Source organism: Neopelma chrysocephalum, unplaced genomic scaffold (assembly GCF_003984885.1).
Source record: "Neopelma chrysocephalum unplaced genomic scaffold, ASM398488v2 Primary Assembly neopelma1_24, whole genome shotgun sequence".
NCBI classification, from domain to species: domain Eukaryota; kingdom Metazoa; phylum Chordata; class Aves; order Passeriformes; family Pipridae; genus Neopelma; species Neopelma chrysocephalum.
The window spans coordinates 15,119,745-15,249,422 of record NW_020897693.1 but is presented as its reverse complement, the minus strand read 5'-3'; the positions used below and the strand labels follow the sequence as shown (position 1 = coordinate 15,249,422).

The following is a 129,678-nucleotide window of genomic DNA, read 5'->3' as shown; positions in this document are numbered from 1 at the left end:
AGTGCTATCATGCTGAGAGTCTTTGCCAGCCCTCTGGTGACCCAGACGAAGATGCATCCCAGCAGACAATGTCTTCCCAAGCATGGCTCACTGCCTCAGGGAGCGCCTGGGCTTTGCTTTGCCATGCTGTGGTTGATGATGGGGCTCGTGCATGGTGGGGCAGCAAAAGGTTTCCTCCAGCTTTCACTGGGTCAGCAATCACTAACCTCAATTTAGAGACAGCAGCTAAAGCAGGGAAGCACAGTTGCTGTGTAAATCTACAGGTCCCCAAAGAGACTGCTCTGAGAAACAGCTCAAGTGCTAGCACACAGCCACAGTGGCATGAGACCATCAGATTCCTCATATACCTTATCCTGGGGTCAGATACATGCAATGACAAGCCCTCCCTCAGCCCTCCACTCCAGTGCCTTGCTGCACACAACAGCTGCAGGCATCTCTGCACAAGGGATGGCACAGGGAACGGGCTGGGAAGGGATCCAAAGGTGGATGAGGTGATGCTGTCCAATCTCCAGCCACCTTGGACCCTCTTCACCTTTTAGAGGAAGGAGACACTAGAACTTGCCTGGTTTGTATGAGCCAATGTGCCTCCCCATTTTTCCCTCCCGGTGCTCTTACCTATACAGCATTTTAAGTAAGATCTCCTTTGCAAGGCTAAACATTTTACAAGTTTTTCAATGATCTCATAGTGCTAGGAATAATTTTGGAACATCCTTTTACCCCACTGAAATACTACCAAGGAGAAGCTGAAAGTCAGCTGAGCACTATCACTGCCACGAGTGTGGCTACACAGGCTGGGCTTGAACTGGGGCAGCTGTCCTCAAGATTTGCAAGGGAACTATGGGATATTACTCACATAAAAATTGGTTTGTCACTCTGCCCTGTCTCCTCATGCATAGTGTTAGGGGATCTTGTAGTTCGAGGTCCAGGAATATCCAGTGGTCTTGGAAAAGGCTTCAAATAAGCTACAACCAAATGTCAGGTTTCAGGTTAACAAGCTATACAAGTATTTCCATAGTGTCTAGACTGTCATACTACCTAAATGATACACCATTGCTAGGTCAAAAGTAATATTTATTGGAATATGAAAAGATCGGTAGTACTGTTTCTTTTCTCAGAAATGCTAAGAGATGCCTTCCCTGGTACACACAGGGAGCCAGCATGCATTTAACCACACCATCTGTATGACCAGGGTCTCTCCCATCCCAGGCAGCCAGGATTGACATCCTAACCTAAACATTCAGCTGAGACATCGGGCTATGGTGGGTTAAATGCTAGAAGTGATGCTGATCACTGAACAGTCATGCTGACCAGTTGGAAGTGTACACCACCCCCAGTGGGTGCCTCAGAAGCCACTGAGGTTCCCAACCACCCAGGGACCAGTGGCAGGAGGCGAGTTCTCCATCAGATTTTGTGCAGGCAGCTAAGCATGGTGTTGAGAGCACTTTCTCAGGTACACCAAAGAGCATGATGCTTCCCACAGTCAGCAGGCAATCTGTGAAGGGCCACTGCCCAAACAGCCCAGTACCACTACTGACAAGGCAAATTAGCAACAGGGAGAGCTAAGGAGAGGGTGATGGGGCAGGCAGGCACACGGGAATGCGTCCCTCATGGCCTACAGGTACCAAAGGCAGCTCCAGTGGAGGGCTGTAGTTACTCAAGAACTTAGCTGCATTCCCTACTGAAGTTAAAGAGTAGCTTTTCCTCACAGACTTCCACAAGGCCAGGATTTTATCCAAGCTGTTTAATAGCCCAGAGGATTAAGTGCTGTATCCCTGTCTTGTTAGAGACTCCTGGCATCCGACTTGGCATTTAGAGAGGCTTGGCCCCCACTTTCTCTCACCTTAAAATTCATGTGGAAAGCACATGTTGGAATCACTCAGTCTAATTTAAATGCCACTGCACATGCCCAGCCCTCAGCCTGCCTGAAAGCATCATGAGGTGAGGGGGGATGTTGTTCCTTGGACGCCCCTACCACAGAGCTCCCTTCCTGCCCCCTGCCATGGGCAGCCCTGCTGCTCACCAGGCTCTGCCCCATGTCTCCGGGTGCTGCCACTATTCTGGCGAGCTCCCTTGTGGGTCGTGCTGGAAGGTGTGTCCCTCACAAATCTCCAAAAGCAGTTTATTCTGGCAGTTTTTAAGCTATGTACATCTGTATTTACACACATTTTAAAAATTTATTTCAAAGTTTTTTTAAAACTAGTTGTTAAATTAACGTGAAAAACTGTATAAATATATATATATACATACATACATATATATATGTGTGTGTATCTTAATCTAGCAGGTCTGCAGCTACTGCATTTCTTAAGGGTCACAGGGTCAGTGCTGTTCTTGCAATCTCAAGTTACCGTGATGATACCATTTTAATTGTTATTATTGTTATTTTAATACCTTTCAATTCTATTTATGACTTTCTTCTCTATTTATTTCTTATTTAGTATTTTACTCCTGCCCATACATTGATTTGCAATTCCCTGGTTTGGACTTGCCTTCAAAGCTGCAAGCTTTGTCCCCAGCCACCACCAAAATGTCTCACAAGCCCCAGCCGCTCTGACACCTGCCATGCTCATAGTGGCATCCTCTGTAGATGCAGCCCAACTAGCTGGACTCACCCATCTGCTCTCTCCAGCCTCATGACGGTAGCAAAACATTTCTCCCAAGCAGTCCTGGCCCTGTCTATGCAGCAGGTACCATACATGGGGGCTGGCTTATGTTGTCCATGGTTAGAAACTACCAGAGATGTCCCAGAGCTTTCAGACCAGGAGGATGGATGTAAATAGTGAGAGCAGCACGGGTTCCTGGCACTTGTTTAAAAGTGGTTGGGTACCACTCGCTGCCAAGTACTTGGAGGCACTTCTTGCCTACAAGCAGTAGTTAATGCTTTGGTAGCAATTGCAAACCAGTGGTGAACCAGGCTTGGGCTTGCTGGGTCCTGCAGGGTCCAGACTCTGAGGGCTGCTGTGCCTGAACAAGCTCATGGAGAGGAGTGAGACAGGGGCCAGGTAAGCCCTCCGGCATGTTGCCTGTTGCCAGCACTGCCACCCACCTGTGCTCCTAGTGGGCTCTCCAGCCAGCAGCCAGGCTCCAGCTGCCGCATCTTGAATATGCTACTCAGTTCAGGTCTCACTGCCCCAGTACCTACCTGGGTAGAGCTTATGGGGAAGAGTACCAAGACAGCAAGATGAAAAGAGAACCAACCTCGTTCTCCTCTAGAGCCCATGGCAGAGTGTGAGTTTGCATCCCTGCCAGAACACGCATCCCCGATGGAACACATCTGGCCTGAGCCATGAGCGTGGGCAGGGTGTTAGGGAAAGGCCATGTGTAGCGACAATGTGTCACACATGAGGTCGCAGAGCTGCAGCACACATGGCTCCACCTGCCCCATCAGCCACGGGCACACAGCACAGCCCAGGTGTGCTGCAGAGCAGTGCTGCCTGCTGGTTTGCTCCAGTAATGGAGGTGTTTTGGGGTGGGGAGGTGTGTTTCCCTGATTCCCAGAGCACACTCAGACTGGGCAGCACGTTGTAAAACACTTTCCAAACAAACAAAGGCAAAAAGGTAGTTTCCTGGAAAAGGATTGAAAAAATAATCAAGCAGAGGCAGAGCCCCGCGTTTATTTTGCTACTCTGACTGACACAGCAAAAAGCAAACAGACCGAGGGAGAAATTAAACCCAAATGGGAAGGGAGTGAAATCAGATGGAAAGTCATTCAGTCCTTTGCAGCTTCCCGAAGGGAGCTGGGAAGAGACGAGGGAGCGGCCTTGTACCCCCTTAACTCTTTGCTGGTAACACAGTTCCCCACTCCCCCCACATAGCTAGGTAGGTAGGTAGAGCTAGGACTTTTATACTACTGATTTTGAAGGACAGTTTTCAATGTATAATAATATATCGGTTTAGGTGTGCAGTGTTTGAAAGAGAGACTGGGAGAAAGAAAGAAAACAAACCTCAATCAATATTGTTGGTTTTTTGTTGTAAAATATTGTAACCTTGTATAAACGCAACCTTTTTTTTTTTTCCTCTTTAGCTTACCGGCCTGGGGTAGAACATACTAAAAAAATAAAAAAGTTTTTAAAAAGTTCAGGAAAAAAAAGAATTAAAATCATTAAAAATGTTGCCATGTGAGGTTTGTGCCATGCAATGTTACTGCCTATGCAACCATGTATTACCTGTTCATTACAGTGGAATATTAAAAAAGAACAAACAGTCTTGCAGCTTGATTATTTTTAACTTTTTTGAAATAAGTTATTGCACTTGCAGGTTTTTTTTTCTTTTGGGGGGGAGGGGGGTGGATGTGGAGGGCTGGAATTTCCAGTCACCAATTTTTATTTTTCTAGGTTTTGAAAGCAGTGACATCACTGGGAAGGACCCTGCTTCCCAGTCACCCTGGCCAAGGGGGAACAAACACTGTTGTTGTTGTTTTGGTTTGCAATAAACTCCTTCTCTTCTCTCCTCTCAACTGCAATCTGGCTGGTTTGTTCCTGACTCATGACAGATGAAATGTGATCAGAGGGGCCTCCAAAATCTCACGTTAATTGAAGTTGGCAAAAAATACTAACAGTGCCCTTTTGAACTGCTGACGCAGAGCAGAATGGATTAGCCGGGAGTAGATTAACAACAGGTGGCAGCTCACGGGCTGCTGCCTCTCCCGTACAAAGAGATGGTTAACAGCCAGCAACCAGGCGCAGGAGTGTCCTGCCAGCCAGCTCCCAGCTAACGAGGGCCTCTCTGCCTCTGGGAGTGCATTCGGCATCACTCGGCATCCTCGCTAGACAGCAGAGAGGGCATCCTGGCCACAGGGGAGAGAGAAGAATGGTCTCCTGTGCTTACTGCTCAGGAGCTGCTGCTTCTAGCAGAGCTTAAGCCTCACAGGGCTCCTGCAGGTCTCCCAGCCCTTCTCACGCAGTCCTTAGTGAGGCAGCAGGTAATCACAGCTGACATGGGGAGAAGCTGACTTGGCAACAAGACGCCACAGAACTGGGGACCCTCAGCCACTCAGTTCCCCGTGCTATGGCACCATCCCTTTTACACAGCACAGTCACGCTTGGGGCACCACAGCACAGGGCAGCCTGAAGTTCAAAGAGATGACACCCAGTGCTGGCAGTGGGGGACTTTCCCTCCAAAAGTGCTCCTTTTCCCCACATTCCTGCAGGTTGTCACACTCCCTCCCCTTCCAGATCCACTTTAGTAGAGGCATCCAGAGGCATCCAAGTCTTACCCACCCTCTCCTCCACCGTGGCTATGATGTGTTCCCCAGAGGTGCCTGCCTGCAGACAGATGCTGCTTACTGGGCTGCAGGGCAGACTGAGCCCTCTAGGTTTCACTTCTCCCCACAACAAGGAGAGGGCTTGTCTCAACCCCACCAGTTCCCAGGGCACATCTCTTGCCCTGCTGTGGAGAAAACTGGGTTCTGTGTGGGCCATTTCTGCTGCTTTCACTCCATTAATAAATTCAGCTTCAAACCAGTTTCCTTCAGACTGCACAGACCCACCAGCACTGGGACCACCAAGAGCTCAAGTCCCTGGACCCAGATGCTGGGTGGACTAGAAAGTGCCCTTCTTGTTCAGACAGAGCTGAGAAGGTGCCCAGCAGCTGCCAGCAACCCACCAAGACCCAAAGAGCCCCTCTGGCCTTTCCATCAGTTGGCTGGGAGCATCAGCTTGCCTTAGGTGGTGCATGGCTGTTTTCTATCTTGCTAAGAAATGGATAATGCAGGTGCTGTTGCAAGCTTATCCATTCCTCTCACTTGTAGGAGAAAAATTCCTTCCCTCCCCAAGCACTCCAGATTCTCCAGATGTTGGCAGAGTTCAGACTGTTGAGAGCCTAAAGCCAGTTTCAGTAACATCCTGCTTGTATGGGTTTACATCAGAAATTGCTCCTGACCTGAACGTTGCTAAAGAGCTAAAAAGTCTCTCTATAACCTGTAGCTAGTGGCAGGACCCAGATTAGAAATGTGCATTCTTTTTTTGAAGCTGTGCTTTCTTACTGGCATCACAGAAGTTGTTTAAAACACATGGAAAAATTTCTCTCTGGGAGATGTGGCTACAGCACCTAGGTGTTCCTTCTCTGCTGGAGAATATGACTTTGAGGCAGGGCAAAGTTCGGGCACTTTAAATGAAAAACAATTTTTTTATTCCTGTAAACTAAACAGATTTGCCTTTTTCTCTTCCTCTTTGTAAAAGCAGGTTATTAACCTTTAAACAGATGCATGTACAAAAATCTTCTCATTGGCAAGGAAGGTAACAGCCATGCAAGGTGCATCTACTTATGGCCAGCTGGAGCCCACATGTAAAGGTGTTGCATTTAATCTGAGACAAACAAGTGTTTATTATTTGTGAAGGGATCTTCCACTTTCTCTTGCTTTTCAGTTCGTAACTTAGTCACAGGGCAAAGACAGATGCTCTGAGTTAGCTGTAGTCTTGCTGAATTCCTGGATCTCATTTTACAGTCCTTTCTGCTTCAAACCTTTCCCCCTGCCTATTTGTATGAAGTGTGGCAAAGTGGTTATTGTTCCTGTCAGTCCTCAGCTAAAGGCACCCAGGACTAACTGTGCCTAGCACCCAGCTGAGACCTGGCCCTTCCTATCAAAGAGAGGTTTCACAAAAGAAGGACCTGTAAGTTTGCAAACAGCCAGCAAAGCAGGTGAGAAACAGTGATTTGCTTGAGTGTATGGAACATGGAAAACCTCATGTAGGTCTGTCTGCATATCTCAAGTTCTTCACACCTTCGTTGGTCAAATGGTCCAGCTTTCACCTTTGTCCAGTCCCCTGCCAACTAAAACTTAGGTTAAAAATCCAGCAGATGTGACTTAATAATTAGGCTGGTATTTTCTTAGTCAGAAAATCCCCCTTGCATAGAGTCCAGTGCTGACCACTAATGCAAGTTCATAGACCTAATGAAATCATGGCCAAATTGCACTGATCTCTGTCCACAGTCACTGCAGAGTTGTCATCCTTGTCTGGAGCAGGAACACTTCCTGTTTATGTAAGTAAACAAGTCATTTAGCATGACTAAAGGAAATTTGAAAGAGAATTACTGGATCCTTTTTCAGACAAATGAAGACAGCAAACAGGCAACCTTGCAGGAAGAACCTTTGAGCAGCACTGTTTTCAGTCGGAAAACTCCCTGCATGCTGCTAACTCCAAGCCAGTCCACTTAATTGCCTCAATTGTCCCTGTTATCCTTTAATGGGAAACATAACTCACTTTCAAAGCAACCACAAGAAGCTGCAGACAAGGGAATCCTGAAGATCAGCAGAGGTGGGACTGCATTACAGACATTTCCATCAGGCTGAAATTACACAGAGTGCACCAGGAATGTCACTAAATGGCTTCAAGCCAGGGCCTGCTGAAACATGCTGATACTAAAAGTCAAGGCTAACGGTTCTCTACCTTGGTAGTGAGCTACCCAAAAGTCCAAATAAACGACAGTTCAGACAAAAGTGTGGCTGTTCTGCTAAATCCCAGCTTTGGGATACTGGTGTTCAGGCCTTGGGTATACGACAGCTTCTCTTCATTTCCTTGTCTGCAGTTACAGATCTTACCCACACAGGAGGACCGTGAAGCTCAATTTCTTGTACTTGGATACAGCAGTGGCAGGCATCATAAAAAGAACTTACACCATCCTACATGCACTCCCAATAGCATGAGATAAAACTTAAGGAGCCATGACTCAACGGTAACCAACATAAACTCTAGCTGATTTTTCTGCTAAGCAAATGCTATCTCTGTCACATACCAATGCTAGAAAGAGGTTTGAAATGACCACCTACACATGGAATAACTTTCAGATCCTACAGAGTATTGTGTTCAGAGTTTTCTGGCAGTTTTTGACAAAAGTTAATTTTTTTCCAGCCTGGGACTTAAAATGAAAAGACAATATAGGTGGAGTACTTGCCTAGGATTTGTTCTGCTCTTCCCAGCTCTTCAAGATCAGACTGAAGTTAGCAATTGGACCAATTGGATGCTCATTTTCTAGCATAAATTTAATCTAACACAAGTTTGCAGAATGCTTTTTTCTTAGTTCAAGTACATGGACAAGACTATCCATGACTACAAGAACTACCCATAATTTACATTTCAGTTTACAAAAGAACTTGTTTTGCAGCAGTCCTTGTAAAATTTAAGTATGCAAGTCTTCAAAAAGAAAAAAAGAAAAACTTCATACTCACTGTCTGGTCTCTGGCCAGGGCATTTAAAATCCATTTTCTCATCAGCACTATCAATTTTATTTTTTCTCCCCTGTATCATGCTTTGACGCTGTTAAGACAGCAGCTTCCATGTAAAAGGGCTGGACACAAGATTTATGCAGTACCTGCTAACCATTCTGAGATCCTTCCCAATTAAAACATGCTCTACCTGTGAGAAGTACCCAAGGTATAAGACATTCATTATGGAGGGAATTCATGCCAAATCTTGGAGGTATCTTTAACATTAAAATCGCCCACCTAAATCCATTTTCATGTGTCTCAGTATAGCATTTTTCTAGTGCTCAACACTCAACAACACAGCCTAAAAGTAAAATGAGTCAGAAGTACTAGGCATCTCTTAAATCCCTCTTCACAATTATTTTGATATCTATGTCTCCAAGGCCCTTGAGTTTAAAAGGCCCTTGAATTGATAATTAACAGGGGTGAACTTGTTGCCAAAGAAAGCATATTTGAACCACACTGGTGGAAGCATGACAGATGGCAGGAGGTTCAAGATCAGGATCTGGAGATGGCAGGAGAGAGTAATTCAGAACATTGGAGCCTGAATTGACACATCCTCTAATAAGATAGTGAAGCTGTGAGGAAGGAAAGATTCAATGCATTGTAGGGAGAGTTGGTAATGCTAAAAATGTATCCTTAAGACTCACCATGAGTGGCAGGGAAGTACTGCAGCACATCTCCCCCTTGCTATGCTCAAGTAGCAAGGTGTGCCATGCACTGTCCTTTTCCAGCATGCTCCACAGGGACAGTGCTGCAGGCTTCTGGAAACAAAGAGCTGCCACCGCACTGGATTCCCCAATCTCAAAGAGTCAGCCAAAGCTCTCTTTTCAAAAGCACAATTCTTTAACACCTGCTGTATCTCTTTGCAAAAAAAGAAAGGATCTGTTCCCTGTTTCTCCAAGATAAATGATATTGTCAGATCTCAGCAGAAAATTAGGGTAACATCTACTCTCCCAAAAAAGGTGACTGGGATGAATTCATGCAGAGCAAACTTCTGCTTCATAGACAACAATCATACTCCAGTTATGTGAAAGATTGACTGATCTTGACAAAGTGCATTTTGGATATTCAAGTTTAACACAAATTTATGTCGTAAAACAGCCTGTGGCTGCAATTCTCCCTTCTAAATTCATTCATGTTTCCTTGTGCCACTCCAGAAGTGAAATACAACAAACACTCCTTGGATTTACTTTTTAATAGACAATTATTAAGCTTTTTTGATATCATATATACAATGAAAAGTTTAAAATTATCTTAATTTAAAGATTGACAACAAACCCATTCAAAATCAGACATACAGGTACATCTTACCTTTACAGATTTTCCGTCAAGAACATCACAATCAAGAATGCAGAGGTGAAGTAGGTAATTTTACTTTTTTTTTTTTTTTACAGTCAATTACCCAGTTTTCTTCATGGCACAAAATAGAGATGAATTGCCATGTAAATGATCTAGCCCTATAAAAGGCCAAAGGACAAAACATGATTGTTAGGGGTCACTGGACATTTTGTGCAAGGGGAAACCTCTCAGATGCTTTTGGATGCAGACACAAGGACCTGGTGCCTTTTTACTGACCTAAGACTATAGATCAGTTTAGCAAGGCTGGTTTGGCTGGCCACATCTAAAAATATTGAACCAACTATTTCAAATCCTCTGTGTCTTTTAAGACTGTGCAAAACATAAACTTTTTACTGGCTTACTGAGAAAGACTCAAGAAATCACAGCAGCTTCACAACTCTGTAAGGAAGATTTTATAACTCAGTTAAACTGCTAAGGCCTGCCAAGCTGAGATCAGCCCCAATAGGACAGCCAAAACTGACTACTGCACTGTCACAGCTACTCTTTTAAAACAAACTTCTCAAGGGAAATATGCTGATATCTCATGATACTCAAGCACCAGGACATAAATCAACAGGTAGATTCAGTAAGAAAGTTCACGTGAATGAACCTGAGAGGCTGCAAAGGAGAAATAATGAGCAACAAACCTTCCTCTATCTTGTAATACCCACTGTGCAGACAGCAGTTGTCACTGCAACAGCTATCCCTCTTAGCTCCCCAATACCCTCTCCCATAGCAACTCAGGAATGAAAAAAAGACTGCAGCGAAAAACATTTACTAGTAATTAAACATTCCCAGAGAGTCGGACAATACGGTTTACAGGCACATCCCAGGGAGGTTATGAAGTGAAGCATCCCCTCAGAGCTATTGTTCCAATATGATTTTCATTCACAGCACATCCACTGCATTGGGCAATAAGATAAGTCTTAGTGGGGGTGAGACAAATAGGAGCAGATGTTTCCTGTTTCTAGCCTGACTTTCATTTGGTTTCTGTCATTGCTGCGTATCCAGCTTAAGAGAGGGGGTGAACCGTGATGTCTAACACTTGTCCTATTGTTTGGGGTTTGGCAAATCTAAGGAATAAGGTTGCTTGCAGTGTAACAGAAAAACAGCCCATCCAGTAGGATGTGTCTGTAACCAGCAGCAATGGAGGTTTCAAAAGACAGTGAAATCACCCTTATCTAGTAACAAAGATTATATCAGTGGAGGTAGAAAAGAGATTTCTTTCTCAGCCAAACTTGGGATCCTCTTTAATATCCAAGGGCAAGAGTAGCAGTCCAGGCAACTTTCTAATTTTGTTGCATTTAATTTTCACATTCAGGTTAACTTCAGTATTGAGAAAGAATTCAAATGCTCCTAAGAAATGTAAATCTTCTCCAAAAGCCTTCCTAAGCCGTGTTTCAGTGGCAGCCTGTGGCAATAGGTTCTTTAAATTACAAGTAAAGACACAACAGTTTTTCCAACAAAACTAATTTACAGGAGTTTGTAAGTGTGCATTAATAGTGTCTCATACATACCTATATACCTGCACATTGAAGCTGTAACTGGGAACTTCTGTAAATTTAGGTGTTTTACAAATCAGTACAACACACTGCTTGCTGAAGAGGATTCAGATGTGAAAAATTTACTTCATACTTCATCCCTATGGATGGCTACAATGTAAAATTGTAACCTGATAATGAAAATAAAAAAATTAAGAAGACTAAAGATACATCTTTTTTTTTATATAATACAACTAGTTTTGACAAAGAGTCAGAATGTCTTACATGGATGCAGCAGAAAACCTGAGATTCATGCAGGAGGCGCAGCAATTGCAGTTATGTCCTGCAGGTCTCTGCTTTGAAGGAGACTGTCCTCCCACCTACTGTGTGTCTCAATGTCCATAAAAGTAATTTAATTAACACAGAATGTTTTGCCCTTTAAGCCATATGACCACAGACAAATTTTTGCTAGTGATGTTGTAAAAAAATAAACATTGGTCTCACAATGCAAAAGAAAATGTTTGTTACACAAACAGTTACACAAACAGCCAACAGTTAAAGCTAAAAAGGCAGAAGCCCACCAGCCCACAGGCAATAAGTTCCTCCCAAAAGAGAGCAGCTCTACTTTGTAGACAGTTGCTTTGAATGGATGGATGCTTACTAACCAGAGAGCTGCAACACATTTGATAGAAGAGGTGAATCATGCCAGTGAGACCACAGAGAGCAAGATTCTGTTTTATTCTTCCAGGTGCATATCCTCCTTTGGACAAAAGTACGTGTTTGACATTTTTGAGAGAACCCATGAATAGACTCAATCCTCTGTGAGCAACAGAGAGCAGTTGTTCAGCTTTCCATTATACCTTTGTGCAATGTAAGGGAAAGACAATATACCAGAATACAACATTAATTCCCATTTCCCTTCCCACTTTCTAGCGATTCTTCTCTTCGGGGCCTTATATTCCTTATAGCACCTTTTCAGCCGTCATATTCATCACTCAGGTTTGTCTCACAGCTGCCTTTACAAGCTGCCGATATTGGGAAAGCTCTTCAGCTTCTCAGGAAAGTCATCTTTGTACAGGACGGGGTCAGCACGGTGCTCCACCACTTTTAGAGGCATGGTCCCAAAGACAGAGGCAAACTTATTGATGCATTCAGATCTGGTGAAAGGGAAAGCAGTATAATTAAGAACCCCAACAACTGGGCTGGCTACCAGATCCCACACTAAAATAACTGGTAGAAACCTTCCCTCTTGTGATTGGAAGTATTTAATCCATGCTGGCTACTAATAAATAAAAAGAGAGCCTCACTGCAGAGAGAACTGAAAAGAAGCTGGTGTTTTTTGATTTATCCATTTAATCACAGAGACGAGCAAGGGGATGCTGGCAGCAGCACATGTGCACTTGGAGGTCAAAGCTTCCCTTCTCCCTCCCCCTAGAATTCCAGTCATTCTTAAAGCAATGTACATGCTGTAAACCAGAACAGATTAACTGCCAACATGTCTCTTAAAGGGCCACTGTTGGGTCTATTTGGTTTCTAACAAAGGTTTTGCAAAAACCAAGGCTTTGTGAAAACTGAGGTCTTAAAAAAAAAAAAAAGTCTGGGATTTTTCAGGCTTCTTCAGAAGCTCTATCTTTTCCCACAAAAATAAACACGCCTCAGAGAATAGGCAGAGTTGATTGTACTGTAACTTAAAGGTGAAGCTCAGTCTTAATAATCTCAGGTGTCAGTAATGTGGAAGGGAACAGCCATGTGCTTCAAAAAAACAATCAAACAGATGTTTAACCTTACATTGCTCCTTTAACTCTTTCACTGAAAGGCACAGTACCTGTGGAAGCAAGGCAGAGAAAACTTGGTTCATCTCACCCCAGCTAGTGCTACCCTAACATTAGCTGCCTACTATATAAACCAGCTTTTAAGAACTTCAGATACCAAGAATCATGACAACAGTTCCCTACACATAACCAAGATAGCTACAAGAAAACAGGTCACATTTCTTTTGCCATTCAAAAATGAAAACAAAAAAGAAATGAGTACTTTGACTCAGCTACAGAGACTGACATGCTGCAGGCGCTCCCAGAGCAGGTCTCTTGCTCTCCAACCACTGCACCCTCTCTCGACCCCTTCAGAGGGTTAGGGGGTCACTGTGGCTCCAGGATAATTTTCCTCATCAGACCTGGTCAATCACAGCAACTGAGTGTGACAGTTTTGTGATGGGGACTGCTCAACACTGCCCCAAACACTCTTTTGAAGTAGATGGGACAGCAAAACTGGTTTTCAAAATTAATTTCTCAGTCTACATAGATGTTTCAAGCTATAATGGTTATACCTGAGGCCATTTTCTGGCCTGAGAAAAGTGTCCAAAAACTACTTCATATGGAATGATACTTGAATATATAGGTAAATGTAGATCCTTCACTTTCTGCTACCTTCCCATCCTCTCATATCTCTTCCTACCTCATACCTTCCTACCTTCAGATTCAAATCATTGGGACCAGAAACAAAAGAAAAGGAATTCAGAGTGTAAGAGGAAACTCTGTACAGTAGGAAGCAACCTCTACACCTGTCATAAGCACTGTTTGCTCCAGTTTAGCACAGACCTGAAAGAGCAAAGGAGCCATCAGTGAGGACTGAAGTGAAGACCCAGGTAGCTGTTCAACGTCCGCAATAACAAGGAGAGCAGTTGAGAGAGATTTGGGCTCTGGGCACTGAGAGGTTACAGTAACATGGAGAGCTGGAACTGAGTGTTTTCTCCAGGAACATTAAGCAGTTTCTGTTGCCTCCAGGAGATGCCCAACACCAGATACCTTAAACAAATCTGATTTTTAGGTAAGGTTAGACTTTCAAATCATCTGTTACTTCTGAGACATGTGGCTAACTAATCCATGATGTGTGTATTGGAGAAGTCTCATGGTAGAAAAACCACAAACTTCACAGGCAAGGAGGTAGATGCACTGGGAGATGTGCATGTGAGAAGTTTGCACAGCTGCTGGCCCTCACTGGTTTCTGGAATACAAGAATACTTCTAGTCTACTGGTTCAAATCCTGCCTTTGCCAGTAATGACTGAAAGACATTGTAATGTAACAGCTGCTTGGTGGCCGGTGTGAAATGAATTAGTTATCTCAGCCTGTTGCCTGGTAGGCAGGTGTCCACATCAGACCAGCCATTGTCACAACCGGAACTAAGCAGCACCCTCAGAGCAAAAGACAAAACTAAATGGATAGCAGAGACAAAATTGATCTCTTCCCTCCAGAGGTTATACTCCCAAATCAAAGATGAGGTTTTAGAAAACATCAAGATGGAATCCTTCTACAGCCAAACTTGTTCTCATGGCAAATCCATTCAAGCATAGCAGTACAGTATCTTTAACGACCAATAAACCATTTCATTGACAAAGAAATGGAAAAAAATGAAAAATGGAAAAATTAGTATGTTCTAAACACTCTGGCTGAAACAGAAAAGTTAGTCCTCAGGAAATCAACGTCAAATTCAAAGATCAGAAACAGGATATTTTCAAGGAAAGAAATGCCATACACAAGTCACAAAATGTGTTTGAAAGAAAAAATTTCATCTCCTGCACTGAACTAAATCACTTGAATTCTGAAGCCTTTGCCACTTTTGGAAAATATAAACCAGAAAGGATATCAAGAACATTAAATGTTGAAAGCTAGGTAGCAAAGAGAATGTAATGCGTCATCTTAATATGGAGGGAAGGTGTTTTTCTTGGCTCTGTCAATAGTTTTGCAAATTCATACTAACAGAGGCATGTTCGTTTCCAAGAATTATTCTTTTTATTTTTCCCTGCTCTAGTGGCACCACGCAGTTGTGCTCAGCTCAACAAGAAAATAAGATTATGTGAACTCAGAAATTGAGAGCCCTACTGCCCCTAGATGACTGGATGAACTTGGTGTTTGTTCAGGTCTCTCATAATCAGTTTCCTCACTGTTATAATCCCAATAACTTTTTGGCAGGGTAACTCTGTACCTGCAACCTTTGGCCAACTGTTACCTGGTTAGTTTGCCTCTTAAAGGAATGGCTTCCTATTTTGACTATAACAAACATTTACACGTCCTAAATAAAACATTGCTGTTAATGTTGCTGCAGAAGCAGCTCAGCCCTTTGCTGTATTTACTGCACAGGCAGTTGCCCTCCAGACTGCATTTTACAGAGTTCTCCATTTTTGAGAGCCAGATGCAAAGATGCTAAAGGCAGAAGGCTTGTTGCTACTTAAATAACACCTGTAAATACAGGGATTATGAGATCTTCTTACAGTTTATTTTGTGACCTGATGTAAAAGCTAACCTAGGCCAAGAAGGGGATTCTTGGTTCAAAACTTTCTTCGATTAATGTATTTTAATGATGGAGTTTGATAACCTTGGGGACTAAAGCCTTTTATTTATCTGAGATAAATTACACAGCAGGAAGAATAGCAGTGTTGGCTTTCCCATGATTCACTGTATTGCTAAAAAACCAAATCCCTTAATAAGAGAAAAGAGTTCAACTGTCCCATCTTTCCTTTGTCTCTGCTGAATGCGTCAAAAGGCCCAACAGAACTGGTTAGTTACATGTCTCTCCTGGCCAGATCTCCACAAACTTTTCCACTTACAGAACCATCAGGCAGTTACTGGGCATCTCTCTGCTATTCCTGAACCAGAAACCTCATGCTAAATGTTGTGCATGTACATGACAACCCTGATAAACTGTTTGTTTCACAAACAGTAGGTTGATCCCTGGATATCTGGGCAAGTAATTAGCTCAGACTACCTGCTTGCTATTTCTGACCGCTAAAACACAAGTAGTCAGGCACTTTGGGAAGCTGCAAGTGAGGCTGATAATGGCTGTTTGCTTGATACCTCAGATATTGTTCTTGATACCCAACACGGTAAAGTTATCAGTATGAAGTTATTCTTTTAAAATATGACAAGGATTCCCTTCTCTCCTGACCCTGAATATAGCTTGTGTGTGTGTGTATATATATATATACACAAGAGTCTTACTCACTGCTAATTAAGGAAAATTTGCTCTAGGAGTTATCATCATTTATTATCCACTTCTAGCTTAGAAGACTAAAAAAAAAAAACCTCTTTCAGATTTTCAAATAACTCCCTTATATTGAAGGTAGAGAATAAGCAGTTTCATTATGATATCAAGGATTTTCAAAATGAAGACTGAATATACCCAAACTGTGTTTCTCTCCAGATATCCTCCTGCACTCAAACTCTTTCTCAGCATGTACTTCTTTGGCTGGGCAAATAAAAGCATGTGGATTTGCAGTCAACCTAACATTTCCCACAACACAGTATTCTCCAATTTTGGAAACTACAGAGAAGCAAAGCAACAGTTTAAACATGTTCTCAATAAACTGTCAACGACACTTTACTCTGAGGGTACAAGAACTGCTATAGACATGGAAACGTGACCTTTACTCTGCATCATAATGCACTTCGGAGCAAAAGGCACTTTTTCATCTTCTGTTTTTATAGTGTTTACCTTAATGAGAACCTAGTTCATGACCAAAATTCCTACGTGTTGTTGTAATGCTACTCGTAGGATCATAGGAAAGCTTAACTGGCTTCAGGTAGTCCATCCTGTAAGCCAGTGCAGAATTGCCAGACACAGGGCATGCTCTTGTGCTTCCCCTTCAGCTAATATTTAAGATCTACAAAACTTCTAGCCCCTTCCTTAAGTATTTTTCTGCAGAGTAATTTTTACGATCTTAATGGGGTATGTTTTACTTCTGACTTGCATACTCCTTTTTTTAATCCAGCCTTATTAAAACCCATATAACACTTTACACTTGCTGAGTTCTGCAGAGAAGGACAGAAAAAAGCTCACTGTTAATATGATAACTAGTAAGATAACCATTTTACGCCTCTTGCTGCAAATCTGAAGTGGTCTATTTTAAATGCAGGTCAGATTTTGTTTTTTGTCACCTCTTAGAATCACAGAATCATCAAGGTTGGAAGAGACCTTTAAGATCATCAAGTCCAACCATCTGTTTCTTCGGGCGGCCTCTTCTAGTATTATGCCCCTGCTTATTTACCCCATCAATTCTATGGCTGCAAATATTTTCCCCCAAGTTTGCAGGAGAGATGCAAAAGCCCAAGAAGCCTAAAGTGAAATGCTTTTGTCAGTCCTAGATCTCACATTAATGCCGCTTAATAACTAGTATACACATTTATTGTCAGATAGCCCATTTCAAACTTCAGTGTTGAACAGCTTTGCAAAAGCAAAGAAACTGTCTCTTATTTTACACATTCAGAAGGCAATGCGGAGAGAAGTTTTGTGTCTTGGTCAAGCTTGGGAAGCCCTTTTGCTGTAAAGCAGGGATTGCAAACCTCATACTTACAAACTTTCAATATTTCAGTCTAAACAGTCACTGCCTTTCCCAATGTGTACCTCATTTCAAAACTAAATTCTAACAAAAATATAATAGCATTGCCACTGTTAAAAAATGTGACATAATTGTGCAGGCAAATGCCCTTCATTAGTGCAAGCAATGTGCTTCATAATCTTTGGAGGAAAGACAATGTACAAATATCCCTTCAAATTATATTGCTGCTCTTTGGTAAGCTAGCAACTGTCTGGTTAAAAAAAAAATCATACTTAGTACAGTTAATATTCCACAGTAAACAGCGATGTGGTATTACTGAAAGTACTGCCAAACCCCTGAATTTCATCTGTGTATCCTAGAAGCTTTACAGAAAAGCTGCTAAAAAGTGTGCCCTTTTAAAGTCCCTTTTTGTAGTAATCCACTTTTCAGTGACACATCACTGATTGTAGGAATGATTTATGCTAATACAATCCATGCAATGTTCTTTCAAAATTAGTAATTTACAGAAACATAGTCAGTGAGCATTTTTGATCCTAATTTAATGAGACACAGGATAAGATTTTAGGGATCAGAACAAGGCAATCAGAGAAAGAGAGTGGTCACTCACCTTTCCACCATGTGTGTCTGGTCCAGTGATAACCCATCAATTGCCGTGCATTCTGGACATTTGAACTTCTTTCGTGGGGTCACCTGGAGAAAGGCATGCCAGATATTATCAAATATCAACAGAAGGGACATTAATCTCCTTGCACAGAGAGCAGTGCAATACCTCTGAACATGCCTGCAGTGTAAGTTGAGCTGTCTCTAAAAGGGGGGGGGTATATAAAAAAAAAAAGCCACTCCATTCCTCCATTCAGCTCCATCTGGCCCAGCTGACTGCAAAATTCACAGGGGCCCAATAAAAACGGCTTGGAGGGTTTTTTCCTTCTGTAACTGAAAAGAAGTGGCGATGACAAGTTCCTTAATTCCTGTTTAATGACTGTTTTCTCACTGCCAAGGTCCCTGTATAAACACCATTTGTTCTTGCAGCCATAACAGCGATGAAATATAGCTTCCCATACTTCACCGTAACGTTAATCCAACAGACGCTCTTTTGCTCACTCCAGTTAATAGCTGCCTGGCAAACTCTGCAAGACTCTCCGAATCACACAGAGGTGCCAAATTACTGTGCTGTGCCCTCATACAGCTTAAAAACTTTTCTAGCAAAAACATACACTTTATCTTCTAAAGACTTTTCTAAGAAATGAAGCCACCAGTCCCAGTAAATGATGATGGACAGATGGGAAAATGGACCCTGCTAATTGAAGTAACGCCGGGTGGCCTCTAAATCTCATTCCAGGTTGACACACTTTGAAATGAATGTACAGAGTGAATGTCTAGACCTGAAAACGTGTCGAAACATGTCAGGAAATTAATTCAGGGATAAAAAGTTCATTTAAAGCTGATCTTGCAATTAACATTCTTGCAATTAACATTCCTATAAATCAGCTGTTGTCAGGCCACAATAGAGAGAGCTGTGGACAGTTGGCAATTTCTTTCCTCTAGCGCTCTCAAATAGTTAAAATATATGTATGTGGGCATGTACAGACATACACACGTATGTACAGCTGTCATTTAAATTATCTTTTTCATCCCTCATCTAGATGGCTAAAATAACCACCAGAAAAAACTGGTAAAAAACAATTCTCTGTTCCCAGTTAGCATAAAAGTTTTACTAAAAGGGCTTTTCTACCATGGAATCAGAACAAGACATCATACTGGGGGAAAATGAAAGAAAAAGGAAGATTAGGTAATATATTGAGGCCCACAAAATAAATTTATGTAAGTACTGTACATCATATTTTTAAATTCTGTAAAGCTAAACAGCAGAAAAGTCCCACCTTAATGACTGATTTGCCAGTGACATTTGCTACCAGAAAATTCATGGCAATATCTTCACAATTCATATGAGCATCCACCCAGTTCTTGATGTCTCCAGGCATTTTATAGGTGTAAAGATAGTTGAAATACTGCATGATAGAGGGAGAGAGAAAGAAGGCAATTTTAAATAAAGATACAGTAACTGCAAGACTAAATATTTCAGTCACAGAACAGCAGGCAGCTAAGTGATACTGCTGTGATACTGCCTTCAGCCAAGGACTACTTCAGCAGATAGAAAATAAATTTTGGGTGCTGAATTGCATAATTATTCCTTTCCTGACCAGCACACAAATTGCTTTATTATTAGTCTTCTTTTCTTAAACTGCTAGCTACAAAGCTACATTCACCGCAAAATTTGCTATTTACTTTCAGATCATGCAAACTGGCAAGAGTTCTGTAAGTTTATGAAGGTAAATAATGGTTATTTATACAGGGACAAATCAGTTGTTTTCACAGCAACTGAACGAGGTTTAGGAAAAGTCTGCAATCAGTTCTCTGACTGTTGTAAAAAAACATAATCATAGCACCACATAAAACTCATGGAACAGTGGCAGACACATACAACTCTTTTTTAAAGGTTCACACTGTACATTAGTATAGTACAAGTTGTATATTACCTTGTGATAAAAGGCTGCCCCAGTGAGCACCATTGAGACTTCATTGGTCCATTCTGATTCATATTTCCATTTGTTCATCTCATGATCCCAAAGATGCAGGCGGCCTGGATATCCAACCAACCTGTCAGGGAACTCACGCCAAACCTGAAGAGAAAAAGATATGACACACTACTAATCAGGCCTGCACAGAAAGCAAATGCAAATGTGTGAATGCAACACATCTGCTTTGGAAGGGTAGAGTTACAGTGGTGCAAAGATCACTTAAATTCTTCTAAGTCCAAATTCTTGGAATAAAAAGTTGTCTTGGAAGAAGTACAAAAAACCACAACCTTGCTGTGGAAGGACCCTACAACTCAAAGAACCATGTCCCAGAGCAAAAGGCCACTAATGCAATACTAAAATAATTGTTACAGAGAAATACAAATGACTATTCAAAAAGATTTTAACCCTAACTAAAACCAAGCATGATTAAAATGAAACTTTTGATGTTGACTTCAGCAGATATGGCTACAACTAACTACTTTCACAGCTGGCTTTGGATCTAACCAACCTGCTTCCTTTGACAGGAACAGGCTTAAAAAAGGCTTATATTTTAATATTTCTGGTATTCTTTAGTGGGTGCTTGGCTGGAACTACTGCTACATGGAAGGCCTCTTTGCCCTCGACTTGTTCCAGACAGCTGGATACAATCAAGATACCATCCTTGTCACTCCATACATTATTTTATAGCTGACTACAGGATCAAATACAGTAGACAAGAACAAGGAGAAGGGCATCATTAATGCAACCTCAGTTCTCCACACTGCTGGTCACATTAAATACTGGACAATTTTTGCATTAGGAAAAAAGGGAGAAAGGATTATAATTATTTAGAGGGATCCGAATGCTATTTGCTTGCTAAATACAGTTTTTATTTTTGCTGATCAATAATGAAATTACTATTTATCTGCATTATTTGCAAACTTATTATTCAAAATCTGCTTAATCCAAATAACTGCCAGGTTTATTGGAAGAGTATGAGTCTTGACTCTCCAACATACAGTTAAGTTACAAGAGTTTCTGGTTTAGTTTGGTAGTGTATAAACAAAAAGATACACAAATTTCATTGTGTATGCAAGATCAACAAGAAGAACAAAGTATCTCAATAATCCCACTAGCCAACCTCTTTTCTCCGTACAAAAGGCAAGGGAACCCCACACTTGAATGCACAGTAAAGAAAGTGTTTTCTGGAATTCCACCATCCTGCAAACCTCACCTCATCAGCAGTTCACTTTGGGCACTTTTTATGTGTCAGTGCATTCCAGCTGGGAGGCCTGGACTATAAGGACTCTATGCAAGTATTTTGTCAAAGTAAATATGATAAAACAATCAGCTTTAAGTTACTGCTTCTGCATCTACACTTCAGTGATTTTGCATTACCATATACCTTTTCATCTATACATCTCAACACATTTTATTGCTGTCAGTTAATACAGCTTCAGAATCCCATGATGAGAGCAGTTATTATTTCAAATGTCCAGATGAGAAAACCTGCCAAAAATCATACAGGAAACAAGAATGGGAACCAGATCTTCTAACTCCTTTACTTGAATTTTATCCAGAAATCAATCTTTCTAGACAGTTCTAGGGCACAAGTACTGGGATAGTATTCAGATATGACAATGCTCCAACACAGAGGGTTCTGGAAAGCAGAGATAATTTGGAACTGAAGAAAGAGAATTCATAGGACACTTACAAGTTAGTGCCATCAGCTAATTAAAACAATACAGACTTTTGGCAGGCAAGCCAGAGAGGGCTTGAGATATCCATTTTGACGTGATGTAAAAACTATTAATAAATAGCAGAAAAATAAATGTATGACACTCAAAATTTTATTCCTCACTCTCTAGAACTCAAAAAATTAATGATTTAATTTTAAACCTGAATATTAAGATGTTGGAAGGCACCACCACATAAGCTACTGAGGCTCAACAGAGGATTTGACGGAACACCACAGATCTGCGCTGTACTGGGCTAAAAATTCTTATAGGGGACATGGCATACATATTAATGGCAGCTGAAAGAGAGATTGAAGTTAGCTACTGCTTCCCAAGGGGCTTCAGTGCCTTCTCAACACAGAACTCTAGATTCATATCCCTTCTAGTTTTTGTCCTTAGTGTCATCTTCAGGAGTCCAAATGACATAAAATAAAAGCCAACTATAATGCACATTACTCATTACTTGTGTTACTCTAAATCTCGACCCTACTCTGATTCTGGCCTCTGAAAACTGTCAGTTTGATGCATCTAAAAAATAACTTAGGTGTTTTAAACAAAGATTCCTTTTAAAAGTAATGCTTTCAAAGTCAGTGGAAAAGCTTGGCTTCACTAGCTCATTCAATGGTAATTTCTAGAAAGGCTCCCAGTACCTCCATCCAGCTCATTGCCCAAATCCATACATATGCTTTGTGCCAAAACTAATATAAACAGCTACTGCTTATAAGGAAGCTTTCAGAATAAAAATAGTGGTAATTATTCTTATACTACTCTCTATTTTGTACTTCAGTCCATTTTCTTGTTTGATGGTTGCCTATAATTTATTAGTCTGTTAGGAATACATTCCATTTTAGCCAGCAAACTTATTAGCTTTCTCAGACTAAGAAGGATGGCCTGATTTAATACTAGTAAGGGACACATCCAAGGGAAAACATATTGCCAAGTGAAGAGGAGGTATGCTTCTTTGCAGACAAGTCATTCCAAAGACTCTGCTAGTCAACCCTGAAGATAAATATTTTTGGACGAAGCATCTCCCAGATGAAATGTCAAACAGAAGTTCTGACTTAGTAGTTTCACTAAAGTCTTCTAAGAAAAACCAGGAGAAAATGATAGTAATTTTGTTTCCAAGTCAAGTTCCCCAAGTGACATTAACAGCACAGCTAAAACACCCTCCAGTCTCAACTCTCCAGAGCTATTTCTGCCTCACAGCCTCAACTATTCTGAGCTATTTTGCTGTGTCATCAGAACAGCTCGTTCTCCACGTAGCCAGAAGGACAGAGAAGTATTTCCTTTTACAAAATATTCTCAAACATTTATGCATTAAATTTAGTAACTATATTAAGTCACCTGCAACTTAAGCAATTTAATGAACAGAAAAATAATCAGCATTTCCAAAGCTATCATGGCAACATTTTAAGAATGAAATACTGACTATCCTCTATAAATGAAAGAAACCTCAATCTATCAGTACTCCTTCTGTCTCCCAGAGCCCCATCTACTCTTAATTCTCCCCCAGTCCTCAAAGGAATGGCTTGTGCTATTACTGAAAAAAACCAAAGCAAAATGTAAAGACAGAGTCCATTAAAAGATAAGCGATCCTTCAGGTGCACACAATTTGTAAAACATCATCAGTTTCAAGAAGAGCTTTGAATGGGGCCAGCAGTGGATAATTCTTTTGCTAAGAAGAGTTATAGTATTCCTCATAAAGGAATGCTGAAAACCAAACTTTTAACTGTCAAAATGGGTATGAAAGAACTTTTCTGAAGAAGGCATTCAAACTTTATGACAATTTCAGCCTAGTGAAAATGCAATTCAACAGAGAGTAGATTTTTTTAAAAGAATGCCAGAGACATGAAGCACTGAAAACCAGTTCTGAGACAGAATAAGATCATCTACTAACAGAAGGCCAGTTTTCAACAGAAAAAATGCAAAGTTAGCAATGCACCAAACAGTACATTTTATGAACAAAAAACATGGACTCAGAGCAATAATCCTCATTTAGATTATTTCTATTATTGCTGTAATAAAAATACTTTATCTTTGAAAGGACAAAGAGCTGCATAAGTATGTGATAAGAAATCTTCATGAACTTCATATTTGGAACCTGTTATCCCCACTTTTCAGGATGATAGAAATGCTAAGTCATCTGCCTCAAGGCCAGCTGAGACACAGAGGTGGGAACATTACAGTGCTTACTTTCAGTCTCTCACTCAAACATCAAACACTTCAGAGGTGGCCGATGGTTCTGGTTTAATTTTTTTAAGATTATGATAGTCTAAATACTTGCTCCATTTCCTGGATCTTTCTGATACTCCTTCTGAACAACACAGATTGGTAAGTGGGAAAAACGTTGACTAGTTCTAACAGGTTTTTTTCCAGTGTCCCAAGTCATGCCTGTGATTTTATCATGTAACTTAACAGAAATACTTTTTTCAAAGTCAGAATGTCATGAGTATTCTTCTGCTACCTTAATACAGCAGCACACAGGGACTATTTTTCTGCTTGCTCCAATAGATTTATGCAAGGTCATAAATCACTGTACCATAATAGTTCACTTTTAACAAGTAAAAAATGTCTGACACTTTGAGTGTTACTATAATTTTTTATGGCTGAAAGTGTACAGAGATCAAAGTTTTCTGAATTTTTTTTTAGGCTTGCTCTATACATTCAGACAAGTCTGTGACAGAGGGGGTTTTGCCACATGTTTAAATGTAAAGTCTCAAGGACGTCAGGAGGAGAAAAGAAAATTACTGAATGTCACGTTTCCAGTCCTTCATATGACCAAAGCAGAAGCAGACCTAGTTTTAAAAGAAAACTTTCTAGTAACATTATATGCTGCTACTGTTCCCTCTGGATTCCCCTGCAAATGAGTCAAGAGCTTGAGAGATACTTTTCTGGTTACACACATAAACAGATAAATAAATTATCACAGGCTGAGGACAATTTAAACATCTGGGAGCCAGCTCAGGCCTGTCAAGCAAGTCACAGACACTCAGGGCCAGGAAAGATCAATCTTCAGCCCCTGATTTCTGTGCCAGAGAGTAGGAATTACATCACCCACCCCCTATATGAGGAAAATTGTGTATTTATAAAATAATCCGCTATGCTTCTGTATTTAAAGAGATTTCCATTCATTTATTTTACGGGGGGGGAAGCCAAATTCAAAATATAAGGATTCAGACCACTCATAGGTTTGTCTATCTGCTCAATAAGGCAATTTAATTTTCCATTGACATTACTGTGTAGTAAGCTGAATTCCCAGAGTCAAAAAGGAATAGGACTTATATTAAAATGCAAAAAACTGCAAAAGCAATAGTTTTCAGCCTGCCAGACTAAACAATCTCATGTCCAAACAGTTACATTCACACACTGAATATGCAGTCCCTGCAACCAAGGCACATCGTCCACAAAAGGCCAATAAATTAGCCAGCACACTCCAACAGCTAGGCCTGTTGGACTTCATCCTAGGGAATGAAGAGTTGCAAGTCCCAGCTGCCATCTAATCACATTGACTACAGGGGAATTCTTGTCAACTTTTCTTTGCCTCATTTTGGTTTTCACTTTCCTGTGTGAGTGACCAGACTCAGTATATGTGATGTTACAGATACTCTTCATTGAGGGTGTTAAAATTAACAGTTCAGACACACAAACACCAAGGTTCTGCTTCTCACAACTTCTGGCTGACACAGCTGGAAATTAGCTGCAGTTTGAATCTCTGCTTCAAAGCCCTTCAAGCCTGCTTTGCCAGTAGCAGTGATTCATTTGGAACTACTTACCCAAGTCACCTACGTGACTAAGTCACTACTTACACTTGGTCACTTTATTTACTTTGAGACAGCCTGATGAAAATGAAAACCAAACTGCAAAGGGAGCCAGGATTTACGGAACATGCACGTTATTGATCTGCCATCTTAGACTCCATCAGATCACCCTCAAAACTAGTAGTTATAAGAACCAACACAGACAAAAGTAAGTCAGCTTGCAGAACTGCCAACACTTGATTGCTCTGCTGTTGCAGTACAGTCAGTGTAGACAACGAAATACAGAGAAGGCATATGTGGCCAAAAAAACCCTTCCTTCGGTTGTCTTCTCTTCATTCCATCTTTCACACTTCATGTATTAACCTGCAACTCTTAACCTGGCAAGGGAAGTATTTCCTTCCTGGAGACACACATGATAGATTAAACCTCTGTCTCCACTACTTAACATCTTTGTTATTACATCAGCATACCTACATGACCACCAGACATTTCTGGAGTACAAAAGCTTGTTACAGAGCTGCTAACAGTCTCTTTCACTGGAGAGGGAGAAAGAGCCATGTTTTACCACATACATACACATGTTAAAGAAATACTTCCAGCATATTTTAAAAAATATCATCTTGTATTAACAACTTCACTAAAGACTGCTAAAAATGAGACAACTATCACAGAATTTACAGAATCACAGAATATTCTGAGTTGGAAGTAACCCAGAAGGATCATCAAGTCTAGCTCATTGAATGGCCCATACAGAGATTGAAGCCACAACCCTGGTGTTATTAGCACCAGGCTCTAACCGACTGAGCTAACATCAGGGTCAATTTAGTTAGCTTCTCCCCCTTAGAGAAATAGTTTTCATAATTTCACTCCACTTAAGTAAGTTTCATGTTCCAGGTCTCACATACAAAGCCTAGTGCTGTTTTGCTCTTAATACTGCATATACAGATGTGACTAAATAATTTAAACCTTTCTTAAAATATGGTATTACATTTTCTAATGTTTATGATTTATTTACATATATAGCATGTTTGTCTTAAACACACACATAACACCAATGCCAGATTATCGACTGTGTTGTACACTCAATTAAAAAGGGAAGATAAAACTAATTCGAAACATAGTTTTGAAAGGAAGACAACAGTGTTGCTTCAAGTGTACTTTCAACAAACAACTCAAATGACTATGAAGATGCCACCTCTTTGTGCTGCCACGGGTAACTGATTTGGACAAACTTTCTTTTTGTCCATACCCTCATTACCACAGCAGCTGTTGAAGCTTTGCCATTTAAAGCATATGATCCATGTGTCCCCTCCTTGACATTTTTCAGTTCCTCTTTTCATTGCACTCCACCTTACTTCGGCATGTCCTCAAGAGGCCTCCTCTGTTCCCAACACTTAATCTCTGAAACTTGTCTTGTCTGTCAAGACACTAACTTGGCTAGCACCTCTGATTTGTCTGAAAACTGTTTGGAGCTGTTAAGAATGTAGTTCAGTCTCCAGACTGCTTCCACTATACCAATTATACAACATTTTCTGGAGTCTTTTGGCATTACTAAGCCAGTGACCAAAAACCTTCTCTTAACTGGAAGGTTTTTGCATAAAGACTATCTGTAAAAATATTTCAGTCAGCATTGAACTGTTATGGTGAAGAGGGATGCAACAATCTGAAACTGCACTGACTGTGCAGTGGTTCCTCCACTTCATATACACATGCAATGTTGAAGTGGACAGCCTAAGAGACAGGAAATTCTCTTACCTCATAGCCGAACTGGAGTTCATCTGAGGTTAGCATAATGATATCATCATCAATAGCCAACACTGCTTCTGTTTCAATCTCATCATAGGGGAAGAAGCGGTTGCTAAGTTTATTTTCTGCAGTCCTAACAACTTTCAAGGGAACACGAATCTTTGGCCAGAGAGAATCTAGAGAGAAAAATGAGAAGAAATAGAATTCAGTATAATACTTTACTTCCGCGCACCTGTCTTTGCGTCTCTTTACTCTTTTTTCTTCAAATCTAACAAGACCTTCTTAATGGTGAATTTACACCTGTTTCAGTTTGGCAAATGTGAGCATATGAAGGTCAGAGACAGAAGTTCAGCTACATTCCCCTCCGTAGCTCTCTACAGAGAGCTTCAAGGACAGCTACATGGGGGATAGTTTGCCCAAAACAGCAATCTGCAACAATCACAAAAGAGTCAGAGATAATATGTATTGGTTTAGGACACACAGCAAGAAAAGATACTTCACTCAACTGCAACTAAAATAATTTGAAGTAGCAGTATACAATCACTGACCGCGAGTCTAGCATCATAAAGAATTTGAAAAAGAATGTTTGCTGAAAAAAAAAATTTATTATATCAATAAAACATTAATCACTATTGACAGATAAGGAGTAGATTCAGTGTCTCAGTAATTTCTTTCATCTTCAAAGTCCTAAGTCATAGTGATAATTTTAAGCCAAGTAAATACAAATGGATTCTAACTTGTGCCCTACACCATCCTTACAAGTAGAATAGAGCACTGGATTACATAACATAAATACTAAAATTCACAAGTCAAATGATGATTTAAATAGCAAGAAAATCCTCTGTAGATACAAAACTGGATCCAATTCACTCTATGATGGGATTAACTTCCATTTCTTGCTATGTGCTTAACATGTAGCACCTTAAGTGTGGCAGCTTTGGCATATATTCCATAATTTTCAAAATCCTATTCTATTCCTACAAAGTATAACTGCAGGTGTAAGTATAGAGCACCAAGCTAAAAAAAATAGAACTAAAGACTGAATATTAAACCTTAATTCTGAATGCACATAACCATATACATTTTCTAGCACAAAGCTTAATAGTAGTCATTATTACAGTTTGATGTATCCCAAAAGCAACTATTCATCAAAAAGTATTTTAATTAAAAGCTAAACAAATAGCTAAACAAGTACAAATGTGATATGTTGGTTTCTTCCAGCTTTCACATAAACATGTATTTTAACAAAAATTTGAGGAAAAAGAGAGCATTGTAAGATGAATTTAAGTACCTTCCTAACAGCAGACAGATGACCACTTGAGTTTCTTACTCTAGTGAAATGGAAGGGATGACAATGGTAATAAAAATAAGGGAAAATACATTAAGTCAAATACAAAAGGACTGGTCAGAGAATTTGCAAGTTGTACTCTGTGTCAAATGCAAATGTGGATAAGGACACACCTTGATGGAGCTGATTCTTCTTCTCTGCTCAGGAATATTGAGGCCATACCTGGAGTACTGTGTCCAGTTCTGGGCTTCAAAGTGCAAGAGAGACATGAGCAGACTGTAGAGAGTTCAGCAAAGAACCATGAAGGTGATGGAGGTACTGGAGCTTCTCCCCTATGTGAGGAAAGACTGAGAGGTCTGTGGCTGTTTAGCCTGGAGAAGTCTCAAGGAAGGTCTTGTCAATATGTACAAATACCTGAAGGGAAGGTGTAAATAAGATGGATCCAGACTCCCTTCACTAGTACCCAGTGACAGGACCACAAGCAATGGGCACAAACACTAGAGGTTCCTTCTGAACATCAGGAAACACTTTTTTGCTGTGACAGTGACCAAGCACCACTGGCACAGGTTGCCTGGTGAGGTAGTAAAGTCTTGACTCTTAAAGATACTCAAAAGCCATCTGGAGACGGTCCTGTGCAACCTGCTTGAGATGGCCCTGCTTGTGAGGGGGGTTTGACAGGATTATCTCCAGAGGTACCTTGCAAGCTCAGCCCATTCTATGCCTCTGTGGTAAGTGGAGTCTCTAAGAACTGATACTGGGCCCTAAACCACTGAAATTTTCATCAATGGCCTGAAATACATATGAATTGCCAGTGCAATCTGCAAGTGACACAAAGCCTGGAGACATGAAAAACAGTGAGGACAATAAGGTCATATTCAGCTTAGTGAAGTCTGTATGACTGGACTGCTTAGTAAACTAGATGCATTTGAACAAAAACCAGAGTGCCACCCAAACTGACGCATGGTTAAACACTAGAACCAAGGTAATTTTTTCCCTAAAAGTAGCTGCTGAAAAGGATTAAAGGCTCAGAGTGGACATTAGTTCTCAGCACACTGCTGGGGCAAAATGGATTGATGCAATTTTTGCATATGTAAATAGGTATGTAGAAAGAAATGGGGGCAGAAAGAAGAAATGTTACCTGTACACAGACTGAGACAGATGCTAAAATACTGTATGATTCTGCTGTTTGTATTTTTCAAACCATATTAAAACACTGAAAATGGTGCAGGAAAGAATGATATAAGTTATTTGAGGTCATGACAAAATGCCTTGTGGTAGAACATGAAGATAAATTTGTTTAGCTTACTAAAAGAAGGAACAAAAAGTGGATTTGATTAACATGTACATGTACCTACACAGGAAGAAAAATGCCATGTATCTTCAACAAACTGGAGAAAGACATAACAAAAAACAATGACTGGAAACTGAAGCCAGGCAAATTCAAAGAATAAGACATTTTTAATAGTAACAGTGGTTAACCTCCGGCAGAAGTTAACAAGGACAGCAGCTGGTTCTGTATCTCTTATCTTTCAACAAGACTGGGTATTATTACAGAAGATGCACTCAAGTTAGAAGGCACCGGATTGAAAAGAAAGATAATGTAGTGACTCATGACTTAAAGGTCAACCCGAATGGTCTTACAGCACCTTTTGCCTCAAACTCTGAACAGTGAGATTGTTGACTGTCACAGGGAGGAGAATAGGAAGCTCGAATATAAACTACTAGAACATGAAAAGTAAACACAGAAATTCAGAAAACAGCACAAAGAAGTAAGATAGTTGTTTCTGTGTTTTCAGAATGAAAAGTGGAAATTAAAATAGGTGTCAATGAAAAAAAGCCACTGTAAGGACCAAAATAAGAGAAATCCTAACCTGAGAAAATGGTTTTAGTTTTTAAACAACATATAATCAAACTCTGGAAGTGTTCTCAGCAGAAGAATCTGAAGAATGCTGGCTGACAGACAACATAAAAAATAATGGGTTTCAACATGATACAATTATGCACAGGCACTTCCAATTCCATTATAACCCAGAATCAGGTCTGCTTCCAAGACAGTTTTGCACTCTTTCCACTGTCAGTCTGTTGCCCTAGGAAGATAGATAGTACCAGAGAGGAAGAGGAGCTGCTTCAATCCCATATGCAAAAGTAAAACTTGCTCTTGGGAAGGAATGTCCACATCCTCATTGCCACTGGGCCTCTCAGATCTAACAGCTCACAGAACACTCAAAACCCCACAAAGCTGCATACTTTTTAAAGACACCAGAGTCCAAACACTTCTTCACCGGGGAAAACAAAGCAGTCTTTCCAAACCACAGTAAGTCTTCAAAAGTCAGTTTTTCTTGGAGCTCTACTTTAGAAAGGAGGATTGGCATGCATGGGTGGCCAAAAGAAAGAAGAAATATAGTGTGATATTAATTGGCAAAATTTTTATTCAGTTTCCTACCCTGAGGTTTCTACTATGAGATTGAAAAAGTGACTGTAAAATCTACCTTCATCTGTGTGGTCTTGTATACTGTGCTCTGTATTTCACATGTATGCACGTTCTTGTCCTGTTTTACTTACCTCTTGTCCTTCTACCGGAAGGCATGAAGCATCAGCTCAAACAACAACACACTACTTGAGTGGCTTATAATATTGATTAGTATCCAGCTGGAAGGATTCAACCCCATTACTGATGGACTCCAATGGAAGTCACCATCACCCAACAGCTGGGGAGATACAGCAAGTTCCTTAGGGCCACAATAAAAATGTTTTAGAGCGTTGATTCCACTTATAGTGTTATGAGCTCAGTAGGACACCACTGAAATTCCAAAATTTTCAGCTTACTAGTTAAGCTGAAGGAGTCAGTAACACTGAATGACTGGAACCGTTTACTGCAAATTAGTACTCTTGAGTCCACTCACTGCTTTCTTACTGGTTTACCATATAATGTGCAAGTACCCATTTATAAGACAGTTACAGGTACCTAACAAAGACACATATCACTGCCTCATAAAGACTGCAGACTGTGTAATGTTTGCAAGTTACTTAAAGACCTTTGGATAATTACCTACAATTATCCAAATGTAATCCCAGCATTGGCATCAAATAATTTTAAGCACCCTCCTCGATCCCAAAAATACCAAAAATTTGTATTTATAAGTATCAACAAAGTTTACATTTTATACAGGTTAAGTACCCTTTTATTCAGGCTTTATTTCCTTTCCTGTCTACTGCATGTTAAAAAAAATGACAACCAAACTGCAACAAATGTACATACTGTAACAAAAATTGAAACTGAAGAGTCACTAGGACTAAAAAATAATAATTCAGAAAAACAAGCACACATACACTTTAAACTTCCAGCTCTTCAGAAAGATCAATTATTTGAGAGCTTACTAACAGACATGCCACTTGCATAAAATATGGTAACAGAAGAAAAAGTAATGAACACTGTATGAAAAATGAAGATGTAATCTAATTATAATCAGCACTCATCTCAGATGTCAGTAAATCCTGTTAAATCCACATGATTTACTAAGGTCTTGGAAAGTCTCTCAAAATGACCAGTTCTCAACAACGAGTATGTTACTGTCAAATATTTGTGCTTTGAGAAACATAATATAACATTTCTGAATTTAGCCTTAAACTAATGAAAAGAAAATGCAAGCATTTTGGAGAAACTTTGAATAAGACATGAGGGTACTAGTTACTCTGCAGCATGTAAAATGCACTAGGCTACTTGCTGCCTAGAGGCTAATTTGATACTGAACGTTGCTGTCCCTACAGAGATGGAAGTGCACGGGAGATGTCATGAAACAATGACACCTGGGTAGCCACTTCAGCAGTCTGGGCAAAAATGACTATCACAAAGGACAGCAGGCTCCACTCAGAGATCTAAGTATTACAAATTAGCTTTGCCATAGGAACTCCAAAAAGAAATCCAAGGTCAATAAAAAAGACAAACTCACTTCAGAAATCAAAGTTTTAGAACCCATCAAGAGGGTTAAAACTGCCTATATTTATTTTAAAGGACCACAAAAGAAGAGTATTTGTACTTTTCACATAGGAGAAATGCACTTTAAAGAGAAGTCAGAAATAGGGTCTGTCACTTCTGTGATGTCACATTTTGAATTTTCAGATACTGCTTTGAAAGTTCTGAGAAATTTCAGCACTAGTAAAACATATATGGAGGAAATTCTCAGTTTACTGCTTTGTTATAACCAAGGTAAAAGCATAGGCTTTATTCTTACAGTAAGACAGCACTGTATGACAAGGACAAAAGAAGCCCAAGACAGGAAGGCAGATGAAATCTTACATCATGGCATGAGATCCTTTTGGGATACAAAAATAAAAATGCATGTTTGGACTGGGGACTACCCTTATTTTTAAAAAAATCACTGAGGACTTTCTGTGATGCAGCAGAAGATAGAAGTAAATTATGAAAATAAAGCTCTCTGGAGTGTATACAAGTCTATGGATATATGGAGTTTGAAGAGAATGATAGGCACCTCCTATTATACATCCTACTGAAATAACTATGAGAGAAGAGTGTTTGAATAACACTTATACTTTTCCTCTGGCAACAAGTCTCAGGGCAAGCTTGGCACTATGTGCTGTTTAGGACTGATAACCTGGCTCCAGAGTATTAATTCACAGTATGCTCTTACTTCCCAAAACTTCTAAGAAGCCCACTTGGAAATATAAAAAGGAAAAACCTTTACCTAAGTTGTGCAAGGTAGACTAAGATCAATAATAAACTGGCACAAAACATCTCTGAACATGCTGTATATACCTGCAGTTGCACAGAATCCCATACACCACACTCAATTTTCATACCTAATCTTTTGTACAACCTCTTATCTGATGCTCATTCTAAGTGGTCTATAGTAGTCTGCATGAATGCAACTAATTGAACATTTTTGATGAAACCTACTAAGTACTTTTTCATAATAATTCTAATATTGAATGGCAGAACTTAGCTGGAATCCGAAGTTTCAAAAAACTGTCAGAAACAACAACATCAAGCATGTTACCTCTATTCATTACCAGAATTCTTTCCTTATCCCCAACAGTTTATATCGATGTTGTGTATTAGTAGCGTAAAATAGAAACACAAATATTATTATTTCAGTAATATCATAAGCCTTATAGTCTGTATCTTACTCCCAAGTTTATCAGCAACTTAGCGTCAGGAACCACTACCAACACAACTAGACAGGAAGTACACATTCGTTAAAATATACTTTTAATTTTTATAAAACTGAACCTGAAAAGGAATCAAGCTACCACACGTGATTTGTAGCTTGTTGCGTACTAACAGTAATGCATTTATACATTTTAATACAATTTATGTGGTAGTCAAAATGTTTTATTCACTTGTCTGAAACAAATGTGATGACACGTTGGTGGAAATTTCTATCACAGATTATTTTCTTGAATTTCAGAACTAGCAATTTAGAAAAATACAAATGAAAGGACAAAAGTATTTGGCTGACGGAGAAAACCATCATTTCTACACAAATATTCCCAGCACCAGGCACTTGGACCACAATGTTTATTTTAGTTGATGCAGAGCAAGTGAGGAAAAAAAAATTGGGGTTTTTTTCTCTGTAATATTTCAAAGCTTTTAATATTTTTATTAGTATTATACACACAGTCATGGGCCTATTGACATTACTGCTGGATTGATGGGCTTCTTGCACACAATGCATGGCAGAGAAAATATGCAAAACTCAGCCGAAGACACAGAGCAGAGATCACATCCCCTAAATCCAGAGAATACTTAAGATGAACAGCTTGAAGCTATAAAGCTTTAAGGTTCCAGATTAGAATCATCACTGTGTGTGATATTTTCTCTCTGCTATTTCACCTATATAAGATTCAATATTTTTACCACCAAAAACACTCTGTAAACTTCAAAATGTTTGCACAAGACATTTGTGTTGCTCATAGATTTGTGTTGTTTCTTTTCACTGATCCTAAAAAAAACACAGAACAGTAAGTTCAGACTTGCACAAGACAGCTCTCAAACATGCTACGTTACAAGAGTGATCCTTGCAAACTCACAAGACAAAGGGAAAAACAGTACTTAAATTGCTACTGATGTCCGGCCCACATACATGTAGATCTCCAACTTTGCATTTTTATATGCTATTTGGTTGAAAACTTTTCAGTCAAGTGTTCAACTAATCCATTCCCCTCTTAGCTGCTTACTTTTTTGTCAGCCAATATGACCAAAAATTTGTCAGCTGTATCAGAGCTGCATCTGTCCTGACAGGCCTAGGTTTGCAAGGAGTTTGTTTCCATACACCTTGCACACCCCCCACACCTGTTACCGCTACACAGCACAGCAGGCAAGCTCAGCTACAGCCCCTTACCTGTCCTGAGGAATGCTCAGCAGTACTGATGGCAGTCACCACAGTTCCGTCTTGTCATTCATCTAACAAATTATCACCATTACTTCATTTGCAGGTCATGCTGACAAATACATCTTTTCACTTACACTTTACTAAATGCTGAGGACAAGTAAAAAAGGGATTTTATCTTATGGAATATTGCATTTGTTGAGGGGTACAGTATCTTTTTTTTCTGGATGCAATTCTGTGCCATGTGCTTTAGGATGACTCTGCCTGAGCAGGGAGGTTGAACCAGATGACCCACTGTGGTCTCTTCCAACCTTATCCATTCTGTGATTCTGTGATCTTAAATTTTGTACAATAATTAGAGTTTTTAATTTTTCTTCTGTTTTCCTCCTAAGTCATGAGTTTCATTATGTAAAGGCATTTTTGCAAGTACATAGCATTTACTAAAAAAAAAAAACCAAACAAAACCAAAAAACCCCACCAAAACACACACAAAAAAACCCACGAACAAAACCCCCAAAATGAAAGACCAACATTATTTTTAGAATTTGCATGTACTTCAAAACTTTCCATTCCTAAGGGCAGATTCCCTCTATTTCCAATACATATTGCTTTGATAACAATGATATTTTCAGTTTTAATATTTTTCTGTTGTTGATAGAGGAAAGAAAGGAGCAGCCACACATCACTTGTGTGGCTCTACGCCAGCTATATCCCAGGAAACCTAAATCCAGTTCTCAATTTAGTGTACATACTCGCTAAGGAAAGCAATTTGGATGCTCTTCACCCAGCCCTCACACTTACACATGAAAAACAAAGCAAACACACAAAGGGTTGCAACAACAAAAGCCAAGATCTGCCTGTGTACTGAAACATGTCCCTTACATGGAGAGGGCCAAGAAATACAGCACTTGATGCTCTAGAAGGTTAAGCACCTCTGCTTTACTACAACCAATTAAAAGTGAATAGCCATAAAAGTGCAGATACTACTGTAGGGTAATAAACCAGACTTTACCAGTGACAGTGGTGCACATTACAAACTTCAAACTCATTCCTTGTTCTAATCCATCAGAAACTTCCTGGCTTTAACAGGCTATAAACAGCAGAAGCTTTGAAGTCCTAGGATTAGGATCACTAATAGACAGACTGAACGAGAGACTGGCTGAAGAGCCAAGTGGAATGCCCTGCATGGACCTGGAATAAAACAAGGTAATTTAATCAAACTGACCTCTCTCTAGCCATAGGCTAAGAGATTACAATGGTTGTAACAGCAATAAAGGGATAAGGGACACTAGAAACAAATAGTTATTTGCTTTAATGCGATGCTTAGGCTAATGCAAGGACAAAACTGCCTATGCTTTCAACTGTGCTCTTGAATCCACAATTTTAAGCTCTACAGGCAAAGGCTTTTTTATTTTTTTTAACCAGTTTATGACTTAGCAGTAATAGAGGCAGAATTAAACACACTTTAATTTAAAAATTAAACACACTTTAATTTTCAAGATTATTACAATGATTTAAAAGAAAATGTCATTCTAATGATCTATTTGCTTCAACTCTTCTGTATCTCAGACTCAAGGGAAATGTGGAAACAATTCATTTGGGTCAAATCCACCTGCATTCAGTGATCACAAAACTAAATATAGCACTAAGCCTTTTTGCTTTTAGAAAAGAACTTCTTACTGCAAAAATTCCAGTTGTTATCAATTTATATGCAACAATTTTTACTCTAAAGGGCTGTAAAACATTTAAAACCCCACTAAACTAAAGGTATTTAGCATAGCAGTATTGAAAAACACTTTTTAAAGCAAACAATAAAACTACTGTGCCTTAAACCGGAGCAAGTTGCCAAAATGGCAAATGAGCCAAGTGAATGGTAGCAATGGCTTGGCTCTGAGAAGTAGTTAGGAGATGGTAAATTGAGACAAGTGGTCAGGGATTTATCTTTACATTGTATCTTGCTGCTATGCAAAATAGCTAAGTGAACAGTAGAATGCTGCAGCAGTTGAAGCCTCTGAAAAGAGAATTACAAAGTGAGGAGTCCTAACACTACAGAAGACAGAAGAATCCACAACACAGCATTTTTTTGAACATGTATTCCTAGAAGGCAACATTTCTTGTCCCACAAAATCACCACATTTTCAGATGAGAAAAACAGATTCATATGTACAGCATATGGGAACCAGGCTCATATACAGCTACTCTATCTACAGTATTTAATCCAGAATGACAAGAGGAGGCTCTAATTGCCTAGCACAATGCTCAGGATTTTAGTACTAGCATTCAGAATCTGGAAGAAGGTCATCCTAGGAAACAATAAGCATGGAAATAAAATGAGCAGTGTTGGAATGTCTGTCTAGCACTGGAGAGGACTACCAAAGCCCAAGCCTAGCTACGTTCCTTTACACGGGGCAGTGCCTCCCATTTACTTCATGGTGATTTCCTAATGGAATTCAGCAATGTCAGGACTTATGTTTCCAGCTGAGGACCTGGGAGAAGATAAGGAGCAGCATGTCTTCATGAGGCAGGTGGCCCAGGGCTGGGAAAAAAGGAAGTTGGTCAAACACAGAGCAGCCATGGAGCATGCAGTGGGGTTGCATGGAAGGAGTCAGAAAAACATGGGTTTAGGTTCTTGGGTTTGAAAATGTAGGCAGCAAGCTGTGAGGACTGGGCAGCCTGAGACTGAGGTCCTGGCATGAGGGAACACAATACAGCAGTATGCCAGGCTGACAAAGCACGCCTCAGCTACTGAAATTTAAACAAATTCATTGAGAAATGTACAGCACTGAGTTCACATTGGAGTCATTAATATATCTTTGAAACCAAATTTTCTTCCAAAAATCTACACATTTAGATAATTTGGGAAAATGTCCATGAATGTGCCCTCATTTTAAAATAACCATGAATTCAAAAAAATTAATATATCATGCAGATGTCACCAGACTCACTCAAACACTATAAAGAGCAACATAGTATATCATACATGTTAGAAACAGAAACATTTTAAGACAGCACCTGTTGTCTTACTGGGCAAGGAGTAGCATTTTCACAAGATATTCTGGTGGTATGGGAATTCCTTTTTAGACACCCAATGTGTCCCAAGTTTTCATTTCACCAGTCAAAATATTCACTTATTTCATAGCTCCAAGCATTCAAACTATTTTGCTGCTTTGAACCACATTTGTTGTAGAAAACGGTCCAGCAGCAGTAGTATGTACACTGTGACAAGAGACTGTCTACTGAGAAATAAAACCAAGTATTGACAAACCAAAGATAGGCCTCTCCTTACTACTCCCCTCAAAAAAGTCCAGGACAGAAATGTTTCTGTAACTATTGTATTTGTTGCTCTTGATTCAGAAGTTAGCAGCACAACCATTGGTAAGCTTTTTTCTTGTCATCTACTTCGGTTGTTTTCATTGCCACAAAAAAATTCAAATGTATTATTTTGAAAGAACCATGAAATACACCTCAAATACTAATGAAGTAGAAGAGAAGTCATTCTGCAACAGGTGCAAATAGACATGCTATGTCCCGTTTCACCTTCCTCCACCGCACCTACCACAAGGTCTTACCTTCTGGTGGATTCTTATTCTGGTTGTTCCAAACAACTAACAATTTTGATAGACTAGGCACTTTAGACACTTCTGTGATGACTCGGAAAAGGCTCTCCACTCGGTCATAGGTCAGAACTACGGCTGTGAAACCTTGGGACTGAGGTGGGATCAGTGGAAGGAAGAGTGGGTTGCTCACACTGCTCCATTTCTGTGAAGGAAAACAAGAAAACAGAAAAACAATTTGATTAAAGTGACTTTTCACAGTAGGGAGTAATTTATATAGTCAGGACCAAACCATCAGACTTGGAATTTGCTCAGACCAGGCAGGTTGACTCTCCAATTCTGACAACAGTGGACTTCAGAAATTTCTCAAAACCTTTATTCCAATCTCTTTCTTAATTCAATTTTCATTTTTGCCTAGCTATAACATTGAAAGGAAGTAAGGGTTTCAGTAAAAAATAAAGTGGAAGAGGCAGATAGATTTGTGGAAATGGAAAACCAAGGTAAATTCTAAACCCAGCTGGCATGACTCTATTCTCATTTACTCATCACTATTTCAAGACACCTATATTTATAGTCAGGACTCAAAAAACAAAGAGAAACTTAATCAGAACTACAATTTCAGAAGTGAAAAAGCATTAACAACAAAACCAAAGCAACAAAACCATAAACCTGGTACAAAATGTGCACCTAAGCAAAAAGGGCAAAAGCAGGCATGAAGTGGAATAATGTACTAGCTTCTACAAAGCTAAGTTTGTTCAATGGTGGAAAAACCCAATCTATTACATTAAATAAATAAATAGATAAAACAAGGTATGAGATGAAAGATGAATTTCAGAGAGTTATCTGCTCCTTGTGAATTTTAACTAGGGCTTCCCTTTTAAGACTTTAAAGGTCTTACTTCAATACACTCTCAGCATAAGGAAGCCAGCCCAGCTGGCAAAAGACAAGACAGACAGCTAAATTCTCACTGAATGTGCCAACCTCCTTTGGAACTGACAACGTAGGGAAGGAAGCATGAAGGAACCGTTTGACAAGAATGAGGGCACCAGCATTTTAGTTTCGACTTTTGCAGTCCAACTGACATTCCAAGCAGGGGTCGGACTGAGAAGCAAAGGGAAAAACCAGACCCTTTGGGATGAGGTGAAAAGGGGAGTTGGGAAAGCAGAAACTGAGTGATGCTGTTTTGCAGGGAAGTTTTGAATCCTTGCCTGTAAAAACTATGAACACTCAGAAGAGGTTAGTGACTGCGAGTAGTTTACAGAAATACTGTGAAAATCTCCAGCTAAACTCATACCATAAGCTTGCTTGTATCAGGAAGAAAGAAAGTTTTACAGATTCAAAGCTATCAGCTCATATTTGCAGGAAGTAAACTTTGCAATTTTCTGTTTCGCTATTTAGTCTGTGGTTACTTTATACACCCAAAAATCACCTTCCCACGTTTAATGGTTAGACACCTCTAACTAGAATAACTTCAAGGATGAGGAGAATAGAGAGCCTATTTACTCAAAGACATAACAACATTTTGACTATTTTGGCAAAGGAGAAAAAAATATGATGTGAATATGATTTCCTTCTATGAACAAATCAAAACTGAAGTAGGGATAAATATGTGAAGTGGGAAAGTTAAGCACAGAATTGGCACACTGTTTTGTCCAGGATGGTCTAAGGGTATGTTCCAGGCAAGGATCCGTCACTAGGAGTAATATGTTCAGACTTCCTGAAATAGTTAGAAAGACAGACTGGCCTTCAGCTACACATACTTTATCAGGTCTGGTATAAGTTGCATTCAACTTAAACAATTTGTGAAGTTCCTAATGGAAAACATTAAGCTCTAGTTTTTACCCAACAGGAATAATAGGATAATGTAGAAATAGTAACAGTACAATATGGAACTTGGGTTCATGAAAGGGACATGGCTACCTGTGACAAAGAGGACTACAGTTAGTAATTCAGAAAAGATACATCCATTACTTCAGCAACTCATATGTACAGAGACAAATCTGCTTTCAGATTATTACATTTTCTAAAATGAAAGCTTTTGTACATACTTTGTTAATTGTGCAAGATGACTGGTGTTAGACAGAGACCACCCTCTCATTTTGCTGCAGCTTCAATTCCTGCAGCAAATCTCAATCTAAATGTTACCAGAGTGTAATTCACCTCATTAAAGCTTTACTACAGACTTGTTTCCACACAACCCCCACCCCAAGACTGCTATTATACAAATGACCCTGGTAATGTCAAGCAGCTTCTTGAAACAACTTTTAGAAACCTCTTTTGATTAATACTTGAAACAGGGGTTTAACATCATAATCAGAATGCCAAGAAAATATTATGTTTCTGCCCTACAAGAAGAAATAACTGGTAGAGCAATCTATGGACAATGTTTTATTTTTTACTTACGGGTGAGAGTTGCTACCTTGATAAATGGCTCCCATTTGAAGTTTTTCTAGAAATTTTTTCTATGTCCACAGCACTTCCTAACAAATTGCTTGCTATAATATCTTTTGAAAAGGATTATTCCTTTTCCATCATCTAAGACTCCTTTAGGTACTTACAGAAAAGAATACATATACAAGCACATGCATATGTGTGCAAGCACATGCATATCTACCTAAAATGGTCATGATTTCTCTTAAAAACTTAAGTTTTAGGTACGTTACTTAAATCCCAACTTTTACTACTTTCAGAAAGGCATGAAAATTTTCCCCTGCTGGTCATAACTTAAGAAAAATAAGTCAATTTTTGGGGTGGTTTTGCTCATGCACCTACTAAAGGATGATGGAGGGAGAGAAAACCCTGTAGACACACACTAATGGATGGGAGAACCATGCCTCTTGTTTAAGAAAAGCATTTCAAAAAGGCAATTAACCATCTCTCAAGTGCCATTAAGAGCCAACCCCCTGCTGCCTGCCTGAAGAGTGTGTCTACAGTCTGAGACCTATTGACCCCACTTTCTGCAGGAAATCGGGCAAATTCAAGCCTCCATAATTTGCTAAAGTCTTCCAGATTTCTGCTTGGGAAAAGCAAACCATACAGGCAATTAATTCAACAGCAACCTAATTAAATGTCCATTATGGTAGCAAAGCATGAAATGGTTAATGACGTAGGGATGGGTTCTCTCAGTAACTGTTCAAGAAACCAAGTGGTGCCCGTTTCCATTTTTATTAACATTCTTGATGGAAATTCACAGGAACTTTCACTCTCAGAGAGGAGAGCAAACAGCAACAGTAGATTGATCATCCATCACCTTTCTTTGACAAAGTGCTGACACTCAGCTATGGATAAGACAGCCCTTCACTATCACCCTCCCAGCTAATATCATTAGAAGAGCCAGGATAATTAATCCAAGATTAATAGGTCACTTGCTGTGAATCATTTTTATGGGCAAAAAGGATCAAGTTCAAATGCCAGTTTCCTATGAGTAATTTCATGTCACTTAAGTCTCACAGTCTCAGTTGCCTGACAGCTCTTTGCAGTTCATATGAAAATTCGAAGCAGTGGGACCTGAGTGACAGTGAGAATTTAGGAATAGCCTGAAGCTAGGGAGAGAGGAGAAGTCAGGAATGGTTATGTCTACATGTAAGGATTCAGACTGCTGCATCTGTCCTGTGCATGCTTCCTACAAGTGTTCATGTATAATAATGCCTTAGAAACAAGGCACCTTCCTTTATTATAGATAGTTCAAATACTGTCCTCCCCTTTGGTCATTAAAAACAACCTGATTCTACTTCAGGAAAAGTTAATACATTAAGGAGAAGGTATCAAGGGAGCTAAATTTGCATTATGTGGGAGGCTCAGACTGGACTCGATGTGGAGTCTTCAGTTTCAACTTGGCAGAGAAGTTTTTAACAGACCACTCTTAGCAAGATACAGAAGAGAGATAGGTGGGAGCTTCAGGACATCAGTGAGCACAACCAGACTGAGAAATGGACAATCCTAACAGAAAAATGCTACAGAGCCTCAAAGATACTGACAAAATATCAGACATAACTAAGATTCAGTCCCATCCCAAAACTTCTGATTTGGGTGTTCACCACTGAAAGACCTGCAGAAAGATATAGCAGACTCATTCCACAAACTGCACCACAGAATGGTCTATAGGAAAACAAGGCTGTGTAAGATGTTCCATTTCAAAGAAGAATCAAGAACTTCCCAGATATCACTTAGTGGAAAAACTCAGCAACAGCACTTAAGAAGAATAAAATGTCACTGCTCCCATGAAGGAGACAGCAGGCTTTCCTTCCTGTGTATTTTATTTTCAACACCTGGATAGCTTGTTATAAACCAAATATTAGCGAAACCACACAGTCTGAACAACAGCTCACTGTCTTTTAAAAGCACAGAGGTAAGGATAGCAGTGTGTTGAACTTAGTAGTTAAGCAGTTCTTCTATACATCTAAGCAAAACAGAGATATATCCCCTGACACCGCAGTTAAGGCCTTTTTGGGGTTGTTCTTAATATCAATCTAACCTCAATGTGGTTTCAATTATGAATTACCAGACCAAAAAAAGCCTTGATTTATTCTATTTTTCTCCAATTATTTATGGTAAGTTCCTATTGAATACTTTGAGAAAGTATTTCATCATGCTTCCCATCCTCAAGTGGTCACAGGGCAAAACCAAAGAAATTAACCCTCTCTACTTGTCCAGAGCCAACCTCAGTGCTTACACTCAGCAGAATCACAAACCAAGCTGCAGTGGCCAACATTTCATGTTTTGATGAAGATCATAAACCCTCCTCCAAAAAAAATTAGTCACAAGACACATAGGAGTTTCTACATACTGTAGAATAATCCACTGTGTAAAAAAAGAATCCTAATCTCTGGGCAGGTAAGTTAAAGAACCAACTGTTAGATCATATTCCACACTCATATAAAAATATCAGTATTTACAGCCAAATACATGTGGTATACTCAACTTATCAATAATATCAACATCTAAAAGCCATCAATAAAGTGAAATTTATTTAATATAAAAAGAAAACCTATCTTCTAACATGATAAATACAGCAAAATTTCATCCAGTTGATTCAAACCATCACACAAAGTAGCTGGAAATGCAGCAGAAACAGAAATCTAACATTGTTCAATGGAAAAAATACCAGATGTGCACTGCCCAGAAAGGTGCTAGCTTGTTCTCATTTACAGATAAATAAAAAAGTATACATTAATATTTGCTTAATGCTTTGAAAATGACAAATGGTACTAGGATGGAAGTACAGTTGTAAGAGTGGCATTATCTGGAAACTGAGGGCTAGAAAATACTAGTCAAAGAGGCTGGGAATTTTTTTACAAGTGTCAAGTGCCTGGTAATTGGCAGAAACCACAAACTATTCTGTAAATGAACATCCTATTTAGGCTTTGCTAAATGAATGGCACTTTTGGCACTAAGTTAATTTTGCTATTTTAGTTTAAACCAATGACGGTGCTCTTTTCTGTCTCACTGGAAGAAATGAAATCTGGTATGTTTATTGTTCAGCATACCGATATTCTCAAGTGATTATTAAACTCTGTTCTGTATCATCCAAGGTTATAGCTCAAAAGCAGCCCCTGACAAAAAAAACCAACCCTCTAATATTTCATAGATATATATTATAAACAGGCGTGAAAGAATTTCAATAAAAGCAACTGAAGAAATCTGGAAAAACCCTGTCATACTAATTTTTCAAAAACCCATATATGTTAGCAAAGTGTGAGGCAGAGAGGAGAATTTAAATTATCTACAAAGAAGCACAAGTGAGGAAGTAATTTACCTCTATCAGAACATAACAAAGTACTTAATTGAAGATAACAGATCACATCTCAAACGCAAGTCATTACTGCTAATCCAGCCCAAACTGGTAACCATCAAAATGCACACCACAGAACTGGTCATTTTCTGGCCTACTTGAACATAACTGACTGCCTCTACCTAGTGGATAATGGCTAGCCCAAAAATACAAAAGACATTAAACTCCCATGCTTGTAGCAAAAGACTGTCTGACATATAAAGGACTCAAATGGTCCAGGAATGAATTTCAGGCCCCAAAAGTATCATTTGCTTCATTAAAAGGAGGAAATAATAGTGCATTTTTATTCAAAGTACTATTCCATAACACATTAGCATGTTATGTGCTACTAGTTTTCCATTTCCTCAACAGGACAGTGAATGAGTAGAAAAATAATCCACTTTATAACTTAAAGGCCAACAGTTTCCAGTCAACCCATACAAACACATAAATGTGCACTTCTCCAGTCCAATGTACTAAGTATGGATTTAAACCTATATGCATTCACCTTCTGTGTATCTTATACTCCCTCCTGGAAAAACACCCTCCTGTACTGCTGCTGTATCCACACTTTGGTGAAGATACTCAGGCAACAGTCTCACTAATATTTTGAGCCAATATAAGTCTAACTAATGCCAAGAAAAGCAGCCTTCCAGCTACCCACTCCCTCCCTTACACCACACCCCACTCCTTGTTTTTTTTTTTTAATTTTGACTGATAAGTTTTATATGAGGTAAATTATTTTGGCTAATTCACCACAAGTGAATTAGAAAAATCAAAAAGAAGGTAGCACATATAAAAGAGAAATTATCCAATTGTAGAAGAGCGCAGGATTGCTTCTTTGGGCAGCAGTACCTATTGATAGTGGTTTAAAGTGTTTGGGGAAAACACAGACTCAACACAAATAGGTTGGTGCTTATTTGTGTTGAGACTTGAGAAATATATGAGGAACAGGAATAAGGTTTATTTATGTGCAGATCTATCCATGAGCATGCCTCGCTGATTTTAAGTGAGTATCACTTTCACGCTGACTGTCCAAGAAAACCTCCTCAGATACAAATATCAATGCAATTTTCTGGTAAAGGGAATGTAATCATTAGTAAGTTTGCAGATATGTCTTAATTCCTAATCTGAAGTATCAAAATTCAAAAAAAGCAAAGAGAAGCCTATCAGTCCTGCTTTGCAAGTGACAACAAACTTGTGGCAGCCTTTTGTGAAAGATGCAGCTTTCTCTTCATAGGTGCTGCTGTTACAACTTACTTAATTGAATACTTAAGGCCTCTAAAAATCTTTTATCCAGCATATTTACAGGCTGCAATCCGCTAAGTATTTGCTAACTCAAAATAAAATCTATTCTACAATACTATAATCAAAATGCTAAATGGCAGATCTATACAAAATCATAGAAAATAGACTGAAGTCAGACGATGAATCTAACTTTGGAAGCAAACTCATGAGGCTGCAATAGCTCAATAAAATGCAGAGTACAATGTTCTCTTTGGAGAGTTATGAGCTATCTTAATTGTAGAAATAATGGTTATACTGCTTTATCTAACACCTGAAGTAGTTGTAACAATTGAGCAACAAAACAACTAATAATCAGAACATTTTACCAAACTCTTTTTCTGTTACTTCTCAGGATCCTAGTGACATATTAAACAAAATTAACCCCTATAAGCACATAAAGAAAAAGAAATCTTAAACCAAGGAGACAGGCAGGCAAGCAACCATGACCCAGGATTCTTTCTAAGTATTCTCTGCATAATAATCTCACGCAGCAAGATCTTCTTTCTGTTAGAAAGGTGAATTTGTCCTAACAACTAAGTTTACAAACCCTAGCAAGTCCTAGTAAGTAAGTTTATATAAAGCTGGCATTTTCCGTATAAATATTCCATAAGCAAATCCATGTTCTCATTTTCAAAACCTCACTATTCAGAGCACAGGGATCTGAGCCCTATTAACAGCCTTGTACTGATTAAAGAAATCTCTGGCTAATTTCAGTAAGCCCCTTGCCTTAAAACAGTGATTCCACCTCCACACCTTCTGCTAATGTGCCTGCAGCTTCTACATATTCTTTCTGCACCTTTGTGTTCCTATCTAAACCATGTAACAGGAACAAGAGCATACAGAAGAGCATTGCACTTAGACACCTACTGACCACAACAGCACAAGGAACAACAAGCAGAGCTAAAGGAACTGGATGCTGAATCAGGTGAGTTCAAAGGCAGAATACACACAGCAAGTTTTGGAGGTTAGTTCTGACAAGTAACATAAGAATTTACAACACTCAGTTACTCACACTTTTCACCCTGATATTAATGTCAACTCACAGGTGCTTCATTTTAACAGTTAGCTGTATCCTGGCCCTGAGGCTGACCTGAAATGATATTCTTTAAAAGCTTCGGTCATGGAGTTTATTTAGAGAAGAATACAGCAATATTCTCATAAATCAAAAGCACATTCAAGCCATCTTTAGTTACTTTGTCATCTTATCAGACTTAGAGGATGCAATTGCCATCTTCTGCTACCTCAAAAGTACATATGTACCTGCTTTCCAAGTATAATGTTTCATCCAGGCTTACTAGAAATTGTAACAGTGCTATGAGTGGATAATAGGCAGGAGCTTAGATGAGAAACACACTCAGGCTCAAGTGGATCATTATTCCCCTAACAAGCAGACACCAAGTGTGGAATTCTGACTAGTACAGTTAATTAAAAAAATAAGCATAAGAATTCTGACTAGTACAGTTATTTAAAAAAATAAGCATAAGAGAGCACCCAGGAGAAGACATTTTTGCATTCCCTTTAAAGAGTGAGTAAATCTTTAGCCATTTTCTTCATTTTACTAGGCATTTAAAGGTGCTTGGTTTTGCTAGCATAATCTAAAGGTGTTAAGATACTCTGATCCCCTTCTTGTGAAGTACATCTTATGCAGATTAATTTCTTCCTTAAATACTGACAAGGGCCACATTCCCTCTCCAAGCAATGACAACAGGAGATTATGAATGCCTTTGGCTAGGCAATGGAAAATCAACTTCTGAAACTCAGCAATGAGCTTCTAACTCTTTGTCAGCAACTGTTCACACCCATCAGCCTGAAGAGTTTAAAGTAAGACACACTCTACTCCTGGAAGCACTCCTACCCAGCTTTCAGAGAAACTCCCTCTAAACCATCATAAAGCAAGACAGTTACCAAGTTTGGTTTTCTTAGTAAAACAAAACTATTTTTTATATTTTGACACAGAGAAAATTAACTGATTATGAGTGAAAAACATCTACAGGCTTTTATACAGTAAAAAACCAGAACCAGCTGCTTGGTGCAAAAGGTTTAATACTCCAGTGTATTTTCTTAACAGAGGTGGGTTCAGCCAGTGAAACTTTAAACAAAACAAAACAAAACAAACAAAAAACCCAAACAAAAACCAAAACAGAACACCAAACCAAACAAACATACAAAAAAAAAAGGCAAAAAAAAAAAGCCAGTAAAACTTTGATCATCAGTTTCTGTATAAGAGAAATTATTAAGAAATAACATGGAGAAAACTGTAGGCATAGGAATAATTAGCTATTTCAACATAATGATATAAAAGATCCTTGCAGATTGTTTAAGATCTTCAGCATTTCCACTGACTATTTTCTCTGCAGTCATACATTTTTAAGTAGAAACTCCCTATATGCAACAGAAATAAAGAAGTGTGTGTATGTATGCATGCAGGAAAAATAAATAAATACATAAACAAGGAAGCAATTTAGTGTGTGCAATAGCAAAAGCTAAAAGTTTGCATTTCAGTGCCAGGACATAAAATGAACTGCTAGTTATTTTGCCAGCTGTCATAAAATATATTAGCTTCATCTGTGCAAGTTACCAGCACACGACATATACACACAAATTCACAAACACAAAATTATTACCAAGTTTCATAGCACATACCTTTTATACAAAAAAGCCCCCACCAAATCCACAATTTGTTTTATGAGTAAATCAAACGAATTTACTCACCACAGCTGGGGGATCATTCCATTCTTCATAAGAAATGGCAGCATATGGGTAAATTCTGTCATTGATAATCTGAAGAGTAGCGAGAGCAATTGCTTTCATTGATCTAAAATATGCTTCCCAGAACCACCTTGCCTGTAAAGAGAATAAAGTTCACTTTCACATTGCACAGATCCAGTGCTTAACAATCAATTTTGGCTTGCCATGCACAGTCTGTTCCGTGAAGTCTACATGTCAGGTGGAAATTAAATTAGGAGGCATGTTTATTGTAGATAGAGTATTTCCATAGAGCCTGAAGGTTTCAAACTCAACTCCACCTCCCAGAAGAAAAGGACTCACAGCCAATAAAAAGAAGCAGCAGCATTATTTTCAAGTGATTAAATAGAATGAGAATACTTGAAGGAATCAGGTATTTTCACACTTTCATCATATGTTTTCCTCTTGAAAAATGTCAAAAGCAGTTTGACCGTAGAATAGAAGAAATTGCTGTTGTACTCATTTTTTTTCCAAGGCAGAGGAATCCACAGTGCAGCTAAATAGCCAAGTAAAATCATCTGCCCTAAGAAGTGGAACTTAGAAGTCACTTTTTAACACCAGTATTAGAGACAGTTGATCAGATAGAGAATTTCAGTACTCATGAACCCTACCAGACTAATACCTTCCCAAGTCTTCCAAAAATCCAAATTTTATTTATACAAGTAAATATTAAGATATTTACACAAAAGTACATGCACATGCCAATTTGTTAAAATTGTTAATCTTGGCTAATTTATAGTACAGGCAGTGTAAAACTGGTGAAATGAAGCATGAGATTGTTATGCACAGGTGCTCTGAATTTCACAGATGAATCATTCTCAAGCTAAGGTCCTGTGCAGCAAGTTTTCATCTCGTCCCAGTTTCTGTGTAGGACAGAAATGCTGAAAGAAAAGCAAGAGTTATGAAATGAAAATGCTGACTTATCTCTGTTAGAGAAATAAACATGCTTTTTAAATGCCTAGAACCATCAAATGATCCTGGATGTCCCCATCCAACCCAGAAGAAAACATGTTTTACCAATAAATGTAGTTCAAGAGTTCTGGCCTAAGAAATATGATTTTTTTGCAACCTAGTTTTTCTTTGGGAAACAGCAGAACCTGAATTGTCCAGAAAGTAATTTCATTTTCAGTCTTCTTATGGTTCATTATCAACTATAAGAGTATGTGTTTGCATGTAGGAGGTAGAACAATAAAAAATGCATTTTTTTATTAATTGAAAGCTTTAGAAGCTTTCAGAGTCAGAATACAACTGAAGACCATACAAATTGGGGCAAGTGCTATTTTACTCATGTTACAGATTTCTTAAATGGAAAAAAAGCTCTACAAACAAGCCATTTTTAATCACATGCTATGAAAATATTAAATAATATTATTTACCTTATTTAGTTACTGCATTATTTACTTTTTTAATTACTGAAAGAATACCAAGCTTCTGGAAGCACAGATCTTAGGATGAACCAAAAATAACTCTTGTTTAGCTGTTGTTAACAAGTGCCAACATGTGTCACTCTGCAGGTCAGTACTTTTTAACAGAAGACAAACAGTGCTTCCTACATGTACACTTTCTTTTAGAGTATTCCTAGGCTAGCTAACAGTGTACAGGAAAGATTATAAGTAGCATGGAAAATGAAAATTCACCAGCAAAAACTTGCAGATATTCATGCTTATGCTACCCGTTACTTTACTTTGAGTGTAAGTTATGGGACTCAGAACTACAGACTTCTTGTCGAAACACCGGCCCTAAAACTCTACTCTGTGGCTAGTTTGTAAAACAGATTCTGCAGAAAAGTTCTGTAAATATTTAAGATGAAAACAATCCACATAACAATTAAAAAAACAAACTAGGAAAGAGATTAATGTTCTCTGAAGTACTACTTCTCACTTTGATTGAGAGAACAGCCATAACTCCAACTACTTCAGGCTATTTCAAAATTTTATTTAAGAGACTGATGAGTATGCCCAAAAATGACATTACTCTAGAGCTTGTCATCCAGGGAGAGTGCAAAGTAACTTCACTCTAGAATGGAGTCCCTTCCCTCTCCTTATTTCTCTCCCTAGTAGGACTTAGCAGCTGCATAACAGGCTGATTACTAAGAACACAGAACAAAATGAACACTACATCCAACTGTAAAAGCAGAAGAATTATATAAACAGTCAAGAATAAATAAAAAGACACGAAATAAAGCAAACACCACATGCTAAGCAAAGGCATAAGTATTCCTTTCCCCATGCTCCATTTCTTAGGAAAAATGTATTATCCAGAACTCAGCAGCAATTGATTTAAAAACAAAACCAGAAGCAGAATAAGAATTAAAATGGACCAGAACAGCCAACTGTTCAAGTATTCTAAATAAACAGGAGTAAGAATACAGATCTCAAATTTTATTTTCATGTTTAGAACATGGTTAGAGCAACTAAGCAGCACTAAGCAGAAGGAGAAACTATTTTATATAGCCTATTGACATACAACTTTATAAGCAAGTAGCTATTAATAGTGTGAAATGCACACAGGACTATGTATTCCACTGTTACTAAATGACAGCATTCCTATACCGTTCTAAGATTGTCTATTAATACTGTAATATCTATTATTATCTAGCTTCATAACAATCAAAGCCAGTTTTTCTCCTTCAGCAAAACTGGGATGGATCTGATCTAGCTTCCCCTTGCTCAAAGAATGCTTCCAATGTCAGGCAAGATTACACCTTTACACCACAAGCAAATCTGGAGAAGAGGGCAGAGGGAATTAATATTTATGAAATTAATTTTTTGTAAAGAGCCATAAAATGTTCCCACAGTTGGTAGTAATATTTTTGGAGTTGTGTTTCTTTAAGGCAGAACTCAAAACCTTCTAAGGGGATTTGAAGTCCCCAAACAGATGTTTCAGGGTCTCATTACTTCCTCCCCACCTTGTTTGCTTTTATAAGGCAGAACTGATTAACATGGCTTGCTAGCGTCTGCTGCTCCACATGCTGAGTTACTAAATATTTTGGGCAAGTTTTCTATTGGGAAGATGTATGTTGATTTCATTTAAAATGTATTTTCTGCTCTACTTGGTGAGGTTGAAAAGCTTGTGCTGGAATGTAACAAACAGAGGGGATAAAAATCCCATGAACATATTTGTGATACAGGAGAGTAACAACAACAACAACAAAGATATCTGTGTCCGGACTTCTATGCCAACTTACTTATTATTCTTACACAGTTTTACTGAGCTATCTGTTTCTCTTTTCCATATCTATGAATAAGAAGAGTAATGTTATTACACTGGGTAATGTTTTTAAGGTATGGCAATTGTAATATACTAATTAAAGCTACCTGAGTGCATTCCAGGATCTTGAAATAAGAAATCCATAATCCTAAATCTTGTCTTCCACATAGACATATACACAGACTATAACTATGATCAAGTAAGGCTAGCATTCCTTTCAACTTGAACTGAAATTAGCTTCTAGTACTCTAGAAGCCTGCTTGATGAGGTTTCCAAATTTTCTAAGGAAACACAGTATGTGGACCACAGACTTGTAGAGAATGCTAACTTCGTATACACCTAAATATTGCCTAGGTCACAGGCAATCTAAGTGGTAAATAGAGATCAAACATGTACTTTGTACAACTGCCAAAACAACACAAGTCAATGTACATTGATTACCAGGAATTGAAAACAGCTATTTAAGAAACGTAACTTCTCTTCCCCTTCGAAATTTCTGGATAAATAGAAAATCTAGGATAGATTCAAAATGCAAGACAGAAAAGCATTATATTCTGTAACAGTTTTACCAATGTTTCAAAGAGTCACATGTAGCATACCGTATGACTTGACTGAGAATGAGAAGTACATTGTATTATTGGGTTGCCCAATAGGTTTGAAGTGACTGGAAACTCTCATTACACAATAGATTCCCCATGAAATTAATTCACCTGAATTCAATTTCTGCAGTAAATTTAGCAAAGCCATGAGAACTTCATCATGGAAGCCATAGACTTAAGGAACTGGAGGCCAAACTCTCTCCTCTCACCAGTGAGTTCTGCAGACCAAGGTCACAAACACTGGCATATTAGTAAGTAGTTCTAAGTTGTTGCCTTTCCTTTCTTCCTCCCTGCCCCACTTTCAACTGCTGCATCCTCATTAGATCTGCCATGAAAACTTTATGTAGAGGCCAAAATTGCTTAATATAATATAGTGTTATAATTTATACTCTAAAAATACATATGCACACCTTGAGAAAGACTAGCAATATCTGAAAGACAGATGTTCCTTCAACCAAATAAGCAACCATCCAACCCAAAAGTTCCATTCCTCTACTTTTCAGTTCCGGGACTTTGTTCAAGCAGACTATGAAGAAACTTAACTGACAATATTCAGCACATATCAGTACCTGCAAGAGCTTGGGAAGGGGGCATTTGCAGTTATTTTCATAGCAGACAACAGGCAGCAGCAGGCAGCAACAGGGTAGCCTACTCACTGAAAGTAACATTTATTTAGGGAAGGTGTTATTTTCCTTAGGAATAAACACACTTGGGGGCCTAGCATCTCTTTATAAGCTCTTTACAAGCCAGCATAGCATCAGGTTACAGAGTCCATTCATATAATGTTTATAAGTTCTAGTGTTAATGCCCCTAATGGTGCTCCGGTGTAGAAGGCAAGACAGATCAACGTAAATCTTTTGATTAGTTTGTGAAAAGACAAACACTGGGCATGAGGCAAGGAAAGAACTACTTTCTGTAACATTTAGATCAAGAGAAAACAGTCCATGAAAGGAACTTTCTAGCTTCCTGTCTTTTCACAGCCCATGATTTGGTGGGAGTTGGTAAAGTTAGCAAAAGGAAAAAAACCAAAATTCGCAGAAGAGTAGTAAAACTTAACTGCCCATAAACCACCACTTTTCTCAACTTTTAGGTCAGGCGCCATGATGCTGTAAGATTCTGCCCCACTGCAGCAGTTCAGTGTTTCTAAAATGCCTCGAAAAGTTTTATGAGGGCCTGAAATACGATTTTCACACTGGCTGGGATGACTCTGCTTAAATGCTTTCCCTCCTCAATGGCTCTTGATGTTCCTGCTTTTTACTCCCAGCTGGATTACAGGAGTTTAGCCAAAGAAAAGAGTGTGGCCTAGATGCTGCAACAGGCCTGGAAGCTTAGTGATCTTACTTTTATTCCTTTCAAATTTTAGGATGGATAGCAGAAAAAAAACAAACAAACAAACCAAGTTTATCTTCTTTTTTAATTTCTAAATAGAAACTTTAAACTAATAAAATTAATACTTGGCTAAGTAACTGAAGATACTGACTGCAGCAACCCCTTGCTAAACCAGGTACCTTCAGCAGAGATATAAAAGATATTACAAGAAATATCTATAGCTCAGCTGTGCATCTGATGTGCATCAGCTCTGCGCATGTAAGTGCATCCACTAAGACCTTCTGAAGTTATACGTCATACTGTAATACAATCAAATGTTTTCTAAGTTACTGAGACCTAACAAGTTTTGTCCATCAAGTAAACTACTAGGACTGGTCACAGGCAACCTTCCCTCACCCCAGCCTATTTCCATTGTCCAGTAGAATTAGATGGGCTACTGGGGTTCAAGATAAATTGAATTTTTATGTTTGCCCTATACCAGAGACGCATATAAGGGTAGCTGATGTTATATAATAGTCAGATAGCCAGCTCGAGCTCTCAAGCACCTTACTGACCTCCCCTGCAAAATGGAACTGAAGAAAGCATAAATTCCTCTTATGGAGCAACAAGCATTTTATAAAGTTTCCCAAGATAAATTTTGGGTTCAGACTGAGGACCCTATAACTCCAAGTTCCCACAAATTACTGCTTATAAATTGTAATCTGCACCCTTTTTTTGTACTGCTTTACTGTTTCTACATCTGGTTCCCTGTTTCAACAACTTCCTTGCTGATCATACACACTACTTTTAGTACGCAGTTCTTCAGCAAAGATGATGCCAGCTGGGGCAGCTAAAACCAGTGCAATCTTTGGGTTTTTTTACACAGGCTCACAAAAACCCTGAGAAGACTTTACATGATTATGAATTAGACAGTATTTAGTTATTTCTAGAAAATGGTAACAATTTGGGGTTAAAAAAATTGCTTAATTGGTTTAGGACCCTTGGCAATATCACACAATCAAGTTCAACACACCTAACACCGGCTGGCTCAATCTTTTCTCTGTAACCAGTGCAGGAAAAAAACAGGGTCATTCAGAGAGACATTTAGAGCTCTGGTACATTAAAATACCTCCCAGACAATCCGTTCTCCTCTTATTAAGGGAGCATGAGAGGACAGAGTAAGTGACTAGCTGTAGGCCATGATCCTTTTTCCCCTTAATGCTATGTCTTCAATAAAAATCTGAGATCCTCTCATTTTTCCCAGGGAGGCATGAAGGTTTAAAATGAGAACAAGCAAAAATGTAGGCTACATTTTTCCCAAATAATTAATGTGTTTCAGACTATGAAAAAAGTAAGAGAGCTGTACTCTGGAAAGTTGGGTCACTTTTGGGGTGGAAAGTGCAATTCCCTAAAACTGGAGGTAAACTCTTTAGAAATTGCAATCTGAAAGTAAAAATCAGTTTCTTGTCCTCATACATAGACTATGGATGAATATTAAGAGTTAAACCTTTAAATCAATGGAATACTGGTAAATCATGTTAACTTGCCAAAACCTGAAAAGTTTTCTGATTTATTTTCATGTTTTATAGAATATCAGGTTAAAAGCACCTTTCAAATTCAATCTAAGCTGGTTGTGTTGCATCTGTTTGTCAACACAGGCCTATCCAAGAAAAGCAGTAGTGCAGGCAGCATATAAAGAGGGCTCAGAAAATCAGTGTGTTACTTCCAAAGCTAAAAAATGGGGATTAGCAAGGAATTGCACCTTCGAGGGTGCCTGATCAGTTCAGAAAAAGACTAATCCATAATTCAACATTGGGGTTACCTGAACCTCAAACCAGAAGATCCTCTACAAGGGAAAAAGAGGAATGAGCAGTAGAACAATGCAGGGCACATACTGTTGTTTCCAGTTAGCTGAAGCTTGCTTCTAATGTAACAAGACAACATTCTTTTAATATTATTTATGAATATCCATTCCATCTTTCAACTCTTGTTTCTGAGTTATGCATGATTCTCAACTAAAGCCCTGAAAATATGAAATTCATCTATTTAACTTATACAAATTATGGGAGTGGCCTACAGAGGAATATTTCTTAATTACAACACACTTCTGCAGGATAAGAAAACAAAACAATAATTTGTATCATTACAGTCAAATATTTTAAGACAGAAATTCTAGAAAGACATTTCATGGTGCTGGTTTTTATTGTAATTCAGCCTCAAAAATTATCTTTTCAAAAGTGAAGCAGCAAGTGGATTTAATCATTTGGCTCAATATTCGCTACTATAGCAATTTCAGTCATGAAACAATAAAATTCACCTGCTTCAGACACAATGGAGAGTGAAAATTAAATTTTTCCATTATCCAGATTTCTTTTTTTCCCCTTTTTCTTCTTGAAGCTGCTGATTCATAAGGGGACAGGGGTCAGAGTTCAAAATGCTAGTCTTACCCTTCAGATACCAGCCACTTGGGAGCAACTCACTTCTACTGGCTCTCAGTTTTACTGCTGTAGACTACTTGATGACTCTTAAGAGTTAAGGGTAAAGGAAAATGTTAATGCAATCTCAGATATTAAGCGTCTTGCACTGCAGCCTTCCTCAGATTCTCCTCTTTGGTGCTTTGAAAAGAATCACTGACATAATTACAGTAACCCATATGCACAGCAACACATACTGTGCATATATGAGAATGGTTCTTTAACAGATATGCCTCAAAGTTAATATTTTTACTCTTGCTTCCATACTTTCAAATAATTGTGGGAGTTTGGGGGGGGTTCTTGGTTTTAGATGTTGTGTTGGTTTTTTGGTTTTGCTTTGGTGGTTTTAAGGTTTCTATGTTCTGTTATGAACAACCTTATTATGCTTAAATATATGACATAAAAGATGGTATTTTCAATAGAAGAGTTCTCATTCTCTCTCATGAAATGGTAACATTATATATAGTTTTGAAATCTTGCATTATCTTTACCCTTAAAATACGGATTTCCGCTATTCTTTGTCCTAGTGATAGTAACTTAATTCTAAAAATAGCAAGAACACAAAACTTGAATAGATAAAAATATCACTTAGCACTGGTGTTCTCCCCTCCCTCCATATATTTCTGCACTTCAAACTTGCTTCTTTGATTAATGAGCATGTCAACTTAACAACTCTGTTACAGAAGGCAACATTGCACCAGCCAGGAAACCTGACTTACTGCCCTGGCACTCTACAAATCCATGGCCAAAACACATTTCACTTAGGAGCCAACAGATACCACCACTATGAGCAGCAAGGAAACACCCCATTCTCAGCTGTGGCTGGGAATACTGTTGCAAAGCATGGAGACAGAGTCAGCAAAGAGAGGAGCAGGATGAGAAGAAAAAAAAAAAAAGGCATTTACAGCTTTAGAAACATGTAATGTAAAAATGGCTACCATTTTCTGAATTCCCTTTGCTCCCAAGGACCTTTCAGTCGTGTCTTCCCATTTACAGGCAAATGACATCTGTCGACACCACAGAAATAACACAGCTGAAAAAAAGTAATACACCTGAAAAAGAGTAATACAGATCCTACTGTGGCTTTCAGATAGTCATTATCTACATAATCATCGATAATGATGTAATGACACAAAAACAGGCCACTCTCTTCCCTCCAGTTTCCAGGAGTTTACATGGCTCCCTAATTACTCCAAGTTCACCAGGCTGTTACTATGAAGGAAGGGTCAGACACACCTAACCTGAGGAGTAGTCAAAATCACTTGGATCTGTATCATCCTTATTATGATGTTTGTCCTTTGCACACTCCCTGTTAACATGAAACCAGACCTACAGTAAGCTAGACTTACACTATCACTGATTCAATGGCAGCCTAAAAAATAATAGAAAACCATGTATGTAATTGCAGGGAACATTCAACTACTGTATGATCAGAAGTTGGGGGTGGGAGGACATTTTAGTCACGTTTTTTGACAAGTGATGGACAGCTCCTGAAACTGAAAGCAATAGGTTTCTAGTCCTAGGGGTATTGCCTTCAAATATGTCTATGTTCTCAGGGTAGATCAGTTTTCCCTGCTGCAGGCATCCTGCTGAGAGGTGAGGTCCCAAGCAAAACACAGGAATCTGACTGCAAGCCTTTGAGGTGGCAGGAGCCAAGGGAGGTTCAAAGACAAGGCTGGCTGGTGGGCAGCACCTCTGAGTATTGCAGAGGTTAGAGGTTAGTAAAGCAGGAGCCACTGGCCAATAAAACAGTGTTTGGAGACCCCACTCTACAGATAAATTGCGGATCTGTTTACACCTTTCCCAGCTTTCTGAGTTACACACACTGATGCTTCCCACTGTGATCTTGTCCTCTGTCTACCAGCATCTCCCTTCCTTGGCAGCTGCCCTGCTCTCTGCTGGTTGGCTTTATAACATGCCTCAAGGATGCTTGGAAACTTTTAATCAGCATCCAGCATCAAAAATAAATAAATAAAAGCACAACCGCTTTTATTTGTGTCAACTGCTGCAACAAGATCTGGCTTGTTTGAGATTTCCCATGACTGCTGTACTAATGCTGGGAGAATAGAAGCTTAAATTCCCTTGATTAGAGAAACTAAACACAAAGCAAGCCCAGTGCCAATCACACACATGAAAGGACAGCTTTCTGAAGGAAAAAAAAAATCTAGGTAGGGTTACCACCATATTATAGCGGTCAAAAAGCAGCAAATACCTCAATTTCAGAGCTTAAGCTGTATACCAGGAAGAACTTGCCCTTTTGATGAAGACATGTCTTGCTTAGTTTCCTGTAAGCTATACAGCTCTGTTTTATATAAGCACAAACATAACACACATACCCCCATACACACAGTTCTCAACACTGGACAACTTTAATGACAGAGACTACTGCCAGCATTGCCTGAATACAAATATATCTTACTGACTTCTGGAAGGATAAAAGTGAAGGACAGCAGTCATGAGGTTTTTTCCATATCTACTTGAAAAATTCCATTTAGAACATGGTGCTACTTTTTTCCTCTGCACTTTAAAAATAACTGATCTTAGCTCAAGCTATTTAAAAATACTTCATCCTTCATGGCTCAAACTGCACATGACTGCCTGGCTATCTGATGAAATAGGTAAGGTGATTATTAATCATTAGTTGTGATAATACTATGTGGTAGTCGCACTGCAATGCAACAGGGTTGAAAATAATTTTACATGAACAAAACAGTTGATAAACATCAACAAGAGTTATTTATTTCTTCTCAGCAAACATGTGAAACACCATGATATCCTTTACTGCATGAAACCGAATTTTGTAAAAAAAAGAGAATTAATCTCAAAGATAAATATTAAGGCTTATTACATAAATCCTTGCTACCCAAAAAAAGATGGAAAGTACTAACCAGCATTTGCATATTTATTATGTATTAATCTTTTGCTTCACCTGAACAATTAAAAATGTGAGGAAGGAGTTGTTTTCCCTCTCCCCTTGATACATTCTGGCTACTACACATAGGCAGCAACAGACCAGAAACAAAACCAGTAGTGAAAGGAACAGTGCAGAGCCTGGGCTGGTGCTGCTAGCTTACTGAAACATTCCAGACAGTTGGTTCAGGGCTGCAGTATTCATGCTCATGTTTAACCTAATCACTAGATTCAGGATCAGGAAAGTTTTTCCCAAAGTTTTTCCCAATGCCTCAAGAGGCACCACTGATATTTTTTGCTTTTGTTTGCTACAGTGTTGGGAAGCATATTTATGATAGACTGTGCTGTGTGAGGGAAAAGAGATGAAATATTCTGTGAACCCCCTGGGACCAGAATTCCACTACCACTTGAATCTGGTTGCAGGAAACTGTATTTCTTAATCTTAACCATAATCTAACAACTTCTATCCATGATTCCTTACTTCATCCTTAGTATCCTGGAATATGCACACCCTCTGTAGTCCTCCTCTCCAGAGCATCTGTACAGATTTAAGTCACCAGGATAGAGTATGTATTGAAAGACAACTAATGCCAGGTGCCATTTTAATTTCTAAAGAGCATTCAGAATTGTCACTAATGAAAAAAAAGAAAGGAACAATTAAAAAAGGAGCAAAAGGGAAAGGAAGAAGCCAACCCCTAGATACAAATTACACCATTTGCAAGCCAAAGGGAATTACAATATATTCTTAAACAGTCCTCTATTCAATTCATAACAAAGATACATAATTTTCCCATATACAGGCATCTAAAAAAATATTGGATATATCTGCATAATTTACAGACAAAGATTAAAGGAAAAGCTGTCTAAAGATTTCCTGGCAGCAGATTGTTTCTACAGAACATGTAAAACCTTTCTAATTTTAAAGACCAATGTTCCTACTGTGTTGTAAGTTATATTTGATTTAGCCATTAAAACATGATCCAGGACTTCCAAATTCCATTACTAATCTTATGATTTGACCTTGTACAAGTTAATTTATGTCTCTATCTACTCATCAGTAAAATGGATACAAGACCAAGGCATATTTACTACCACTACTGAATATACTCACATGCAAATTACTACAGCACTGCAGTGTACTTATGCTATACAGATAAATGCTGAAGTTGTAACATTTTCAATAATGAAAGGGGCTAAGTGGAGCAAGGGGATTTGATAAATGTGATGTGATACACACTAAGCAGCAGCAGAGGGAAAGCAGAGAGTAACAAAGAGAGTGGAATACCAGGAGATATGCTTAATCATCCATTTGTCTGCAGCTAACTGCTTCATGTGCACAACAGAATATTTTCAAATATTCTTTCTAAAACTACATGCCTTTCCAGTTTTTGGATCATCTGGGTTTATTTGTAGTCTGTCCAAGCTGTGTATAGCAATCTGCAAAGTGTAAGCAGCAAAAATTCACTGTGCAACAAGATGCAAACTCTTAAAATACACTCTTAAAATCTAATCTTAAAAACAAACAAGAAAATTGTCTTAAAATAGCATAATTTCCCTTTTACAGTTAAGTTTCACCTTTTGTTGTTTAGAAGCTGCCAACATAGATACAAAAGCAGCCCAACTGTGTCCTATAAAAGTTATTCATTGAGTGATGATTGGTCTCAAATTTTGTAGTTCTTTCTCAGAGATGCCATGAAGACAGTTTTCTTCATTCTGAAAAGCAACAAGGCAGGACAGACAACAAGAAAAAAATCTAGGATAAGGATACTCTCTGCAACAAATGAAGGGAGTGGGGAGCAATGAGAGTCTCATATATAAATGCCAAGGATTCTACAACTCCCATGGTGATCCTGGCAGTAAGCCAGGAAAAAGTTTTCTCTTTCCTTTGCTGTTTGCAGCAACAAATCTTTCCTCTGGGGGAGGGGTGAGAGGGCTGGAACTAACTTCACTGCATCTGATAAGATGGCAAATTGTGCAGGCCTGACATTTATGGGGGACCCAGAGTTCCACTGAAGCACTCCGGGAGGATTAAGGCAGGGTTAGCCTCTGCAGTCGCACTCCTTAAAATGATACAAATGGCAGACAGATGAAAGTTTGCCTAAATTTGATAATGATGAGTCTAAGGAACCCTGAGACAGAAGCTGTCCCCTGTCAGGAAAAGAACTGCAGCTGTAAGTTTAATATTCTCATTAAAAGGACTTGTAAAAATCTAACTATGCTCAAAGAGCTTCCAGTGTCCAGATATTGAAATGAATTTCTGTTTAATTGGTTAACAAGAACTAAATCCCAGCTCTTTTATGTAAGTTGCACCACCCACAGGAAAACTCCACCATCCATTTGCTTTAACTCTATCCAAGACCATTTCACTGCAAGAATGGGATGTTTCACACGCTGGCAGTGATTGCCTGGAGCCAGCAGAAAGGCTCATATAGCTGTCAGCAAGCTGATAAGAGCTGAAATTACTCTACAGAACTCTCTTTAAAGAAGAGCCAAAGAAGCACATTAAATGAAAAGGAGGAGGGGTCAGAAAAGCCAGCCACTCATGTTATTTTAACGTGGCACTAAAACAAGTCATTGATTTATGTATATGTCTTCAGCTCTGTTTGACCTGGAGTCTGAACTTTTCTTAAGGTCAGGGCTGAGGCACATGGGACATGCACTACAAAAACCACAACAGCTTGTCCAGGTATTCTGACTGTGGGAACAAACATTGCAAACTACATGCTTTCTATTCACATTTTTTTACACTGAGTTTACATTCCTTTTTAGTTTTTAATTGTCCACACGGGCTGAAAACACAAGAGGTTGTGAGTATCTAAAACCTTAATTAATGAAAAGCAAGAATGCTGCATGGCCACTATTTGAGAAAGTACCTTGTGGGGCTTCAGGAAAGTGAATTACCCATTCATCCAAAGGAGGAAACTATACATCACAGTCAATATTCTCCCACTGAAGTGTTTGGCAGCCAGCGAAGTCAAGATGCACTTTGAAAACCACTGATGATCTGACAAGGTTATTCCACAAGGCATTATAATACCAAGGTCTTCTGTAAACCCAAGTCCTGAAGTTGCATTACTGTGCCTGCACCAGGTCTGACCAAATGGCCTTCTGCTCCCATATTCTCTCTGACAGTGCTCTGGCAGCAGGTACCTTAGGAACTCCCCTCCCACAGACACAGCAGGCATAAGCCACCACTTCCACAAAGTACTCTACAGCTTTCAGAACTCCACAATGCAAGAACTCCTAAGCCAGAGGATATATCTTTGCATTCATCTCTGACAGATTTTCTTTCTCTGGATTTCTTCATTCTGTCTTTATGTCAATAAAACCCCTTCAACCTCACAAAATGATGACGCAGTGATCTCACAGACTATCTACTAGTTCTATGAGAAGATCATCTCCTTTTTAATTTTTTTAGACCACATTCCCAGTAATACAAGTCTTATGAAACATGAAAAGAAATTGTATCAAACATTGTAGAGTCATATCTATTCACTTTTTTTCATGACATTCTTATAGTTCTGTACTATATTCTTGCTTCACCTTATCGCCAATTGGTCATTTTCAAGATGAAGTGTTAGGCTATTTAATTACTCTTCTCTTGAAACTTTTGATCATCCTTGTTCTGTTATATCCTTTTTAAGATGAGAGAACCATAACTACAAACTGTATTCATGGTGCAGACATACGACAGATTTACATGGTGGCCTAGTATTTTCCATCTTGTTCCCTACCTTTTTTCTAAAAATTCTTGGTTCTTTTGGTTTTGGTTTGTTGGGATTTTTTTACTAAAACTGACCATGGAATTTATATTTTCACGTAACTACTTATTACAGCTCCAAGAATTCTTTTCCAGGTGATTGTAGCCATTTGAGAGGCCACAACTGCCTATGAGAAGGCTGTTTTAAATTGCTTATATACCCCTTTCTTTGTATACTAAGCTTAATTTGTCACTTCATCATTTGGATATGCTGCATCTGAATTTGTGTGGCCTGAGGTGTGCCAGTTGCAAATAAAACCTTTCCCAAAGCAGATCATTCATAATGGGTAAATGCAAGTGGTTTTCTGTGACTATTAACTCAAGCTGCAAATTTTCCCTTAAAAAGCCATGTTGTTCTAGGATGCTTACCTTCTACACAGCTACCTAGCTTTATGGAATTTCTTATCTCCAACACCTCCACTTCTCTGTAAGTTTGGTTGAAATTGGGCAGTAACAGATATTAGAAGAGAAATCAGCATGCACATTGTATGTGATCATACCCTTGTTTCCCTAGGAAACCAGGATGGAAAGAATTCCCACGTTTAAGAACACTTGCTCTTCATTCTTGTACCATCAGAGCACACAAAGTCACCCAGTCCTCCAGAAAAGATATTAATTCAGAAGTTTTATTTTTGGGAGATGGGGAGTATTATAAATTCAAAAAGGAATAGGCACACAAAGCCTTCTTTCAAAAGTAAACTCCTTACCTGAAATCTGTTCAGTGAGAAAGAAAGCCTCACTAAAAGAGGAATAACTCTTCTATTCCCACTACACAGTACTTCCATATTCTGATCCTATGCCTTAATGAGTCCAGCCCCGTCGAAACACTTCTAAGTATGTTGCTATTAAGTGAGGAAAACTATTTACAAGATGCTTGTATATTCAGGTAGACTGAGTCATCTCACAAAAACAGGAGGAAAAAGGCACAGAAGCTGAGACGTAAGCTGAGGAAAACGTTCATACCAGTTAGAGACATTTATATATCAACTACACTGCTGAAACATGTTTCCAGAGACTTAACAGGCTTTCAAAGCAAAACCTATTTCACACTTCAGGAGCAAGACAAAATTTCAGATTTTACTCTCTATCATACAGGTCTACTACATTTACTTCTATTTCTTGTCCCTCCACTTCTAGAACTTTGCTATTACCTGGGTGCTGGTTAGAGGTGCAGAGAAAATGAAAGCATAAAAGTCTGCTGCATCAGAAGCTGTGTAGCTGAGCTGCTTATCAGCTTGCCTCTGGGCACTTCTGCCAGTGTTTCAGACTCCATATGGAACTATTTGTGAGAGGGGGATAGTTCAAGGAAGCTTCAAAGAAAATGAGAATGACAACATTACTGTAGAAAACAGACAAGACAGCAATCCCAGAGATACGTAAGTTTCATCCAGACTGCTATTAATTTTAGCAGGTCAACTTGAAGAGACTGGTTTTGATGGTCAAAATGTTGCAGTTTTTAAGAGCCATCACATGCTAGTCTCCAATTTTCAGAAACATAGGCCGTACATGTAGTATTGAAAATACGTAACAATTTTTTTACATCAGTGTAGACTAGGCTACAAGCAGAGAAACTATTCCCTTTCATGAAGAAAGACAGGAAATTGAACCGGGAATTGTTGAGAGCAAAATTTTCTGCAAGTTTGAACAATAAAAGCATAAGTTAATGCAGCTAATTCCCAGAGATCTCAGTGCAATCAGGTATAATGCAGGACAGTAGAATTAATTCTGATTTCCCACACTCTTTCCCAGTTTATACCATGTACTGTCTGATAAAACAACTGAGCAAAATGAAATTGTGTTATAGGAAATCACAGCTCAGATCGTATCAGTCACGGATCCTATCAGATGATGTCTCCACAGCTAAAACACCTGTATTTAATCCTCTTCATGACAGTATTGTGTGATGGCCAAGATAGGTGTACAAACTATAAGAAAATACTTTCAAATATGGGTTCTTATATAATTTAAATGTAATGACTTCTCTTTAAGAGTTTTCCTCTCTTCTCCAGCATATGTATGGCTAGAAGTATCTCCAAAAACAAAGCAAAAATATAAGTGTAGAGAAAATTTTACACGTTAAAAGCAGACAATCTATTTCAACTTGAAAAAAATTACATATATGTTTGTGTATGTATATATGTTTCTGTCTACATTTTAACCTTAATGGATGATCTCCAGAAAATCAATTGTAATAAAATACTGCAAAAAGACTACCTAGTCCACAAAGAAAATTGGCAAGCTAACATTTACAATAATATTTGTTTAAAGTATGGTGTTTCCCAACTAAGGATAAGAATTATGTCACAAGAAAACACTGAAACCAATGTAATCAGACAGCAAGGCTTCAATTCCACAAAGGTTATCAGACCTAGAAAGTCTGTTAGGTATGATGAATGCATGCTTCAGCCTACTAAAAACCAGGAGAAATTTAGAGCAAAGATTTGTTCTAAAGATAGGATGATCTCAACCATACATATTAACTGATCTCAACCCTATATGTCAACTGGATTCTTAATTTAGTGAAAAAGTACATTAATTGGTAGGTGCTTGCACAACATATTTCACAAGTCTTTATCAAAATTTATAGTCTCCCCAGTGGAATTCTTTTGTGCAATAAAACCAGTTTTTGAAATAAAACCTAAATTCAACCTAATCACAAAGGAAACCGTGAGAAGTTGTAAGACAATTTTCATACCAATTTTAATAAAAGCTCTTTGCAAAGATCACATTTACCCCATTTTAACATCACTTGCGAACCTGTCTTTTTATAACTGTTATATCAAACTCCAAGTGTTCCACAACGTGAAAACAAGAAAGAATGTAACCATTATGATCTAACTATCTATGTTTCCATCTCAATAAGAGCAATGCTCAGTGAAAACTAGAGTGGACTGGAAAAAAAACAAACATACCAAAAGACCAGTGTCAGTCATTCCTTTTCACTCGACAAAAAACAAGCATCAAAATACTGCATATCAAGTGTTATTAGCCCTTGAAGTTGAAGGAGCAAAAAAAGCAGCTTAAATATTATTGAGAAATAGGGGTTACTTGCAAAACCAGAATATTTCAAAGCTTTTGTTGCCCTTCCACGGCTAAGTAGCATGAAAAACTGCTATAGATCACATCTGAAAACATGTATAAATCACTCCAGTTCTTTTGCAGATTCATTCTATAAATGGCTATTAGTTGACTTTCATTTCAGTAATTCCTTGCCCAAGAAACAAAATAGAGTACTTGTGATAAATTCTGAACTACTCTTTAGCACCAATCTCCTCAAGAAACTCATTCCAACTTCAAATTCTCTCTTCTATCACTTCAGCGTCATTATGTGAGTCTTTATTCATTCATCCCTGTACATTGCTGCTGAAGTGAAGACACTGAAAAAATCTGAGATGATGTTTTATCTAGCCAGAAAGTCCTAGGATACTGTCCCAAACCATTTAAACTGAAAACCAACAAGTAAAATGTGCAACTGCTCCCTACTGTGAGACTGAGGAGGACAAAGGAAACAAAAATTTGTAGCACAGGTGTAGTATTAGTGCACATTTATCAATGAGGAAAAGCAATTAGGTTACTGGTAATCCACACAGTATCAGTCATCAAGTACTTTTCACCACGTTAGATAGCTAGAACACAGAACCATGTATCAGCAATGGAATTTCACTGGGATTTCGCCTTGTAAATAAGGCTGACAGGACGTGAAATGTATGGATAACATGTTTAAATATCCTTAATATGCAGATAGAAATAAATTCATAAAGATGAGAGAAAGGCAGACCTTGTGATTTTATCCTATTACTTTTACTATCAAAACACACAACTATATCCTTAACAAAAGCAAGAAGATGCGAGAGGAAGCTTTAGAAAAACATACTTCAGCCAACAGAATCACATTTTCCAATGATGTTCAGGGATGCTTTGAACCCAACAACAGTGACTACTGCAAACCATCTATAATCCAACAAAACTCACTCCAGACAGAGACTATTATTAGTATTATTATTAGAGCATTATTAGTATTAAAATATCTTCTCTTTTAACTTAATTTTATGGAGTTACAGATAACATAAGTAATTTATACATCACCCGAATTTAGGGAGCTATTGTTGGTTTGTTTCATTGTGACTGTTTAAGGGGTTTGCTTGTTTGTTTTCATTTCATTTGCTTATTTTTAAAGTTTGTAGTTGTTTCCTGATTTTATACTCTGAAATTAGTGTTTAAGCTGCCCGTAACATCAAGTGTATTCTCCATAGATGGAGAACACTATCCTGAAATGATGATTTTATGCTATTAGTAAAATGGACAACAAGAAAAGTAATGCACACTTTAACAGATGACTAATGTCAGTTCTTAAACTTTATTATGCAAAGCTCCCTAGTGTTAACATCTCTAAAGCAAAATCGCATCTCTAGGAGCTGTAATGTCAAGGTTACTTTATCACCTGTGTTTCTGGTAGCACATTGTGCTGCCAGCAGGCTCCACCAAAATGGTTCATTTGTGTGAAGACACTAAAGAGAAAGGAGACCCCTGACGGCTGCTGTGTTATTTGCACACTCTCTGTACACAGACTGAGGCTGGCAACAGAATTCAGGTGTGAAAGACATTTACTTCTTAATTTGAGAGTCTATTTCCTCTACACATATCAGTATTAATATACACCATGCAACTTTTAGCACTGCCTAAGTAGAAGTAACTAGAGTGTTTTAGGTTACACCCTGAAAAATCATGTCTTGGCTCACTTTTTACAAGGACTACACAAAAGATGACTTTGTCACTAAGGTTGGGTAAGGGAATTTCAGAAACATGACTTCACAATTCTTGCAGAAATTTGACTGCAGAAATTCCACGCATCTTTAAAAGTCACCTGAGATCAGATAGTTAACTTTTTCCTTACATACCTCGCTCTTACTTCCTCTATGCTGTTCCTGATGAGGAACTGAGGTGATAATAAGATTATCTTCCTACCTTATAACAATATATACTCAGGTACAATAAGATGTCAAGGATGAAATATCCTAGATACAAGTGTACCATATGTGTTAATATCTTCTTTGCTGGCCTGAAAACGTAATCTATATATTCCAACCACCAAAAGAACAATGTGCTTGAATCCTACCCCCTAATCTGACAGCAAAACTTCACAGTTTGTGAAAATTCTCATATGGCTAAAAGTCCTCATTGCTGAGCTTGCTCTTTCTGTGTGAGCTCTAGAATTAGAGCAACTTATGATGATAGTGTCCATAATAACAAGGCCAATAAACAGGAATCAGCATCAACTGGAGCTGGAGTAAACTAGGAGACATTTCCTATATACACAGTCAACACAGGCTTCATTCACAAGTTTGGACAGTTCATGGTCTCAGCTCTTCCCTTATTTTACCAAATAAGTAAAACATCCCTCTCAGAGAAATGATATTTAAAACCTTTTGGACTTAATGCTTCTCTCACATTCTAAGCAATTAAAACTTACCTACAAACCAAAGCTTCTTTTGAGATAAAGACAAGACTCTTGAACTTCTTTAATACAATTTAAATACCATGTAGAAAAAAGAAACAATATAAACTGTGATTTCAACAGAAATATGTTAATAGATGTGAGTAGACAGTACACTCAAATTCAGGGAGAGCTTCTATCCCGTTAGAAATGTGAATGCAGATGTTTAGCATAAGGAAAGAACAGGGTTAAATAATCAAAATATTAACATGAGAGTACAGTGGATGTTTCTGCATTCCAACAGCTTTCAGAGCAAGCCCGGTATATGAACCTACACTCCAACCGCAAATAAAGGAAAATAATTTTAACACAGTACATTATTTTACCTGTCTTTGCATTTCTTCAATCTGTCGCTGGGGGATACTTTGCAGAATACTGTACATTTCAGGCATCTTTTCTTCAGGGATGACAACAGAGGCCCTATAAGCAAAAAACAGAAAACAAATGGCAAGAGGAGAAGAAAGAAATTCTACACTAAAAGATGTCAATTGCTTCTCTAACCCCGAATTTTTTACTATTTTAATAAGACATATTCAAAAGACATGAGCAGAAAGAAGCAGTCTTCTGTCAGTGTAATGAATTACTTTGTAGCAGTTCCTCCACACCACCAGTCAGTCTGCCCACAGATAATGTCGCCGAAGTCTGTATTCTGATCAGTCCAGACAATCTAATAACTATGGAAGAGACAGAGATCCAGAAATACTGAATTCTCATCTTTGGATTGCTACTGAGTTGCTGTCAGCAGAGATTTTTGGAGTGACAAAACAATAATAGCATATACAGTGTAAAACTAGTAATTTTTACACAAACTATCCCAAGATCACATAACTGGGCATAGGGCACACATAGAAAAATAATCCAAGCTCCCTACACAGTGTACTCAGCTACAAAATAATTATACCTTTCCAGCTCAGATTAATTTGGGAATCATGATGCAATATAGAGAATTTACATTTCTGTGATGCAATCTTTAGTATATACTTTCAAGAGCCTGAATCGAGACCAGTCCTCATTGAATTCAAGCACAAGATAATAAAGTAAATCTGTTTCAGAAAAAATATGACTGGCTACAGGATAATCAAATGCTCTGTTATATCTGTCTCATTTGTTTTCCTCTCCTATTTCTGATACACAATATATCAAGGGTAAATACTGTGTGTATCTTACTCTGTTTTCTATTCCATGTAGCCACCAGTACACTTCACTTATCACACAGATTTTACTCAAATCACTGAAGGTAATGAAGTATCTAATAATAATGGCCAGTCTTCGCGAACGAAGATTTGGGGAAAGGTCTTTTACCTTTCCAGCCTGCGCAATGGATTTTTTAGGTGAGACACAGCCTGCGCTGAACTGAGCCCACCCTTTAATCCTAAGGTTCATCTGCCGGGGCCAAGCAAGTTTGGACAATGGCAGTGAGGTCCTTAGGACGTAGGTTTGTTTAGAGTGACCTTCTCATAGATGGATGGCCTCACAGGGCTAACGGGCTCCATCTGCCTGGGGGGACTGGGATTCGAACCTCGGTCGCAGCGGTGAGATTCCCACATGCTAACCACTAGGCCACCAGGGGTCCCCAGTATCTAATGCAGCACTATGATATACAACAGTGAGGGTACAGACCTCTTCCAGTCCAGAACCTCAGAGAAAGGTAAAATGTAGGAGTCAGCAATGATGACTGGGACACAGCCAGCTTGAAGAACATCACTTAGCACAGCCTGCCCCAGGCGGGCTCCACGTAGAACAACACAGAACGTAGACTCCTGTCAACAAAAGCATCCAACACACAAATGAGGAAAAAAAAGGAAATGTCAGATTTGCATTGTGTGTGTATGTATATATGCATTATGTTTTCCTGTTCTGCCCCTCATAAAAAAAACAAGTCAGAAGGAAAACTGTCTTGCTCTGTGCAACCAATATATTCGGTATTATTAGCTAAATAAAAATAATTATACAACTAATAATAAGTAGAGGGATGAGAAATCAGCTAGTGGGTCGATTCTATTTATTTAATGGCCAAACTGCAAGAATTCTAATTGAGAGAAATCAAAGAGAAAAATAAGTTTAAAACATTTTGAAACTTTGGCATAACAAGATGAGCAACAATTAGTATGTACTTGAGTACAAACTGTACAAAGCCAACTTAATTTTCTTCTGTTATAAGGTAATGTAGCTCTATGGGTAGCAGGGAAGTGACAGACTTCATATCTCAATTTTAAAATTCATTTGACATTTTTGATAGCATTTCCAGAGGCAAATTAAGAAATCTGGGGCTAGATAAGGTCCTCATAGGCTTTACAGTTACACAAATTACAGTCAGAGAACTCCAATAAAGAAGTTAGCAGTGGCTCACAAGTAAAAACAGTGACGGACCAAGTAATCTATCCTAAGTACAACAACATTCAATGTGTCCTTTAGTTAACTGAGTAGCAGAATTAAGACCATACTTATTAGATCTGACAACACCTATGATTTTGTAGGATTAGCTGGTATAAAGGATAGCAGGATTAGACTTTGACATTATCTGGATAAATCAGCTAAAAAATACCAATACATGTAGGATTCAACACTTAGATAGAAATAACAAACTGCACAAACATAAAGCATGAAGTAACTGGCTAGGATTTGCACTTTGCAGAAGAGGACATTATCTACAAAAGAAAAGGCAAAGAAAGGATATTCATGTGACAGCAATGTTGTACTGTTGAAAAAACAAACCACTCCACCCCCAGGTAGTATTACAACACAAAAAGAACAATTCATGAAACCTGAATGATTCACTCACTCTTCTCAGTAACTAAAGACCTCAGACAGAGCAGTGTTCAGTCTTGGGCAATGCACTTACAGTGGTAGGCAAAGGACAGCTACTTACCTTGTAAGTATGATCTACAAGGAAGAATTTACTACATCAATACTACTTATTCTGAAGGGGTGAGGACAGGAAGAAGGGAGCTTCAAAGATAAAAAAAGTTGTTGCAAAAAGAAAGAATATAATCCACTTACTCACATCCACGACACACAAGACAAAATGCCATGAGTTTAAACTGCAGCAGAGAAGACTTCTTGACTATGCTACACCGACCTGTATATAGGGACTTTAGTTCTCACTGCCACTGAGGAATCTTGCTACAGATTCAAGATTGCAAAATAAATGCTAGTAGAGTTCAGCTACACAACAAGGAAAAATTCTAACTCAGTACTATCCCTAAGTTTAAGAAAGAAAAATTTTAAAGTTGATACAGGGGCTCCCACAGATAAGAAAACATCTTTCCAGCTTGTGTTCCATGGCCTGAAGAAAAGGAGCCAGGAGCCTCAGTAGGGCAGCAAAACATCAAAATGGAACTAGGAAATACAAGGGGTTTTGCTGGCTCTTCACTTGTTTCCTACTGCAATCATAAGATCTATGTTCATACCCATAGAGTACTAAAAGCCTCAAAAATCTCATCTAAGAGAAGACTGCAAACAGGAAGCATTAACAACACAGAAGCCCAAGAACCTGTCTAGTAGGAAGCCTGTAAAGGCAGTGCTGGAAAGGATGAACTGTGATCAAAGCCCCCCTTCTCCCACTCTTAGACAGGTAGAGAAGGAAAAGAAGGGTGTGGGGACTGGAAGGAGCTGAGAGAATGAACACGCATTTTAACCATTGACTCACTAGATCACACAGCAGCAGGTGGAAGAGAATCTAGTAAGGTCTGGGAGAGAAAAAAAAGCACAGATGTGGACACACATGCTCATCTGCCCAGATAACCATTTTTCCTGTCTAGACAAAGGTTACTATAAATACATCTCCTCACATCACCACTGTTATCAGCCAGACATTCCAAAGGGAAATGCAGGGCTCTGCAAAGGAAAGTATTTTAACAATCTCGGCATGTGCCAGCTCTCTTCTGAGTTACAAAATCATACATAGCAAGACATAGATTCCCTGACTTGCTGTCCTCTAGCAATGTAGTTGGTATTTAAAGAAATAAAGCAAACAAGTTTGGTTTTCTTCTTTACTCCAAGTTTAGGACTCCGAGTGACCCTTTCCTCCATCTCCTCCTCCACCACAAGGAATTTTAAACATATTTCCTACAAAACATAACAGGAGGGGTGGAAACTTTGCCTTTCCTCAGCTTGTTTGTTATTTTTCCATCATTTGCTGAAGTTCAAAGACGGATTATATGCTGATGGTCACAGACAGAGCACAGTGGCCTATGGCATAACTCACTTTACCACACTGCATGCCAAAACACCTCTCTGTTAGTGAATTGCCAAGAGACACGGGTCTGAGAACACTATCTAGTTTTATCTTCAGTGACACATCAAAAGGCCTCTAGAAGTTGAGTCAAGACCATGAAACATTTCACCTAGATGTTTTCATAGCTGCATGCTGACAAGTCTTGTAGCTCAGTCAGTCATATCTATACAGACAGTTCTGTATGATTTAACTACTAAACTACATACACAAAGTGTAATCTGACTAACTCTCCTTAAATGTAACACCCCTTTTTTGCCCAAACACGTCCACACATATGCTCTTTAAAGTTCATTTTAACCTTCTATCCAATTGACAAAGCCATCTTTTGCTCCAAGCTTCATCTCACAAGGCCTGGACTGTCACATGTGACAAATCAATTCCAAATTCATGCCTGCTGAAGGGCCTTTTACCAGCTATTTTGGAAGCTGTAGATTCCAATGTTCCTCCCCAGTTTTGAAGTCAGAAGTTTTATCTGGCCTCCAAAAGTTTCTCCTCACATTACTGCTGGATTTGGCAGTATCTTCGTGTAATTTTTTATGTTTACATAACATTGTCTTGTGTTACTAGACCACCATGACCAATCTCATGAAGTTGTTATACACAAGCAGTGTTTTCAAATTGCAGCATAGTCTACATATCAGTTTGATTATATAGTTTTTGGCCCTCTTAAAAATAAGGATAAAGTTAGAATATAATATTCAAGCTAACATAACAAATTATGCAGTTTCAAAACATAGCCAGTAAGTTAATTAAGTACAAGGAAGTACCCTACCAGTGCTAAACAGGAAGAGCACCACAGCTGACAGATACCAAGGTGAAGAGAAGTTTGCAGAGAGACAGCCTTACCTGAAGCACCTGAGGATAATCAAAGACTTGATTCTTGTAACAGCGTTTGCGAACAGCAGGGACCCCATCTGACAGATTTGTACATTTGTCTAGGATCAACACTGATTCCCCATTCTCAGCCTGAAGAGCTTCCAGCTCAGACTGGTATTCTGGGTGCAGAGCCATTTGAGATGACAGAATGAAATACCTGCAAGGACTGAAAAACCACAACAAGGTTAGCTAGCAGCACTGGGAGGTTACTTCCAAGATGCCCTAGAACACATTTCCTTCCATCCTGGAAAAGCAGAGCAGGATTAACTAAACGTGGACACACTGCCAAGACCGTATTTTCAGACAAGGCTGGAAAGGGTAATGGTGCAATATAATTGAATCTGGGATAGTAAGTGGCTCAACATTATTTACAACTCTGAATAAATTTGTACTTGGAAAAAGTGCTCATTACATTAGAATAGGCACTCACATTATAACCTCTATTATAAACTGAAATAAACATTATTTAGCTACATATTAAAATAGCCTGCTACTGATGCCAGGATTGTTTGTACTTTTGTTTGGTGCTTGTGTACTAAAACAAAGTAGATAGGACACTGAATGCTGCTGCTAGTTTCTCCTCCCATATATTTTCTCAAGAATTTTGATTGAAAAAAGATGCTGAACTGACAACTCAGTACTTCGTATTTAGCTTATTTAGTGTCAATATGGTGACAGGAGCAACAGGACAAGCTCATCTTTTTTAACTGTGATTCAGTTCTCTCCCTTCTGGGCAATATAAAGGTAAAATTTCCAGGGAAAAGTTGAAGGCCTGTTATCCCATACACTCTCAAGTCCCACCATGTTCCAAAACTCTGAATATTTAAAATGTGCCTTGACACTGAAGTGTTTAAAAACACTAATTAACACTGGAGGTAAACCACACAGGAATACAGGCTCAAATTATGTGCTTGCTGTTCTAAAAAGCTATATTAATATTGGAAAATAGCATGTCATTTAATTGTTATATTGGTCTACTTGGGTTTCCTTTTTAAACAGGTCGGCTAAGTCAGACTGCTCTACCACTCCCCACTGAAAGGAACACACAGAGAGTGACTGCCCTCATGCTGCCAAAAGAACACAGGAAGCACGAGGCTTGCACTTAGGATTCCAGTTTTACTCCATGTGATGCTATCTTTAATTTACAGCTCTGAAAACACACACAAACACACACACTTTATAAAGTCAGACCTCTCCTGCTGCTCTTCTCACCTCTTCTACTCATTTTCATGCTGGTCACTTTAGTTGCTCCAATTAACAGATGAGACTTGCATAATATTTTTTTTAAACATTCTTTTCCCCAAGCCTCCAGCTGCTACCAATTTGCTATCAGCAGCTCTACAAAATATGTATTTCTAGCAGAAGTGGATTTTAAGCAATCTAATTAAAAAGGTAAGTACCCTTCAGTTCAGCTCGGTAAAAGGCCTTAAAAAAAGGAAATAATGATGCAGATGAGTGAGAATAAATGCCTAATATCAGCTAAAAAATATGTAGGTTTGTTTGTAAATTTTGCCTTGAAACTGTCCTTGTTCTATGATACTCATAATCTAGCTATCAAATCGTGCTACAAAAGCAAATACATCCTATCTCCCAAGAAATAACACAGTAGCATAGTAGAATGTAATAGTTCATCCCAAGCAAGCCTAAATTCTGAGCGGTGCGTCCTTGCCACACGACTCCTGCACAAAGCAATTAAGCTGTGAATGCGTCCCACTAGTAACGCCAACTGGCCACTAGATGGCACTCCGGAGGGCATTTGCTCTTCACCATCAAAAAAAAAAAAAATAATTTGAGAAAACGAAAGCTCCTACACCTTCACTGAACATAAGACTTGTTTTCTCTTATCCGACCCAAAACCAGACATGGCGTTTAGCTGACTACATGGACACGAACAATATGACTATATCTCTCTTTACAATTGGTTCTATACATGCTGAAGCCTATAATCATGTTCATGCTTTCCAGACAGAAACATAAAGTGTGTTTTCGCTCTGTGTCAGAACGTTGTATACCTGAGACCTGCGAAGAATCAATTGGGATGCAACCAGATGCCCCTACGCTGGTCTGGCCCAGAAGCATCACAAGCAGGAACTCAAAGGGTGCGAGCAAAGTAAACCATCACTGCATGAGATTGTTCTAACTGACTGCAGTATTGTACTTGGGAGCAGCCCAGAGGAACAGCAAGAGCATTGCCCTTACCAGAAAAGACAACTTAAACCAAAGACCAACAACTTTTGTGTCTGACAGAGGCTGCGCCCTTTCAATCACAGTTTTCAACTTGGAAAATTCATATTCTCTACAGAATGCTGTCAGAAGAAAAGAGCCTAAAGTTTCTGCATTTCTAAATGTGATCTTCACGAGTGGAAACATCATTGATGCCCATTGCCTCAGTCTGTCCATCTTTTAAACCGTAGCAGAGTAAAACCCTGTTAAAGTGAAACACTTTCAGCTCTGTAATTAAAAGATTTATGAAATATTAAAAGAGCAGCCTTCCATAATCAATTAAAACACGTCTTTTAGACTTCTACTTCTTCTTGTTCTGAAGACATGAATGGATTAGAGAAACCACCATTTTCTAGGGTAGCTCATTTCAATGACTAATTACATTCTCTGCAAAAATTAGTGCTTTATTTCCCAATTGTCTTGCTTTATTTCCAACTACAAGGTTTGGGGAGGAGGGGGTTGCGTTGTTTGTGTTTATGGCTTACTCCACTACTTTAAAAAAGAAACAAATAAAAACAGTATTCCAAGCTCTGGATGTATGTATTCCCATAATCAAATCAGTTCTCACTTTTGTTTTTCATGAGATAACCACAGATTAGGCACAAAGAGTTATAGTGAATGGGGTAACATTCAGTCACTAGTGGGGTTCCGCAGGGCTCCAACATCTTTGTTAACGACCTGGATGCAGGACTCTAAAGAATACCAAGTAAGTTTGCCAATTACACTAAACTAGGAGGAGCTGTTGACTCCCTTGAAGGCAGAGGCCCTGCAGAGAGACCTCGACAAATTAAGAGGGCTGAGCAATCACCAACCACATGAAGTTTAACAAAGTGACAAATTCTGCACAAGGAAGGGAGCAACCTTGGATGTATGTAGAGACTGGGGAACAGAAGGCTGGAGCGCAGTGATGTGGAAAGGGACCTGGGGGTCCTGGTTGATGCAAGATGAATATGAGTCAGCAGTGCCCTGGCAGCCAGGAGGGCCAACCATGTCCTGGGGGCATCAGGCACTGCCTTGTTGAAGCAGGTGATTGTCCTGCTCTACTCTGTGCTGGTCCGGCCTCACCTCAAGTCCTCTGTGCAGTTTAGGGCACCACAATAAAAGAAAGATATAAAGCTCTTAGAGATAGTCCAACGGAGAGATATGAAAGTCAAGGGCCTAGTTGGGAAGCCGTATGAAGAGGGGCTGAGGTCACTTTGCTTGTTCAGCCTGGAGAACAGGAGACTGAGGGGAGACCTCATCACTGTCTGCAGCTTCCTAACGAAGGGAAGCAGAGGGACAGGCACTGATCTCTTTTCTGTGGTGATCAGTGACAGGACTCAAGGGAATTGTATTAGTAGAAGTTTAGGTTGGATAATAGGAAAAGGTTCTTCACCCAGAGGGTGACTGGGGACTGGAACAGGCTCCCCAGAGATGTGGTCATGGCACCAAGCCTGACAGAGTTCAAGAAGTGCTTGAACAACACTCTCAGGCACATGGTGGGACTCTTGAGGTTGTCCTGTGCAGGGGCAGGAGTTGGACTTGTGGGTGGGTCCCTTCCAACTTAGGGCATTCTATGTCTCTAAAGTCACAACGTAGGTATAGCACACTTTCATCATTGCAATAGTGTCTTTTGTCATTACTTTGCCTTTAAGTATCCTTAAATAAACTGTCTGAAGTGATAATTTATTAGGGAATCTATATTGCTTTCAATTAATGCCCTGATTTACTTATACTTCAAAGAAATCAAACATATTAGCAACTACTTCTATTTATATCCAAAATATCTTGTCAGCTCACTGGAAATATTGAATCTAATTCTACCAGAAACACTGTCATGCTGTCATATTTCACAGTTCCGTTTCTGGTGCGAGAAAAACAGAATCACTCAAAAAAAAATCCTCAATTCATAGCTATATTGGCAGATGAGCCAGGACTATTAGCATTGGAACCATCAGTTATAAAGTTAGTAGCTATATTTATATTTTATCATCATCAATACCAAACATGATATTGAATATACTTTGCCAAATTCATGGTGATTACTTTACCCTGGTCCTCTTTCTGGCAGATCTACTTCTGCCGACAATGGGCTGTAAACAGGAATACTGACGTCGTAGCCTTGCCGGTAAGTCCATGTGGAGAAGCCTCCACCAGCCAACAGAGCTCTGGAAAATAAAAGAAAGCAACTTTGAACAGAGAATGTGTAACATTCAAACTCCAGTAATTCACTGCTTGTCATTACCAGAAAAAGAAGATGCATGCTCTTGAAGTCAGTTCTTCCCTCAACTTTAGTCAGTGGCATTTGTCCATGTTGTTTTTAGGTTCACTTTAGTTTTCATGATCTGAGCATACTGCTAGATTGGAACTAGTCACCAACAGAATGCTTACATTTGTGTATGATCACTGAGGAATGGACTATTCTTGTTTTAATATAGGGAAATTTAATATATTGCTGTCATTATGATAATTTTGCAATTACTGAACTTACCTGTCCTAAGTCAATTTTAATTTAAAGAAATACATTCTGAATTATTTATACTAGTTAAGATATTCCTTGATACCTGCACTAAAATAGGGTATGGCACAACTTCCAAAATGTTAGAGACATGCTACACTTTGGATACAAATGATGTACAATAAGATAGTAATTTGGCATTTCATAGCAACTCTGGACTTCTCAGGCCGCAAAATACAACAAGTTATTTGCCGCTGTATTTTCAAAGTTATCATACAAGCTAGTGAAATTTATTTCACTTTTATATTACACAAAAAATTCTATAAACAGGAAACAAAAGTACAAGAAATCTGCATGTTATGAAATGAAGTTCTAACAGCTTGGGACATTATGTGCTAGAGAGCATGGAAGTCATCAAGGATTGATAAATTAAAATGCAATTCAACCTTCCAACAGGATGACCCTCACTGTGCCTTTTCCTAGATGGAACAATCTTTTGCCACCCAGAAGTGCAGAAGACAACAATGTGTACAGAAGAAAGCAATATATCATTTACAATTCCAGAAACAAGTTTGTTACTATAAACTATCACAAATCAAGCTGCTTTGAAATATACTATTAGAGGACAGCAGCTTTTCTGTTGCCATTTCATCTCCAGTGACCAGGTGGCACCATGAACACATTATCCTAGTTCCAAAAGAAACTCAGACTCAGCTTCTTTAGTGAGACTTCTCAAACAGCTGATCAAACTTTCAGTCCTGTGTCACTTAACAAGAGGATGTGCTATACTTTCAGTTGCCCCAGGATACTGAGTCTTCTTAAGGTACCATACAAAGTAGTCTGGACAAAAATATTTCTCAACTCCAGTTTCTCTCCTTCTCTGTGGAAAGAAGCAGAACACAAATACACCACTAGACAAGGCACTACAGAAAGGATCTTGAGGAGCTGTATGCATCGTTGTAGCTATGACTACAGCCAAAAGTCTTACTATCACCAACCTGCACCCTGCCACAGTTCAGATCAGAGCACCCACACGTCTCATCAGTAATCAGAACAGACACATAGGAACAAAAAGTCAAGGTGAGACTGGAAGAGGCACTCACAATCCATTAGCTGATATTCTTGTTTTCAGATATCACTGAATGAAATCCTTAGTATGGTGTCTGGAAAAACAGTTTTTCCACGACTGTTAGACAACAGATTATCATTATATCTAATTATCACCAAGACCCATCATTTTTTCCCATCAGAACAAGACACCCTGGATGAACACCAGTATGTTCTGCCTGGTCTAATTCCGATCAGATGTCCCACAGGATACTTCACTTCCTGTTCTGTCTGGCAGCACGGTTGTTCAGTGTTCAAATACTATGATTGTGCTTTGCCATAAATGTGACTGATTTCACTCAAGTAGTCAAGGCAAACACTCTTTGAAGATCCCAGGCTCTGGATTAGAAATTCTGGATTGGAGATGCATTTCAGCTTGGTAACTACAAAATCGAAACAACTTGCCCTTTATTACTCTTCATTCAGAACACAAGCAATGACAAGAGCAAAAATCAACTTGAGAACAGATGATAAACCAAGTATATGCTCAGTTAGAATTTATACTCAAAATCAAGTGATTATTTTTAATTCCCTTCTAATGCTCCCCCATCTCCCTGCCTTTGGTGACATGTACAATGCTGTTAGAACTAGGTCTCACCCTTGAAGCTGCATGTTCCCTGTCTTATCCATACTAATTCAGTAACAAGTAGGGAGAAAAAAAATTGGCTTGGGTGTTGCTGTTCTTGCACTTTGTATCCCTCTCCTCTTTTTTACCCCCCAGCCCCCAACTGGGAAACCAGAATCAGATTGTTTTAATTGGATCCGGTGAAAACATGGCAGCACCTCATCAGCCTTGAGAAAGCAGGTGTGTGTCATGCAGACTTCTACCTAAATAAACCCACAGGGAACCAACACCAGTTAAGTAACTCCACGCGGATTTTCATTGTACAGTGCAGTAAGGGAGTAGGAATATTAACTCCTAATGTACTCAAGACAAATAATCTTTAAATTGCACCAATCAGTGAGGAATGAGCCTGTTTCTGAGCAACTTTTCATCACTTTTCAAATATTGATCCTTCTCTCTCTGCATGAAGTGCGCCAGCTGGCCTCCACTCTAAAAGTTTCTGCCCAGCTGCCAACAGCAGCAGCTTTCTGCCAACTGAAATCCAATTCACAAACTGCAGCAGAAATAAATAAAAAGTATCTTAGTTTGTATGTTCAATTCTATAGCTACAGATTAGCTTTGCAAAAGAAATCCTTTCAACATCATTATTGTACCAAATTCAACAGCACCAATTAACAAATAATATAGAGCTTATGTTTTAAGTTTCATAGCAGGAGATTACATGCGTTACGACAGCTAATACCAGCAACATAGTCTCCATGCCCACAAGGCAGACTTCCACCTTTGAAATTATGGGATAAAGCCCTTTTATACTGTCTTTGGAAATTCAACGTAATGATTTAATAAAGAAACAACCCCTTAGTGAAGTGCCTTAGATAAGAACTATTCCAGATGTAAAATTATCATAGAACTCTATTCCCCTTTGTGCACAAGGTCTTACTTTACCTGGATTAATATTCTGCAGAAAATCAACAGAACACAAATCTACCAAACCTCATGATCCACTGCCATTCAGCTATTTATGATCTCTGATACATGCTGACTGTAGAAGGCAGGCCACACTCCCTGTGCAAACTTCACAAATACTACTTACGTATTTCACAAAATTCCACAAATGCAGTCTTTCTGGAGTTGTCTCGGTACAGTTCAGACAAGTCACTGAAAAACAACTGAACTCTACCAACATACCTTTAATTTGACCAGCAGCCACTCACCCTGTGATGCTACAAACAACTGTCTTTCACACTTGGTTAAGTACCCATTCTGTAGTGCCTGCAGACATTCTCAAATACAGAAAACACACTCAGGTCACTTGTTCAGTTAGACTTGAACTAAGAACTCCAAAGGTCTCCAATATCATACTGAAAGCTCATACTGCATCACTCAGGCCTTTCCAGGACTAGGTCCACACTAGTCTGTGACTTCTTTCACAGCTCTCTTGCCTTCACACCTGTGACCTGTGGTACAGGTTCTGTACATGGAATACTCTAACTGTTGGCTGCCTACAAAAAGGAGTTTCCACTTTTTTGCTGTCCCAAGCGCTGTTATTGCCTCTCACACATATTACAGCTCATGATCATACAGCTACAGGGTGAGTCAAACTGGCAAGTTACAACAACAGCTGTATGCCAAAAAAAGATTTTAGCTTTTTACTTAAATTACTGAGCTTTCCATGATAGCATGAAAAACACTTAGGACAAACACCTACCAAAATAATACATTTCCTGCGTACTAAACTATATAAATGGAGATTTGAGATGAAAAGAGTAAAAAAACCAAAAAAGTTTTGCAGTAGATCTACGGCATTCTCTCAGTAAATCCACTTCTTCAATAGACACATGCATCCATAAACATGCAGTCCATCCCATTAACCAGAGCATTCTCAAATGAAAATTATCCTTAAGAAGCATAAATCTAAGATAACAAATGCAAGTATCTACTATGAGATTAATAGGTTTTGTTGCGTGAGACTGATGCTTGACTGCCCTCTCCAGGCTAACCCACATACATACAACATATTTCATGCAGAGAAGTAAAAAACTAAACCCTTACCTCACAATGATATAATTACAATGAGCAAGTTTACTCTTTAAACATGTCCAGAAAAAAATCTGTTCTGGCACTGGGGGATGTTTTAAATTTTCTTTGCTGTAAAGAAATCAAGATAGACTCCACACACAATCACCTCAGCAAAGATCCCATATCTCAGGCAAGATTTTGTTGACATTTAGCAGGAGAAAGTTAACCTTGACCTTCAAGAAAGGCACTGGTTACGTGGGAGCTAACTTAGCAGAACTAAGCACACACAAGCTAATGCAGTAGAAACATATTCAGTAACAGTATCTAAGCGAAATAAGTTTGTCTTCCTCTTCTTCCTATTTTCTTTGCCTTACCACCTCTTTTCCTCTTCCAAAAGTAAACTATTCTGCAAGTGAAAATGGAGTTCAGAATTTATGCCTTTTAAGTTCCTGGCAAATATTTTCAAAATACACTTACCAGAGAATAACTAAGAGCATTTGTCCAATTACTAATACAGATTAATTATTAAGATAACAAACACAACTGAAATTCATCATAGTTTAGCTGCTTTAAAATGCCCTGAAGTACCTGACTTCTATCACAAAACTGCAGCTACAATCATTTTTGAACTTCTAATTTGCATCAAATGGGACATTCTGTAAAGCATTCAGGTTCAGTAACACACCAGATCTAGGTCTAACCTCAAGATTCTCCAATCTTACAAGTCCAACACTTAAAAGCAAACAATTTCAGCCACATCCTAAATAAAACTGAGGATGGGGATAAACTTTCAGATTTCAGAAGTAAACACCTGTTCTGTACAAGGCAGGGACCTCTTTACTTCCCTGTTTGAGAAGTAAGAAAGTCATATTACAGCTTCGTAGAGGTTAAGGAGCATATTCTTTGATGTTAACGGCCCTTCTGAGCTTGTTGCTTCATCAGTGGCATTTAAACCCAGATCTGTGCACTCAAACACAGCACAACGCATACCTATCTCTAGGAACATCTAGGGCAGTGTTATAATCTGGTGGCCCTCCAGGCAGCATATTGAAGAGCAGGTGATTTGTGCCCCGATCCCACCTACAGCAAAAGAAGAAAGAGACAGCAATTAGAAAGGTGTTCTCTGCATATAGACAAATTCTGTCAAAGCCTAGCTCTGGCATGAACACACTGCATCCTCCTCTCCTGCATTAACCTTAGTTTTTTCCACTTTGTGTTCTTTAAATTCACATACTGAAGTTTCAGCATGTACCTGGATAATTGTGCCAAAGCCTGAGCTGTCTCCTTGATACGAAGCACGTTCTGATTGAGGACATCTATAGATGGCACAAAAAGGCAGGCCCGGTTGACATCGTCAGTGTAGAATTCACTGTCAGAGATGGCCGTTAGCAGCTCATTGTATTCCCTGGAAATGGTGTTGCTCACTGCCGCCCCAAATTCATCCACATACTTTTTCAGTGAGTAGATGTACACCTTGATTTTGTTTTTGGGATTGAAGCCGCATCTATAGACGTCGAAGCAGGTGTGCATCCTACAGCTGAGGTCTCCCCGCTCAGGAATGGGGCTATCAGCAGGAAGCTTGACCACAGGCACATCATGGACGCTGCGTTTTTCAACAGTCCAGTCACTGGATGACTCAATCGAGTGAGGCCAGAACTGAAACATTCCTGTGGCAATTAGACCAAGCAGAACTATAGAAAAGAGAGTGATATAATAGATGCGATGCTTGGTTTTCATCCTTGGGATGAGGGCTGGACCCCGGGTGTTATATTTGGTCGACGCACACATAATGGAATCAATTATCTCTTGTCTCTACAAAATAGAGAGAGAGGTTTTAGGATGAAGTCTAGAAGAGATACATCGTTACCAAAATGCAGAGAAACATCCAGTTAGCCCTTTCATGGAAGGTTCCTCACCTCAGCAGATGGTAGTAAAGTTTCCTCAAATGCTCACATGTCCCACTAGAATGTAAGATGCCAACCAGGACTGCCACCAGATCATCCAGGACAAATTGAGGATGATCTGCTGGGCCTGGTTGTAACAAAATGACGTTGGCCAGTTAACAATCACAAGTCAGAAAAAAGGCATGGCTTGGGCAGTGAGGGGAGGAGGAAACCTCAGACATGGCAGAGCACTGAGATCCACTCCACCTACAACCATAGTGAATGGTGAATCCCAATTAAAAAAAAAAAAACACTTATCTACAGAAGAGAAACAACTTGGATACCCTGCAAAAGGCTTATAAAAGGGCATCACACAGAATGAAGGATCATGATACCATCTCTAAGGTAAAGGTGCTTTCAAACTGAATTTCATAGCAGCCCCACAATATCTGACTAGAATGATGGTAACTACTTCTGTCAAGAAAAAGGAATTAATTTGTCATCTTTGTCAATATGCCTTTTGGGGCAAAAAAGTGTTCTATGAGCTGCCAGTGCAGCCACATTAAGAAAAGCATTTAAATAATAGTTCACCATAGTCTGTACTACAGTTGTAATGAAAAACATGATGCAATCTCTAGTATCGCAAACAACTGTCACACAAATATTGTCATCTTTGCTAGTTCTTACAAGTTTTTACACACAGAATTGTGGTTCCTGCAGAAGGCAATTTACATTAACTACAGACTGGAGAATTGGCAAAAAAAACTTGTTTAGGTTTCTGACTAAAACTTCCATAACAAATAAATTCAAACTGAATTCTCCATGGTGAGAGCCTTTTAAAAGTAGTTTAAGTATGTTTTCCAGAAAAAGAATGTGAATGGTATAATTATGTGTTTTCCTTTAGGACAAATGGGATGTTTTCTTGCTTTGTAAGCTACAAAGAAATTCTGACAAGTCAACTGTCCAGCAGACAACAAGTATGAATAAAATAAGTATCAATGAACAAAAGAAGTAGCAGTTTCATTATCAAACAAATGGTCTTTATAACAAATTGGGTTATTTGGAAATTCTTAACTAAAGACTGTTAGGATAGGGTGGCTAACACATGACTGTACTTACACTCAGTAACACTAAAATAATCTGAGATGCTAATAAACATTCCATTTTAACAGCCGCTCTCATCAATTTACATCCACGTTCTGACTCTGGAAGAAGCTTCTAAAGCCTCCTGTACAGGGCAATACCTGTGTGATGCTGTTATCAGGACAGGTGCCAGAACGCTACATTACTATCAGTTTTATAACTAGAAACTTTCCTTACGCTTCTAACTCTTAACGTCATTCCTCCTTCCTGACACAGCGCCAGAACCACCTGCGTGATGACAAAGACCGCACATTTGCAGTGAGCATTTCGGTCACCCGGCAAACCTGTCCAGACCCGAGCCCGGGGGGAAGAACCCTCAGCGGAAGGTACCTCTCCATCCATGGCCAAGTTCATTCACTCTCACACAGCACACGGTCCATTGGGGAAACAAGGCGTACTCGCACTTGGAGTATTGGAAGTAACGGGAACAAGACACAGCAGAGAGGTGGCAACAACACTACGGGACATACGGGATGCAGGACGGGACGGGCCGCCCCCCGAGGGACACGGCGGGCGGGCCCAGGCCGGCCCGGGACACCGCCGGCAGGAGCCAGGCCCCTGCATCGCCGCGGCTCCTTCACCTCTCGCTCTCCTGCCCACCCGCAGGGACAGGAGGCCACCCCCGCCGCCCGCACTCACCTCCGCCCGCAGTCGCCGGGGCCGCCCGGCCGCGCCCGCTCCGAGCGGGGCCCGCCCGCCCCGCCGCTCTGCACCGCCCGGCGCCACCCCGCGGCCGGAGGCCCGCACTGCCGGGGGCCGGCACTGCCCCTGGACCGGCACTGCCCCTGGGCCGGCACTACTCCGGGGCCGGGCGGCGCCGCCGGGAGCAGCGCCGAGAAGGGATCCATGCCTGTCGTGCGCCAGGGCACGGATGGAAACCCGCGTTTCACGCTGCCAACGGCCCCAGGTTAAGGCCGTGCCCTCTTCTCCTGCCCTCGACAGCGCTGCCCACTGTACGCCCCCTCGCAGCTCCCTCGCCCTGGCTCCCCCCGGAGCCTGTTTCATTTTGGGGAGTTTTCTTCCCTGTTGGTGATTTTTCTTCCAACACTGCTCCGGATTAAGCCCCACCCCGGTGGGGTGTCTGGCTGCAGCATTTGGGAAGGCCTCCCTGCTGACGGGACGCTTCTCCGGTCAGAACAGGCACTGGGACAATGCTGGTATTTGCCTGGGTGTGCAAAGTTTGTACTGATGAGCCACCACCACCCTGGCTTTCAATACATTTGCATTGTTGGCTCACTTTCCTCTGGTTCTGTGCACCTTTCCAAAACTATATTCAGCTTTCTCATTGACCGAGGACTTTTGGGTCATGTGTCACTTTCCCACCTGCTGGATTACACTACTTGAGTGAAAAAACAACCCAAATCTACACCTTCCCCAAACATTTCTCAAAAGTAACTTGAATCAATGTCTCTCCTGACAGAAGATAGAGGAGGACAAATTTGTTGCATAAAACTCGAGCTATGTGGGAATCACAGACACTGATTTCATTCCCAAAAATGGACGCTGACTAGGTCTATAGGAAAGAGGGAAAAAAAAAAAAAAGTTAAGTAAGATCACAGAATCATAGAATGGTTTGGGTCGAAAAAGAACTTAAAAATTATCTACTTCCAACCCTTCTTCCAGGGCAGGGCAGGAACAGCTTCCAGGACAGGGACACTTTCCACTAAATCAGGTTGCTCAAAGCCCCATTCAGCCTGACCTTGAACACTTGCCAGGATGGGGTATCCACAACTTCTCTGGGCAACCTGTGCCTCATCAACCACATAGTGAAGAAATTCTCCTAATATCTAATCTAAATCTACATCCTTTCAGTTTAAAGCCATTCTCCCTTGTCCTATCACTACATGCCTTTGTAAAGTCCCTCTCCAGCATTCTCATAGGCTCCCTTCAGGCTGCTCTAGGGTCTCCCCAAAGCCTTCTTTTCTCCAGCCTGAACAACCCCAATCCTCTCAGCCTGTCTTCATAGCAGAGGCTGATACTGCAGCTGAACTGTGCACACTACAACGGTACAGTGGAGACGTTCCAGCAGCAGCAGTGTAGTGTCCCTGCATGTGGCACCCACGTTCTTTATCCTTCTCTGCTCTCTGGGCTGATACACCCTATGTTTTGTGCCACTGAGGTGGAAACAGGGATTACTTTGTATCTCTCACCCTGTAAACAGTTTTTAACTGTTACAACTGTCACTATTTCGATGGGTACAGTTTATCAGTAAACAGTTTTCAGCAGTTTTCAATTGTTTACTGGTTTCTCCTGTAAAGCTGAGGACATATATGGGCTGTTTGAGGAGTAAGTCCTCTGTTTCGTAAAGCTGCAGGTCTCCAGGGAACATTGCCACAGCCTTCCTCTGGAGCTACCAGAGGTCAGTGATATCCTGCCACAAAAATTTCTCCTGCTGCAGGTCCTTCAGCCACCTGATTTCAGGGCCAGAAACATCTCCAGCCTCATACCTGGTCTCTGCTGCCTGGGCTACCAGGTAGGCCAGCTCTGCTCCTATCCTGTAATCTTTTGTGGTTTAAAAGACTCTTACCATGTGTATCTCATAGTGTCAGCTTTTGGTGGCCTGAAATGTATTATTCTCCTCTTCAATTTTTCTTGTAGTCATTTTTATGTATTTGTATCTTATGTATAACGGTGAGGTGGTGGTGGGCTATCCTATAATGTGTGATTGCGAAAGGATAAGAGGTTGCACCTGTCCCTGCTCCAAAACTCTAAACTGAGTGTCTTTCTCTCTGTCACACACGCACTGAGTACAGTGTCCTTAAACAGTCTTAACTGTCCGCAATGGATTAGTTCTCTTTCATTTCACCTGCCCTTGGGAAAACAGCTTTCTGCAAAGCCGTCCACACGCACGCACAGAGACAGCCTGGTACTCCCACAAGAAAGGCAAAATGCTGTCACTGCAGTTGCTTTCTCTTTTCTTTCAACCTCTCCTCATACACGTTGCATAGCAGGTGATGTAGCATTCTGCTCAGTCTCACTGATACCTTCTTCATCCTGTCTGTGACATTCAAGGCCAATGACAGAAAGCACTCACAGATCTTAAAGCATCTTCCTGAGTGCTGGTACTGGCTTCTCCCTCCTCCCAAGTGCAAGCTACTGAGGTTTGTTAAAGCACATAATGTTTCCGGGTTTAACCCATCAGCTTCAAATTGCTGCGAACTGTGCCATTCATAAATCAGAAGCAGGAACTCTCCTTCAGGAGGTAGAGTGGACCGTGTCCAATTTTTTGTGAATTGGAAGGGGTACCGTTCATGTATTGGGGCTGCCAGGACGAGCGCTGGATCTCTGCAGTTATGGGGTTCCTCAGCATAAACCGTGCCTGGATGTGCCTGAACCACAGAGGGGGGTCCCCAGCCCTGTCGCGTGACAGGGACACTGGCCGGTCCACGTGCGGCGGGGGGCGGGGGGTCACCGAGCGCAGCCTGAGCCAGCCCATGCAGTGCCCGCGGGCGCTTCCTCCGCCTCCCTGCTCTGCCAGGGAGAAGAAAGTGCATCGAATCAATTGTAGCTGAAATATTCATGGAAACCTGATGATCCTTTCATCCCTGTAGGAAAATCTGGAAATCAGTGCAATTTTATTAAAAGCTAGAATTAAACAAATGTAAGCAGCATCAGCTATTTTATTTCAAAATCACAAGAAAAATGGAGGATGTAGTCTGTTTTGATAGAGATTTCCCTGAAACCACATCAGGGAGCCTGTTTATATTCTAGTGATGTAGCTAAGCCAGACAAGTCTGCAGCACAGACTATTTTTAGACTCCAGGTTGCCATTTATAGCTTGTAAAAATATTCATCAGCATCTGGATAACAGGCTATCAATTTTTATAAATGCACAGGAGAAATCAGATATTTTACCTCTCTTTGCTTTGCCCTTTTATGTCCTGTCTTATATGGTTCTTTGGGGGTCATTTGGAATTTGTTTTTAAGGGCTTTACCATCACACCATACATTAGCCTGCTGTCACATACAGCATCCTGTGTTTTCTGCTGGGATGATCAGTACACAGAAGAGAAAGAAATGTTCAGAGAACCTTCTGTTAGTTATTGTGTCTCCACGTATGAAGTAGCTGCATGTGAGATTATGGTGCACCTTATGCAGTCAGTGATGAAAGCAGCACATTCTGAAAACACCTTTATAATAAAAGGAGATAATTTTAGAAGGCAAATATGAAGGGGAAAACTAATGGATCGAGGACATCTTTTCAACCTTATTTTCAGCATATGGCATAGCATAACTAAAAACTCATAGCTCAATTTATTCCTCTGAAAAATTTGGTAATGGTTACTGCCAATATATAAGGTACTGAACTAAATGAGTTTCTATTATAAAAAAAGCAGAATATTGCAACAGCCTTGGTTCGCTGTTCCAGTTTAAGTCTTACAACCAAATGATACCCTCATTTATAGCAGTAGAGTTTTTAACTAATCTGATCAATAGCTAGCAGCCAATTGCATGGTTCTATCTATTGATCCAGACCATCATACACTTCCAATGCTGCTCCTTTGTGATGGATGGCACTGGTCAAAACAGTGATCTACCTTATGTCTGTAACTCTACTTCCTCTATTGCCTTCCTGAATTGAAAGGAAAAAGCTGAATATACTTCGGAGATCTGCTGCAATAGCAACCACTGAAGGATGTGAGACACAGGAAGATTCAGTTAGGCAAGAGTTCCCTTCAAAGAAACTATAACGTAGCACAAAGGCACAGGTAGAAACACTCTGTCAGTGTAGGTTCCCCCTCCCTAAAGCTTTCAGCTGTCACAGTCTGCAGATGCATTAATCTTTAATCAATTGAACTCTTTCTGCAGTGAGGTATCCAGGGAAAGGACAGGTCACGACAAGCATTCGCCTAGAATAACTAAGCACTCTTGCATGAGCTGTGCCATCAGACCTTGCTGGATAGCAGCAGGGAATAGACAGAGAGCTAAAAATAGCCTTTCCTTGCAGTGTTTTTCCAGACTATTTTTGATTCTTCATTTTGATAAGGTCGACTGGCTATTTGCTAAAAATAACCAATCCAGGCAAACTGAGGACAAAAAGTGGAGTATTTATAACCATCTCACACTCTTTGGGACATTTGTTGGCTGCAGATAATCTAGGATCTTGTTGTCAGTCAGTTGACAATGTTTTATGTAAGTCGGTAATAAATAAAGCATTAATTGGAATGGAAAAGGAGTGTATCTTGCCACTCTGATTTTCTCAGATGGAACACATATCTTTTTGTCTATATATCCTTGTAAGTTGCCTTGCGCTGTTCTTCATGGTGCAGTATGAACTGCTTCAGAAATAGCCAAGATAATCTCCTGTTAGATCAGCCAATATTACAAAAAGAGTTGTATATATAATTAAAAGTGCAAAATGCAGTTTTATCCTTTTGCAAGCCTGATACTTCAGATGCAGAAATTTTCAGGGGTGTGACTCACGTAGCTTAATCCATGAGAGTTTTTTTTATCCAACCCCTGTGTGCCACTATCTCTCTGATTAAATGAAACCACCACTCTGCCAGCAGGATGAGAGCTACAGAGGGATTCTGTAAGCAAGTAACTGGAGGAAGACTGTAGAGAAATTGTCAATATAAATGATAATTTGACCCCAAGGCAGGTTTTAAGAAACTGGGTCGCTATGGGGATGGGAGGAGCACACAGCAGTCAGCTCCACTGTACGATCTGTTAGATGTTCCAAGACAGAAAGACACAATTAAGGTATTAACATTTATTAAAAAAAAAAAAACAAACACACACAAAAAACCCCCAAACCAACCAACCAACAAAAAACAAAGACCAAAACCCCAAAACAACAACAAAAATGCAAAACCAACCAAACAAAAACCCACAAAAACAAACAAACAAACAAACCCCCCCCACACACACACACAAAACCCCCAACAAAATCTATCATACAGTATATTTTAGCAGCTACCCTTCTTTAGTTCAGGTTGTTATTAGTGAATATTTTCCCTTACGGATATTTTGCTTAGGATCTATTGCCTATTGCTTGACAAACTGGTCAAAAGAAATGCAGGGACAGGGACAGGATGGGAGAGTCCTTAATCATTTCTCTGGTTTTTTTCCTGTAAAGATTTGACACACAGGAAGAAAAAAAAAAGGCCATTAATGAGAATTATGAGATACAGCAAGCAGAGAGAACATCTAACATGGAGGCAGCAGAAGGAACAAACAGGTTGTATAGGCAGAGCTTGTGTTTTTTCTCTCAGGGTACTCAGAGCAAATAAGAGTTGATTTAGCTTCTATATACATATGCACAGGACTTTCTACATGTTTACCAATTCTTGTCAACCAGTAAAGGCCATTTGCAAAATTTATGGGGTTTGTACAGTCAAAAAAACCCCATTGCTTATTTCAACAGCAGACTCATGACACCACATTTCTCTCTTGCCTCATTTCCAGTTAATTTTTTGGTTTCTGTGACCAAGCTAAAATTCCTTAGTGGAGAACTCCTCAGTTGAAAAAACCTGAACAAAACATGGAAAATACTCCATGCAACAAAGTGTGTGTTAGTGTGTTCTGTTATTTTGAGTTCCAGCAAGCTCAGATGGAAGCAACTGTGGGCCATACTATACTAGCTGTGAGGATTTTGAAAGCATATTACACCCTCTTTCCTACAGAGGTGTGCTTGACTAGCTGCATCCACACAGAGACACTACAATAAATCCGCTTTCTGAGCAGTAAACATATATGAGTGAAAAATATTATATTAATTGTTACTATTGTATATTCACATACTCCAATCATAAGAGTGATCAGAACAACAAAAGAAAATTAGGAGTCATTAACAGGTTGAGTTTGTTGTGAGAATTCCCTGAAATACCACTTCAACTAATGCCTATACTGTCTTACTTGGTTCTTGATTTCAAACAGTTTGCTCCCTAAATTTTTGTTGCTTAGATCCTCCTTGGGGTACTAAATATGAAGGGGTAAATCAGGAAGTCCATTTGTATTTTGGCTGTTCATCTCACCTTCCATTCCATTAAGGAGACTTGTCTTCTACTATAGCTTACTTTGTGGACACCTAAGATGAAATGGAAAGTAAATTACAATAAAGAATGTCCTTTAAAATATTGTACATGGACAAATGCCAAACTAGTAAGCAAATATGATGCTGATAACTATCCCTGATACTGATCTTACCAATCACCTTGCCTCATCGCTGGCTTCTGAGGGAGGAGCCGGTTACAGCTGCTAACAGCAGCCACATGCAGCATCATCTCCTCAGCCACTGCTCAGACTTTTCACCGTCCATACATTAAAGTGTGATCACATTAATTATTTGCTACCTATGCCTGGGTAATTTGCTTTATAATGCAGACATATGCTTTTGTCACTCTTGCCCATCTACCAAAACCTGTGATGCCCAAGAACAAAACTAACAGAGCAATAAGGGTACAACTGTGAGCCAGCATTCACTGATATCCCACCTCACAAAGTAACTATAAAATGAAAGCCGGTTTTCTTAAAGATTAAAACAGATACTAATCTGAATTTCCTGTTAATTCTCAATAACACCCTTCTTCTGAATGAGCTACAAATCTAAGCAAGATGCAAGACTTTGTGGGACTGAGGAATTTTTTCATATTGGAGCTTGATCAGAAGAAGATGGTTCTTCATTTGTGATCAGCAAATTTCAACTGTTTTGACAGCACAGAATTTAGCCGGAATTTTATCTTTCACCTCTCTAGCTCATGATATAAACAGATTCTATAATGCCACCAAGATGAAACTTGGTTGCTATTAGAACAAATTACAGGAGGGGAAAGGTGCACTTCCATTCCATCTTCACAGGCAATTTCCTTCAACTCTGGACTAATTTGTATGCAGAAGAAACAGTTTCAATTTCTTTAAGATACCTAAAGTTTTACAGTACCAGACAGTAAAGAGTTTTGTATCCGTGAAAGAAGCTTTCCAACTGAAATACTCTATCACCAGCATACAGAAAAGTGTCTTAAAATGGGAAAGGAAGGAGAGGAGGTGGAAGAATACTGCTTAGTCAAAAAATTACCCTGCCAATTGACATACATAGATAAAAAATTGCCTTAATTATCCTGATAATGGTGGAAGGTGCCATCTTGGAAACCTGTGGTAGGTGACAGGTAGGTAGGAACACCTAACATTCTCTACACTGTCCTGCCAATATACCTCACTGTTAACCAGACAGGATGGACTTTCAGGAATATGAAGGCTGTAGAAAGAACATTTGCTTTCAACTGCCTCTCTGTTCGCAGCTCTTTTGTGGACATTCTACCAAGAGGCCAACAGATGCTGTTTATTTACATGAATATAAAACCAAAAATGGGCATTTCAACAACCGAGGGTGTTGGATACTGTCTGATCTGAGGTTAGATCTGGTTTAAACTGAAAAAGAAAGCTTTACATAACTCAGTCTAGATGAACATGGCTCAAACAGCCTCACTCATGCAGATGAATCCATACACATGCTTATTTACCCTTAGCTGGGGCTAAGTTCAGGCTGACACCAGGTTCTCTCTCCCCAAAACACCTCTTTGTGACAGCAGTCATCTTCTGTCCCCAAAATAGTCACATCTGATCATCATTTAGGAAAAGGGAAACTTTACACATTTTAACAACCTCAAGTCTCTGTCTTCTTGGAAAGTGTAAAGTAAGAAGAACAAAAAATAACACCACAGAACCTTATAAGAGAGTTAAGAGCATATTCATTAGAAATGAAATACAAAATACAATGATGCTGCAGGACAAGGAGCAGCAGACAAACAAGACCTCCCCGTTCCCTACCCTCATCCCAATCCAAGGAATACACCTATATAGTACAAATTAGAGATCTCAAACAGGGGGAAAAGAAGGGAGTTTACAAAGTAATTTTCTTGCTATACAGAAAATATATTATTTGCTGGAAGTCACTGCTGAGCTGTAAGGGGCCCAAGGTCAGTCACTGCTCAGGAACGCCCCTGAAGAAACACAGACCCCTACTGCTTCCCCACCAGTTTGTTGAACACATCATAGATCTCTGGCTTTTCCTGTGCAAACTGCTCAGCTGTATTTTTCTGTAGCCAGTCAGAAGAACGCATCTGTTGCTGCAGGAGGCCAATGAGGTCACCAAGGTTGGAGCTGCTGGCACAGGTGGGCTCCTGGTGGCGGGATACAAAAATGACTTCATCTGTACTATCTGCTTTGCCATCCTGATCTGACTGACAGGGCTGCTCCTTCTCCTCTGCCAGTATCTCCTGCTCCCGCTCTTCCAAAACCTTGCGTATCCGTTGCATACCTGCAGTGGTATAAGGAGGAGAAACACTAGTGGATTAATTTGAGCCACAAGTCCCCCAGATCCATCAGATCCAGAACAGGAGGATGGAGAAAGGAAAGACAAACAGAGAAGACAAGAGGATGGTAATAGGCTTAGGATTAAGGAGAGAAGGGAACAGTGCTACAGAAATTCTGGTGAGAGAAAAAAGAGAAGAAAACATTACTCACCTAACTGTAGCCGGTGGGTCTTGTCAGCAAAGATGATGCGGAACCATCCAGGTTCGCTGCATTCAAAGGCTTTTCCGCAGGACAGGAGGACCTTATTATCCAGAAAACGCTTCCAGAGTAGCAACTCCTCCTCAAATGTGCCTGTCTTAAGGTACTAGAAGAGTCATCAGAAGGGCCAGATGTTAGTAACATATAGGCTAAATCACTGAGATCCTCATGAATTTGTGATTCCCATGAGGTCTACAAAGGCCAAGGGAGACACCTTTTACCTCTGAAGTACAGCAGTTGTGATATAAAGGAAGAAATGGGGAGGAAAGTAGCTTGAGAGTAGTAAGATTCCTGCAAGGAGGGAAGTTCACAGATAGACGAAAGGAAAAGAACAGACTGAAACATCTGACAGTCCTTCCCTCTCCTCATTAGACAACAGATTTGTTAAAACAAAATGCTTATCACAGTATTAACCTTTCCCCTAGACACAGTTGCACTATGTACCTGCCCTCATCCCAGGAGAAGCCTCATTTTCTAAGACTACCAACCTTTCGGAAATCAATCCAGACAAAGAAGCCTGCATTGCGGTTGAGAAAAGGAACCCCAAGTGTCTTCAGCTCATCTGTCACATACGTATGGGCAGCTTTTAGGCGGGCATGGTTGGCCCTCAGGTACACCTGGTTGATCCAGTCTGACCAGAAGGAGAAGATAAAGAAAAGAATCGCAAACTGAGAAAGTATTCTGATCTGTTCAAGTTTCCAAAACACTCTGTGTCTTTTTCCATTTCAACCCTCACCTCCTTCTTTTGTTTTCTGTTTACTCAAATAGCAAAAAGACAGGCAAGAACTACTTAGCAGTTTCATGTCTGTGCAGAAGAGTATCTTCTTGACCTTCCTAAGTTTCCCTACATTCATAGCTCTTAGTTGGTGTAGACTCTTAGCATTCTGTCCTGGGTGGAGATAGAAATCGACTTCCATTTACCTCGTCCCACAAGGTGTGGTTCTACACAACACTGGCTATTTCTGTACAAATAGCTACCACACTTCTTCCAAGCTGCTCCTCTAAGTCTGCTGATCAGAAGCTCTGCAGAAATGATCCTTTTATGTAGAGCTGTCAGCCTTGTGTTGCATGGGCAGTTTCAGGGTAACAGAAGACTGTCAGTTAAGCTGTACAAATGGGAGACTGCTTAAGAAACCGAGGGGAGGGAATCCTCCAGGTACCAAGACACACAGAATGGCAGAGGATTTTACATGGAGCTACTACTGACTCACCTCTGTCTTTAAGCAGCTGCGCAACCTTGTGCTGGATAGGTCCACAAACCCCATGGAAATAACACAAAGAAGCCACTGCGTTAGCAACGTCTTGGTTCTCTGTATATAAAGTACCAAAACGAATCCCAGAAACAGCAAAATCCTGGAGAAGATGCAGAGAGACTACTTTATTACACAGGAAGGCTGGGATCCTATTACTACTACCTTGCTCTTTTCAGCATGAGAACCTGAGGACCCCAGACCAACCCCACCAGCCACAAAGCCACAGCACAAAAGCAACCAGCACTCACCTTGGTTATTCCCCACATCACATGAGTCCGCTGTGGATCAGGCAATCTGTATGTAGAAGGATGCAGATGGGCAGTTAGTGTCATAGGTGCTGAAGCTTTTGGATCACCAGTGCAGCATTGCAGAAACAGAGAGGCAGCATTACACACTGATAGTGCACCAGGAACATTAGTCAAGTAGGGAAAATTCAAATGCAAATAACTTTAGAAGCTAGGAACTCCCTAGAAGTAGTTTTAGACAGAATTTTTAAATATTTCAGATATACAGATGCATATCAGTGATACATTTTATACACAGATTTCCTGAACATATGAAGCTTGTACATATAATGCTAGAAATCAGGCCTGTGCCAATGCATATTCCAAGAATCAAAAGTCATTTTCTTTTACATCAAACCTAGCAACTCTGTGCTAACACCTAACAAAGAATATTTTATTTCCTTGCAACTGTGCGCAAAAAGAAAGATAGCACCACTGGTAAAGACTAGAAATTTAGCAAACAAACAAACAAAAAGCCCACCTCCACAACAACCCCACCCACCATATTTTAAAAAGATTTGAAAAGATTTTCATCTCATTAAAAAATACCTAATAAAAGCTTTTATCAAGTCTGTAATACCAGACTGTGATCTGTGACTACTCTATTAAAAAAAAGGAAATAAACAGCAAAAGAAAGTTTTTCCAGGCATTAACAGAAACGTGGTAAAGAGATTACAATGTTCAGGTAGGAAGAAAAGCCTCAGCACCTTTGACAAATGAAACATCTGTTTCTAGTTTTGGGGACTGCCACAACCAAATATTGAAGCATACATTGAAAAGTGTACCACAACAGAAAGCTGTCATTTTTTACTTGCTAGATTGCACTTGACAAAATGCATTTGCCATTCAGAAATTACAAAGAAAAGAAAAAAAAAAAGAAAGAAATCAGTATAAGATGGATTCAGAATTTGCTTGCTCATGACTTAACTTCCAGTCACAAGTTCTCAGCAAGGCATCATGTTGAACTGTCACTGGAAGATGGCCAGGGAAGTAGGAGCTGATTTTACCTGTCCATGCTTAGGATACTGTGAAACGTGGCTGATTCATCAAAAACTGACAGCATGTAGATCTCATCTACTATCACATGCAATTCATGTCTGCAAAAGGACAAAAGGGAGATTACTAAAGAAGGCTGCTTCACGTTTAGAAGCAGGGATAAATTCAGGCCTGCAAATACTTGCTTTAAATAAGGAAGAGGGGATGCCAAATTTTGCAAAGTAAAGCAGTTTTTCTTAATTCAGGTCTATTATATGTACATCGAAGTGATTTGAGGTATATCCACTTAACTGTCACCCACTGCAACCATATAACAAGACGAAAATCCAATAATTTTCAACGCACTAGTGAAAATTAATTCCTGTATGTACTATCCATCTAGAAGAAGTTGTATCATCATCCACTCAGCATCTGACAGATTCAGAATCTCAGAGAGTATTATGATCCATGATGAAGCTGGGAACCCATATTCATATACTCCTTTGTCTTTACAGATACAGAGAAACTGAAAAGAAAAGAACTCAGCTTTCTACCAGGGAAGTACAGCACTACGATGTTTGCTAGGATTACTGAAAAATAAAACTTGCATTCCTTGATGAAAGTTGCTTTACCACCCCAGATGACTGCATGGTCCATGTTCCCAGCACTCCCCTCTCCTGTCTTAAGTCCACTACTGTGTGTGAAGAATAGACAGTTTGCCTGACGTGAGAGATATTCACAGCAAGTAGCACACCACGTTCTGGAAGCTCTATCTGACTCAGGATGCCTCAGCCTTCCAAACTGACATACCTTTTTGCAAACTCCAGGTAATCCCGTAGCTCTGACAAGGAGTAGATGTCCCCAAGGGGATTTTGGGGATTCAGAAGAATTAAGGCCCTTACAGTGATACCCTGCAGAGTACAAATAACACAGTATTAAGAGTCCCCATCATGGGATAAATTTTCAGTCCCTCTACTTGAGCAGTGAGTGTGACAGAAGATTCCCTCTAAGCTTCCACCATGATTTTTCACCTCAAAGGTTAGATTTGTATGAGAAAACTTTTAGCCACAAATCAAGATTTTTTTAAATAATTATATAACGAAGTGAAGTGAGGAAAATATTATAGAATGAATCTATGATTTTTAAAAGAGGGAGTTGCCACAATCACTGCCATCTGGTCAACCAATTAACGAGAAAGATGCTCTCACATGTTCTCAGCATGGGAGCACTTTCTCTGAGCTGTATCAGTAAGCGGGAAGTAATAAATTACTGAAGATTGCCCATGAATGTGGCAAGAAAGATGAGAATCTGAGTTATGTGGATGCAAAGTTACTCATTTAGAGCACACTTGGCTGGAGATGTCAGAGCCAGTTATGATCCAAAGATGTGGCTAAACATTTTTAGGACTTACGACAATGTCAAAACTTAGAGATTCACTCTTCAGAAAAGTGATATTCATCTGCATTTTGTCATCTAGATTTGTACCTCTCTCTCTCCTGCAAAAACTCTCAGCATTCTTAGTGGATTCATTTGCACTGCTGTGGCTGTGTAGAGCAGTCAGTTTTGGAGTAACTCAGCTGGATTGCCTCGAAGGAGAAACCCCGGGTAGTCCCAAATTTTAGTGCATGCCCAAGTACTTTTTTTTTTGGTGATATGAATGGGTTCCAGTGCTTTGTGAATAGTCTGGTACTCCTAGTTTATCCTTTCTGCTGTGACCAAAATTGGACAGACATGACACTGAGGGAGTCCCCCTAAGACTGCCGCCGAGTTTGCAAGCAATCTAATCTCAGGAGGTCTTCAAAGGACAACCAGAAAGCCAGGTGATAGGTTTTGAAAGTGTTTTGATCTTTAGGCCACTTCTGGGACATCATGCCTCCAGCATATTGTAGACTGAGGTAGTAATGTGAAGCTCAGCTAAACTCACCTCTGCCTGGGCATCCTGCAAAGCTTTTTCCAGTTTTTCCACTGTAAGCTGAAAAGGCCGAGTGTTTGTTCCAGTAATCTGAAAGACATAAAAGAGATAAAAAAGGCCAAGTTATTTCAATAGAGACTGCCCTCAGCCAATTCCCTGAGAAATGTTTCCTGAAAGAAAAAAACCCCAACAATAATGACCTAGCAACCATCTTCTTATCCTTTTATACTACAGAGATAATAAATACATAAATAGAACCAAAGAAATGGCCATCATAGGCTGGCCACAAACAGAATTCTCTGGCTATCTTTGAATAACTAAAACAATGCAAGATCTCCATCTGCTCTTCCACCCTGGGACCATCTTTAGTAGGACAGACACACTTCTCTCTCCAAGGTTCAAAATGGTCATTTTTTTCCTTTCAAGGGCTGTTATTGGGAGTAAGATACAAGAAAAGGACAGAACTAGAATCCAGATTTGTAGTCTCAAATTACTTTCTTGCAAATTATGTGCCCAGTTTCCCAGTAATAAACTGGGAAAATGTCCGCTGGCTGCAGTGTATCCTTGTTCTGAGAATGGCTTCCAGAGGTTCCCAAAGCTCACCACTTCCCAGTATCAATTTCACTACAGACGCTGGTATTCCTCAGATCTTACCTTACTGTCTAAACAGACATACACCAGCTTGACATTACCATAGAGGAAGATACTCTGGGTAATACCACCGTAAAAGGGAGTAGCAATCAGAACAGCTTCTGCAACCGAAAAAACAAAATTGCTTATCAACAGGTCACAATTCTTCTCTCTTCTACTGTGCTTCAGCTAAACATGAAAGCTTTTTTACAGCTGAGCCCTCTGGAACCACTGCAGTGTTACTGCCTTTGCCTTCACTTTATTTTTACATTAATTCTTTATTCTTCTGCAAGAACCCAGGTAAACATGAGTATAGCCCATATTTAGTCTAGCAAACTAAAACATAGTGAAGGCAGACCGGGCAGACACCAAGTGTAAGTGCATGACATCAGCAGACCATGGAGATGAAGATTTTCACAGCACAGTCTTGCAGGAAACAACAACTTTGAAGAAGGCAAATGGCAATAGCACTACTTCACTTCTGTCAAACAATATTTAAATGAAGTAACACAGTATTTTATTTCCCAGCAAAACCCCAAACCAAACCAAAAACATGTTCCAACCATCCACTTACCCCCTGGATCACAAAGGACTGTAGCTAATGCAGAAAATAAAGAGCCACAACCATTTAAAACAATCACCTACAAAAGAAAGAGAGAACATAGTGATAAATCCGTACATAGAAAGACAACACTATAATAATTCCTGACAATATCACTGAAATAAATTTTCTCCCTAGTTGTCTAGTAGAATTTTTCTGCTGAAATCCCACTTCTGCCAGAAATAACTTTAATCCTGTTTTTTGCTTCACAGACACTTTGTTCTGGTGCCATTATTGATTCTAACAAGCAATTTAGAAAAAGAATAGGGAAAAACTGGGGAGCAGTTCTGAACTGCTATGAAGGCAAACTACTTCTCAACAGCTAATATGTGATATCGTCTCCTTGTGGTAATAACAGCTCTGACCTCCTAACGAATTTGTGCAAAAGTGGAAATAGGTCTCGTAAAGGAGCAGGTTTGACTCCTGCTTCTGGAAGACAAAAGCTCACAGGCACCGTGAGTTTCATTCCAAGTAGCAGGGAGAATCAGGTGCCTTGGAGAGGCAGTGATTGGCAAACTGACCAGTAGTAACTTCAGTTCACGAGAAGAATGGGATTCTGCTGAATTACTGCAGTCAGAAAAGCAGTGGCTGCACCAGTTCCTGTTGCCCTGAACACTGTAGGGACTCCCTGATCCCTACAGGCACCTGTATCTCTCCCAAGTCTCAGTAAGTTCTGCAGAGACTCAGGTCTTGATCCCTTCCTTACAACACTGCCATGAAGTTTGAAAAGGTCTATTTTACAGGCTAAACTAACTCTTGGTTCAACTACAAATCTTTGTCTTGAGGTATAAGAGCAGAATGGGATGAAATTAAACTCAACTGAAACAACGGGCACTCTTTGAGTGAGGAATACAGGCATAGTAGGACCCTGAGCTAAATAAGGAGATGAAAACATAAAGCCCCACCGAGAGCGCTGGCAGGAGGCATTGGCACACAAAAGAAAAGTATGAGGCAAATATACAGTAGACCTGAAATGTTTTGGCTGAAGTGTGCATCAAAAGCTACTGAAATGGAAGTGTGCGTCAAAAGCTACTGAAATGAAGAATCACTCCCATTTACATGATAAAAGGCTGCATTCTTACCAAATCATTTGTTTAAAAAACCAGAAGTTGAAACTGATTACCAACAAATGGCAGTACATTAGAATATACACCAATGAACACCGGGTTACTTACATTCTCTGCTTTAAGAGGTGCAGGGGCCTTGCAGTAATAGGTCAAAAATCGAGCCACTTCCTCACGTAAACTGAAAAATACACAAAAGCAAATATCGATTCAGCTTGTTCTCCAAGAGGCTGGGCTTCCAAGCTAGGTTCACATCTTAGGAAAATAAAGTCAGGGCACAGTAAAGTGTGATGGAAATGCTAAAAACCAGGATAGACCCATGCAACAGACAGGATTTTTACACGCAGCAGAGGTCACGGATAATGGTGATAATGTCGATAATGGTGCTGGCATTTCTAGTGAGCTTTAATCATGCACAGAAGAGAAGGATTACCATCCCCAAGTATTCACTATGTTTCAAAGAACTGCCTGGAGTTACCCAATTTGTTAATGTATGCAGTGCTTTTAAACTGTGTTTTATTTAGAAAACTTGCACTTTCTCTCCATAAAAGAGCTTTTGATTGGATTAGCTGGTAGGACAGCTAATTTACAGTTTTGCAAAGAAAAAGATGATTAAATGACCTAGAAAAGTTTTAACTACCGAATGTAGCATAAGCGCTTTGTCTTCATCCACTCTGCTTATTAAACAAGTAGTCAAAAAGAGAAGCATTACAGAAAAGACTTACAACAGATGTCCCTTCCAGTCAGGATACTGAAGCAATGAAGGTTCCATCAGATCCATATCACTCTGTGTCAGCTGGAAGCAATGAGAAGAACCATTAAAAGCACATTCACTGCTAAGGGAAACATGCAGATAGATGGGATCCATGTACAGGCACACACCTGCATAGACACACACCCGCATAGACACACACCCGTGCAACTTCAACAGTTGTAAAACTGGATTGGGAAAGCCAGTGACCATCAAAATTAATGGACGTAGGAGAAGAAAGGACCAGTAAACTGATCAGTGATAACTTTAGGTTATATGAAGTATGGGCTTCTGCTAAGTTGTTGCAGCCAAAACTTCACTGCACAGAGATCTACAAAAAGGGATACAGAACAGGCAACACACGTGATGCCCATAACAGAGATGCCTGCAGAAGACTTTCTCAGCAAATGAAGAAACCCCAAGAGTGTTTTGCCCAAGCTCTGAGGACAACAGCTTTCAACTCGAAAGACAAGTCCCAGTTGTAAAAGCTCAGGTCTAGACTGTCAGAAGTAGCTAGAAAGGAATTTGAATCACAGTCAAATACATATTTTCTTTGATAAACTTTCAATATGTTAATTCTTCATTAATTTCTTTTTAATGAATAGCTTTCATTAATGTCTCAGTTCCAAGTTACTGCAGCTCCTTCAGTTCTATAATTCTGATCAGTTTTGGTAAGTGTTGAAGTATATCGTGAGCTTTCAAAAGACAGAAGAAAAATGAAATTATCTTCTTGATAATTCTTCCCCTGGGCAGGCAGTTTTTTCCTTATGAGGAGTTCATTTTGCTCTCAAAGACAGGTTCACTTGAACTGTGGAGTCCTTTTTAATGTTTATATTTAGATCAAGTACGTACACTGCTTTTACCTAAATATTTTCAAGTTTATAAATATCAAGGTTTCACATAATCCAGTTCTGTGAAGTTGCAAAGGAAAGCACAGCATTGATACAGATAAAGAGAATAGGACATTTTAGATAAACAAAAAGGGAATAAACAAGTATCCTGTACAATGTACCTTCCAAATATTTAACGGCAACCAAATCTATGAGTTAATATTAAAAAAAAGTAAAGGTGGAGGGGACTTAAGTAGGTGATAGTGCAAGGGTGGAGGAAAATTCAACATGCAGTGTGAAAATTTCACACATGATAACAAAACCACAACATTTTGTACAGGTGTTCTAATATCTGGTGCAAAGCTCTGGAGTTTAAAGGCACTGTCCTTATCCCATGCAGAATTATACCCTGATATTGTAGGATTAAAGTTCCTTTACTGAGCTGTAGATGTTCTTGGAGCCGACACAGCACAGAACTGTGCCTCAGATCTCTCTCTTAAACTTAATCTAGAGAATGCTATATAAAACATATCAGCAGACTTGGTGAAAAATTACTATGCAATAATAAGAGGAGAACTCTTAAAAAAAATGTGTTAAGGGCTAAGGAAACCAGATGGGCTAACTGAAAGGAAGACCATCTGAGATCTCACACACCACAAAATATTCTCTAATTTAAGAGTCAGAAGTTGAAGACGGAAATCAGATACATTATTCAGTGGCAAAGTTAAGTATTTATTGTCCCACCCAGCAAAAAATTATTTGCCTACAATCCCAGCTGGTGCTGCATTCAGTGAATCCATACTGTAACTCCAGGCTGCTATGACTGAGAAGCTGGCAACAGTATCTTTGTTCAACTTGTTGCCACAAGCTTGAACACTATTGTTGAAGTCTCAACTCATTTTCAAGAAAGGCTAATTAGGATGTAGCTGACTACTGTCTGGCTCTGCACTAGTTACTGCAGGCTTGGTGTTAGTTTAAAGGGGAAAGGACAGTGAAGGAAGGTACCACCTATGCAGCCTAGAAGGTACCATTTTCGTGCAGGCAGCAGCTCTGCCTTACCTGTTCTTTTAGCTGGAAGGCGGAGTGGTGGGGTAGCATTTCCCCCCGAGTCAGTGGAGTGGCAGGCAGAAATAAAACAAGGAACATTTTGAAGGTGGGAACTGGTGGAATGGGAGCAACCATGAACTTCAAAATGTAAAGACTGAGTGTCCAACCCTGAGTCAACTTCCCACCCCACAGACAACTACAGGCAAGAGAAAGTACCACCTGCCCACCTTGAAGGCTGCCACCTGGGCAGTGATTTTAATGGAAATCCAGAAACATTCCTCTACAATTCCTTCATTTTGGCTTTTTCTACTTTTTCAGTTGTGCTGTGTGTTTCATTCCTCGGCCTGGTGGAACTGAACAAAGTGAGCAGGTAGCAGCTGACCCAGTCTGATTTTGAGGGATTTCACTGCTGCCACCCTTGCACATTTCAGGTGAGCTCAGAACCGTTTATCCAAATTGTGTGACCTCATAATGGACAGATGTGAAGATCCTTGAAATTAAATAGAGTTCAAAACTAATTTCAAAGCATCTGTATTAAATCATCAACTGTCAGCAGAGGAAAATAAAATGAATCCTACTTTCATTTCATTTTCTGAACCAAGTACATCCCCAAAGGCAAACCCATCATAAAGAGGAAGAGAAAAACACCCATGTTCCTATCCTCCTGGAAAAATAACGGAATGGATTCAAAAGTGACTTCCAACAAATAAGAAATTCACAATGAAAAACTCTACCAGAGAAGCCTGAGCAACAGCAGTAACTCTAGGAAAGTGCAAGCATTGAGGAGCAAAATATAGAGCAAATTCAGTGTTTCTTTTTGGAACAGAACTTACCCGCTTAGACATCAGGTCAAAGCAGAGTTTATTCTCACTGGTGCCAAAGTTTATTATACCCTAGAAAGACAAACAGTGTATTGTTTATAGACACATAAAACCTGTGTACATCACCTTAGCTATCACTTCACTAAATTTCTTCCAAAAAGCTTACCAAGAAAAAATCAAAATACAGTTGACATAAACTTCACCATATATAACTCGAGACACGCGTCTATGTGTGTGTGTTTCCATATATATCCCAAGCACTCAGCTTCTGAGCTAATAAACAGTCTGTAAATGAATATGTACTAATGGTTTATACTTATTTACAAAATATGTTTAACTTAATCTTGAATTCACTTACTGGTATATGTAACTAAAAAAAGAAACCCTAAAACAACTTTGAAAAAAAATGAGGTTTAGCCTTCTGCAGCTGTTTTAAACAATGTTTTGGACACGTTTCTTTACTTAAAAGCATTTGTGTATCAGACCTTACCATTCCACATCACTGATTTGCTTAGAAACCACATAAACAAGTAGTCATGAAAAGTGGTTATAACACTGAATTTTCCCCTCTGGAGAGATGACCCTACAGGTCCATGTACGATTTGGCCATATATAGCATGGCATTAGATCTTGAAGAGTTCAAATCTACTAGCACATTTTCATTATTGAAAGAGGTTGGGTGAATAAATTTTAAAAATGTGAAAGAAAATCTATGTAACTGTATGCTTCTAATGTTATTAAAGTACAAGTCCAACTTCAAGTATTTGTTTAAAAAGCTACTTCCTACATAGACAGCAGTTGGTAGAAGTGGCAGCTTGTGCCTCATAACACACCTTGTAATAAAAACTTGCCCGTGTTTTTCTAGCTTAAAAACTAGTTTTCACCTCCCAACACAGGGCGACTAAGTCAGGACTAATAATAAAATATTTTTAAAGTTTCAAGCAGTTCAGTATCTGAATGAAAGATCTATTTTAAAGTAATCCACATATAAATCGTTATTTATATTTACTATACTTGTTACTCGGTAATAATTTGCCATGAAGTATTAACACACAGCCTTTGTGCCACAAGAGGGCTATGATGAGCTACTTAAAACTGAACAGCTAAGCATAAGCAGGCAGAAAAAGTGCCGAGTGTTATTAAAAGTAATTTAAAAAAAAGTCTACTACCTAGCAGTTGTATCTCCTGCACCCATCACCTGCAATAATCAGATGTAATTAGATAATCAGAGATGGTCTTCATTGGGTAATAGAGGTGATGCAGTGCAAGGAGGAACATGAGCTCTGTTCCTATAGATTTCTTACATCTTTCAAGTCTACTACCGGTATTATTACCCCAATAGGGAAATCAGAGTGTGCAAACCTGAGCTGAACACAGCATTCATCTTTGATATCTAGATGATCTGCAAAACTACTTCTAATTTCTTTTCCTCAAACAAACAGTTTGGTCCACCTTGTATTAGTGAGATCAAAAAACCCCCCACACTTCTGGCATATCTGTCAGCAAACCTCTAAGAAAGTGGTTTTTTCCCTAGCAAGAAAGCCAGGAAAACACTTTGAGCTTTTTACTCACATTGGGGTTCTTGTCTTCATCATACTTGTCAGCATGATAAGCTTTGTACCCTTCCTCAGTGGAGCCCTGAAACATGTTGGCAAAGTTGCCACGAGCAGAGAGATAGGGGCTTCTCTGGAAGCCGTTGGGGTTACAGAAGCCATGCGTGTCAACCCTCCTCTTGGTAAGTGGACGAAACCTCATCTCTTGCAGGTTGCCCCCTCCTCCTCCCATTCCCTCCATTTCGGACAATGCCTGGCTGAAGTCCAAGCTCCGAGGCATGGCAACAGAGGAGGAGGAGCTGCTATGGCTCTGCTTTAGGATGCTGAGCATTTGAGCAAAGACATTGAACATGCGAAACTCATGCTCCCGCTCCAGTTCAAACCGTCGCTGCTCCAGTTGCATTCGACGCTCCTCTACATCCAAATCTCGCTGAAATCGGCGTTCCTCCATCTGCAAAAAACGCTCTTCCATGGCCCGCTGAGATGTCAGAGTCTTCAACAAGAGATCATCAAGTGGGTCTCTCACACGCTGGCCTTTCCGCTTTTTTCTCAGTCGATGCAAGGCAGAGAAGCCAGGCCGGGGAACAACATTTTGGATCCGTGATGAGTTTGCCATGTTGGGCTCACTGAAACCTGTGAATACATAAAAGCAAGGAAGAAAAAGTAAATGCGCAGCAAACAAAGTGGCATAGACATGCTTTGCTGCCTTCCCCTGCCCGTCCTTGGAATGCCTTTTGGTCTACTACAGGGTTTACAGAAAAAAAAACAAAGTAAAACCTGTCAGGTACATCTTGAGGTTTGCGAATTTTTTTGAAGTTTGTTTTTTAATAGCACACATTGGGCACACCACTATGGTGCTAGCCCCAGCCCCATACTCGACCTCTGTATTAACCTGAATGATCACCAGTTCCCTCCACTGGACTAACTATGCAATCACCACAGCAAAGAGGACATGGCATTTCTTCCTGATCTCAGACATTAATCTCACACTGGTTATCATCTCTCTTCTTCTCCAACATGTCGTGCTCTTCCATCAGCCTGTTCTAGACCGGTTTGAAATCCCCAGGATTTCCAGACTGTACCCTTCCTGACAGCTAAGCAATGGCCAACTCTACTGTCAGTGCACAAGTCTAATCTTCTATAAGCAAATATGCTGTTTCTGCCCGTGACTTCTTTACAAGTCCCACTAAATAGCTTAGAAAGCCAGACAATAATTATTCCCAAGTATTCTTCATTGTTGAATATCCTAAAATATTAGATCTGGAATACATTTTAAAAGAACGCAAGGAAAGTTTCACCTGCAGGTTTATAATGCAACCATGGCAGAAGAGGGTCTCCTGATACAATTCAGCATGAGGACTGCAGACAGCCCTGGTTATGTCCAAATTATACCAAAAAGCATGCAATTGGGTTTTTTTTTTCAGTAAGGTAAGCACTGCCAGCACTATATGCAAAAATCCAGCACAAACACCTAGCCCAGCTTATGGCTGACATTCCAGCCCTTTGGATTTCATACACAGTATTTAGCCTAGTTCAGTAATTCTAGATTTTATTTACCTGCAGCAAGATACATTTTAGGAATGGCCAGAAGACTATGAATGCAGATACCAGCCTTCTACTTTAAAGCTTTTTGGGACGTAGGAAAACAAGGATCCAAATGTCAGTGTGCCAACCAGGTGTCTACCTCTGCACCAGGAAAAAAATATCTCTTTCTGGGAAAATGGGCAGAAACCTTATGCTGGAATGTAAAAGGCTATCCCTACCTGAAGGTGAAACATTGGTTTCAATGGGAATCTCCACCCTGGAGATGGGAGAGTCGTTTTGGGCCCTCTCCAAGAAGGCTCTCTCCATCTCCTGTTCTTCAGGGGAGCCCTGCTGGTAAGACATGGCTTGTGGGGGCTCTGGGGTCAAGCTGTGGTCATCAGAGTTCACCTCCTCACATTTGATTTCCATCAGTTCAGGGTGCTGGGAGTGCCCAAAAGGCAGGGCCGAGGAGGCGAACTGGTGGTGGTAGCTCTCCACCATGCTGCCCTGCAACACCTGCTGAGCCATCATGCTGCCGCTCAGGGACCCATAGGCCAGGGCCGGCCGGCTGGTCAGCACCCGGTCCATCACCTCGTAGAACTTCCACGTCCGCCCGCCCCGCGGGGCCTTGCTATTGTCCTTGATCCGCCGGTACTCCAGCTTCATCTTCTTGATCTTCTCCCGGCACTGGTCGCCCGTCCGGTGGATGCCCTTCTCCCGCAGCACCTCGGCGATGCGGTTGAAGACGTGCTGGTTGCGCAAGCAGCTCTCCAACTCTATCTGCACCGACTCGTCGGCCCAGAGCTGCAGCAGCTCCACCACCTCGGGGTCCGACCAGTTACTGCCGCGCTCGTACTTCTTCCCCCGAAAATCCATCGCTCCCGGGGGCCCGCCCGCCGCTCGCCCCGGGCTGCGCACCTGCCCCTGCCCCGCCGGGAGGGGCTCTCGCACCTCGGCCCTCGAGGGCGCCGGGGGACCCGGCCTCCCCCAGCCCCTATCGGGCTGCAGGGACGCGGGCACGGCTTGGCACGGCTCGACTCGGCACGGCTCGGCTCAGCCCATCCGCTGGAGCCAGGCGGAGCGAGCTAGCGGGGAGCCGGGCCGGCATGTTCACATCCGGGGTGACGCACATGCGTGCAGCCTTATTCCGGGATAACTTTATCCCGTGCCAGGCACTTGTCGCGCTCCCGGGGTCGGGCCGGGCTCCGAGCGGCGCCGTGGGGTCCCTCCGTCCCTGCCTCCTTCCTTTCTTCCCTGCCTCTCTCCCTCCCTCTCTCCCTGCGCCTGGCGCGGCCCGGCGGGAGGCAGCACCGTGCTGTGCTGGGCCGGGTCGTGCCGCACCCCCCGTGCCGGGCCGTGCCGAGCCACAGCCGCGCCACGGCCGCCCCGCCCCGGCCCCGCCCCGGCCCGCCCCGCCCGGCGCTGCCAGGCACGGCCCGGCACGGCTTCGCCCGTGTCACCCCGGCCCCGGCGAGGCGGAGCCCTGGGAAGCGGGGCCGACGGGCAAGGCCCCTCCAGCCTCGAATGCCGATCCCGCTCCCGCCGGGCCCGGGTCACTGGCGGCGGGGTTGGGGGGCGCGGGCCCGGTCGGCGACAGCTGCGGGGGTGCGGCGGCAGCTCCTGCCCGCGGCTGTGCCCGCTGCCCGCCGGGGCACTCGGGCGGGACTCGGGGACAGGCAAGGGGACGGGTCACTGCCTGCGACCACTGGACACTAGTGAAGGACTTGTGCTTCCAGGCTGGCCGTCCGGAGGGACCAGGCACTACACCAGTTCGCTCCTGTGTTTACACCCCACCATCAGTCAGCTGCTGGTTTCCAATCCTTCCGAGTACCCCCCGTCCTCGGACTGCAGAGAGCGAATGCAGGATTTCTGACTTTCCCTCTACACCACCAGCTCAAATTCCCTGCAGGGATCTATAATTGCAAAACTCGACTTCACAGAGCTGTCTTGCTGCATCAGCCATGAAGATGCCTCAAGCCACACTGCAGGACAGAGCTAGTAGAACCGTGGCCCATCGGTTTGGAAATTTCAGTCCAGACCCAAGCCTGGCAGGATAAGGAATGAGCTTTAAGGCAGCAAGTACAAACATAAAAACAATAATTTATGAGAAGACCGGAATGAAACCCAGTGTATCCATATCCTGTGTCACCTGTGGCCGATGTATAGGTGGCGAAGCACATACAAAGTTCTCAATTTTCTATTTAGATCAAAAGATCTACTTCATTGCAGCACTGTAGGTTTTTTATCCCACTCTTATTAACTTCACTCTGGATTTTAATAAATCATTCACGACCACTATTATTCCATTTCTCAGTCTGTGAAATGGAAACAAAAATCTTGATCTTCGTTACTTTTTGTGAAATACTTCAAATACTTGTCTGTTTAGGGGGAGAAATTAAAAAAAAAAAGTGGCAAGACAGCTTTAAAAATGACAACTACCTTTCTTAGTAACTTATGATCAGAGAGTAGTTTGGATTTTTTTCCAGTGGGCTGCTTAGCTAGAGGTTGTATTTCTACATGCCCATAAGAAAGATGGGCCTTTACTTTCCTGTTGTGTTTTTGGTTTGTTTTTTTTTTTTTCCCATGGGAATGGCACTCTATGTTCTACAAGTACAGACTTAATTATATAAGGACTTTTACATTGATTGTATGGGATAGCACACGAAGACCAGGGCAACAATGAATAGAGCCACTAATGATAGAAGTTTAATAATAAATATAAATAGATTAAAGGCAGCATGGAACAGTCTTTTTAAAAAGCTTTTCAAAGAATCCTGAGAGCTTGGCTGCAGCCTGTTATACTTGAGGGCCATAACTTAGCCAGACAGCAGTAGACTATTCTCAAAAGTAACTCAGCTTATGCACTGGCTTCAGAAAGAGCCACTATTTCAAAATATAAACATTAAAAGGAATGGAACCTAGATTCATAATATAAAACAATAAATAAATCTTGAACTATTGTTCATGGTTCAGTTGTTTTCACCTTCTTATGCCTTGGAAAGTGGAAACTTGATTTTTAAAATGAGATAAAGAGCTTCCCTTGCAATCATGGGTCAGGCACGCATCGGATTGAGAAGAAACATATCATGTGCTGTTATATTGCTGAGGTAGTTGTTTGAGCTACCAGTTCTTTGAGCTGCTTTTCCAATTCAAATGGAAAAAAGGACTAAGAGGGTCTGTGTTCCCTAAGTGCAAGAAGTGATGGTGTTGAAATGTGCACAGAGCAAGCCACTGAGAATTGCAAAAACGAAAAGAAAGACTTTATTTTCTGAGCTGTTTTGTACACCTATTGAAGTGACAAAAGTATAGGTGCCATATTCATAGGTGGATATTGATGTATCCAAGACAGGCTAATTCTTTTAACACTCTTTTGACAAAAAAACCCCTTCTCTACCTTCACTTTTCATGCAGCAAGCTCAGGAATGCAAACCAAATACCAAATAGAGTTCCTTCCTTGTTTACAGCAAATTTAATGCTTCAGTTTCATCTCAGAGATGACAGCCAAGTGCTGCAGTTACAGAGCATTCCTTCCCCAAGTAAACTGCGTACCACAACTCTGCTTCTAGCAAGCTGTGACGTATAATCCTGAACATACCACCTTTAAAAGATGGTATTAAGCTTCACTATTTTGTTGCTTTTAGTTTATTATAGGACTACAAGAGGTTGATGCAACTAGTGGACAGTCAGCTAAATCTTAGACAATGTTTGCCCTACACATTGCAAGCTATTGGAGCAGGGGACTGTGCTCCTCTGCCAGTGCCCGTAAGCAATGATATTCAAAACAAATGTTTGTCAAATCTGGAGTCTTGCTCAATGGCATGGTCACAGGCAGCACTGAAATGAAATCCCTGGAAGCCAGAATTTCTGTTTATTTCCAGCACTTTTGAAAGCTGAGTGGAAGCTTGAGTATGAGGCCTTGAGCTGGGAAATAGGACAACCATCACAGTGCTTTTGGTAGGGAAAACTTTCACAAAAGCAAATGGAGGCCTTGCAACTTAGTTCAATGTCGGATGGTAATAATAAATTATTTTGTTAATTACAGAAGTTTTTCTTAAAGAATAATAAAGCTTTAAAATTATAGATGCCTTCTTGCTGCAAAGAGGATGGTTCATTCCAAGCAGCACTTGGGTTAGCATTCCATAATCATGCTGCTCCCCTTTCCCAAAGAATGTCCTTCGCATCCTCTCCCAGCAGAGCAGGCGTTTTGCAGCTCCCACTGCTGACACTCCCTGACCCGAGGCTTCGCACAGCACAATCCCTCTGCCCTTTTAGCTCCGTCCATCTCGGCAGTGCGGAGGAGCGCTGTGGGCTGGAGGTGTCCCTGAACACCTCCTCCCGGGCAGGCGGCTCCGCTGCCGGCGCCGTGACGGGAGGAAGGTCCCTGCAGAGGGTGCTCCAGCCCCGGCTACCTTCCTCCGCCTGGCGCAGTGAGTGTGCGTGGAAACCCACCGGTGGGAAGGAACACGTACGAGCAGGGGACTCTGCCAAGCCGGGACTGTGTTGGCAGGAGATTTAACCGGAGGGACAGTTGCCCACAGGCCTATTTTTCAAAAGTTAAGTACATGGTCCTCGGTGGTTTGGTGTAAATGGGAGTTTCTGCTGCAGCAGAGTAAAACAACCACTTTCAACAGCCTCCAGCACGTGGAAGGATGCTGGTTTGGCTCTTACAATGTAGATCAGAGGAAGGTTACTTCCCTAGGATGTGTAGTGGCTACTGGCAGTACTTAAGTAAAGCCCAGAAGCACCATGACCAAAACCATAACTCTCTGATGCCCATTTCTGTGCTGCATGGAACCAGACAAGTTGAGCAGACTCAGGTCTAGTTCCTTGAAGGTGGCACTGGTAAAAATTCATTGCAATAATTGCAGCTTACAAATTAAAATCCAAATAGGCTATTGAGAAAAAAACATTTTACATCTCTCTAATTTGGTGGATACTATAAATAAATATGAGATTTAGCCATGTTATTGGACAAATGAGAACAAATTGAAACTCTCTTAATTCTGTAGTTTCTCTGAAGCTGAGCTAATGCCCTGGACAGTAATGGTGCAGAAGAACAGCCCCAGGCACTGTCTGTTCTGCATCTCATTCCCCAGATCGCCAAGGGACACGGAGCAGCTGAAGCTAAAAAGCAGCAGTTATTTTTACATTCTTTAAAAACTGACCATTGTAGAGAAATGCCAGAAAACACCATTTCTGCTTCACAAAGAGTTTCTAATGTATAAATGTTATCAACAATATTTATTATCCACTCAATTCTCTGGCAAAACCCCTCAGCCCAGCCCCTGAACACCACAAAATGGTGACTGAAGCAAAGCACCTCAGCCAAAACTAAGGCAGGATCTCATATGTACCAGGATCTTCCTTCCAAGCTTATCATTAATTCTTCCATTTCTGTATGTTTCTTTGGAGGTGAGTTTATATCTCACTGGTTTGCGAGACCAAGTAGCCATTACAGATGCCTTCTCTTAGGCTTCTTGTTCCATTGGCAGCCACATGGGGGGGTGGGAGGGTGTACAGTTGGCCTTGTCAAATTAAGATATCATTTTAATAAGCAGCTGCAGCACATGAGGATGAGAGAAGCAAAAGTTTCTGAGAGAGTCATGTCCCAACACATGCCCAAAGGGTTATTTAAAGGTACTTTACAATAAAGCCCACAGAGGGCAGTAGGACAGTCTTCAAAAATCTTTTGTAAAGTGGAGCTGGACAAGGAAAACTGCAGAAGAAAATAAGAGTTTGGCTATTCAACTTCTAGATTTTCTGAAACTGAGTCTTCTTTTTTTTTTCTTTTTTTTTTTCCCCTAGGTGTCAGTTTTGTAAATGATTAAACAGCACGTTGTGTTTTCTGTGAAACTCTGGGCAGACCCACAGGACCTATCCTACTGTGGGCAGAGGGAGCTACTGGAAATGCTGAGTGTTTTCCACCCTCACAGTAAGTGTAACATCTACACAAATAACTAAGAAATTGTGTTTTTCACACTTTCTGTACTTTAATAAGAGCCAGGTCTGCTTACTTATCCCATGCCACTATTTGAAGGTATTCCCTGGAGCAAGAAGTGGTGTTTGGGTTGGATGTGTTTTAAGTACTGGCTAACCTGTGACTAATAGCAAACAGAGATAAAGTGAATCTGAGTGTCTAAATTCATTTGCTAGAGGGATGCAAGAGAAGAAATGGAACTAGATTCCTATAACCAAGCCTACTTCTGCAGTTGCGGTCCTGAACAGAGCCAAACCAAAGAGAGACCAATTCTCTTCTTTAAAGATATCTAAATTCCTGTAGATTTAGCTGCCATAAGATGATTTCTGTAAGTTGTGACTGAATAAGCGTTTATGTTACAGATGAAATAGTGCAAATTTCAGGGCAGGAGCAGGTTGCACTTCTGCTAAACTGATGAGCACAATGCATTCAAGTAGGGAGTGACAGGGCTTGCGTTTTCTTCTTCACGGTGAAGAAACAGTGGCTGATGCCTCAGGCAAGAAATCAAATCCAATATATCTATTAGGGCAAATAAATTTAACTTTCCATATGACACTGACGTGTCATACTATATGCAGAGAAAGCTCTTGCAGTACTTCATGTCCTCCACTAAGGCTTGTCAGGCACTCATGGCCAAGACAAGCAAAGGCATCTCAGCACTTGCAGATTCACATGTACATTTAAGTTCCTTGCAGGGCTGGTTGAAACCTTCCGTTTCTAAACACAGAGATTTTTGTATTGCCCTAGAGAAAGAAACCCTGAGAGGCTTCACCGTGAAGGACATGGTGTGGCAACTGATAAAGTGACCCCTGTTTGCAGATTCTTCATGGTCACCAACATTGGAAGAGGACAGTAAAGAAAAACCATGTTGAACAGAGTAGAAGAAAAGAAGAGCTACTGGTTCTAGCTAGGAAATGAGCACTAGAAGTTGTTTCCCTTTTGACATGCTGTTTATATTAGTTAGTCATGCATTTTTATTTGTCTGGTTTCTTTCTTCTTTGGTTATTGCTGCTTCTTGGGCTGACTCTGGTCTGCGAGATCTTTGCAAATATTTTCTCCCTCTCTGCTGCCAGAAAACAACGTGGGTCATTTCAGAACCCGCAGACACTGAGCCAAGAACCCCTTGGCCCCTTTTGTGGCCTTTAAACTCACAATTGCAGATCACTGAGGTAAATAAAAGAGATACAATTCCCCAAGTAATGACACAACAAAATAAGGTATCAACCCATTTCTCTTGATGTGGCTGGTTGGACTGTGCCCTTCAGTTGCCATGAGGTTTTTTTGTCCCTCTAGTTTAATGTAAGGAATATTCAGCATCTGTAACATTTACCTTAGAAAAGCCAAAGAAGAGCAGGATAACTGCTCTCATCTGATGTTAAAGACAGACACAGAGACCTCCATCTTTGATCTGATATAGTAAAGAGTTGGAATTCAATTTCTATATAAAACCATGGGTGAGAATTCTTCTGTATTTTAATTTATAATTGTGAGGAGTTTACACTGCTTCTGCCTGAAATAACTACATGAGTTGAAACAGTGATCTTGTTTCCTGTAGCATGACTAAGAGGATACTTCTAATGTCCCCCCAAGTGACCTGTTTGTTCACAATAATTTTTTTTTTAACATGGATGGTGATGGTAGTGAGGGTTGGTGGTGTCAGTGTAGTTTTTTGCAATTACAGGATAAATGAAATATTTGACACAATGAGAAACTGTGTACATAAAGACAACTTTCCCTTAAAGCTGTAATGCTGGCCTGCAACACCCACTGCTGTGAGTGTCCTTGGTTTTCACAGGGCTCTGCCAGTGCAACTCAATCCTGCCAGAGCTCCACAACTATTCTGCTCCGGCATCACTGCATTGACAGCAGACCATCATCCTCATCCTGACTTTCTTTTCTGCTTTACCAGGCCTGAGAATCACAAATGATGCTAACACTGATAGCCTTGTTTCTGGAGCTGAAGGCACAAAACTTACAACTGCTTGCCTTGGTCAGAGAGCTACAAAGGCAACATCAACATACCCATCCAGTTCAGCTGTGCTCAGCTTCTGCTTTCCTGAACCAAGTATAATCCACAAAAAGGGATGTTTCCCTCACACGTTGTCAGTGCTGTCTATCCTTTCTTAATAAGTGCTAATAAATACTCTTTTATTCTGAGTTGGTTTTTGTTTTTTTTAAGCTTTTTCTTGCACTCAGTTCATGAGAGCTGGAGACCTTTCTGTTCTCCTTCCCTCATTCTCCCTATCTCTGAATGGAAGCAAGAGCTCCAGTGATGTTGCCCTTAAAAAGTCAGTAATTTCTCCCAGTAACTTTATTGCCCTTGTGTAACTACCAGCGCACTGAGGGAACAGCCTGAGACTCTGTGAGTCAACACTGGTCCTGCTGACCAGTGTGATGCCAGCTGCCTGAGCTGTACAACTGGTGCTGCGTCCAGCTACACTATCATTATGTGAACTTGATGTGGCCCAAAAATAAAGTCCCATTTTTTAAATACCATTTTACCATTAAATACTATTTTACGGCAAACTTACTGAGAGAAGGCACTGTCTGGTTGTGCAAGTGAGCAAATGAGAGGGAAGTTTTTGAGCTTCCTGAAATAAATTTTTAAGTAAAGCTAGCAGAAAATTTATGCAAATATTTAAATTAAAATAATCACGCTGGATTGATTGTTGTCTGGAAAGGAGACATAAACAGAAGTCAGACTAGTACAAAGTTCTGATACCTGTAAGTATCTGTATCAGCCAGTGCTGCTAAGAGTCTATCTTCTCTTCAGAGTAGTGAATGGATGAAAAACATTGGTCAGGAAAAGAAACGTGGAAGTGGTTGGGATGGAAGTCAAATCTTCCAAGACTGGAAACCCTTCCAATTTCTCACATGGCTCCAGAACCAGAACTTGAAATCCCTTTAAAGCCAGTGGCCCCCAGACCATTAAATTGAAGCTGAGAAGAAGATCCTCTTGTTTCAACAGTTGCACAACCTATCATTAGTATTTGGAGACTAAAATAAGGCAGAAATAGTCAATAGAAGTGTGCAGGTGGTGCTACTACCTCTGTTGCTAAAAACACTGCCAAGCACCTCTTTTCTTACTGTGATTTCTCTTGCCCTCAGCACAGACTGGCAGGGACACTATCTGGTCTGTTCCACAGCAAGATTACCAACAGGTTGAGACTGGAAAAGAAACTTATTCGCCCAAGGTCTTGTCTAGTTTTCACAGCTATACTATCTGGGTTCTCTGTTGTTTTTGTGTTATTTACATCTCTACCCGTGGCAGCACTACCGTGACGATTCCTGGAAGATGCGAAGCTTTTGAAATCTCTCATAAAAGACTCCCAAGCTCCCCTAAGCAACTTATTCAGTGGTTTACCTCACTTGACCTGAGAAGGGCTTCCTAAAGCCTAACCCTTACATCTTCTGCTACAATGTAAGTTGTAAAGGAGCATTCTTATCCTATCTGCCACTGACTCAGAAAACTCTGCTTTCTTTCACAAGAAGCTGAGAGGTTAGTGTACAGCCTTCTCAACAAATCCAAAAACGTAGTGAATATCTTCTCTACACTTCTGATTATTTTTGTTTTTCTTGTCTCAACTGTCTTTAACTAATCTATAGCTTTTGTGAAATATTCAATCCACAGTTAGGCATAACACTCAAGCCAAAACCCCACCAGTGCTGTGCAGAGAAAGGAGGCTATTTCAGAGTCTATACTCATATCTGTTTGTCCCAGGATAATGTTGGTCTCTTAACAGTAGCAAGGCATTTGAAACATTCATTTTGTGATCCCTTAAACCCACTAAAACCTTCCATTCCCTTGCTGTCCTGCAAGCTGTCACCTACCTTGCATTTGTGCAGTGGATTATTCATTCTTATTTTGTACCTGTCCATATTGAATATTGTTTCATTTGGTCCTCCCTTTGAATTCTGACCCTGTTCTCCCACGTGCTTGCATGACTGTCAGCATGACACTGTCGTGACATTTGATAAGCATTATCTCTGTTGCAACTATGGAGCCATTAATAACAAGTCCCCTCATTACTCTCTCCCTGTTTGATGCAAAGTTCCAAGGGCTGTTCAGTGAATAAGCCTTCCCATTGGACTGTGCACTCAAATTACATGAGTTTCACATGGGGCGTGGGTCTGTAGCTGCTTTACAAGTGTCATGGGAAGGAACATGGAAAACTTTACCCAAGTCAGAAGAAAGGACATCTTTTTGTTCCCTGATTGGTTCCTCTGTCAGAAAGAAGAGGGCAGGTGGCTCCAATAGGATTTCTTCTTGACAGGCCTGTGTGCCTGTGACTTACCACCTTGTTATCTTCTATATGCTTATACACTGCTCATTTGTTCCACTTTTTCCAGGAATTGAAACTTGGGTGACTACTAACCAGTTCTTTTCTCTTCTTTTTCTCCTTTCTTAAAGGAATATCACTGCATACACTCTTTTCCTACATTTTGGGATTTCATCCATTTCCCATGATAGGTCTGAAATATTCCCTAATATTTCTGCAGCTGTCTTAGCCAGTTTCCTCGGTGCTGGACTTCATCAAGTGTGCACGAAGACATGGATCTAAGTAGTGTCTGAATAATCCCAGGACTGGCTTTGTGAGTGGTACTACACAAAGCCAGCTCCAAGCTTTCAGAGGCTCATTCCCTCCAACACTGATCCTGAGCCAACCCAGTCCTCAAAGCACAACAACTGCATTTGTGCAACATTGAGTTTGACACCACTATCTATGCCAGACCCCACTGTTTCTTCTCACTCCCTGCCTTACAATGCAGTAGGTGGGTGCAGACACATCCAGGAGATTGCCACTAAACTATTTAGATCTTCTGGTCCTGGGTTTGATTTGGTTCAAGATGCAGCTCCTCCATCCCAATGTCTATCTATTCTCCCTGTCCAGCCAATTATTGTGTGTTGACTAACAGTCATTCCACTGCACTGGTCCAGTTCCAAAAAAGTTGGCAGAGGGAAATAATTACTCCTAAAAATACAACTGCTTGTCATCCCAGTCTTGTTTACTCTTGTAGAATAGGCAAGTGCCTCGTGTGTTTCTGAGTGTAACATCACAGCACAGTCATACAGCTTGCTCCCACTTTACATCTAAGAAAGAGAGGCAGGGAACCATTCAGAGGCTTGGCACAGGTAAAAAAAAAAACACGTAGAGAGAAGCACCACCATGTCTTCTCAGAGTTCAGTGCCTCATAACAACAACAGAATCATTTATCCATATCTAGAATGCCCCAGAAATTACTATACTCATTGTCTAAAGCAAACAAAAATATTTCTCCATATCTTACAGCTGAATCAAAACAGGGTTGGAGTAAGATACGAATAGTCTGCTCTTACCTGTGGACTTTACTGGTTGAAGAAATGGACGGACTGACTGACGGACAGTCAGTCAGATTTTGCCCTATGATCCTGGGTACAGCTGCAGTTATAACTCTGGAAAAAGGCTGAGGAAGTGCTCTCTGGTGTTTGTTTACTTTGTCAGGTGTGTTCATTAGACTCAGATTGCATCAAGGAGCTCGCAGAAAAGCACGTGTGAGAATCACACACCCCCTTGCAAGGTTTTCCCAATCAGAAGCCATGTCCTTGTGCCCTTGGTTAGGGTCATGTACCTTTCTTGTAGTATTTAAAGAGCAGAATGTGTGCTGGTTATAAATCATCAGGTGTATGCCTTCTGGGGTGGAAGAGAACATTCAGAATTCACAGCTATTGCTAGAAACTTCTGAAAATCTGATTATTTGGAGGCTGACAGGTGTTTTATTGCATTAAGGGAAAGAACAGAGTTTGTTTTGCAGTTTCTAGCAAATCTTTTCTTTGAAGACTCAATCTTTGTTCAGACTGTACTATGTTCAAATCACTTTAACTGTATGATGTTTACTAAGCTCTTGTTAAACAGTGATTCATTCTAGGGAACTTCATAAAAGGTTGTAAAAACATTTAAGAAAATAATTCTAAATCTACAAGTGACAGGCTATTCAGCTACTCACTGTTCCAGACGTCAATAATAATCAGATGTTGGTGCCTTGAAGAATGCCAATGCTAACTATGTTTTTCAACCTCTTACTTCAGAATTGCAAAGATGAGGGTTTCTGCAGAAACCACCTCCTAGCCTGAGACTGTCACAGCAAATTCCCATTCCAGAGCCTGTGGCAATACTGTGGACCACTCTTTCCAAAGCTAATAAATCTCTGGCAAGCTGAGGCCCAGCACCTTTTGCAAGTGTGTGTCTCTCAAGCCTACTAAATGCCAGTTCCTGCTGCTGACACATTGAGGTCACTTTCCAAATACGTTACATGGGGGGAGCAAAATAATCTCATCTGGTTTAGTAGGTTGTTTTTTAAAAGAGTAGATAAGTGCAGTGCCAGTGAACTGAGTATGGGTACTCATACCCTGAGTGCAGCCAGAAGGGGCATGTCATGTTCAGTCAACAAAGGAAGCTTTTCCCATGTAACCTGTCATCATGGCACAGCTTGAAACTGGTGGGTGACTGCAAGAGATTAAATAAATTTTTGTAGTCACTGTTTAAGTCTTCAATGCATCTGGCAAGACTTCAGAAAGGGAACTGCTTTTGTGCCATGGGAGTTGTGCAGTGGAAACTGAGCAGAGGCCAGTTCCACCAAACTCTCCCCTTCAGACTACTGGACTGTGTCCAAGACCATCACAACCCTAGCTGACAGATGGAAGGAAATAGAGATCACCAGCATTAAAGATGTGAGCTGCTTGGCTTGAATTTGAGTCAGGTGTCTATAACCAAGACTGTAGTAGCGGCCTTCATCCTTCATAAATCAAGGACAGGTGGGAGAGAGAGGAAACACGATCTCACCTGCAGTACTGCCAAAGACTTACAAAGAAGAGTCTTCATATCACCTTCCCAGCTTCTCAGCCTTTCCGTTTGTCCTGTTGTCTGACTGCACACTCCTTGAGTATGTTCCTCACCCTTAAGAGACTTTGTTGAACCCAAATTCGAGTCTACCCTAAAGTTAACTTACTGACCACATTTAGTTCATGTCCCTTTACCCTTTCTCCTCTGCAGTTTTGTATCCATTGTGACTGAATAGGGTAATTATCAAGGAAGACACACAGAAACTTTCCCTTTGCAATGTGTGTATTATGGCCATCTTTTCTCCCTCTGCTTTCCTGTTTTTCAGTTTGACTGAAGCTGCTTTCACTCAGAAATGACCAAAATTACAGAAAAATTTACAAAGGAAATTAGTTACATTTCATGTCAGTTATTTAGGAATTATGAAAAACTCACAGAAAAGTCATTAAATGTTGCTGGCCCAGAGGTCATGACTCAAGCAGGCTGTTTGTCCCACAAGGGAACTTGCCTTTTTCCAATTAGAGGCAAGAAATATTTTGGCAAGCATAGGCAGCATGCATTGAAGTGTGTTCTGCTTGTGCCTAGGCTGCTTGAGTCTAAAGGATGGGATTTCATTCACTCTATCTCCATGCAAATATGCAAAAAGAGAGATATAACAGTATAGTTATGGTCAGAAAGACAGCACAAATTTCCAAACCAACTCCCCTCATTAGCATACTTTGAACTTCTTTGTCTGCAGACAGAGGAATACCTCCTTCAGAAAGCACCAGAGTCTGTTTAAACTAATATTAATCTGCTTTAACAGTAGGAGCTAGTTTTAAACCACTCCAAATTTCATCTGCATTACCAACCTTTGATGCACAGGCTTTGCTAAGTGGCAGCGGTTGCTCGGTATTCTGAAGGCAGCGTTGTCTCTCACTTACATGTCTCCAGGAGTGGAAGGCCTTGAAGCAGAAGATCTGTGAGCAAGCAGGAGTCACCTTAGCCGTGTTGTTTCACCAGGTACTCTGTTGTGTCCCAAGCCACTGCGGCAAGAGCTAGATCAGTGCTGTCTCTCTTCCAAACCCAGGTACAAGCCACGTGCCTTTCCCATGTGGAGAATATACCAGATGCTCACAACTGATGCTGGGGAAAAAGCACAGCTGTTGCACTGATTAAGTGGTCAAGGTCTGGCCTCTAGTCCAAAACCAATTATAGTTATTTACAGAACAATTTGCAAGAAGGAGGAAGAAAAGAATTTTTATTTACAGCTTTCATAGATTTTTTTCTCTATCAGATTCTCATCTGAAAGAAAAATATTTATATTAATAGACACAAAAATATATAATTCCCTGAGGTCTGTGTATCCCCCATTCCAATTAATAAAGTTAGAAATTAAACCAGCATCTATTTTCCACCAAAAACTTTATTATCAATATATTGAGTTAGCAAGCATTCAAAAATCATTTAAGTATGAATAAATAAACACTGATTTCCATGAAGCTTGGGCATTAAGAAAAGCAAAAGCACCCACAAGGTTGATAGAAAAATCCAGACTTCAGCATGCAGTGCTGGTTTACTTCCTCTCCCATTTGCATTCAGTCAAGTTGCTGCCTTAGCTCTTCCATCTCTCTCTCTTTCCCTCCCTCTTATGCACTGGAAATATTGATTCGCATGTGACCAGGCTTCATATGTTTTCCACAAAGTGATGAACTAACAAGTACAATGCTGTGCCTAGGCTGCTGCAAAGGTACTGCACGTCTGAGTAACCAGTAGCCCTGTTTTAATACTTGCTTGTAGCCCAGAAGCAAACCAAACAGGAGCACTTGGTGTTGTTGAGCGTATCTTGGGCAGAGGATGGAAGCAGGTGTGCAGTGTCTCTATTCCCTCTCCCAAACCTCTTCGAGGCCTTGTGCCAGCTGACAGGCAACTGATTAAATATGGTATTGCCCTTACTTGATTAGAGAAGCTCTTAAAACCTTTAAGATGGGCAGGAGACAACTGAAAGATGCAGCATGCTCCAGTCACTACCAGACAGGGCAAGCACATAAAGGCAGCTGGTCTTTGTCTGTCTCACTCATCTGGACATGAAGGATCCTCCATGCGGAGTTACTCCAGCATCACTTTGGACCTCTTTCTCCAGAATCTCATTTGTTTTCAATTTCCTCTACTGCTTTCATGTCCAGGGCATCTGGCATGTCCAGTTTGAAGGCTTGGAGCTTGATTCCAAGCACTATCACCCAGAAGCTACTCCAAACTTCTGGTACATTTTTCAGGCTTTGTGCTCTGGTTTACAGACTCTGTCAAAATTAGCTGCAACAATATAAGTAAGGCAGACAGTCCCAGCTATATGTTTTACTTCTCTGCCGAAGAGCATCACTCCTATAGATTGTGGTAACCTCTGGCAAACTTCTGCACCAACTTCTAAGAGAGGTTTAGAAATCTCAGAAACCTTTGCAAACTCCCCGGTGCCAGATTAAGCTCTCACAGCAGTAGGGGTGATGTTTGTCTCAACAAACAACTGTAACACGTTTATCCATAATTCCTCTCCATGTTCAAAGAAAGTACTGAAATATTAAAAGAGGAATGAGAGGAAGAAACACAAAGATGATGAGCTTCAGTGAAAGAAGTTGATCTGGTGCTAGGAGGGATCTGGGGTCCTACAGGATTAAAAAGTCACTACCGCACTGTCACCTTTCAGTGGTCTGGGGCTAGAAGTGAGTTGAGTATGGTGGTCCTTTAACTCTGATATCAGACTTAAGTGAGTTGCTATGTTGACTACAATGGTTGATAGTTTAAGTATGGGCCTTTCTGCTCCAAGACCTTTTATAGAAATGGTGTGATACATCTTTTTCTGCACATACTAAATAATAACATTTTATTCTGAGGGATATTCAGAGTTTCTAGTGACACAGATTCATTGCTTTCTCCTAAATACTTGGCTGTGCAAGTTCATGCTGTTCAGGTCTGGAATGTCTCATGATGCAAGATGGAAATGAGACTGCCTGGATCTGGGCCCAGCATTTCTCTGGCAACTATGCATTAATAAAACAAAACATTTACAGACATAAATAAGAGATGAGAGATCATAGGGGAAGAGGAGGGGGGAACTCAAACCTCTCTCCCACTGTGTCCAGCTTTAACTCAAATAAAAATATTAGAGATGGGGGGGAGGGGACAGAGGAAGAGGAGAACACAATAAGCAGAAAAGGATGTGAAAAAGCTGTGTTCCAGCACAGTCTCAAACCTTCCAGGGAGACAAATGGGAATAAACAGGTAACACCATGTGGCCTTTTATAGGAAATCTTCCATTTGTAGTAGTTCTCTTCATTTCTGCGTGACCACATCTCACTGGTCTTTTTTCCCACCATTGTCTGATTCTGGATTCACAGGTCCTCTCTACAGTTAACCTCAGCAAATATTCTGAACACAAGTCACTTTGCATCTCAAAAAATTTTGGAGAAGAAACCTAAGACAGATCCATGAAGAGAAGCCCCAGAGCTAGTAATTTACTCTAATAATAAAGTGACCTCTTTTAAACCAGCATGTTTAAGATAAGTGGAAAAGGATGCAACCTTTCATCAAGAGATCAGAAAGCAGTGAACTGCATTTCTCTTTCAAACTTTACTGTTCTTTGTGATGTGATCAATGAGATGGAAGCTGTGGTGGTTTCTGGCTGGAGCAGAGCTGCCCCTAGGAACATGCCACTAAACAGCACCAGGTGAGAACTTGATTGCTACGACCTCAAGGAGTCAAGGAGCTGACAGATGCAGAAGAATCTTCTTTCATTTCAGAAGTGTCGTAAAAGATAACAATGTTTTCATGGACTTTGAGTCAATCTGTTATGTTCTTTCAGGGAATTTTAGCTTTAACTTACTTTCCATGAAACCAAAATATCACTGTATCTAAAAATCAGGAATGTCTATGAGGGTGTGTATCATTTGCCCCTAACATCAAGGAAAGGCAACGTTAGGAGTTTCAGAGGTTCCTAACTTACCAAGAGAACAGGGCAATGAGAGACTAGGCAAACTGCCTTTGCTGGTGCTCTAAAAACAAAATTAGCCCCTTACAAATGATTCAGTAAAAATATTGCTCAATTTTTAGCAACAATCAAAACCAATTGATCTTAAGGCATGTTGAAAAGATCACAAATACTGAAAAGTGTAAAGAATTAGTTAATACTGAAAATATAATGGAATTATAGGAATTATGGTAGTCTGTTCTCTGAAATAACAGTGTTCATTTTTCTTTTTCAAAAGAAGAAGCCAAAATAAAATTGAAAATTGTGAAGGAGGCACTAGAAAGATTTGAAAATCCATATAAAAACATAGAGAGGGATACAATGAAATGGTTCTGTTAGAAGTGAAAAAAGCAGGTGAGCAAGGATAGGAGAAGGCAGGTATAAGCATAACCGTGGAAGAGATCATTTAGGTATGCCTAATGACCTCACTTTAAAACATAAGACCCAGAGAACACACATTTACAAGAGTCTCCAAATGTAGAACTGTCCCATCCACCCACAGAGCTTGCTACTTGCTCGTGAAATGGGTAGAGCTGAAGCAAAGCCTTTCGAGTTACGATGTGCAGAGTACTGCTGCACAGATGGCTCCACAGGAATTTAGAAAACACAGTCCTTGTCTGCAGATCTTGCTTGAGACAAAGTGTTCACAGGAACGCAGAAAAATCCAGCAGAGATTTATGGAAACAGCAGAAGTACTCTCCATAGCCAAACATGGTTGTTAACATACAACAACCCACTGTCCATTTCAATCGTGTTTTGTGCTGTCCAGTGAAGCAATGAAGGCTCGGCTCACTGATGAACCCTTCGTTTAAACCAGTGTGGCAATTCCTGTGCTAGAGTACTGCACTCATAAGGTTCTGGTAGACATTTCATTTTCTAAACCACTTCCACTAAGGGAAATCCATCTTTTCTTTTTAGATTCCAGTGGTTTTCCTTCATTTTTCCCACTGAAAAAAAAGCTCCCCATAATTCACCTGTATATTGCTCAGGAAATTACCTGCAAGCAATACCTGCTGCAGCACAGGACAACGGAGCAGCCTCCCCCCTGACTTCTCTGAAGCAGCTGAATTTCTTCGACCACAGCCTCACTTTTTTGGAAGACACACCCTCACATCAGAGAGGCTACCACTGTTCACTGCTGAATTTGAATTAACAAAAGGCTTTTTCTATTCATTGTTATTCAATGACTTCGGAATTTTCAAGAATAGAACAAATTGTAATGACCAAATTTCTGCATTCACAACAAACTAGCACCAAGAAGGGGATAATTAGTCAGATGAATTAGTCTGTGGAGAGGGAGTCAATATGGGAAGCCTGTGTTTAAGAGAGCAATCACAGAGCTCCAGAGACAGGCTCCCTGGTGGGTTTTCCAGGGATCAGGGAAATTACTGAGGCAGCCAGACCAGCAAACAGCTGCTGTAACAAAAGCACAAACCAAATGCCTGACCGTATGAGCTCAAGTAAAAATACAAATGAGGGTCTGATGTTGAATGCATGAGGTGCTGACGTCAACAGTGTTGCACCAGGAATACTCTTGGCCCCTGCGCAAACCTAGCTCCACCAGAATTCCCCCGCAAATTCACCATGACTCCCATCCAAACCCTCTGCCTTTTGAAGATACTGGACCCCTTTTTTGTTTGTCTGTTGAGAACAAGTGGGGTTGAAAGCCTGTTTTCCACTTTGCATCCCACTGTACAGAGTCTGGCATCTGTAGCAATTAAACCCAACTGGCTGAGTCTGCATTGATCCCAGCTGATGAGCAAAACCCAGCCTGGAACTAGGCGAGGTGCCCCTGGTCTGGGGTTTCATTACAAGTTGCAGGGAAGGCAAGGTCTGCTGAAGTTCATAAATGCTTTGCAAACCAGGTTATGTTTTGATCACATCTGACTGTTTTGAGAGTTAAAAATGTGCAGAGTGGAGAGATCCAGAGCTGGGTTTTTTGTCAGAGGACTTTGTATGTGAGAGCTAAAGAAATATCCAGGCAGCTAAAGCAGCCAGGATTGTCAGGAATTTCGCTCGCGTTTCCATGGGTGGGCTGGGTTGTGAGCCAGGTTATGACCTGGAATTTCAGGCCACAGTTTGGACAGGCACCTGAAAGTCTTGATCTCAATAAGAATGAGCAAGATGTTGCCCAAAGCCCCCTTCCAGACAAAACTCTGTTGGAGCAATAGCAAAGCCCTGGATGAACGTTTGGACTTGGCAAGTTCAGCCCCGTCTCTGAGACCTGCCTCGTCTGGGGTACTTGCTCTGGGACAACCTTTCCTCCAAGACTTTTAGCTTTCTAGATCCTGGTAAATATTGTAGATGGTGGTGAACTAAGTGCAGTTTCACAGCTCTGTGTCAGATACATAAAGACAATGCACACTAAGAAGAATAAATACTTTTCAAACCTACAGCAGCAACAAACACCTGACCTGAGCTTCTTGTATTTTCAGAGGAGGTCTGAGCCAGTGGAGGTTCTGGCAAGAGTCAGCAGCTTTTATGCCCATTCCATGTAGCGCATCACACCAAATCACAAGGGAAGTTTTCTCTGCAGAGACTCTGTTTTGACAATTCCATTGCATGTAAGGCCTTGCAAAACATATCACAGTACAAACAAAGAGCAGATGGAGCCTGAGTAGTCCATGAGACTTTTCCAGCTGTGAGTCTACAGAGAGCTAAAGAGGAAGCCATGACAGCTGCTGACCCCAGGGGACCCAGAGCACCAGGCATCACCTGCAGATCTGGGAAAAGGAGCTCTGCCAGCTGAGCTCATCCTCTTCATCATCCTTTGCTTTTTGCTAAATCAGGTGGGAAAGGTTTCCTTTTTCTAGTCTACTCTTCATGACCCAGCTTGTCTTTTGTTAACTTCTATTCTCCTTCCCTTCTCCTTCAATCTGGATTTCACCTATATGTTTGTGGTGGTTTAGGAATGGTACTCCTCAATTCAGTGCCCCGTTAAGGCTCTCCCAAACCACATGCCGCTCTCTCACCTTCCTCTGACTCTCCAAATGTTCCTGCCAGGTTTTTCTGTGCATGGGGGAGGTGAGCCATGTGGAAGCGTGGTCATCTTGTCTCTGTCCTGTGGTCATGTGTTTTTTCCAGGTGGAGGAGGCCAGCTACCATCTAAATTTAGTCCAGTGGGTGGGCCTTGGGAAGCTTCTCCTCATTGTTGGTTTAACCCAGTTTTATCAGTATTGTTATTAGCATTTCTTCTTGGTAAAGAGTTATTTTTTCACTTACATCTGGATGTATTTGGTTTCTCTCTGTGTTTTGGAGAAAACCGGGAGTATTGAATCTAAGGGAGGAGACTTCTGTTGGAGCTCTCCGCCCCTCTAAATTGTCTCAAACTGAGACAAAACAGCAATGAAATAAGAAAAATAACAGTAACAGCAGAAATATTAATAACAAAAGTATACAAAAGACAGGGTGATTCACATGCAAAAATGCTCACCACGACCCCAAGACAATGAACAACGGTAGACAGCTTCCCACCCTGCCCACCACATTTTTTCAATTGGAAACCCCACCCCTCTTCTAAGAAGCCAGAGAGTCCCTTCCCCCTGCCCCTGGCAATGACATGAGGTAGTATAAAATAACATCTGGGTCCTTATCAAAACCAGGACAGTGTTGTTACTCCCTCACAGAAAATATCAATCAGTCCATGCACATACCTTGGATGATGTGCAAGGGCAGTTCTTATTCATCACCTGTGTGCCTCAGCTTGAAAACCAGGCCTCATTCCATCTGAAACAGCCTTTAAACTCAAAAATTTCTACTGCAAATAACAATCTGAGAGATCCTATGGGTTATATTGACTGCCAGACAGAATATTCTCACAGACTGTGCAGTTTGGTAAAGCTAGTGTTTGCAAATGCAAAAGCTACAGACCTTCCACGTACACTAGTCTCAAGGGATTCATACTTACTCCAAAAGGATTAGCTATTATAAGGATTAAAAGCTACAGAAATAGGACATAAGCAAAGTGGGAAATAAAAGAAAAAGGTGGGGAAGGCATATTCTTGACCTACTCTATTATCTAATTTCTTTGAGAATTAGAACATTGAGGCCTCTGGTAATAATTTGCTATTTTTTTATTATTATATGCTTTCTCAAAATGTTTGAATATATGTTATCGTTTTCACCCACACTTTCAAGGGTTACAGCAATAGAAGGGTCTCCATACAAAGTGATATCACAGCCAGCATGGAAAAAATCTCTGCAGCGTGGGAAGATTGCACTGAATTACAAAAAAAAAAAGTTCCTAACTGAAGAAAAGGGGGCTGAACTGCTTTTGCCATGAGAAAAGGAACAGAGAAAAAGGAATAAAGGAAGGAAAGAAAGTAGGACAGAGCTCACTAGGGAACACAATAACCAACTTGACTTGCCAGTACTCTGGCACAAGTGCAGCAGGGGTCCACAACCCGATTTGCTGTCCCTGGGGGTCTCTTGCCCTAGATCTGGCAGGGTCAAAGCCTTCCTCAACTAAACCTGAAAAAGTCAAGTCTGTGGTACTGTGGGGGAAGCTATTCTGCAAAAGGTTTTTTTGTCAGAATTTGAGAAAATGTATCATGCCCTGAAGGACAGAAGGGACAATCCAATCCTTCTGGTTAAGATCTGTGGGTGATGTTCTCTGGATATTTTTGCTCAGTTGTGTGTAGCACATTGCTGGTAAGACATTATCAAAGTGTGAATTCAGACAAGAAAAACAAACTCTAGCTAGACTCAGAACTGAGCTGTCTCTGCCATTTGGCTGAGAGACAAAACAGATATGCTCTGAAGTCTGCAAATATGGCAAAAATAAGCAGAAGATTTTTTTTTAATGTGTGTGAAAAGGACTTTACTAGAAAAAAAAAGAAACACTTGACTAAAGAAAATATAATGTAATAGAGTAGATCTGAAAGCTTCAGTACAAGAGTATTTTTCCAGTGAGACTGGCCAAGATACTAAGAAATCCTGCAGAGGGACTGGATTTGTTTTAGCAGAAGAAGGGACAAGAGGGAAAAGGAATTATCTGTGATACTGGGAAATCACAAATTGAATTAGGTTGGAAAAGACCTCTGAGATCATCAAGTCCAACCTTTGACCTATCACCACCTTATCAACTAGACCATGGCACTAAGGGTCTTGTCCAACCTTTTCTTAAACACCTCCAGAGATGGTGACTCCACCACCTCCCTGGGCAGTCCATTCCAATATTTAACAACCCCTTCTGTGAAGAAATTCCTCCTGATATCCAACCTTAACCTCTCCCAGAGCAGCTTAAGACTATGTCCTCTTGTCTTGTCGCTAGTTGCCTGGGAGAAGAGGCCAACCCCCACCTTGCTATAACCTCCTTTCAGGTACTTGTAGAGAACAATAAGGTCTCCTCTGAGCCTCCTCTTATCCAGGCTAAAGAACCCCAGCTCCCTCAACTGTTTGTCATAGGACTTATCCTCTACATCCTTCACCATCACCATTGCCCTTCTCTGGACACATTCCAGCACCTCAATGTCCCTCTTGCAGTGAAGGGCTTAGAACTGGACACAGCACTTGAGGTGTGGCCTCATCAGTGCCAAGTACAGGGGGACAATCACCTCCTTCTCTAGTCCTGCTATAAGACACACTATTCCTGATACAGGTCAGGATGCCATGGGCCTTCTTGTCCACCTGGTCGCATTGCTGGGCTCATATTCAGCTGCTGTTGACCAGTACCCCCAAGTCTTTTTCTGCTAGACTGCTTTCCAGCCGCTCTTCTCCCAGCCTGTACGCTGCC

General features: G+C 40.3%; 2 protein-coding genes across 3 annotated transcripts; both read right to left on the bottom strand.

Annotated features, from left to right (window-relative positions):
• Positions 1-9,383: 9,383 nt before the first annotated feature.
• On the bottom strand, positions 9,384-85,084 carry EXT2 (exostosin glycosyltransferase 2). The gene is made up of 14 exons (XM_027704415.1): positions 85,031-85,084; positions 82,618-83,177; positions 82,356-82,445; positions 77,268-77,384; positions 72,985-73,180; positions 69,522-69,661; positions 68,228-68,321; positions 48,114-48,245; positions 38,360-38,549; positions 27,165-27,331; positions 19,895-20,038; positions 19,238-19,366; positions 17,965-18,047; positions 9,384-12,182 (listed from the first exon to the last, which is right to left on the bottom strand). The coding sequence occupies exons 2-14, from the start codon at positions 83,151-83,153 to the stop codon at positions 12,044-12,046; spliced, it is 2,157 nt and encodes a 718-aa protein (XP_027560216.1). The 5' UTR covers positions 83,154-83,177; positions 85,031-85,084; the 3' UTR covers positions 9,384-12,043.
• Positions 85,085-93,061: 7,977 nt separating this feature from the next.
• Positions 93,062-108,464, bottom strand: ACCS (1-aminocyclopropane-1-carboxylate synthase homolog (inactive)). Of its 2 annotated transcripts, none has more exons than XM_027704399.1 (15): positions 107,389-108,464; positions 105,645-106,258; positions 104,085-104,144; positions 101,349-101,419; positions 100,735-100,804; positions 99,533-99,599; positions 98,983-99,080; positions 98,341-98,418; positions 97,227-97,327; positions 96,449-96,538; positions 95,406-95,451; positions 95,116-95,257; positions 94,393-94,535; positions 93,857-94,010; positions 93,062-93,650 (listed from the first exon to the last, which is right to left on the bottom strand). In XM_027704399.1, exons 1-15 carry the CDS (start codon positions 108,023-108,025, stop codon positions 93,352-93,354), a joined length of 2,670 nt encoding a protein of 889 aa, XP_027560200.1. In that variant the 5' UTR covers positions 108,026-108,464; the 3' UTR covers positions 93,062-93,351. The 2 variants fall into 2 exon arrangements, with proteins under 2 accessions (XP_027560200.1, XP_027560205.1); XM_027704404.1 differs by having other exon boundaries at positions 107,566-108,464.
• Between the last annotated feature and the right edge of the window lie 21,214 nt (positions 108,465-129,678).

Coding starts and splice junctions, on each gene's coding strand:
- EXT2 (XM_027704415.1), bottom strand. CDS start 83,153: ATGTGTGCGTCGACCAAATATAACACCCGGGGTCCAGCCCTCATCCCA. Junction 82,446..82,617: donor GCTTTGGCACAATTATCCAG/GTACATGCTGAA, acceptor CTTTTGCTGTAG/GTGGGATCGGGGCACAAATC. Junction 38,550..48,113: donor GGAATGATCCCCCAGCTGTG/GTGAGTAAATTC, acceptor TTTCCTTCACAG/AAATGGAGCAGTGTGAGCAA.
- ACCS (XM_027704399.1), bottom strand. CDS start 108,025: ATGGATTTTCGGGGGAAGAAGTACGAGCGCGGCAGTAACTGGTCGGAC. Junction 99,600..100,734: donor CACCTCTTAAAGCAGAGAAT/GTAAGTAACCCG, acceptor TTTCTTTTGTAG/GTGATTGTTTTAAATGGTTG. Junction 96,539..97,226: donor TACCTGGAGTTTGCAAAAAG/GTATGTCAGTTT, acceptor GTCCTTTTGCAG/ACATGAATTGCATGTGATAG.